General features: G+C 41.7%; 1 protein-coding gene across 1 annotated transcript; it reads left to right on the top strand.

Moving 5' to 3' along the window:
* The first annotated feature begins 38,086 nt into the window (after positions 1-38,086).
* On the top strand, positions 38,087-113,075 carry aldh1a2 (aldehyde dehydrogenase 1 family, member A2). Its single transcript, XM_068017894.1, has 13 exons — positions 38,087-39,564; positions 66,153-66,257; positions 69,162-69,302; positions 71,513-71,642; positions 79,387-79,448; positions 82,214-82,342; positions 82,470-82,583; positions 100,574-100,676; positions 101,571-101,755; positions 102,348-102,512; positions 102,642-102,799; positions 107,573-107,647; positions 107,882-113,075. The coding sequence occupies exons 1-13, from the start codon at positions 39,448-39,450 to the stop codon at positions 107,952-107,954; spliced, it is 1,557 nt and encodes a 518-aa protein (XP_067873995.1). The 5' UTR covers positions 38,087-39,447; the 3' UTR covers positions 107,955-113,075.
* Positions 113,076-144,179: the final 31,104 nt, after the last annotated feature.

Below are 144,179 nucleotides of genomic sequence, written 5' to 3'. Positions count from 1 at the left end.
TGAGCGTGCAAGATTTAAAGGGCCGCAGGCAGCCGTAACAGTGGCTGCATTGAGAGAACTGAGGTAGTGGACGGAATGTTACCACCTTAGCTTTTGGTGAGACGTCAAGACCATTTTCAGATTGGAAACCCAATCTTCAGAGTAACGGGACTTCCGATTGCTCTTTGCCAGAGCAGGTATAGATGGAAGTGGCCAAGAAAGTGAGCAGCAGCAGTGTGTTCCTTCCAACCAGGAGGATGTAGAACCTCAGGACAGCATGACAGGTGAGTGGCATAATACTTTCAGGTGCCAAGCCCCGCACTCTGACTTTCACAGGATTCTTCTGTACAGCATGCCTCAAGTCAACACACCTTGCAGCTCCACTCATTCCTCTCCCTGCAGACACCACACATCCCCATCTAAGCAGTCAACACTCACACTTGCCCTCAACCTATTGCCCTCTTGCACCCATGCCTTACAGTTCCTCTCCACAAATGGTGGCCTTTACTCCTGTGAGCCCAATCCATTACAGCCACTCACACCTCCCTGCTTTCTCTCCTTGCAGGAGAAGAGAGCACACAACTAGGCGAGAGGCAGAGACATGGAGTGGGGGGAGGTGTGGGGAGGTGGGCCTCCAGTGACAGACACCTTGTCGGCCATTGGCAATGCATGGTCACCTGGTCCATTGGGAAGGCGGTTTTGTACCAGAGGGAAAACCAGATGGCTGGTACATGTTGCTATCCTGAAAAATAGCAAGCTCATACAGGTTGCCTCTAGCTATCACCATTCTACTGGACCCTGGATGTGTGTTCACACTGATCAGTGGTCTACCTGGCTTAATGACACTGTTTCACTTCTTGTTGCATTTCTTCCAGGGGTATCTGATGGTCCATCTCATTGAAATTACATGCTTTTCTTCATTGTCTGCCTATAAGGTACTGTTCTCTTCTTGTGGTGTCTCTGTCACATCCTCCACTTGAAGCCATTTGTAAAAGTGGCACAAAATCTCACTGGGGCAAACACTCTTCTACTTGCCTGTTTTCCCCCTCAGCTTGCTGCTGAAATCTGCAGCCATTCTTGGCATTTTCGGACCTGCACTCCTAAGTCTCTCACCCTCCCTGTTTATTAGTCCCATGTTACACAGGAGCTGAGCTATTGGACCAGTGGGTGTTTAAACGTGTTGACCCTGCAATTCGCGACAGAGCCAGTGCTGGATAACATTGGTAGGCACACGTCCCAGCTCGTGGCATAAATGGCTCCAGGAACTTCAGGGCCATTTGTGTTTCTTTGAAATAAAAACAGAAAGTGCTGGAAATACTCAGCTGGTCCGGCAGCATCTGCAGAGAGAGAAACAGAGTTAACAGGCTGAATTTTACTGTCGTCTTTGGGACGCTGACGTCGGGACCAAATGAGGCCCTGAGCCCGCACTTTCAGGCAGTGCAAACTACTCGGCTATTTTCCCAGGGCCGGCCTCCTAATTGGCCGCCTCTGGGCCCACCGGCTAATTAAGGACGGCAGGTGGGCTGCCAGCCCAATCCAGCAGCTCTGAAGCCTCAGCACACCACTGGGAGAGGTGGGTGCTGCTGCCAGCTAGGAGACTGAGAGGCCTCAGGGGTAAGTTAAACAAAAGAATTAGTGCTGCCCAAGGGAGGAAGGCCCCGGGGATCGGAGGGAAAAACCCTCTAGTTGATCATAGGGGCCGCAGGGACCGGCTTTCCTGCCCGCAGCCACTTCTGTGGGCCATGGAACATGTGGTTTCAATGGTACTCCCCCACCACCCCCCCCCCCCCCGCCCCCCAGCTGCCACAGGGAGGTGGCCTCCACGAAGCTGGCGGCCTCCCTAGGCGGTGGGGAGCTGCCCTGCTGTCAGAAAATTGCTGGCGGCCCCACTGTATGTCCGCTAACAGGGCCCTTAATTATGCAAATCGGCTGCCCGCCTCCACGGAGTGGCAGCTGCTCCGCACCCAGGCCCGCCTCCTGCCTGCCACTGGTAAACTTAGCCGGCAGCGGGTTAGTGTCAGGGTGTCGTCCCAATGTGACTCTCCTCTATTTTGCCAACCCCCGCCCCCGCAGCCTCCACTCCCACCACTGGGGGGGCCGGTGAAATTCAGGCCCGTGTTTCAGGTCATTGATCTTTCATCAGAACTGGCAAAGGTTGGCGATGTAACAAGCTTTAAGCTGGCATAGAGGAGGGAAAGAGAGGGGGAGTAAGGAACATAAGTGAAGACCTGTGAAAGGGTGGAAGACAGGAGAGACTAAATGATAAAAGAGATGATGGTGCAAGGCAAAAGCGGATGTTAATGGGACAAGAAAAGAAACAAAAGATCATTCTAAAGGAGGTGTAAATGACAATGACAGAACCACTACCGGCACCTGCTGTCTGGAAAAAATAGGAGCAATGGTTGAATTCAGTGTTCAGCCTGGAAGGTTGCAAAGTGCCTAACCAAAAGATGAGATGCTTTTGCTTGAACTTCCATTGAGCTTTATTAGACCAGTGCCAGAGACCAAAGACCAGGAGATCAAAGTGAGAGCAAGGTGGAGAATTAAAAATGGCAGAAGCTCAGGGCTACGCTTGCTGACTGAACAGAGCTGCTCAGCAAAGCGATCACCCAATCTGCATTTGGTCTCCCCAGTGTAGAGGATACTGCATTGCAAGCAGCAAATACAGTATGTGAAATTGAAGGAAGTACAAGTAAATCACTGTTTCAACTGGAAGGAGTGTTTGGGGCCCTGGATGGTGGGAAGAAAGGAAGGAGAGGAATGGGTAGGTGTTGCCTCTCCTATGTTTGACTGAGAAGATGCTGTGAGAAGGGAAGAGGTTGGTGGAGGTGATTGAAGAGTGGACCAGGGTATCACAGAGGGAGGGGAAGGGAACATGTGTTTGATCATAAGATCATAAGATCATAAGAACTAGGAGCAGGAGTAGGCCGTCCGGCCCCTCGAGCCTGCTCCGCCATTCAATAAGATCATGGCTGATCTTTTCGTGGACTCAGATCCACTTACCCACGCTCCCACCGTATCCCTTAATTCCTTTATTGTTCAAAAAGATATTTACCTTAGCTTTAAAGACGTTTACTGAAGAAGCGTTAACTACTTCACTGGGCAAGGAATTCCATAGATTAACAACCCTCTGGGTGAAGAAGTTCCTTCTTAATTCAGTCCTAAATCTGCTCCCTCTAATCTTGAGGCTATGCCCTCTTGTCCTAGCTTCACCTGCCAGTGGAAACATCCTCTCTACTTATATCTTATCTATTCCCTTCATAATTTTATATGTTTCTATAAGATCCCCCCTCATTCTTCTGAACTCCAATGAATATAATCCCAATCTACTCAGTCTCTCCTCATAAACCAACCCCCTCAACTCCGGAATCAACCTAGTGAACCTCCTCTGCACCCTCTCCAGTGCCAGTATATCCTTTCTCAAGTAAGGAGACCAAAACTGCACACAGTACTCCAGGTGCGGCCTCACCAGTACCTTATACAGCTGCAACGTAACCTCTCTGCTTTTAAACTCAATCCTTTTAGCAATGAAGGACAAAATTCCATTTGCCTTCCTAATTACTTGCTGTACCTGCAGACCAACCTTCTGCGATTCATGCACAAGGACACCTAGGTCCCTCTGCATAGCAGCATGCTGCAACTTTTTACCATTCAAGTAATAATCCTTTTTACTGTTACTCCTACCGAAATAAATGACTTCACATTTATTAACATTGTATTCCATCTGCCAGACCTTTGCCCACTCACTCAATGTATCTATCTTCCTCTGCAAAGTTTCACAGTCATCTGCACACTTTGCTCTGCCACTCATCTTAGTGTCATCTGCAAACTTTGACACCCTACACGTAGTCCCCAACTCCAAATCATCAATATAAATTGTAAATAATTGCGGTCCCAACACCGATCCCTGAGGCACACCACTAGTGACTGATTGCCAACCAGAATAGCACTCATTTATCCCCATTCTCTGCTTCCTGTTAGTCAACCAATCCTCTATCCATGCTAATACTTTACCCCTGACGCCATGCATCCTTATCTGATGCAGCAGCCTCTTGTGCGGCACCTTGTCGAAGGCCTTTTAGAAATCTAGGTACACCACATCCACTGGGTCCCCATTGTCCACCTTGCTCGTAATGTCATCATAGAATTCCAAAAGATTTGTCAAGCATGACCTGCCCTTCATGAACCCATGCTGCGTCTGCCCAACGGGACAATTTCTATCGAGATGCCCTGCTATTTCTTCCTTGATAATAGACTCAAGCATCTTCCCCATGACAGAGGTTAAGCTAATCGGTCTATAATTCCCCATCTTTTGTCTACCTCCCTTTTTAAACAGTGGCGTCACATCTGCTGTTTTCCAATCAACTGGGACTACCCCAGAGTCCAGCGAATTTTGGAAAATTACCGTCAGTGCACCTGCTATTTCTCCCGCCATCTATTTTAGTTCCCTGGGATGCATTCCACCAGGGCCAGGAGACTTATCAATCCTTAGCTCCATTAGCTTGTCCAACACTACCTCTTCCGTAATAATGATTGTTCCCAGGTCCTCACCTACGTTCGTCTCTTTGTCAATTACTGGCATGTTATTAATGTCCTCCACTGAGAAGATCGATACAAAATACCTGTTCAATGCCTCGGCCATTTCATCATATCCCATAACTAAATTCCCCTTCTCATCCTCTAAAGGACCAACATTTACTTTAGCCACTCTTTTTCTTTTTATATATTTATAGAAACTTTTGCTATCTGTCTTTATATTCTGTGCTAGTTTTTTCTCATGTTCCATCTTGCTTTTCTTTATAGCTCTTTTTGTAGCTTTCTGTTGACCTTTAAAGTTTTCCCAATCTTCTAGTTTCATGCTGCTTTTGACCACTTTGTATGCCTTCTTTTTCAATTTGATAGCCTCCCTTATTTCCTTAGACACCCATGGCAGATTACCCCTTTTCTTCCAGTCCTTCCTTTTCACTGGAATATACTTTTGCTGAACACTTTGAAAAATTGCTTTGAAAGTCCTCCACTGCTCATCAACTGTCCCACCGTAAAATCTTTGTTTCCAGTCCACTTTAGCCAAGTCCTCCCTCATTCTATTGTAGTCCCCCTTGTTCAAGCACAGGACCCTGGTATTGGATTTTATCTTCACACTCTCCATCTGTATTCTAAATTCAACCATACTGTGATCACTCCTTCCAAGAGGATCCCTAACCATGAGGTCATTAATTATTCCTGTCTCATTACACAGTACTAGATCTAGGATAGCTTGCTCCCTCGTCGGTTCCATTACATACTGTTCAAGAAAACTATCACGGATACACTCAACGAATTCCTCCTCAAGGCTACCCTGACTGAGCTGGTTCGACCAATCTACATGCAGATTAAAATCCCCCATGATAATTGCCGTACCATTTTTACAGGCATTAGTTATTTCTTTGTTTATTGCCCGCCCCAATGTGATGTTATTATTTGGTGGCCTATAGACTACGCCTATCAATGACTTTTTCTTCTTAGAGTTTCTAATTTCCGCCCAAATGGATTCAACCTCATTCTCCATAGAACCTATATCATCTCTCAGCACCGCCCTGATGTCGTCCTTGAGTATCAGAGCTACACCACCTCCCTTACCTTCCTGTCTGTCCTTCCGAATAGTCTGGTACCCCTGGATATTTAACTCCCAGTCGTGACCAACCTGTAACCAAGTCTCCGTAATGGCTACCAAATCATATTTATTCGTGATGATTTGTGCCGTTAACTCATCAACCTTGTTACGAATGCTACGAGCATTCAGGTAAAGTGCCTTTATGCTAGCTTTCTTACCCTCATGATTCCCAACATCTCTAATAATAACTCCTGAGTTATCCTTCCTTTCTGCTTCTTTCATCGTCTGCCTTGAACCCAAACCCTCCTGCACACATGTTAGCCTGCTGCTTACCTTTTTATTTATCATCATATTCCCTGTCATTTTCCCTTTCCCTTCCCCCCGAGTCACTAGTTTAAAGTCCTAGAGACCACCCTATTTATCCGTTTCGCTAGAACACTGGTTCCAGATCGGTTCATGTGGAGACCGTCCCATCGGTACAGATCCCCCCGGTTCCAAAACTGATGCCAATGCCCCATGAAATGGAACCCCTCTTTCCCACACCACTCCCTTAGCCACGTGTTTACTTCCCTAATATTCTTATCCCTAAGCCAATTTGCACGTGGCTTGGGCAGTAATCCGGAGATTATGACACTCGAGGACCTGTTCCTTAATTTCGTTCCTAGTGCTTTATAATCCCCAAACAGGTCCTCCATCCTAGCCTTGCCTATGTTGTTAGTCCCAACGTGGACCACAACAACTGGATCCTCCCCCTCCCGCTCCAATATCCTTTCAAGCCGGTCAGAGATGTCCTGCACCCTGGCACCGGGCAGGCAACACACCATGCGGGACTCCCGATCCGGCTTGCAAAGGATACTATCTATCCCCCTAATTATAGAATCCCCTATAACTACCACTTGTCTTTTTGCTCCCCCCTCTTGAATGGCCTTCTGCACCATGGTGCCATGGTCAGTTGGCTCATCCTCCCCGCAGCCCTTTTCCTCATCCACACAGGGAGCAAGTATCTCGTACCTGTTGGATAAGGTCAAAGGCTGAGGCTCCGCCACTCCTGAACTCAGGATCCCCCTACCTGCCTCACCCTGTTGTCCCTGATCACTAACTGAATTTGAATTACTTAATCTACCAGGTGTGACTGCCTCCTGAAACAAAACGTCCAGGTAACTCTCCCCCTCCTGGATGTGCCGCAGTGTTTGAAGCTCAGATTCCAGATCATCAACTCTGAGCCGGAGCTCTTCCAGCAACCAACACTTGCTGCAGATGTGGTCCCTGCCGTTCACAATGGGGACAGCCAGCTCCCACATCATACAGCTGCAGCACATCACCTGCCCAGCCATCTCTACTTAGTTAATTACTTTATTACTTTATATAAATTTATGAGTTAAATACTTTCTGATACTTCTCTGCTATGGTCTTTTTCAAATGGTGGTGGCATCAAACTGGAAGTGGCAGAAATGATGCAGGATGATCTGTTGAATGTGGAGGCTGGTGGGGTAGAAGTTGAGGACATGGGGAACCCTTATGTGGTTCCGGAATAGAGTGGAAGTGTGAGGGCAGAAGGGTGGAAAAGTTTTGTTGAGACTCATCCATTTATTCATCAATGAATAAATAATTCAAGCCATTGTTGTAGACTGCAGCTACCAAGTTGGGTTTATTCCATATTATGCTAGACTACACTTGTTCTGTAGAGGTTCTGTTGCTGCCATTTATTGACAGAATTTTGCCTTTGTGTCTGTCGATCACAAAATCCAAATGGAATTGTTCTTAAGGAATAGGTTTTCAATGTTTTTCCTGTTTTGTAAAAATGTACCATTGTTGATTTTAATTTTTTCAGTGGCTTTTAAGGAGAAACTGGAAGTGTAGATAATATAATGGCACTTATGTGGGTGAAGATGTTTGACCATGAGCTGATGACAATGCAGTGCAATTTGCTGTGATAGCAAGAATCATTGGGGCTGATTTTAACTCCCTCTGCCCAGCATAAATGGGGTGCTAGCAACATGGAAATGACCTCAAATCACTCACCTCCCCATTTATACTGGTGGTCCAGCCACTGCCATTTTGGGTAGGGTTCTGAGAAGGTGGGAGGCCACTTATAATATGCTAATTGTAGTCCTATGACATACATGGTACACTGATTGTGACCTTGAGGTACAAATGGGTAGAGCATGTGCAGCCAATACTCTGTCCAATTGTATCAATGTTGAGCGGCCTAACTTAAAGACACTGTGGGGCTGTTGGCCCCTGTCTCTTTTCTTCAATGTCAAACTGTTGACTGGTTCTGCATAGGAATTGGGTGATTTTCCATCACCCATGTTGTTGCCCGCAGCTCAACGGTTGCACGCAAACGAGGCAAGGGTCTTGCTATGGCTTGGGCTCCTGGCAGTTACAGCAGGCAAGCATACTTCGTCCATCAACAAATCATCATGCGCCTAAACTTAGAATCAACCTTTTTATCATTTACATCAGTGGTAGTCAACCATTCAGCTCTCAACAGCCAGAAAAATAAATCCTACACTGAAAAAGAGCCACAACTTTGAAACACGGCAAGCATATTCAATGGCATCTCCGCTATAAATACAAGTGTAACATGTAAGACATTGTGAAACCTTCTCTACCAATGTGATTTTTGGCATAATTTATTTCTAGATTTTTCTTCAAATCTGAATTGTACTCTCCAATTCCTCCATTCTCATTATTTCCATTTTGCATTTTATTGCCCCCTCCCATTTCTTTCCCCTCTCTCATATTCTTTTCTCACATGAACCTTCTATTCTTATAATTTCTCTCTCATCTCTCTCTTCCAATCTTCATCATTCTTGATTTTATTTCTCAGATTCCTTTTTGTCTCTCCATTTCATTCCTTCTCTCCTTTTATTTGTTCCGTTATTTCTTTTGTCCTTGTCTTTCATTCCCTTGTTCCATGTATGTTACTCTGTTACATTTCTTGCTCATTCCCTGTCTCCATTTCTCTCACTTATTCTATATAGTACATTATTTTTTTCCTCTTCCTCCTTTTCCTCAATCCTATCCTCTCTTTTGCTGTGTCTGTGATGTCCTTAGGACTTGGGTGAGGTTTAGCCGAGTTTAGCAATGTAGAGGGGCATCTGTTTTTCGCAGCATTTCTCCTGTATCTGACGAAGGGAGAACAGCATGTCAATGGTCGATCTCTCTGCACGAAAGCCACACTGTGCCTCAGGGTAGACGCGCTCGGCCAGCTTCTGGAGCCTGTTTAAAGCGACTCGAGTAACGACTTTCCCCACTATGCTGAGCAGGGAGATTCCACGGTAGTTGTTGCAGTCACCACGGTCACCTTTGTTTTTATAGAGGGTGATGATATTGGCATCGCGCATGTCCTGTGGTGCTGCTCCCTCGTCCCAGCACAGGCAAAGCAGTTCATGTAGTGCTGAGAGTATAGCAGGCTTGGCACTCTTGATTATTTCAGGGGTAATGCCGTCCTTCCCAGGGGCTTTTCCGCTGGCTAGAGAATCAATGGCATCACTGAGTTCCAATTTTGTTGGCTGTACGTCCAGCTCATCCATGACTGGTAGAGGCTGGGCTGCATTGAGGGCAGTCTCAGTGACAACATTCTCCCTGGAGTACAGTTCTAGGTAGTGCTCAACCCAGCGGTCCATTTGCTTGCGTTGGTCAGTGATTGTGTCCCCTGATTTAGATTTGAGGGGGGCAATCTTCTTGATGGTTGGCCCAAAAGCTCTCTTAATGCCATCATACATTCCTCTGATGTTTCTGGTGTCTGAGGCCAACTGAATATGACTGCATAGGTGTTGCCAGTAATCATTTGCACAGCGCCCCGGGCTGTTCTTTGTGCAGTGCTTCTGGCTGCTTGAAGTGCTACGGATGTTAACTCGTTGGGGGCTTTCTTGTAGTTCAACAGTGCAATGCGCTTAGCGGCTATGACAGGTTCCAGCTCTTCAAAATGAGATTGAAACCAGTCTGCATTTCTCTTTGCACGTTTGCCTTAGGTGGTCAAAGCTGACTCATAGATGGCGTCTCTGATGTGGGCCCACTTGGTCTCTGCATCCCCGTAGGAGTGTTTTGAAGGGCTTTTACAAGTGAATTTAGAAATTTTTGTAACAGCTGTGGATGAGAAATTCTGCTTGTGTTGATGCGTGGGTGACCCTTCTGCTTGGAGTGATGCAGCTTCTTTGGTTTGAGTCTAACCTTGCTGCACACCAGGCAGTGGTCAGTGTCGCAGTCCGCACTGTGGAAGCTGCGTGTGATTTGGACAATGTTTATAGAGGATCGCCTTGTGACGATGAGGTCCAGCTGCTGCCAACGACGCGATCTTGGGTGCCTCCATGAAACCTGGTGACAGGGTTTAGTGTGAAAGAACGAGTTGGTGATGCAGAGGTTATGATAGGTACACAACTCAAGCAGTCTCTGTCCATTCTCATTCATCCTTCCAACGCCATAGCGCCCAAGGCAGGAGGGCCATGACTCATGGTCAGCCCCAACCCTGGCATTAAAGTCCCCCAGTAGGAACAGGTGTTCGGTGTTGGGGATGCTACTTATGATATTATGGAGTTCCTCATAGAACTGGTCTTTAGCTTCAGCTGGGGAGCAGAGTGTTGGAGCATAGATGCTGAGTAGGTGTACTGGTCCAGAGGCGGTGAGCAGTCGGATGGACAGTATGCGTTCCGAGCCATTTGAGAGTGGCTCTATCATGCTGAGCAAGGAGTTTCTGATGGCGAAGCCCACTCCATGCTGTCTTGGTTCTTCAGGATCACTACCCTGCCAGAAGAAGGTGTAGTCTTGCTCTGTTAGAGATCCACTCGCAGGGAGGCGTGTCTCCTGAAGTGTTGCAATGTCTACATTGAGTCTACTGAGCTCGTTGTTAATGATGGCGGTCTTCCGAGAATTGTTGATTTGTGTAAGGTCTTCCGACAGGCCAGGACACATAGTTCTGACGTTCCAGCTTGAAAAGCGAAGGGCTGGTACCTTCTTTCCTTTTTTCATGTTGTTTGGTGCGGTGTTGCAGTCCATTTTTCAGGCAATGACCCTGAGCTCCAAGCACCCATTGAAGCAGGTGGACTGTGGCAGGACAGAACCTTATTGACCGGGGGCTGCCCGGTTTGAGGCGGGTGGTAGGTGCGATGACCTCTCCCACCGACAAAGGCAACCCATGGCGCCCAATCTACGCCAATTGAGCTGGACTTATAACCTGTAACTGCTGCCTTCCATGTTGTTTCGGTCGCTGTGAGGCGACTATGGAGTGACCTTTCCATGGCGCATGCCTGGGCGACTTTATGGAGGTTGAGAGTTGCCCAGTCGTCAAAACTCCCCTCTCGGCCTTTCTGGTGGGGTCCAAAGGAGTGCAGAGCACGACGTTTGGCACCGGTATGGCTGCAGGAACTGCGGAAACATGCCAAAGGTGACACATGACCGCCTACGGGGTTCCGCTCCGGATTTTCTGTTAGGGTTTACTCCCTTAGCCTTGGTCTCTCCTGAGACGCCCACAAGGCAGTGGAGTTGTTAGGGCCCCTACACAGGGGTAGGAGGATGCCGGTGGGAGGAGGGGGTGCGAGGGGGAGGGGTGGAAGGAAGGGAGTGCGAGGGGGAGCTGGGAAGGGGGCTGTAAGGGGGTAGGGGGGTGCAGGGGAAGGGGTTGTTGGGGGAAGATGGTGCAAGGGGGGAGCTGGGAAGGGGTTGCGAGGGGGAGGGGGGTGCGGGGGGTGGTGAGCTGGGAGAGTGGAGCTGGGAAGGGGACCTGGTCAGCAGACGTGGTCTCTTCAGACTACTAGAAAAGATCGGATGTCCACCAAAGCTACTAAGTATCATCACCTCATTCCATGACAATATGAAAGGCACAATTCAGCATAGCGGTGCCTCATCAGACCCATTTCCTATCCTGAGTGGCGTGAAACAGGGCTGTATTCTCACATCCACACTGTTTGGGATTTTCTTCTCCCTGCTGCTCTCACATGCGTTCAAGTCTTCAGAAGAAGGAATTTTCCTCCACACAAGATCAGATGGCAGATTGTTCAATCTTGCCCGTCTAAGAGCGAAGACCAAAGTACGGAAAGTCCTCATCAGGGAACTCCTCTTTGCTGACGATGCTGCTTTAACATCTCACACTGAAGAGTGTCTGCAGAGTCTCATCGACAGGTTTGCGGCTGCCTGCAACGAATTTGGCCTAACCATCAGCCTCAAGAAAATGAACATCATGGGACAGGACGTCAGAAATGCTCCATCCATCAACATAGGCGACCACGCTCTGGAAATGGTTCAAGAGTTCACCTACCTAGGCCCAACTATCACCAGTAACCTGTCTCTAGATGCAGAAATCAACAAGCGCATGGGAAAGGCTTCCACTGCTATGTCCAGACTGGCCAAGAGAGTGTGGGAAAATGGCGCACTGACACGGAACACAAAATTCCAAGTGTATCAGGCCTGTGTCCTCAGTACCTTGTTCTATGGCAGCGAGGCCTGGACAACGTATGTCAGCCAAGAGCGATGTCTCAATTCATTCCATCTTCGCTGCCTCCGGAAAATACTTGGCATCAGGTGGCAGGACTGTATCTCCAACACAGAAGTCCTCGAGGCAGCCAACATCCCCAGCATATACACACTACTGAGCCAGCGGCGCTTGAGATGGCTTGGCCATGTGAGCCGCATGGAAGATGGCACGATCCCCAAAGACACATTGTATAGCGAGCTCGCCACTGGTATCAGACCCACCGGCCGTCCATGTCTCTGCTTTAAAGACGTCTGCAAACGCAACATGAAGTCCTGTGACATTGATCACAAGTCGTGGGAGTCAGTTGCCAGCGGTCGCCAGAGCTGGCGGGTAGCCATAAAGGCGGGGCTAAAGTGTGGCGAGTCGAAGAGACTTAGCAGTTGGCAGGAAAAAAGACAGAAGCGCAAGAGAGAGCCAACTGTGTAACAGCCCCGACAAACAAATTTTTCTGCAGCACCTGTGGAAGAGTCTGTCACTCTATAATTGGCCTTTCTAGCCACTCCAGGCGCTGCTGCACAAACCACTGACCCCTCTAGGCGCTTACCCATTGTCTCTCGAGCCAAGGAGGCCAAAGAAGAAGAGCCGAGTTTAGTATAAGGTATGAGTCGAAGAGACTTAGTAGTTGGCAGGAAAAAAGACAGAGGCGCAAGGGGAGAGCCAACTGTGCAACAGCCCCGACAAACAAATTTCTCTGCAGCACCTGTGGAAAAGCCTGTCACTCTAGAATTGGCCTTTATAGCCACTCCAGGCGCTGCTTCACAAACCACTGACCACCTCCAGGCGCGTATCCATTGTCTCTCGAGATAAGGAGGCCCAAAAGAAAAGAATGAGGCAAAGACAAAGAGACAAGGACTGCAGCAGCTGAATATAAAGGCTTCTGCTTTATTCTGTCTTAGTTTCACTTTCACTTTGCCAGCATGTGTGTTCTACAGCAGCTTCTAGAGTACACAATGCACAACACAATTGCAATTTCAAAACACTACAACACTACAGTGTCCTTGTTAGTTTCATTTCATTTCTCCTTCCATCTTTTTCTCATTGCTTTTCCTCTCTTAGTCCCTTTCCTGTCTCTTTCACTTCCCCAGTCCCCTGATCCTAATTCCTGGAATGGTTATGGTTGTGATCTTCTAAGTACAGCTGGAGTCAATTGCAATAATGCTATGTCTGCCGCTTGCTCAGTCCTTGGTGGGGCCTGACTGGAGTGGGAGGCAATTGTTCTGTCCTCACCAGATTGTGATTTACAAATAAAGCACAGGTTAAATATTGAACCTGGTGTCCTCTAATATCATATTATTCCTGAGCCATGAGGGGAATCTACCATAGCATTTTTAAAAGATTTTATTTTAACCCCAATCAATTTGAGATCAAATTCCATTAACTTTGGGCATGCTGCAAATTTCAAATAGTTGCATCAAAAACAGTCAACAGGAATTATGTCACATTCGAACAAGGCCTGAACCAATGCCTATCGACACAAGTCATACAAATGTATCAGTTCAAAAACATATGCTTAACATAACCCTCTACACTGAGGGATTTTACATTAATATTGACGACTGATACAAACTGTGATATATTCAACGCAATAAAATTCCTCTTAAATAGCACGTTGCTCTGAAGTAAGACATTGAACATGGATGCAAGTGCAACATTTGCAAAGAGGATTTTTTTTCTGCAGCAAATGGCACAAGTCAGTGCACAATCTACAATATATTGATTTCCTGAGGAAAGAGACCACAAGTTTTTTTTTTCATTCTTGGGATGTGAGCGTCACTGGCAAGGCCAACATTCATTGCCATCCCTAATTGCCCTTGAGAAGGTGGTGCTGAGCTGCCTTCTTGAACCATTGCAGTTCATGTGGGGTAGGTACACCCACAGTGCCATTAGGGAGGGAGTTCCAAAGTTTTGACCCAACGACAATGGGCCAATGAAGGAATGGCGATATAGTTCCAAGTCAGAATGGTGTGTAACTTACGGGGAACTTGCAGGTGGTGGTGTTCCCATGCGTCTGCTGCCCTTGTCCTTCTAGGTGGTACAGGTCATGGGTTTGAAAAGTGTTGTCAAAGAAGCCTTGGCATGTTGCTTTAGTGCATCTTGCAGGTAGTACCCACTGTTACCACTGTGAGCCAATGGTGGAGGGAGTGAATGTTTAAAGTGCTCGATGGGGTGCCAATCATGTTGGCAGCTTTGTCTTAGATGGTGTCGATCTTGAGTATTGTTGGAGTTGTAAGCAGGTGGTCACACTTCTGACGTGCATTGTAGATGGTGGACAGATCCTGGGGAGTCAGGAGGTGAGTTACTCGCCACAGGAATTCCCAGCCTCTGATCTGCTTTTATAGCCACTGTATTTATTAGGCTGGTCCAGTTAATGTGTGATAACATTTTAGCATCAATAACAGTTCAAAATTGGAAGAAGAACAGGCAACATGCAAGAAGTGCATATGAACTGGGATTGCAATATTGGTAAGGAAGACATAAAGAGGTAGTGGAAAGATAATTCAGAAAATAAAGTTTAGGAATAGAAAAATGTTACTGGTCAATTAAATATAAACTTGTATTGTAGAGTCTATTGTGACTAAGCCTTTAGATGGAAACTATAACTAAGTGCAATACTTTGAAATCAATTATAAGTATGACTATGAAATGCGCTGTTGCCATGGCAAATCCATTTACTGTTGCAACAAAATGGACCACTGTTACGACCAGGTGGGAAAGAGGTCTAGGGTTCCCTTTCAGCCTTCACCTGGTCTTACTGTAACAGGGTTTAATTTTGAACACACTGTGTTTTTAGCTCCCCCTTGGTGTATCCTTGTTCACCGCATTCCAATTATAAGGCAAAGAAACCAGCACGAACAGGCTTTCTTAAACAAGAAAAGTTGAAACTTATTGAACTTAAACCTAAACTCTAATTCGGTTAATGCCTGCAGATGCACGACACGCCCACACTAGCATGCACACGCGATACACACATGCAGGTAGAGACAGAAAAGAGCAGAAGAAAATAAAGTGGAAAAGTTTGAGGCAATATCTGAAGAGTTTGTTGTTATGGTTCTTTGAACTCACTGTAAAGACCTTGATTGTAGGTAGATCTTGCTTTTCGTTGGGGCCCAGTATTCTTCTTAAACCTTGTTCGCTGCAGGAGATGTTTCTCTCTTGGGGTTCATGTGTCTTCAGTGAATTCAGTGGCTTGTGAGAAAGAGATGGGAGCAGACAGGAGAGAGATCTTCTCAGTCCAGGAGCAAACATCTTTCTCTCCAAAGTGTTTGTACAAATTCAAAAAACGTAGGTTTCCCAGCAGGTTAGTCATGTTACTAGCTGGTTTGATCATGTCCGTTTATGTATTCGGCCATCTTAGCAGTCAACCTGGAATGTGAGCTCCCCCACCTTCAATGTTCTTGTGATCAAAAGTCCATTGTGGTTGAGTGTCAGGGAATGGCTGCTTTGTCCTTCCAAACACTGTCTGTTAATATGCAATTGTCTTTTCCAGCCATGGCTGATCTGTTCAACAAGTCCCCCCCTCATTCCAGTAACAGTTTAAAATCAATGTTCATGACAAAATTAATGTGCCTCATTCTTGGCAGGTGGGGACCTAGCATGACACCACAAACACTGTAGAAGAAATATTATACCAGTAAATATATTGTAAGGCGATCTGTCCGTTAAAGTTAAATTACATTGTTCTATTTATATATTTACAAAATACCAACGGCTGAAAACGTGAGAGGACTTACGCTGGAAGTGTCCTCCTTTGCATGGTACAATGGGTCTAGGGGCCAACTCAGCTACAGTGGAAATAGATTCTGTCCCCAGAACTTCATGGAAAAGCTTTCAGAGGACTCAAGAGAGTTCTGAATGGCAATATTCTGAACTGGTTTGGAGCAGGATTGTTGATCTTGCACTAATGTATTGAGCAGATTGACCAGAAAACCAATCTGTTCTGTTGAGTGTGCCAAACCAATTATGTGACATTAAGCAATGTTACTATGTCAGTGCTCATCTGGGAGCTACTAGCATTGACGTTGTCAATGGCCTCATTGGGCAGGTACATGCCCTTATCCAACAAGCTCTGGGATTGTGCTCAGGATGTGGAAGAGCTGACATTTGTCTTATCTAATACCAGTATTAAGTTAAAGTGCTATGCACTTGGATTTCCAATGTTCCTGTCTGGGTGGTAACTGAATCCTCTTGCTCGCACATAACCATTTAAAATACCTTAGCACCTGTCCAGCACTAAAATCACTTAACGCTGTCTGTATTTTTCTGATGTGTACTGTTTCAAAGCCAGAAGTGCCCTGCTATTCTGTCTCATTTTAATGCATCCTGTCTGAACATTATGCAGGTTTTATGGAATTTATGCAGCTCCATGTTTCTTCTGCAGATTTTTTTGCTATATCAGAAACAAGCTTAAACGCAAATAAATCTGATATTTGTAAGCAGTTTCCTCAAATTACACACCAGAGGAATGGTGTACACAACATTACAACAATGACAACACATTAAAAGTACTTTGTTGGGTGTAAATCACTTTGGGATGTCTTGAGTTTATAAAAGGGTATATATAAATGCAAGTCTTTCTTTCACAGTCAACCATTGAGGATTCAGTTTTACTATCACTTCCACAATGATGCAAAGCAGTTTCTGCAAAATTAGTAGAGTCAAGTTAGTGTTCTGAATGTTGAACACTTTTTAGCCCCAGGAATGAAACCTGTTCCATTGGATGCTTTTGAAGACATTCTGCCATAGTCAGGCTGCAGTATAACTCCAGTCTCCCTGAGTTGGGGCACAGAACAGGCACGTTGGCAGAATGTGTTGTGTCAGTAATAGTGATCTGTTTTTCAACAAAGTTTGTAGCATCTTTCAACTTTAAAGTTTTCTTTAAAAATTGTGGACACATGGATACAAGAATACTCTCTGTGCCTGTGTGATCAATGGTGTGAACGGCAACCTGCAATGGCTTTCTCAGCATAAAGAATGGAACTGCTCAGAGGAATAGTATAACTTCAGTCTATCTGCTGTGCACTCAAACACGTCACATTCAGACTGGTGCATGCGGTTTAGGTGTGAATGTACTTCTGTTTCAGTAGCAGAAGCTACTGTGCAACACCAGATCAGTCAGCTCATAGGATCGTAATTAGTTTATGATTTTAAAATCTGACAATCTGAAAAATTATCTCAAGGTAATGGCTTTATGCGTTGTAAATATTTCAGATATTGATTATAGTAATGCTGGCATAATAATGATAGTGATAAACCATATTATTGCCTAATTGCTAATCTTACTATGGCCTCTAAATCTTGAACACAATAGTTATATTAATTAGAATTTGTTTTAAGCCGATAACTGCTTATTTAGTTGATATAGAAGACACACATCCGGGGCCAATTAATTTATCCAAAGTAAGCCACAGAGTGGCGCCAACTGTACAACAGACAAGTACTGCAGATGTGAGTTCCAGTATTTGCAATGAAAGTGATTTCTTTTGTATAAACCCAGTGCTTGATGCGCATTTTATTTTCTGTTTTGAAAATATGTAGCAATGTGTAGAATGTGTTTTTCATATATATGATTCAACCATAACTCAACTTCATTTTTACTTCATTCTCAGTGGAATTTACAGGCGCACAATGACTAGAGAATGAGACTGTAGCATGACACCAATTATGTAGTGCAGTCCTGCACATTTCTGGAATGAAGAGTAAGGTCAAAGAGAAAGTTTCATAAAACTGTCAGTTTTATGTGGGAGGTCACATATTTAACATTAAAATAAATCAAGTAACAAATTCAATTAAAATCAAACGTTTTTATAGTAAAGAAGTGGTGCTTGTGGCATTTTTTATACAATACAACTGGTGCTTGGAGACTCACAATGGTTTGAAAAACATTCCAATGACAGCTCAATGGAGACATAAACCATCAAGCGTATGCCATCACTATTGACAGAGCCTTCAATTATTGCTTGTTTGTATTATACCTTGGACTTTGGACTAATTGCACATGGCAAACTTGCATGACTGCCCTTTATCAGTGCTACTTCCCAACCTTTGGCTGTTATTACACTTCATGTAATTATAGAAAAGATGTAATTACAGAAAAGAGATTCACTATATTTGGAGAAATTTGCTTCAAGTACCTTCACAAAAGACAATATTAAAAAAAAAATCCTGGCCACAAATCATGTATTATTTTCTTGCGAAACTGTGCCTCCCTATCGAATGACTGTGTTTTACAACAGAGTACCATGATTACAATATAGTAAAACTCCTATCTTACTGTCATGCAATGTAGCCCCACTGAGCAATAATCGGCAGCTGTAGTATTTCTGAAGCTTCCTTTCTGTAAAAGTCAATGGCGGGAGTCAGAGGGGGAGGTGAGAAGGGGGAATATGAGCTTCAACAGCACAAATTAGCAGTGAAAAGAAAATATAGACTTCCATATTATAAAACTTAGTAATGCTGATGGAGGATGGTTATCAGTCGCGCTAACTTTAGTGATGAGTGTGAAAAACATACCGCAACTCCCAAAAAAGGTGATACAAATTATAGCTAGGAAAACAGCTGTTCCAGCACCGGCTGAGTGAACTCTTTAGCATCTACTCTTTCACCTGTTTTTCAGGCCTCCATCATTGTTCTCCCTAACAATAATTGCATATCAACAGCAGGGCTGTTCTGTTCCATTTCCAATGCTGCCTCCAAAATCATTACTGCTCTTTCCCAGTATAGTCATTTCCCTTTTCAAGACCACCTCCTTCCCAATCATACCATTTCTCTCACTGAGGTTATCATCCTCTCCTCCACTGTTTTGCTACATCCATCTCTGATCCTGCTACCATTTGCCTCTCTGTGATACCACATCCCTCTCCGAAGCCATTGCTGTTTGTTTCTCTCTTGGAAACCATTTCATCTTCCTAACAATGCTGCTACCTCTCTCCTCAACCCTGCTACTATTTTCAATGGTCGTTTTCAGTGGTTGTAACCATACCAAACCATAGAATGTTACAACACAGGAACAGGCCATTTGGCCCATCAGTACTGCAACTATGTTAGTCCCCACATGAACCAACTAATCTAATCCCAGTCTCCTACTTGTCTACAAACATTTTAATATTTCTCTTTTTCAAGCAACTATCTAATTTTCTTTGAAAATAATTTATAGACTCTGCTTCAAAATTGTCCATAGCAGAGAATTCAAAATTCTAACCCACCATCTGCGTAAAGATTTTTTTCTAACCTCTGTTCAAATTATTTTTGTGATTATCTTAAATTTATACCTTGCTGTTGCCATTTTGATGATCATGAGAATCAATCTGTCATTATTTATTTTATTATAGTCCTTTCTAATCATGAAGACTTCTATCAGTTCCCTTCTTAAGCTTTTCAGCTCAAGTGGAAAAAAAATGAACCTTTCACCATCCGTATGGCCCCTCAGCCCTGGTAACGTCCTAATGAATGCATACTACACCATTTCTATTCCTATTATTCCTGTAGTAGAATGCCCCAGACTGTATATAATGCACCAGCTGAGATCCAACTAATGACCTGTTCAAGTTCAACATTACTTCCTTGCTTTCGTATTCTATATTTCTAGCCTTATTTGTTTGTGCAACCACTTTGACGACCTGTGTAACTGTATACCAAGGTACTGCTGCTGCTCTACACTGCTAATACTTTCACCATTTAAGGAGTAGTTTCCTTCCCTATTCTTCCAAACATATTTCTTCATATATTTCTGTGCCGAACTTAATCTCTCACTTATCTGTCCATCTTGTTAGCCTATCAATGTCCTGAGTCTTTTACCCTCATCATCACAACCTTCTATAACTATCACCTCCAACCGTCACCCCCACTCCCCCAAGCCGTCCCTGCAATTTGGTGTCATCAGCAAATTTTGACATTGTTTCTTTGGTTCCTAGGTATTGGATAATTTATGAGTAATAAATAAGAGTGGTCCCAACACTGACCCTGCATTCACCATATCGTTCTGATCCAAAAATACTTCCTTTTGTCTGTAATCCTTGCTTTCTGCACTCCAACCCATCTTCCTATGCATCCAGCCATTATCCCCCTAATTTAATGTGTAATTCTTTTGGGCCACCTTCTCTCGAGAGACAATGGATACGCGCCTGGAGGTGGTCAGTGGTTTGTGAAGCAGCGCCTGGAGTGGCTATAAAGGCCAATTCTAGAGTGACAGGCTCTTCCACAGGTGCTGCAGAAAAATTTGATTGTCGGGGCTGTTGCACAGTTGGCTCTCCTCTTGCGCCTCTGTCTTTTTTCCTGCCAACTACTAAGTCTCTTCGACTCGCCACATGTTAGCCCTGTCTTTATGGCTGCCCGCCAGCTCTGGCGAACACTGGCAACTGACTCCCACAACTTGTGCTCAATGTCACAGGCTTTCATGTCGTGTTTGCAGACGTCTTTAAAGCGGAGACATGGACGGCCGGTGGGTCTGATGCCAGTGGCGAGCTCGCTGTACAATGTGTCTTTGGGGATCCTGCCATCTTCCATGCGGCTCACATGGCCAAGCCATCTCAAGCGCCGCTGACTCAGTAGGGTGTACAAGCTGGGGATGTTGGCCGCCTCCGGGACTTCTGTGTTGGAGATACGGTCCTGCCACCTGATGCCAAGTATTCTCCGGAGGCAGCGAAGATGGAATGAATTGAGACGTTGCTCTTGGCTGACATATGTTGTCCAGGCCTCGCTGCCATAGAGCAAGGTACTGAGGACACAGGCCTGATACACTCGGACTTTTGTATTCCGTGTCAGAGCGCCATTTTCCCACACTCTCTTGGCCAGTCTGGACATAGCAGTGGAAGCCTTTCCCATGCGCTTGTTGATTTCTGCATCTAGAGACAGGTTACTGGTGATAGTTGAGCCTAGGTAGGTGAACTCTTGAACCACTTCCAGAGCGTGGTCACCAATATTGATGGATGGAGCATTTCTGACGTCCTGCCCCAAGATGTTTGTTTTCTTGAGGCTGATGGTTAGGCCAAATTCATTGCAGGCAGCCGCAAACCTGTCGATGAGACTCTGCAGGCACTCTTCAGTGTGAGATGTTAAAGCAGCATCGTCAGCAAAGAGGAGTTCCCTGATGAGGACTTTCCGTACTTTGGACTTTGCTCTTAGACGGGCAAGGTTGAACAACCTGCCCCCTGATCTTGTGTGGAGGAAAGTTCCTTCTTCAGAGGACTTGAACGCATGTGAAAGCAGCAGGGAGAAGAAAATCCTAAAAAGTGTGGGTGTGAGAACACAGCCCTGTTTCACGCCACTCAGGATAGGAAAGGGCTCTGATGAGGAGCCACCATGTTGAATTGTGCCTTTCATATTGTCATGGAATGAGGTGATGATACTTAGTAGCTTTGGTGGGCATCCGATCTTTTCTAGTAGACTGAAGAGACCACGTCTGCTGACGAGGTCAAAGGCTTTGGTGAGATCAATGAAAGCAATGTAGAGGGGCATCTGTTGTTCACGGCATTTCTCCTGTATCTGACGAAGGGAGAACAGCATGTCACCGGTCGATCTCTCTGCACAAAAGCCACACTGTGCCTCAGGGTAGACGCGCTCGGCCAGCTTCTGGAGCCTGTTCAGAGCGACTCAAGCAAAGACTTTCCCCACTATGCTGAGCAGGGAGATTCCACGGTAGTTGTTGCAGTCACCGCGGTCATTATCTTTGCAATAAGTCTCTTAGTTGGTACCTTATCAAAGGCATTTTAATAATCATAAAAAACAGTTATAGTTAATGTAGGTTAAGCAAAACTGTAGATGGACCCTTCATTATTTCTTCCCTAGCTTCTTTCAAGATTTTCACATATAAACAAGCCACTGATTCGTTTATCTTAATCAGGAGTAACCTTGTTAGTGTATTCTCCTTCAATAGTAATCTCCACTAACTGTTTTACATCTACCTCTGGTCGTTCTATAATCTTCATATCTATCTCATCTGTGAAGGCTGAGGCAAAGTGTTTATTTAATATTTCTGCCATTCCCTCACTCTGTAATATAAGCCTTCATCTGTTACCAGTTGTACCCCTAATTTCACTATCCCTTTGCTACTAATGTAAAATTATTTTTATGCCACTTATGTTTTTTGATCTGTGTACATCATTCTTCCTTTAAGTCTTTCTCCTCTTTGTTTTAACTTTCCTAAATTCTTTATATTTGCCCTGGTTTTCATTTACCCACCTCTTAAGTGCTAAGTGCTTGTATTTTGGATTTCAAATTTGGTCTATTGTCCCTATTCGTTCATGGACTCCCATGATCTCTGATACACTTTTATTTCCCTTACTGGAATATATTTGATTTGTTCCCTTTCCCTCTCCTCTTTAAGTCTTTCACTGATCTATAGTTCTAGTTGACAATTTTCCCTCGGGCAAAGTCACCTTTATCTTATATAATTGGTTTTTTTTCAATCAAGTAACCTTGTCCTCAGTTTTCATTTTTTCATTTCGATTCTTACACTGAACCTAATTCCATTGTGATCACTGCTTCCTTACTTCTCCCCTACTTTTAGATTGGCACACAGTTCGACTCCGTTACCGAGAAACAAGTTAAGTAATGATTCATTCCTTTTCAGAATAACAGCAGATTGACTCAGAAGACCTGAATATGCTGCAAAAACAACTCCCTTTTTTCAGCATTAATGTTTTCTCTGTCTCAGTCTATTTTTGAATAGCTAAAATTGTCTACAATTATAACTCTCTAATTTGTCTATAAATTTCATCCCCTATTTCCTTTACATTGTATACAATCAGCTTAAAACCCATTTCTAGCCAATGTTGAGCAGCTCGTGATTTTACAGACATTGATAAATGTAACAATAGTTGACTGAAAAAAAATTACACTTACTAGCACAAATGTTTTGAATTTTGGTCGTATTCAAGAAAAGAAATCCAGCAATATTAGCTAAGAGTGTTGTTCTTAGGGTGGAAAATGCATTTAACATCAAAATGTATAACCAGCATAGGTTATAATTAATACCAGCTAATTCTCAGAGATTAGTAACTCAGTAAACGTCAGGAAAAAGCCCAAGGAGTATACATTACTATTTATTTTATTATTATTTACATCCAGTTCACGAGTGAACAACTCATGTTTAACACTTATAGTTGAGAATTTCAGAGTGCTTCACAGAACAATAACAGAAACATTAAAGGAGGTGATATACCTTGTTAAAGAGCTAGATTTAGAGAAAAGTTTTTATGGGGGGAGGGAGGAATGAGTAGCGTTCCAGCGTGTGCAATCAGGGTGGCTGAAAGTTTAGTCACTGAAAGGATAATAAAGGAAAAAGAGTATGCAAATGGGGCACAGAGTCAGAAGCAGGGATTGCTTGTGGGCACATAAGGCTGGAAGAATCACAGAATCACAGAAGAATACAGTGCAGAAGAGGCCCTTTGGCCCATTGAGTCTGCACCGATGCATTAAAGACACCTGACCTGTCTACCTAACCCCATTTGCCAGCACTTGGCCCATAGCCTTGAATATTATGACGTGCCAAGTGCTCATCCAGGTACTTTTTAAAGGATGTGAGGCAACCTGCCTCTACCACCCTCCCAAGCAGGGCATTCCAGACCGTCACCACCCTTTGGGTAAAAAAGTTCTTCCTCAAATCCCTCTTAAACCTCCTGCGCCTCACCTTAAACTTGTGTCCCCTCGTAACTGACCCTTCAACTAAGGGGAACAGCTGCTCCCTATCCACCCTGTCCATGCCCCTCATAATCTTGTACACCTTGATCAGGTCACCCCTCAGTCTTCTCTGGTCCAGTGAAAACAACCCAAGCCTATCCAACCTCTCTTCATAGCTTAGATGTTCCATCCCAGGCAATATCCTGGTGAATTGCCTCTGCACCCCGTCCAGTGCAATCACATCCTTCCTATAATGTGGCGACCAGAATTGCACACAGTACTCCAGCTGTGGCCTTACCAAAGTTCTATTCAACTCCCTGTTTTTGTAATCTATGCCTCGATTGATAAAGGCAAGTGTCTCATATGCCTTTTTCACCACCCTATTAACCTGCCCTTCTGCCTTCAGAGATCTATGGACAAACACGCCAAGGTCCCTTTGTTCCTCGGAACTTCCCAGTATCAGGTCATTCATTGAATACTTCCGTATCACCTCTCACTTTTCAGGGTTAAATTCCATCTGCCACTTTTCTGCCCATTTGACCATCCCATCTATATCTTCCTGTAACCCAAGACATTCAACCTCACTGTTAACCACTCGGCCAATCTTTGTGTCATCTGCGAACTTACTGATCCTACCCCCTACATAGTCATCTATGTCGTTTATATAAATGACAAACAATAGGGGACCCAGCACAGATCCCTGTGGTACGCCACTGGACACTGGCTTCCAGTCACTAAAACAGAGGTTGCAGAGGTAGAGATGGACAAGATCATGAATGCATTTGTAAATGAGTGTGAGTAGTTTGCATTCAATGCACTGGGGATAGAAATCCAGTGGAGATCAGCAAGGACTGCAGTAATAGATGAGCAGATCCTAGTGCAGGATTGTATGCGGGTAATTGCATTTTGGACAAACTAGAATTTATCTAGAATGAAGCTCAGGAGACCACTGAGAAGAGCATTGTAGATAATAAGACTGGACATGATGAACAACAACAAATTGTATTTATATAGCATCTTTAACATAGTAAAATGTGCCAAGGCATGTAACAGGAGCATTAACAAACAAAGTTAGACACAGAATCACAAAAGGAGATTTCAGGGCAGGTGATCTGGTTGACTAAATGCTTTGTCAAAGTTGTAGGTTTTAAGAAGAATCTTAAAAGAAGAAAGAGAGGTAGAGTGTCAGAGAGGTTTAGGGAAGGAATCGTAGAGCTTAGGGCCTTGGCAGATGAAAGCACATCTGCCAGTTGTGGAATGATTAAAGGTGGAGCAAGAGCCCAGAATTGGAGGAGGGCAGATATCTTGGAGGATAATAGGGCTGCAGGAGGTTACAAAGAGAGAGAGGGAAGAGGCCATGGAGGGATTTGAAAACAAGGATGAGAATTTTGAAATTCAGACGTTGCTTAAACGAGAGCTAGTGTAAGTCGGCAAGCAAAGAGGTGATGGGTGAACGGGACTTGGTGAGAGTTACAACATGGACAGCAGGTAACCTCGAATTTTATGGAGGGTGGAAGATCGGAGGCTTTCAAGGAGTGCATTGGAATAGTCAGGTCTCGAGGTAACAAAGGTGTGGAAGAGGGCTTCAGCAGCAGATGAGCTGAGGCAGGGGCGGAGTCAGGCAATGTTACAGAGTTGGAAATAGGCGGTCTTAGTGATGGCGCAGTTATGTGATCGGGAGCTCATCTCAGGGTCAAATACGACACCAAGATTTCAATCAATCTGGTTCAACTTCAGTTACCATGGAGAGGGATGGAGTAGGTGGCTAGGGAATGGAGTTTGTGGCTGGGCCCAAAGACAATGACTTTGGTCTTCCCAATATTTAATTGAAGGAAATTTCTGCTCATCTCTGTCTTAAATGGGCGACCCCTTACTTTTAAACAGTGACCCCTAGTTCTAGATTCTCCCACAAGGGGAAACATCCTTTCCACATCCACCCTGTCAAGACCCCTCAGTATATTATATGTTTCATCAAGTCGCCTCTTACCCTTCTAAATTCCAGCAAATACAAGCCTAGCCTATCCAATCTTACCTCATAATATAGCCCGCCCATTCCAGGTATCAGTCAAGTAAACCTTCTCTGTACTGCTTCCAACACATTTACATCCTTCCTTAAATAAGGAGACCAGTACTGTACACAGTACTCCAGATGTGGTCTCACCAGTGCCCTGTATAGCTGAAACATAACCTCCCTACTTTAGTATTCAATTCCCCTCGCGATAAATGATAACATTCTATTAGCTTTCCTAATTATGTGCTGTATCTGCATACTAACCTTTTGCGATTCATGCATTACGATACCCAGATCCCTCTGCATCTCAGAGCTCTGCAATCTCTCACCATTTAGATAATGTGCTTCTTTGTTATTCTTCCTGCCAAAATGGACAATTTCCCACTTTCCCACTTTATACTCCATCTGCCAGATTTTTGCCCACTCACCTAACCTATCTATATCCCTTTGTAGCCCCCTTATGTCCTCTTCACAACCTACTTTCCTCCCTATCGTTGTGTCATCAGCAAATTTAGCAACCATACCTTTGATCTCTTCATCTAAGTCATTTATATAAATTATAAAAAGTTGAGACCCCAGCACAGATCCCTGTGGCACACCATTCGTTACATCTTGCCAACCAGAAAATGACCCACTTATGCCTACTCTCTGTTTTCTATTAGCCAACCAATCTTCTCTCCATGCCAATATGTTATCCCCTACACTATGAGCTTTTATTTTCCCACAATAACCTTTGATGTGGCACTTTATCAAATGCCTTCTAGAAATCTCAGTACAATACATCCACCGGTTCCCCTTCATCTACAGCACATGGAACTCCCTCAAAAAACTCTAATAAATTAATTAAACATAATTTCCCTTTCACAACACCATGTTGACTCTGCCTGAATGCCTTCAATTTTTCTAAGTGCCCTGCTATAACATCTTTAATAATACCTTCTAACAATTTTTCTAAGACAGATGTTAAGCCTGTAGTTTCCTACATTTTGTCTCCCTTTCTTTTTGAAGGAGTTACATTCGCTATTTTCCAGTCTAGCGGAACCTTCCCTGAATCTAGGGAATTTTGGAAAATTAAAACTAACACATCAACTATCTCACCAGCCACTTCTTTTAAGACCCTAGGATGAAGTCCATCAGGACTCGGGGACTTGTCAGCCCGCAGCTCCAACAATTTGTTCAGTACCCCTTGTCTGATGATTGTAATTTTCTTGAGTTCCTCCCTCCCTTCCATTTCCTGACTTTCAGCTAATTCTGGGATGTTACTTGTATCCTCTATAATGAAGACCAATGCAAAATACCTGTTCAATTCATCTGCCATCTTCTTATTCTTCTTCTTTGGCCTCCTTGTCTCGAGAGACAATGGGTAAGCGCCTGGAGGTGGTCAGTGGTTTGTGAAGCAGCACCTGGAGTGGCTATAAAGGCCAATTCTAGAGTGACAGACTCTTCCACAGGCGATACAGATAAAATTGGTTGTTGGGGCTGTTACACAGTTGGCTCTCTCCTTGCGCCTCTGTCTTTTTTCCTGCCCACTGCTAAGTCTCTTCGACTCGCCACACTTTAGCCCCGCCTTTATGGCTGCCCGCCAGCTCTGGCGATCGCTGGCAACTGACTCCCACGACTTGTGATCAATGTCACAGGACTTCATGTTGCGTTTGCAGACGTCTTTAAAGCGGAGACATGGACGGCCGGTGGGTCTGATGCCAGTGGCGAGCTCGCTGTACAATGTGTCTTTGGGTATCCTGCCATCTTCCATGCGGCTCACATGGCCAAGCCATCTCAAGCGCCGCTGGCTCAGTAGGGTGTATATGCTGGGGATGTTGGCTGCCTCGATGACTTCTGTGTTGGAGATACGGTCCTGCCACCTGATGCCAAGTATTCTCCGGAGGCAGCGAAGATGGAATGAATTGAGACGTCGCTCTTGGCTGACATACGTTGTCCAGGTCTCGCTGCCGTAGAGCAAGGTACTGAAGACACAGGCTTGATACACTCGGACTTTTGTGTTCCGTGTCAGTGCACCATTTTCCCACACTCTCTTGGCCAGTCTGGACATAGCAGTGGAAGCCTTTCCCATGCGCTTGTTGAATTCTGCATCGAGAGACAGGTTACTGGTGATAGTTGAGCCTAGGTAGGTGAACTCTTGAACCACTTCCAGAGCGTGGTCACCAATATTGATGGATGGAGCATTCCTGACGTCCTGTCCCATGATGTTTGTTTTCTTGAGGCTGATGGTTAGGCCAAATTCATTGCAGGCAGCCGCAATCCTGTCGATGAGTCTCTGCAGACACTCTTCAGTTTGAGATCCTAATGCAGAATCGTCAGCAAAGAGGAGGTCTCTGATGAGGACTTTCCGTACTTTGGTCTTTGCTCTTAGACGGGCAAGGTTGAACAACCTGCCACCTGATCTTGTGTGGAGGAAAGTTCCTTCTTCTGAAGACTTGAACGCATGTGAGAGCAGCAGGGAGAAGAAGATCTCCTTATAATCCATAATTAATTCACCGGACTCACTTTCTAAAGGACCAACATTAACTTTGTTAACTTTTCTTTTTAAAATATCTATAGAAATTCTTACTATCTGTCTTTATATTTCTAGCTAGCTCTCTCTCGTGCTCTAATTTTACCTTCCTTATCAATCTTTTAGTCAATCTTTGCTGTTTTTTATATTCTTTCCAATCTTCTGACCTGCCTCCCATCTTTGCACAATTATATGTTTTTCTTTAAGTCCTGTGATGGGGAGGTAAAGCAAAGTGTCATCAGTGTACAAATGAAAGTCAATCCTGGATCTATATATTGTCACTGAGGGGAAGCATGTGATCAAGGATTAGAAATGGTCAAGGATAGAAAATTGTAATTCACCTGAGTGGGGACTAGAGAAGGTGATTATAGATGATTTGTTGCTTATGTTGAGACAGGTAGGACTGGAACAATGCCATAGAGGTAGCCCACAAAGGAGAGATGGTAAAAGAGGATGGAGTAGTTGACTGTATAGAAAACCATGGACAGATCGAGGAACGCAAGGAGAGGTGGCATGCTATTTTTGCCATCATAAGGATTGATTATAGGTGATCTTGTGGTCCAGGTAGTTTGGGCAGGGCAGAAACTGCACTGAAGTGAGCACAGAGTTGGGTGGCAATGACCTGTTCAAGGACCATGGAGAGGAAAAGAAGTTTAGAGATGGGGATGTAGTTAAAAAGGATGGAGTGAACACTTTTTTTTTTTAGGAGAGCGCTGATGTTAGTTTTGAAGAGTAGACAAAGAAAGCCTAAGAAAACAAACCATTGATAATGCTAGTGAGAAATGGACCAAGGAAAAGTAACAAATCTCAAAGTAGCAAAGCATTGATATTATAAAAAAGCACAAAGAGAATTGATAGAGCAGCTGATTCCAATGAATCAGATACTATAGGCCTCCAAATAGTGCAAGAGGGGTAAAGGAGCAAATAAGCAGGGAAAGGGAGGCAGTGGCATAGTGGTAATGTCACTGGGCTAATAATCCAGAAACCCAGGCTAATGCTCTGGGAACATAGGTTCGAACCCCACCATGGCAGATGGTGAAATTTGAATTCAATTAATAAATATGGTTTTAAAAAGCTAGTCTAATGGTGACCATGAAACCATTGTCGATTGTTGTAAAACCCATCTGGTTCACGAATGTCCTTTTGGGAAGTAAATCTGCTGTCCTTACCTGATCTGGCCTACATGTGACTCCAAACCCACAGCAATGTGGTTGACTCTTAAATGCCCACTAAAATGGTCTAGCAAGCCACTCAATTAGGGCAATTAGGGATGGGCAATAAATGCTGGCCTAGCCAGCGACGCCCACATCCCACAAACGAATAAAAAAAATCACAAAGATGTACAAGAACTATAGTGTGGTGATACTGGGGGACTTTAACTGCCCAAATACCGATTGGGATAATGGTAGAGTAAAGGGCGAGGAATTTCTGAAATGTGTTCAGGAGAGCTTCCTTGAGCAGTATGTTCTTGGTCCAACTAGGAAGGAAGCTGTATCTGGTGCTGGGGAATGAGGTGGGCCACGTGGACTAAGTATGGGAACACTTGTGTAAGACTGATCATCATATCATAAGGTTTAGATTAGTAATGGAGAAGAGCAAAGAACAATCTAAAGTAGAATTTGGAAGAGGGCTAACTTCAATCGAATAAAAGAGGATCTAGTCAGGGTAAAATAGAACCAAAGATTGACAGAAAAAACTGTAATGGAAAAATGGGCGGTCTTTAAAGAGGTGATGTTTCAGGTACAGGCTAGGTACATTCCAACAAGGGCAAAAGGTAGGGAAACCAAAGCCAGGGTTCCTTGTATGACGAGGGAGATAGAGAATATGATGGAACAAAAAAGATGGCGTGTGATGCATGTCCGGTAAATTCTTCAAGCGAGAACCAGACCAAATACAATAAAATTGAGAGGGAAAGTGAAGAGAAAAATAAGACTGAGAGAATATGAGAATAAAATGACAGTTCCCAACAAAGGGAACCCAAAAGATCTTATACCAGCATGTAAATTGTAAGTGGGTAGTCAGAGATGGGGTGGGGCCTATTAGAGACAAAGAGGGTGATATCTGCAAAGAGGTGTAGGACAAAGCTAGAATTCTTAATGAGTACTTTGTATCAGTGTTTGCTAAGGAAGAGATGCTGACTAAATGTCGGTCGAAGCAGAGGTGGTAGAGGTAATCAATGGGGTGAAAATTGATAGGGAGGATGTACAGGAAAGGATGACTATGCTTGGAGTAGATAAGTCACCTGGTCCGGATGGCTTGCATCCCAGGTAGCTAAAGAGGTGGGAGTGGAGATAATGGAAGGGCTTGCCATAATCTTCCAATCATCCCTCAATATGCGGGAGTTGCCAGAGATTGGAGAGTAGCGAATGTGACACCCTTAATCAAGGAATGGTGTAAGGATATTCCTCGTAACTACAGGCTGGTCAGTTTAAAATCTGGGGAAAAAAAATCAACAGGCGCTTGAGAGGCCAGCAAGGATTTGTAAAAGGCAGCTCGTGCTTGATTAATCTAATTGAACATTTTGATGAAGTAACAGAGAAACTGATGAAGGGTAACCAATGGATGTAATCTATATGGATTTTAAGATTGGACAAAGTACCACATAAAAGGCTGGTTAACAAAATTGGGGCTCATGGAATAGGGGGATTAGTGTCAGCTTGGATAAAAATTTGGCTTTAGGACAGAACACAGTGAGTCGTGGTAAACAGTTGTTTTTCGGACTGGAGGATGGTAAACAGTGGTGTTCTCCAAGGTTCAGTGTGAGGACCACTACTTTTTTTGATATATTTATATAAATGACTTGAGTATTGAAATTTGCCGATGAGACCAAACTTAGAGGTGTGGCAGACAGTGAGGATGATACCAATTGACTGCAACAGGACATAGATGGCTAGCAGAATGCACGGACAAGTGGCAGATGGAATTTAATATAGACAAGCGTGAAGTGATGCATTTTGGAAGAAGGGGTAGGGAGAGGCAATATAGGCTTAGTGTCACAGTTTTAAAGAGTGTGCAGAGACAGAGGGACCTGTGGGTTCATGTGCATAGATCTTTGAAGGTGGCAGGGCATATTGAGAGTAGTAAGCAAAGCATATGGGATCTTGGGCTTCATAAATAGAAATATTGAGTTCCAAAGCAGTGAAGTTATGCTGAACCTTTAGAAAGCTCTGGTCAGGCCACAATTAGAGTATTGAGTCCAGTTCTGGTCACCACACTTTAGGAAGGATGTGAGAGTCCTTGAGAGGTTGCAGAGGAGATTTACCAGAATGGTTCTGGGGATGAAGGATTTTAGCTACAAGCTTAGGTTGGAGAAACTGGGCTTGTTCTCCTTGGAGCAAAGGATTTTAAGGCGAGATTTGATCGAGGTGTAAAAGATTATGACAGGTTTAGATAAGGTAGACAGACGAACATACGAATTAGGAGCAGGAGTAGGCCACTCGGTCCTTCGAGCCTGCTCCACCATTCAGTAAGATCATGGCTGACCTGATTACTCCACATTTCCACCTGCTCTCGATAACCTTCCACCCCCTTGCTTATCAAGAAGACAAAGAAAAGCTGTTCCCTTTAGCTGATGGTACAAGGACTAGGGGACACAGATTAAAGGTTTTGGACAAGAGATGTGGAGGGGGTGATGTGAGGAAGACTTTTTACACAGCGAGTGGTAATGACCTGGAACTCGCTGCCTACGAGGGTTGTGAAGGCCGAGATGATTAATTATTTCAAAAGGACATTGGATGGACACTTGAGGGAAACAAACTTGCAGTGCTACGGTCTTAGAGCCAGGGAATGGGATTGATTGGATTGCTATACAGAGAGCCAACATGGACTTGATTGGCTGAACAGCCTTCTTCTGTGCCATAATGAATCTATGAGATTGTAGTATCATCCATGAAGGTTCAATACAGCTATTTGCCATCCAAGCATGTCTCCATACTAATCTTCTCTTCATACATCATCCGCATCCCTCACTATGGCTGATTCCAAAAGATTCTAAATGGCAAAGTCCTGAAAGTCTGCAACTTCTGACGAAGTACCCCTCATAATTAATTCAAGTACACCAGAGCATCTAAAGTGTATATCTCACTTTACAGCCAATCCCAACTATATAATCTTTCCAGTGGTACAATCCTCACCAGACAACCCTCTTACTGCTACCAGTTTGACTACAGGAAATACATCAGCTGGGGAACAAGCACTGCCGTGTGAATAACACAAATGACATTTACTCTAAATAGGATCAGTTTATGTTACAGATTCCATTTTTTTGATCAAATAAACCATCAGAGGAACTTTAATTTTAGCATCTCTTCATGTTATTTCAGCTATTAACTGTTGGCTAACGGATCATTTTAGACACAAATAGGCACTTGGCATTGATTCTACATAACATTTTATGCATTCTTCTTCATTTATTTAAATTGGAGTTTCTGCAGAAATGTCTCCATTCCAATCCACAGCTGTGATGACAAAAAAAGCTATAGATGTCCAGTTACAATGTCCAGTTACTAACTGATATATCTTTGGTAGTTTTTAGGCCGCTATCATGCTCTGAATGTTTTCTCACTTAAAAGAGTGTCGCTTGGGCTGCAATTATGTCATGCTTTCAGTGGTTAGCTCCAGAATCGATTTGCACCCAATGGGCGGACTCTTGCGCTGATTGAATATTTTCAGGATTTGGGACCATTTCCGGATCCTGATCCTGCACGGGTTTGCAGTGCACACTATGGAATGATATTCCAGGAGGCAACCTTTTAACTGGTCACCTCCAAGTCTGCCATCCAATGAAGGACAGCAGGTGGGTTCCTGAGGCTGCAGGATCCGTCAGTGAGTCCGCAGCTGTTGATGGCCAGCAGCCCCATCAGGAGAGGTGGCATTGCTCAGGCAGAAAGAAGAGCGCAAGGGTGCCTCAAAATGTAACATCACTATTCAAGAAAGGACAGAAGGAGAAAACAGGCAACTACAGGCCAGTTAACCCGACATCAGTCGTCAGGAAAGCACTCAAATCCATTATTATTAGAAAATCACGATATGATTAGGCAGAGTCAACATCATTTTATGAAAGGGAAATCTTGCTTGACAAATCTAATAGAGTTATTTGAGGATGTAACTAGCAGGGTAGATAAAGAGGCACCAATGGATGTAGTATATTTTTATTCTCAAAAGGCACTTGATAAGCTGCCAAACAAAAGGTCAATACACAAGATAAGGGCTCATGGAGTTGAGGTAATATGTTAGCGTGGATAGACGATTGGTTAAAGGACAGAAAACAGAAAATATGAATAAATGGGTAATTTTCAGGTGGGCAGGCTATTACTAGTGGGGCACAACTATTTCCAATCTATGTTAATGATTATTAGATGAAGGGACTAAGTGTAATGTATCCATGTTTTCAGACAATATAAAGCTACTTGGGAAGATAAGCTGTGATGAGGACACAAGATGATGAATTTTCGGGAATCCCAAAGCCAGGAACAGAGGCAGAGAAGCCCCGAAAATTACTGGCGCCAAGAGGCATGCCAATTTCAGGGTGCCAATCCTAGCAGCACCAATAATCACCAGAGCAGGGGAAGAGCAGGACAGGCATCCTGCACCCCTCTCAATTGAGGGCAAATAAACTAGTTAAAAAACTCATTAAGAGTTTGTTGAAGGAGGGAGCATGGAATATTTAAAGGGGAGAATGTGTACATAGTGGCGAGGCAGTCAAGACTGCCCCCAGAGCAGCACCCTGGCCCTAGAAGAGGGTGAGTGGAGCAAAAGGTAACATGACATTTGATAAGTAGGTGCTTGATGCTACAAAGTTGGCAGGGAGTGGCCACTCCATACTTGGGCATTGAATGGTTCGTCACCCTTGTGGCATCGTGGGGGCAAAAGTGCAGGGGACAAGGCTGCCAATCACAATAAGAGGGTCACCTGTCTACAAGGAAGGCTGCAGCTGGCTTTAGGGCCATGACTGTCAGAATTTGGGCCCAGTGGCAATGAGGGGCAACACCATTTGCAGGAATGCAGAACATCAGACATCAGGAGGGCACGAAAGAGGAAAGAGGGGCAAGAAGGCAAACCTTCAACACAGCATCGACCACAGAAGACAGAGCTACCTGGAGATAACTGAGACCCACTGCCGCTGGAGACTGCAACTCTCTAGGCAGATGGTCACTGACATCTGTGCCCTCATCACTGAAGACCTCACACCTCACAGCACTGGTCACCATGCACTGCCAGTGGCCGTCAAAGTCACTGTGGCCTTGATCTTTCTTGCTTCTGGCTCCTTCCAAGGATCAGTTGCGGATGTTGGTGGCATCTCTCAAACTGTTGCACACCATTCTATCTCACTGGTCAATGATGTCCTCTTTGCCAGAGCTGGACAGCACGTTCATGTGACGATGGACATGGTCTCGCAGTGACAGAGGGCATTGGGTTACACCTCCAACACTGGATTCCCTCAGGTGCAGGGCATCATCGATTGCACCCATGTGGCACCCAGACCGGCCAGTGAGATCCATCAATAAGAAGCGCTTCCACTCCCTCAATGTCCAACTGCTCTGCAACCACATCAAGAGCTTCCTCCATGTGGTGCGCTTGTTTTCCTAGCAGCTACCATGACTCAGATCTTCACTCCAACCACCACAGTGTGTGAATGGATCCTAGAGGACAAGGGAACTCCCTTGATGAGATGTCTACAGACCCTCTACAGGATCCCTAGACAGAGGCACAGAGGCAATACAATCAAAGCCACCTGCAAAGCGGGACGACCATCGGGCTTCTGAAGGTACAACTCTGGTGCCTGGACTAATCGAGTGGTGCCCTCCAATACCCTCCTGCAAAGGTCTCGGTCATTGTGGTGGTTTGCTGTGCTCTCCATAACATGGCCCTCCAAAGAGGTGTGGACCTTGAGGGTGGTGAGGCCTCGAAAGGAAACAGCTCATCGGGGGAGGAGCAAGAGCAGCAGATAACAGAGGAAGAGGAATTGGAGGCATAGGGAGATGACGCTGAAGAGAGAGATGTCCCTGCTGCACTACAAAGAGGCCTCCTCCTGACACTGCCCAGGAAGAGGACTTCCCTCCTTGCCCTCACGGCCTCCAGCATTAAATCCAGGTCTGTATTAATGAAGTGAGGGTCTACCCTGCCCCAGATGCCAGGCCTCCAGCTCCTCTGTGACACCTCGCTTCCCTCTAGTGAAGTGGAAGTCTTTGGCACCAGCACCAGATCTCTCTCAGGACAACCAGAGCCTCAGTGCTAGCTGCCATGAAGTCTCCAAATGAGTCCCACATTTCATCTGACCCAACTCCATTCCTGCCCCACTGGTTCTAAGTGAACAGGAAACCTGTCTCCATATCTATTAAGGGCTTCCCCATTTAAAAATTTGAGCTTTAATCCATTTCCCACAGGAGGTGGGTTTCTGACCCAAACACAGACCTGGCTCTTGTTTCTCCCCTCTGTAGTGAAAATTCAGCTCAAGAGTCTGCAAAGGGATTATAGGCAGGTTAAGTGAATGAGCAAGAAGGTAGCAGATGGTGTATAATATTTGGAAATATGACGTTATTCACTTTAGTAGGAAGAACAGAAAAGCAGAATATTTGTTAATGGTGAGAAACTATTAAATTCTGGTGTTCAGAGGGATTTGGTTGCCCTTGTACACAAAACAGAAAAAGTTAACATGCAGGTTCAGCTAGTAAGTAGGAATGCAAGTAGTATGTTGACCTTTATTGCAAGAAGTTTGGAGTACAAGATTAAAGAAGTCTTGCTACAATTGTTCAGGGCTTTGGTGAGACCGCACCTGGTATAATGTGTACAGTGTTGGTCTCCGTACCTAAGGTAGGATATACTTGCTATTGAGGCAGTGCAACAAAGGTTCACGAGATTGATTCCTGCGATCAGAGGGTTGACCTATGAGAAGAAATTGAATGAAATGAGCCTATACTCACTGGAGTTTAGAAGAATAAGAGATGACCTAATTCAAACATATAAGATTGTGAGAGGGCTTGTCAAGGTAGATGCTGAGAGGATGTTGTCCCTGGCTGGAGAGTCTGGAGCGAGAAGGTAGAGTCTCATGTTAAGGGGTCAGCCATTTAGGATTGGGATGATGAGAAATCTCTTCACTCAGAGGGTTGTGAATCTTTGGAATTCTCTATCGCAGAGGGCTGTGAACGCTAATTGTCGAGTGTATTCAAGATTGATAGATTCTTGGAATCTAAGGGAATCAAGGGATATGGAGATTGGGCAGGAAAGTGGAGTTGAGACAAAGATCAGCCATGATCTTACTGAATGATGGAGCAGGCTCGAGGGGCCATGTGGCCTAATCCTCCTCCTATTTCTTAAGGTCTTATCTTAATAGAAACTGACTCAGTATTATAATTGTTAGTATGTCTCAATTTTACTTGCCTCACACAATAATCGTCTTGTTACATACAAGTCAGATTAGAAGCAATTTATGTCTCTCCCACTCTATTCCTTGTAGCAATGTTCCATTGGACTGGCTTTCGCGTGGGACATGCAGATAGGTAACTAAACGGAAAGACAAATGACAAGCCAATGGATTCATTAAATTGGGCGTTTTCCCCAGCAGAGGGAGCCAAGGTTTCCAGTTCACAGTCTGTGCAGTATTGGATCCGAAGTGCCGCTGCTGGCATGGTTTCTGTGCTTTGCTTTGTTAACTGTATGTGGGTTCTTGTTTGTCTCTGTTTAAAGTAATGACTTGAGAGTAAGATGTTTTGATTACATTAATCACTGTCAGTCTCTTCGGGAATTAAGCTCTTTGATGTAAACCTCTGCTGTAAGAAAACAGTTTTTTTTAAGGAGAAGGTAACAGTATTCACATATGCTGGGGATAAAGCTGGTCAGTTTAGAGGAATTTCTTGTACTTTTATGACTTTTTGACTTCTTATGTAAATCCAGGGCTGCAAAGTCAGGGACACTAATTGCGGCTGTTATTTTAGCTGTCAATAGTTCTATTGTTTTATACCGAGATTTAAAGATGTCATTTCCTCAATGCCCAAGTGTTATGTCTCAGGACCTTCGCCATCAATAATACACATTGTATTGATTCAGCAGCAGATACTGACAAGATGCTGTTAACATGTGCAATATCGCATAAAATGTGGACGTTTGAAAGCTGTAGAGCAAAAGCCTGACCTCATTTTCTGCACGAATTGCAACAGATCCAGAAAATAGTTCCTAGCACTGTAAATCGGAGCTATTTAAAGTAACATAATCACAGTAAGAGCAAAAAGATGTCCTGTTTTTATAACGCCTTACTGGGATTCTCGGAAAGGTTTCGGAGGGTTTCACTTGCAATGAATTAATTTAAAGGGCAACCCCGAGTAGCCATTTTGGGGATAGGAAGATCCCACAAACAGCAAAGTGGTGGATGGTTCAAGGGGACTTGTCTTTTGTTGCTAATGGCTGAGGGAGGAATTTTTCCCAAGATACGCGAGGAAACTCTCTGCTCCTCAAATAGCCCAAGGGAATCTTAAATGCCCGTGGAAACCATTGGAACAGAGAGACAGCTTAACGTTTCATCTGAGAGATGGCACCATCTTAACCAAAGGATGGCACTAGTGACAGTGCATAGACAGAGGGAGAGAAAAGATAATATATCAGCTCGAAGTCCTTGGTCAGATAGGGTGATAAATGTATTTGGAAATGTATGTATAAAATATAAGAGGAAAAAAAATCAGACAGGTTTTAAATGTTGAGAAAAGTTACCCCCATCCAACACATTGTTTTGTGATGGTTAAGGATTGACATTCTTACACGAAAAGGGGACGCTGCATGGACTGTAAGTGTTAAATGTGACGAACTGCAAGAGTCTAAAACATTCGCCCGGAGGTTGCTGTCTGCCTTTTGTGAAAAGCGCGTTTACTTTGGACAAATTCGACTAGTTTCGTTCCGCAAAAAGCTGTTTTGTGTACTTAAAACTTTGGTTTTTATTGGCAAGGGGAACCCCATCTGTGGAGAAGTGGAGAATACTGTCTGGAGGTTGTGAGGGAAAGTCCACTATCGTTCCGAGCCTCTGTTCGTTTCTATTGTCTGTACGAGGCTTCAGTTTAGATTTAAGTGACAGTTTCATAGGGAGAGAGGAGGACGCCGGCTTAAACGTGAGCTCAACACACAATGACACAACTATTCTGCTCCAGTAAATGTCGCCTCACGGTGTAGTTTTTTAAAAACTGAATACAACTCAAAATAACTGAACCATCTGTTCTGTACACGCGTCTCCTTTTTTAAAAAAAATGCTTTTTATGTAAGTTTGAAGACAATTTTAACAATATGTTAGACAGCACTGATATAACCCATATAAAGATGCTTTTCCTGTCGTGCACAGGTCTTTCAAGAGACTAATAGCGAAAGATAAACACAAAAATAAAAATCCATGTCCCTGATAAAGAGGAATCGAGGAAATACAGTCCGTTACATAGAATAAGAAGGGGGAAGATAGCCAAAATCATTTGGAATCTGCTTCGGCGCAGTGTCGGAATCAAAGGGGTTGAATGGACTGAAACAGCGGAATTTACAAACTGCTGCAAGACCCCGACGGAATGTAGCAGGTTTATAGAGAGGGAGGCGCCATCTCACTCGAAATAACTACAGGATTATCCACCTACAACGAAGTGGAATGGGATCCGCTCTGCGCGGCGATGTTACGAATAGAAAGAGTGGCTTGGCTTGCCTCTCCTTTTGTGATTTATAGCTGAAAGTTTTGGACGTGATTTGGTTAAAGGAATAAAGCGGTGAAATTTCTTGCTTTCCACCTTGTTGCTTTGTATCTCCGAATGAAGTTAGTAAATTGCCCCAACTCCAGCCTTATGCAGCCCGCTTTACTGGTGGACAATTTTGGGGGGGGGTTTTCAAGTGGTGGTAAAATCCAATGGAATGAAAGCGTGCAGGTCATCTATAATTGTTCAGCTCCAGAACCACTTGGCATTGTTTCTCCGGGATTTACAGGTGATGGGATCAGGGGGAGATAGAGTATTTTGGACGATAAGATAGTGCAAAAACAGATTGTCTCTAATGAAGCCAATGGTGCGCGAGTCTTACATTGGAAAGGCAACAGTCCGATTGTTTCATCTTATTTTGGAGTATATCATTCTGCAGGGACAGCCCAGCCCCCTTCTCAGCTGATGCCCAATAAGAGAGAGACACAGACTGACACCTGCTTATATACAAAGGCACAGCACAGGGGACAAGTCAGAATCTCTGATCAGCAAAAGTAGAAAAAAAACAATCGGCATCCCTGACTTGCAACTCGCTTTCGACAAATCGATATGACTTCCAGTGAAATCGAGTTCCCCAGTGAGGTGAAGGCAGACCCGGCCGCTCTGATCGCTTCTCTCCAACTGCTGCCGTCCCCAACACCAAACCTGGAGATCCAGCACACCAAGGTACGTGGCCCTTTTTATTCAGTGAAGTGTGAGCAACCCAGTGCAGAGCAATTATACTCCAGAGAACAGGTTACCTGTTGTCTGGTTTAGCTCTGTTTGGTTACTGATGTGTGGACCCATGTATATATATAAATGCAATATTACATATATAATATATTATATATATTAAGGCCGTTGTGAAGCAGTTTTGTTATTTCAAGCTGAATTCAAATAGTGGTTTTTAATGATGGAACCGAGTCCATCAAAAAGATGCACTTTCCTATTTCTAAACCCGCCTGCGACCCTCCCCAACACAAACTGCACCCCCCTCTGTGCTCACAGCTTTAAATTCAGCAGTGAAGTACATTGACCAGCATGAGAAGAAGCGAGTACCATGTATCCCCCCCCCCCCTCCCTTCATTCTTCCCTTTCCAGCACCTCGTCCGAACCAAACTCTTGCCTCTTTATTTATTTGCCTTTTAAATGATTATGAGAACAGCAGGTGTTTCCCCCCCCCCCCCCCCCCCCCACCCCCCTCGAGGTGCATCTTCAGAGGGGAATTAAACTAACAGGAGTGTGGAGACACTTCAAGACAGCCCGCTCGGCAAGAGTGTCATGTGTACAACGAGATATTCAGCCACATAAGAACAGCTAAGCAACGAGTGTTTTTTTTTTCACACACACAGGGACGGTTTGAGAAGCCCAGCCAGAATGGAGTGAGGTGTATCCCTCCCTTGTCCCTCGCAGTATTTGTTACTGGGTGACTTTTGGATGCCGAGCTGGTTGTAGAGAGGGTGATGTCAGTGCTGAACGGCACTGCCAGTCCTCTGTCTGTCTGTCTGTCTGTCTGTGAGGTGCTGATCTCAGTCTGTTGCTCATTGCTTTTCCCAAAGGACTGGGAGCTGTTGGAAGCTCCTCTATAGTCTGTGAATTCTGTGATGATCCAATTCAGCCCCAAAGCATCCCTCTCCTAAACCTGTGCTGTTTTATTTCACTGCCCGTGTTACCCAATAGAGCCCTGATGGATCATCTCGTTTCATTCAGGAATTCGTTATTTAATAAGATGTGACTCAATAATCCTTAGAATGAATAATAAAATGTTCGGCGATTGAGTGTTGCTGTGGTTTCAAACTTGAGTTAGTTAAAATGTGCATCTCTCTTCCATCTATTTCTGGGATATCAATAACTCTTTTAAAATTTGTATTCAGAGCATCTCAAGATACTTGCAACGTAAAACGGTCGTGTTCAGGGCTTCGGGTTGTATAAACAATTCTTTAGGGATGTAGCTTTTTTGGAAAATGTGAATCGTACTTTGAACATCCCCGAGAGCTAAACGTGATAAGATGCTTTTCCGTAGAGATCTGTCAGAGCAATATGTGCATCATGCATTCTGCAGGGATCTTTTCCTTGCGCACAAGTGAATCTCCACAGGGATTGAGGGAGATTTATGGCTATTTAGTGGTTTGGGTATAGAATAATCCTCCAGCCAGCCCTTTAATGCAGTATCCACTTACCCATTTATTATAAAGAAAAACAAACAGCTGAAATGGGGAAAGATTTGTAATGTGACCCTTCGATTTTTTTTCAGATCTAATTGGTAATGAAACCTTGCTTTCTCACCAGATGGTAACTTCCCCATATACTCCTAAAATAAGGGGCATAATCTGCATTACAGGAGCCTAAAAAGGGTGATCTGGGGAAACGGCTAATGCTTCGTGTGTGTATACAGTAGGAGACTTTTCACAACTTTACACCACACTTTTGACAATGAGAAGATGGAAATGGACGAGTGGCCCCCAAAATATTAATATGGACGAAATATATGTGCATCATGTAGTCAGAAAATCTACAATCAGTTCATATAGACCTGTGTGTGGCCAATATAAAAGGGCATGTTTAAAGTAACACAAATAGATGAATAAAGAGAAAGAGGCCTAAGGCTATATTTTGCTGATCTGTAATATGTTTCAAATTGATGTTGATCGCAATCTTGCTTTTCCAGACCTCACCAGTCTTGGGGAGTTCATAATATCCCACTGCGGGAATTCAGTGCGTGTGAGAGCGCGGCTGGAATATTCAAAATATTCCGTTTCATTTTTAAACCAGCAAAACCTGCATTCAGTTGTACTTCTCGAGTCTACCAACTCCCCAGCAACCAGTATAGTCTGGCTAAAGTCTGCGTCCTTATTTTCAGGAGAAGTTCCCGCCCATAAACATTGACACATTCAGAGCTTGGACCGTTGTAATTAAATTATTGACTCTTGAATGTCAAACGCGCAGCTTCACAAGTCGCCGCTGAGAAAGTTGAATGTTTAAAAGTCAAATTCTTCAAGAAAAGGGAGAATTATACATTCGAGGGCACAGTAAAGTTGTGAGCCAGCAATGTTACAATGTAATAAGCAAAATGACAACGTTTTTTTTTCAAAAAACATACTTTATTCATAAAATTTGTAAAAATACATTATATAACAGTTAAAATTCGACATTACATGAAATGCAATACAATTCAGTTTCTTTCATTACAATATGTGGCACTCTTAAGTGTACTGGGGTACCTCAATTACAGGTTATGTGTACAATGTACATTTCAGGTCAAACATATAGCCCCCTTAAGGGTTTTACACGTGTTCCAGCCCCTCTGTGTACCAAGCTGGGTGGGCATTAGACAGTGGCCTTTCCCCATCATGCCTTTGCAGTAGCTGCCCAAAGCTTTAGTGTATCCCTCAGCACGTAGCCCTGGACATTGGAGTGAGCCAGTCTGCAACATCCAGTCATGGACAGCTCCTTTGCACTGGAAGACCAGCAAGTTTCTGGCAGACCAAAGAGCGTATTCACATTTCCACTGTTACAGTCTAAATGCAGCCTGAGTCCCAAGTTAGGGGAAGACCTGACACTAGAGTGAAGAGATCTGAGGCTCCTTGGGGGAGGAGATTTCACTGCTTCACCTCAAAGTCACTTTAGGCCTTTACACCCAATTTGCACTACACACGTTTAGCATGGCGTGAAACTCAAGCTGTTGGGCGCTGATGTTAAAATTTCATGCGACAACATTTTAACTCTCTGATTTGGTAAGGCATGGGAGTGTGAATCCAGTGCACTGTCTACCTGCTCGTAACTTAAATGTTTAGAGATTCTTCTAAAATGTTAATAGCTTAAACACTGCACAGTGGTGCAGTGGTTAGCACCGCAGCCTCACAGTTCCAGCGACCCGGGTTCAATTCTGGGTACTGCCTGTGTGGAGTTTGCAAGTTCTCCCTGTGTCTGCGTGGGTTTCCTCCGGGTGCTCCGGTTTCCTCCCACATGCCAAAGACTTGCAGGTTGATAGGTAAGTTGGCCATTATAAATTGCCCCTAGTATAGGTAGGTGGTAGGGAAATATAGGGACAGGTGGGGATGTGGTAGGAATATGGAATTAGTGTAGGATTAGTATAAATGGGTGGTTGATGGTCGGCACAGACTCGGTGGGCCGAAGGGTCTGTTTCAGTGCTGTATCTCTAAACTAAACTAAACTAAATCTTCTTAAATGTTTAGAGATTCTTTATATTTCTAACTGTTGACCAATGGCCCTGTTACTGTGTAGAAATAGCCATGTATATGTGTGGAGATAGACCTGTGTATCTGTCGAGATTGACCTGTGTATCTGTGGAGATAGCCCCATGTATCTGTGGAGATAGTCCTGTGTATATGTGGAGATAGACTTGTGTATATGTGGCAATAGACCTGTGTATATGTGGAGATAGGCCTGTGTATGTGTGGAGATAGTCCTATGTATATATAGAGATAGTCCTGTGTATATGTGGAGATAGTTCTGTGTTTGTGTGGAGATAGACCTCCGTTTGTGTGGAGATAGACCTGTGCATATGTGGAGACAGTCCTGTATGTGCAGAGCCAAGCGGCATTAACAGGGTTCTGCCTAGTTGGAACCCAATCTGAGACTAGTAACTGCAAATAAATATACTCTATTAAGTGGTTGCTTGTGTACTGAGGATGCAGACTTTACACAAATTCAATGCAGTTTCATTCTAGACAAGCTAGATCTTTCTTTTTAACAAATGTTGGTGCAGTGTTTTATTATTTCATAGAATCATACAGCACAAAATGAGGCCAATCAGCCCATTTTACCTGTGCTGGCTCTTTAAAAGAGTTATATAGTTAGCCCCACTACCCTGCTCTTTCCTCATAGCCCTGCAGTTTTTTTCCTTTTCAAATATATATCCAATCCCTTTTGAAAGTCACTATTCAACCTTCTTCCATCACCCTTCCAGACAGTGCATTCCCGAACAAAACAACTCACTGCGTAAAAGCAATTTCCCTCATCTCCTCTCATTTTTGTTTTTGCCAATTACCTTAAATTTGTGTCCCTGGGAAACCAACCTTCCTGCCAGTGGAGACAGTTTCTCCTTATTTTCTTTACCAATTTACTCTTTTTTTAATGTTCCACACAATAAGGTAGAACAGAAAATAAATGGTGGGTTCGGTTCTGTTTCATACAATGATGAACACAGCTCTGTTATTTTAGATAAGCAATTGTATGTTGGAAGGAAATAGGGTGACAAGAGTGACAACTCTGGACTACACATTATATTTAGCTTATTTTACATTTCAAAAGCATTCAAAAATGATGAATGTTCCATATGAACAAATGTTAAGTGATTAGATCCAATTCAATATTTGTGCTCCAAATTCCATTACAAACCTGCAAAGTGTTTTTGTTTAATTTATTCATTTGGAATAAGAACTATGCAAATCTTACCTAAGTGTATAACATCCTGTTTCTAACCCCATAAAGTGAAATTGTATCAATTATTATTACATTATAACTTAAAGTTGCAGATACTTGTCATGTATGTGACAAGAAAATAAGGAAAATTGGTAGTTAATGAGATTAGTGATCAGAATCTGAGTGATTTTTTTCCCAATGTTTTGCTTTTCTTGTCAACCCTCCTCTGATGATGCTGGCTCCTTGATTCTATGGGTGGAAGCTGTTCTCTGCTATCTCAAGCAAATAGCCCTTGTTGGATCTTTGAGCTTTGATGTCGAGTGCTTGTCAGCTATTAACCATAGGGGCATCATAGCTTAGCCATATCTTGTCCTTACTCAATATCACATATGTACACTTCCAGCAGAAGTCACTGAATAGTGATTAGCAGTGCGAACTCTCATTTTCCCTTCCTACCCTGGGACCACTCAGCCAAATTTTATACCACAGCTCCTGTCCCAGGTAACTCAGCACAGCCCAGGAGTTAGTCAACTGCTCATTGGAGCTACTGAGGGAAAGTTAGGAATGATCTTTATCACCATGACAAGCAGGTGAGAAGTATATTTTTGGAAATAAACTACAAAGGGATATCAGACTCAAACAAATCATAAACAATAGGCAGAGTGAATTCAGGATTAAGTAATCCATTAGAAACTATGGGACTTATTGTTCATAATTTGCTTAGTTTTTCTGAGTATTGTTTGAAGCTCTGCAAATACGTTTTATAAATTGCAACATTTTTACTTCCTTTTCCTTCAAACTATAAAACAGAGAAATCGTTGCCATACTTACCTGAATGGAAAAGTGTGTTTATTTGACTTGTTAGATGTGTCTGTTACAGGACAGTAACATATTGAGGAGCTGAGACAATAACATAAGCTGCTGTATCACACCTGAGAGTTTTGTTAATGTCATCTCAGTCTCAAAATATATTACTACCTTGAGATATACTCCCGTGCATGTTATTCCACACCTTGTAATGAAAATGGGTTATGCACTACTGTTAATGGTTAGTCAATTTGCATCAAGTTGCTGTGTGTAATATTTTAAGAAAACTGTTAACCTGTTTAAATCAGTATTAACCAGTCACTAAAAATACTACCTAGGGGAATTGATGTTTTCTGTTATGCATTTGCTAATGAAGCTGGCATGGTGGATAGCAACAGAAAGCAGGTTTCCACAAAGAATCACATGGCTTAACAATTAGTGGTGCATTTTACTGATTGATGCAGGGCAATCTCATCTAACATGTATAATGCTTATTATATGAATGGCATTCAACATAAAATATCACCTGTTCTTATTTTTACATTCCAACTAGTCTTATTCTGCGCTTCTTAGAAATGTAACAAGAGGCTGCAGAAGACCAGGATCCTTACCAGAGGGTCATGGAATTGAGTCTCAAGTCTATGCAGCAGTTGTGTCTTTCTGCTCTAGATTTGATTCTTGACTGAGCTGCTAGCACCCTGTCCTGCTGCAGCATTCTAGTATCGCAAAGCTCAAAATTGACATAGCCATCTTGCAAAGTATTTGTCTGATGGGGAATTGAAATCAGTTGTGGAGTTGGCTGTGGCGCTACCTTTCTTTCTAGCTGGAGAAGACAATACAACTGAAAACAACTTGTGTGATGACGCAAACTGAAAACAAATCAAATATGAAATAATTTTAAAGACACAAATATTTACTCGAAGCTCCATTGTTATGATATCACATAAAAGTGTTGTATAATCACCAAATTTTATTATTTTTATTTTAGTGAGCTCATTTAAAATCATCAGTTTGTTTAGTAAAAATAATGGTTTACACTCTCTGCATAATTAGGCACTGTTCATTAAAACCTGTTTCAGTTCCACCGTTAAGTGCTGTACATTTCAGAACCTAAGTCGGATCCTGGTTACAGATTAAGCATTTTAGCAGCAAATTGCTTTAGTGGAAATCTGACTCTGGGCATGTAATGGGCTCACACTTTGAGCAAGTACAAATTGGACCTAATTTTCCTGCATGTTTTCTTTGAGTAAATGTTTCTTTTCTACTTAGACTGAATGTCCCATTAGACAAACAAGCCCTTGATAACTTATTCCTGAGTTAAGACCTTTCCCTTTCTACACAAAGTGGCTGTGTGTGAGTAGGGGTCTTTGTAGTTGCCTCTCCCAGCTGTTTGCCTGAGCAGCTCTCAGGGGGAGTGGAAGCAGCGAACCTGGAATAACAACAACATTAGACTTCATTTACCTCTCTAGAGAGTTTAGACCTTGCTAAATGGATTGAATTGATGTGATATTGTATACCAGGCAAGACCAAAGGGTTGCGGTGAATTAACTTTTTCCAGTGCATTTTCATTGAAGCTTCTTTAAAAGACGGCTGGTTATCAGGCTACATGTGTTGGTTGTAATTAATACGGCCTTCCACACCTCCACACATTGATAGGTATATGCACTGTCTGCGTGATAAATTTCACAAATGAAAGCATTGCTGGTGGTTCTAGCCATTTAGTGATTTTGTGTCACAAAGTTCAGTCTATTGAGCATAAATCCTGCCTTGTAAACAGCAGGAGCAGTAATGAGCTTTCCTCCACATTTTGGTATCATTATATCAAATTCATGAAAGGATTCCAGCAGAGGAAGGAGCTGGATGCACTGGGCAACAGAAGAAAGGACCATTTATTCAGCAAAGCTTCAGGTTGCTGTGGTGCTGGGGTTTGTTACTTCACACCTTTATCTCATAAATGCTGACATTTTGTTTGAAACTTTTACCTAGAATGTCATGCCTAGTTTCATGTAAAGGTTAATCACTTTGAGCTGTCAGGATGTTTTTAACTCTTTCAAACACCAATGAAGTTGATAGCATTCCAGTGCCCCCTTGTATCTGGTACTTAGAGTGATAACATTCGATTATGTTGATATATAACTATCGTCACATTTATTTCATTTGTTGGTAGTCAGAGAGTCTACTTTAATGAATTCTACAAGTTATATCTTTTAAAAAAATTGTTCATGATAAAACAGCATTCACAGTCAGTCCTGTTGTCTGGAAGAGATATTCACAGGTAATACAACACCCAAGTGATAAGAACAACCAAAGAACCAAACTAATTCAAATGCCACTTGAACCTGTTTAACATGACTTCAGGAAAGCATAGAGAATTGGTAAGGGCATAGCATTAATGGACGAGATGTTATGGGCAGAGAATGTTCAAGTAGTATCTTCATCACTTTGGCCTAAATTATTCATTCTACCACTGTGCAGGTCAGCGGCTCTGCTATTTGTCTCTGACCCAAGTGATCTGGAGTTCTTCAGATCAAAACTAAGTCTTGCTGAGCTGAGATCAAACGGGCGAAGGTAGGGATACTGCTGGTGATTCATCATTGCCAAGGCGGGTGATTGGGCCAAATGGAGCCGTTGCAAATGAAGTTGACATTCCTGCAATCTCCTCTGTTTGATCAGGGGACCATTCTTTAGATAACATTAATTTTCATCCAGCAACAGAACAGTGGAATCTCCTGTAAATGCATATAGAAATACAAAGATACATCTAGATAGCAGATTTTTACTCACATACATACACATAAATAAATGTTCATATACATCCATATGCTGTGCATATACAAATATAGAAACAGATGTATACATTTGCATACACAGTGCTGTTACTAAATTTATTTAGCATATTAATGGCAATATGCTGTAGGAAATATTTTCTTGAGCTATATATAACAACCTTAATTCATCACATCAGAGTGCTCCCACGATCACTCATAAACATGTAACCATCCCACTGTACTGTGTATAATGTGAAGCAAATTAATGTTCAACATATTCTTATTTTAGTGAAGGTTTTAACCTGTTTAAAGTTATCACATTAACACACATATTAAAATAGTGGATAGAGGAATGTTATGCTAAAATGTTAAGCATTCATCCACTAATGTCAGCACCAGTTATTTTTGAGCTATAATCTTGAATTGCCCTCTAAGGTTTAGACCGAGATTGGAAAGACAAAAATCTATACTTGTACAGCACGGTGCTTTTCACAGTTAATGTGAGCAAAATGTTTCATGCAGCTAATTTTGCACTTTGGCAAAATCCTAGTGACACCACTGCGCACACGTTTCTAACACCACAGAGCATTATACCTAAACAGCAAAACAGAGAAAGCAAGAAAACTCAGGGTCTAGACATATAAAATGACATATAGAACATTTTTTAAAATTAGTAGTGAAGTGACAGGTACTTAGGTTCCTCTAGGAATGCTTTAAAATCTGCTCAGGAATTGTAGGAAAGATGTTACGATGCCCTTTTTAGATCAAATTGCAAAGCCTAAACAACTTTGTCATCAGATATGTTGTAAAGAACTCTTGCTATGTTCATTTAATGTTCATTTAAATAAGGTAAAATAAAATGTCGGTGCTATTGTCATTGACCACAAATACACTAGCCACTGTGGCATTGAGTCCCAAATTCTGGAAATCAGCAAACATTTGGAATTGAACAGCATCCCTCAGATATGTTGTTCAAAGAAGGAAAATAAACACTTCAGTGCCCTATGCTTGCTCTGTTGCCATATGTAAATTTCATGACTAATTGAGGAGACAAGGAAAATAGATAGTGCAAACATTTGGTGCAAGTATTTTGTTCCATAACAAAATGTCAAGTTACATTCCTAGTTTCATAACAGATTGATGGCTGATAGTAAAAGACAGTCAGTGTTCTCCCCTCCCATTCTATGAATGTGAAGCAGCCCTCCCACTAAGCATTCTCACCAAGACACAAATGCTTCTACATTCCTAATGCTTATAATCCTTGTTGGTCCTGATTAGCAGTAATGAAGCCTTTGCCTACACTGTTTGAGTCTTTTTTCAGACTGATATCAGAAAGTCTCTCTTGAATGACTTTGGAATGCAAAATACAAGAACCCAAAAGCTGCTTTGTATTTTGTAACTCGAACAATAAAGCATAATAATATTCCAAAGAAACAAACTATCCACAAACATACCAAACTCTTTAGTGATGTCTGGATGTGAAAATAGGATTTCATTTTACTGGTTTCTGAAATTTACACTGAAATAAGTGGCCATTCAAATAAATTTAGTTCTGTGTGATATAAAGCCCCATCTTCAAGGTATAGCTGTCCGTTCACCACCCCCAAGCTGCTTTATAATCTAATTACATCTTGTTGGTAGATTAGAAAACAGCATTGGCTGGCAATGTAGCATTTTGCAGTCTTCGCTATCAAAGCTTAACAATGCAATACAGTGGTGAATTGGTTCCTTGAAAAACAGCTTTGCTTGAAAAAAATCAGGGCTGGAAATATGACATATTTTGGTCTCCAGAGTTTAAGGTGTGTTCTGGGAGAGTATTGGGGAAGTTAAATATCTAACAGCAATCTGTATAATAAATGCATATAATCATTTTATGATAAATCACTCAGGATAGGAAATGTGCAGTATGACTGTTGTAATATCGGTAAGCATGCCTTAATGTGCTTAAACAGTGTTGCAAAGTGAACAAATTAGACCTTCTATATGCCAACTAAGTATTTGGTCTCTCATGTGCAATAGAATATTAAATCCTTGGCTAAGAGTTCCCTGTATAATTTCCAATCACACAAATTCTTTGCGTTTGGTTTTCTCTGTTTGGTTGAGTTCTTCTAGTCTCATCCAGGACATAGAATCATAGAAATCATTGAACAGTTACAGCACAGAAGGAGGCCATTCACCCTTTGTGCACATGCTGGCTCCCTGCAAGAGCAATTCAGCTAGTCCCACTCCCCTGCCCTTTCCCTATACCCCTGCAGTTTTTTTGTTACAAACATTTGGAGGAAGGGAAAGGAAGGGATGGGCAATCCTTTCCTTCACTTTTCCTCACTTCATGAGGCAAGCCATATCCCTCAAAGATGCTTCTTGGTGGTTCAATCTAAGTATGACATTCATAGTGTCCCTGGAAAAAGAATTGTGCCAGCCCTTATGGATATTGCACTGAAATTTAAATGTAGTTTGCAGGATTGGTCCAACTTAACCTTTAACCTTAGGTTGTATTTCACTCAGTGTAGCAGTTTTACATCAAAATAATGTACTTCACATGAAAGCAAAAGTTATTATAGTAACATCTTCTGTGTGGTGTGGTGGCAATATATAGGTTTATAATAAGGATTAATCCTTAAACTGATTTACATACTTAAAATATGTAAGAGGCTAATAGCAGGAATAATTCTTAACAAGACATTGGGCAATTTACGGGAGGCAATGTGACTGGACATTGGAGAAGAGACTAATACCTCAATTCCCTTTGGAAACTGGAATGTCTGCAATTTCCATTGCAGTCTGATTTACAAAGAAAGGTAGAATCAGTTTGGATTTGTTATTAAGTAATCTAAGTTAGTTTTTGCCAGACTTCTAACACTGAGTAGCCTAATACCAGTTTCTGCTTTATCAGTTAAAATCAGAAGTAAAATTGCTTCTGAATTTTCTGGACTATTTCATGTCTTAAAAAATATTTTCCTGTCATTTGTACTTTTCACTGGAACTTGCAGCCTGACATATAGAATACTAACTACATTGAACATACATACAAAGATGCAATGTTATGCAGCATAGTTTAAGTTCATTGTTAAAATGAACATGATTAAACAACATTTAAACCTCCTTTGACTTCATATAAAGACTATTTGATTGTGTTAATGTTTGATAAATAAACATGCGGGAATTGATTTAAACTTCAAAACACATAATTATTGTGAAATATATTAAAAATGTAGGATTGCTAGAAATGCTAAATTAAACTTTAAAGTTACAAAGAATGTAGAGTATATGGAAATAATCCTTGGTGTAATGGTTACAAAGAGTTGCGTCCTGTTATTAGCGATGACTGGAAGCACTTTTTTAACTTCCTGCTGATGGCTCGAGATACAAGTAGTGCAGTTTTGTGCCACAACAAAGAAAAGAGAAAAAAACATCTGTGACTCATTGAAACCATAAAAACTCATCAAGACTACCTTGTCATTCACAATAGTATTAAAAGATAATATTTTCCAGCAGCTACTATTACCTACTATGACTCATAGGTAAATCATAGCCCTGTCTTTAATAGTCTTGTAAAGGAGGCAATCACACAATTGCACTGCACAGCATTGCACTGTAATGCTGCCACTAGCTACGATGTTATTACTTGTCCAGGAAAACTCATCCTTAACATGGTAGACCATAACATAAATCTTACAAACAGTGAGCTTGGTGTTTGTTGGGTATTGTATCTGCTCCAAATTGTTTAAACTGGTTCAAGCAGAAACAGAATCTTCTGCGATCTCTCACACCAGGGGAAAAGATTTACTCTGGGTGTTACGTGTCGCAGCATGGTAAATGCATTCAAAAGTATTTACAATGTTGTTAAACATAGTGACCAAAGCAATTCTTCCCCTCAGGGGCAAGAATGAACATGGCATGTGCTAATAGATACCAGGTATCCAGCAGGCATTAAAACATATATATTTAGACTTTCAAAATCCATTTGTTTAAGGTGCTTTGTGTAAATCTTTAGGCACAGGTAACAGTTCATGGATTGAAAGGGGAAGTACTTAGTTGGATTGGTAATTAGCTAGGTAACTATTGGCCTATTCACTGGTCCACCCAGACCATACCAGGTTCGTTCACACAAGTGTCAAAAGTTGTGCCTGCCACTGACAGGAGAGTGCTGGTGAAACTGCAACCAGAATCATACCTTCCTGCACACATTCTGGCCATCCTTCTATCTCCAGGACTTCAGATGTTCTGACAACCACTTGCACTACGTTAGGACTCTCCATTCCTCCCAAACTAAACCTTATACCTACTACAAGTGGAACAAGGTACCCCTAAAACCTGCACCCTCATTCAAGAAGTTGCATCCCCTAGTTGCGGTGCAACCTGACGCACCCCACAGGTAACATAGACAAAGCACCGGTGGTACATTTGCCAGTTGATACTAATAGATAGAGATGGGAAGGTACCTCTTTCTGCAACCATATTTCATTCAACCCCGACAGACTGCCCTTTCATCTGCTGGAGGATCAGGAACAACCAACTATCAGATAGATTGCAAAACTTGCCTTCACCTATATAGGGACCATATACTCATCCAAGATAAAGCCCATTAAATCCACTGAATCAGTCCTCCTGATCCAAACCCTGACTCTGCCAATCAATGTAATATACAGAACTATACAGAACTATGCCCAAGTACCTTGCAATGTGTAATGCAGCAAGATCTCAGAAGGCATGCAAACATTTTTTCTGCTTTTGCTTTAATTAAAATAATAAAAGGGAAAAACACAGTGATACTGGTCATTGCTTGAAGTGGCAGCAGATGGAGCTGCTCAGGATTATACATTCACTTTCGCTGTAAGTGGCACAAAAGAAAGGTTAATAAGCTGCAGCATTAAGATTGTACGTAATACTGAACTCTTTGGAGATCATACTGTGTGCAGCCATGTGTGCCAAAATTTGTAATTTGGAGAGATTCAGTACATGGGCTAACAATTAGCAAATTATACTTAGAGGCCAAATGCAGATATTGCTGTGAGGTGTGGAAATCTATAGTCATAATTACATTATTCACAGTTACATTTTAAGATTATGCTCGGAAAAAAATTGGGAGAGGTATTATTGACAGTCCTTGAACTGGTCAATACAATGTCAGTGATCAATAAAGCAAACGGAACATTGGGAAATACCAATAGGAGCACTGAGTAAAAGTTCCAGCAGGTTCGACAAACTCTCTGTACTTAGTAGTCAGGTGATAGTAATGGTGCAGTTTTACAGCATATATTGCACCACTAACAAGGCAGTTCTGGCTGTAGTGTCAGTTTGGTATTATGTAGCAGGCGTGAGGCTGGAGTAGTCTCACACAGTTCGACTTCACATCAGTTGCAGTAACTTCTGCAAACCAACTGTTAAGACTTAAATTAAGGTTTAAGAAGAGACCAAACCATTTTCTGGACCTACTTTATGTCTCAGATGTTAGAAAAGTGCTGACTGCCTCATTGGTTCATTTTTACAATAGAAGTCTCACAGAAAAATCAGAGGATACTGAGCAAGTTTGTACATGTACATGTTTTCCCTGATTAGAGACCAGTGTGAATGAATAGTGGGCAGTGTTGTATTCTTGCACCTCTGTAAAAATGGTGTCAAACTGGTACATCTAACCTATCCACACTATTGGAAATTTGTATTCGTACGATCATAGATATTTATGGCACAGAAGAAAGCTGGTCGAAAAAGAGGTATCCAACCGAATTGCACTTTTCAGCTCTTATTCTGTCCTTTAAAGCACTGAAATCTGAACGTAAATCACTTTCATGCAAGCTTTTTTTTAGAAAGATAATTTGTACATATACATTTGTACAAGAGTAAAGATAATTGAATTAATCTATTTAAGCTTACGAATGGTGTTGATATGAAGGTATTAGGTTAACCACTAAAATGGGATTCGAAAGCCAGTGCCAAATTAGAAAACCGGAAGCTAAACTGTAACTGAGACAGAACGCCTTTGAATAAAATGTGGACATAACATGCAGAACATGACATGATGTCCAATCCAGTGCCTGCTGCTTTCTTCAAGAGAGAACTTGGAAGCTTTCTGATAAAGCATAGGAGGGACGTAACTGCAGATGTGATGCAAAATAATAAGAATACCAGTTAGGTTAAGCTTGGGAGTGGCACTTGGAGAGACTGTAGGAGGCACTGATAACTATTCCCAGTTAGACAGGGTGAGGCTGATGGGTGGGATAGCCATTTCTCATCCACAGCTCTTTGATTCCTAGATTATGGCCACGTGTCTCACATAAAAGATCTGGCACAGATAATAATCTTGTTGAAACGTCAGGCATTTTCTATGCAACAGTAAGACATTTAATGCTCTGTGTTCATTCACTTCATTTATATTTCTATTTAAATATTTTCGGAGTACAAATCATGTTCATTGTAAGAATATTTTAACTACATCTACAACAACAACTAGGGCGGCACAGTGGCGCAGTGGTTAGCACTGCAGCCTCACAGCTCCAGGGACCCGGGTTCGATTCTGGGTACTGCCTGTGTGGAGTTTGCAAGTTCTCCCTGTGTCTGCGTGGGTTTTCTCCGGGTGCTCCGGTTTCCTGCCAAAAGACTTGCAGGTTGGTAGGTAAATTGGCCATTATAAATTGTCACTAGTATAGGTAGGTGGTAGGGAAATATAGGGACAGGTGGGGATGTTTGGTAGGAATATGGGATTAGTGTAGGATTAGTATAAATGGGTGGTTGATGGTCGGCACAGACTCGGTGGGCCGAAGGGCCTGTTTCAGTGCTGTATCTCTAATCTAAAAAAAAAATCTAATCTTAATGACTGTGGCCACTACGCAGTCTCCAGAAGATTCTATGGCAGAATGGAGGAGGTGTAGTAAATGAATTTATTATTAATTATTTATATTCCCATCTCAATTTTTTGAATAGTTTTTTGATACCCTCATGCACCATTCCTTCGCTTAGAAGTTAGGTAGGCAACCTGTTCCCAGCAATTTGTCTGTGTGATTCAGTAGTCCACCAATAAGAGGCATGCAAAAGAGAGATGAACTGGAGTGACTTGTCTGCCCATTTGAACCTCAAAGCATTATTTACTAATATCAGGTAAAGTCATAAATTTACAAAGTTATTGTACCTAGTTTTCCCTTCAGCCCTTTCTTGTCGGAATCATAGACTCTTTTTAGTTACAAGCATACAAGTGTGTAGACCAAGCAAAACAAAGTACAGATTATTATTGACCTCATCTGATGCTGAATTTCCTGGTGATAACATAATTTAGCTCTATGTACACGAACATTAAGTCGTTGTCGAGGAACATTTTAAATGATCAGGGCTATTAGTGCTGTGATTTACAGTGGAAATTTGTCCCTCACTTATGACCTTCTGAGTGTTAAAATAAAGTACAACTTAAGAATCAAGACTCCATTTGATTAGCTTTGTAACTATAGCTTTATTGCACAGTTACTGTAAGACACAGATGCTCCTATTTCAGTATGAATTCCAGTTTTCTATCTGTTACCGATGTCCAAAATTTGATCATGTACACACAGCTTCATGGTACATAGATTACAAACTAATGATTATACTTGGAGTCATGTGTACAAGGATTATTGTATCTCAAATGTTCATAACAATTGATAAACAGTCACAGTATGATATTTATTCAGAATTTAGATTATTAAATCTGTGCCACATTTAGATAGTAACATTGAGTGCCTCTGCAACAATACTTGTGTTTCCCATGCTCATGTCGCTTCCATTACAATGATAATTGCAAGTTCTGAATGTTCCAAAGGCCGGAAATGAAGTTTTTAAGTTGGAACAGGATATGAAATTTCCTGAGTTACCCTAGGCACAGGTGCCCAATATGCATGAGGTTATGGAATATTTACAAAACTGTGTCATTCCATGACTTGGAAGACACTGGAAGCCAAACAGCTGTTAATGCTTCAAAATAGCTGAGCATTTGATGCCTGCCTCTTTGAGCATGGGAGTCAAAAACTCTCAAAGCAGGAAGCCACATATGAAAAAGGAATTATTTCCATGGAATGAAGTTGCAACCAGCTACTAAATCAATTAAAATACAAGAAATTCCCATTCACTCAATCCTCCATTCACCTAAAGTTATTCCTCATGTGGGAAACCATTATTTGGGATGTGAAAACTCTTCCGGTAACAAAACATGTGTGAGGCTGAAAATACAAAAACATCCCACGACATCCATGAGAAATATTTGTGGTCAAGTATCCTGCTCTTGCGATATGTAGGAAATCAATTTAAAGATTATTAAATATTTAAAGAAAATATAGTGGAACTAATCAATTTAAAATAAATATTGATTCATCCTCAGCCATCTGCTGATGGATTTAATGAATAATCTTGTAGGTTCTTGACTAGAATAAGAGTTCTCAAATAAATGAAAGCAATCAACTTCTCTTTGTTCCCTATTCTTGGATTAAATCCATGAATCATTCATTGTTGATTTAATAAAGAACTGGTTATAGTTGGATAGATTGTGTTATGTATACTGTATAAGCATAAATGGGCATAGATCTAACCATATATATAACCAATATCTTAAAATTTGACTGCATACCTGTTCACACATGATCCGTTCTAAATTTCAGAAATGGAACAAAAACACAAACTGAAATAAGGGTATGTTATAAGCTACTAAGTATCATCACTGGGGCGGCACAGTGGCGCAGTGGTTAGCACTGCAGCCTCACAGCTCCAGGGACCCGAGTTCAATTCTGGGTACTGCCTGTGCGGAGTTTGCAAGTTCTCCCTGTGACCGCGTGGGTTTTCCCCGGGTGCTCCGGTTTCCTCCCACTGCCAAAGACTTGCAGGTTTTAGGCAAATTGGCCATTGTAAATTGCCCCTAGTGTAGGTAGGTGGCAGGGAATATGGGATTACTGTAGGGTTAATATAAATGGGTGGTTGTTGGTCGGCACCGACTCGGTGGGCCGAAGGGCCTGTTTCAGTGCTGTATCTCTAAAATAAAAATAAATAAATAAAACCTCATTCCATGGCAATATGAAAGGCACAATTCAACATGGTGGCTCCTCATCAGAGCCCTTTCCTATCCTGAGTGGTGTGAAACAGGGCTGTGTTCTCGCACCCACACTTTTTGGGATTTTCTTCTCCCTGCTGCTTTCAAGTCCTCTGAAGAAGGAATTTTCCTCCACACAAGATCAGGGGGCAGGTTGTTCAACCTTGCCCATCTAAGAGCGAAGTCCAAAGTACGGAAAGTCCTCATCAGGGAACTCCTCTTTGCTGACGATGCTGCTTTAACATCTCACACTGAAGAGTGCCTGCAGAGTCTCATCGACAGGTTTGCGGCTGCCTGCGATGAATTTGGCCTAACCATCAGCCTCAAGAAAACGAACATCATGGGGCAGGATGTCAGAAATGCTCCATCCATCAATATTGGCGACCACGCTCTGGAAGTGGTTCAAGAGTTCACCTACCTAGGCTCAACTATCACCAGTAACCTGTCTCTAGATGCAGAAATCAACAAGCGCATGGGAAAGGCTTCCACTGCTATGTCCAGACTGGCCAAGAGAGTGTGGGAAAATGGTGCACTGACACGGAACACAAAAGTCCGAGTGTATCAAGCCTGTGTCCTCAGTACCTTGCTCTACGGCAGCGAGGCCTGGACAATGTATGTCAGCCAAGAGCGACGCCTCAATTCATTCCATCTTCGCTGCCTCCGGAGAATATTTGGCATCAGGTGGCAGGACCGTATCTCCAACACAGAAGTCCTCGAGGTGGCCAACATCCCCAGCTTATACACACTACTGAGTCAGCGGCGCTTGAGATGGCTTGGCCATGTGAGCCGCATGGAAGATGGCAGGATCCCCAAAGACACATTGTACAGCGAGCTCGCCACTGGTATCAGACCCACCGGCCGTCCATGTCTCCGCTTTAAAGACGTCTGCAAACGCGACATGAAGTCCTGTGACATTGATCACAAGTCGTGGGAGTCAGTTGCCAGCGTTCGCCAGAGCTGGCGGGCAGCCATAAAGACGGGGCTAAAGTGTGGCGAGTCGAAGAGACTTAGCAGTTGGCAGGAAAAAAGACAGAGGCACAAGGGGAGAGCCAACTGTGTAACAGCCCCAACAAACACATTTTTCTGTAGCACCTGTGGAAGAGTCTGTCACTCTAGAATTGGCCTTTATAGCCACTCCAGGCGCTGCTCCACACACCACTGACCCCCTCCAGGCGCTTACCCATTGTCTCTCGAGATAAGGAGGCCAAAGAAGATAGGACAGCAAAGAAATAATAGAAAATTATCACTTAATAATCAGAACTACAAAACACATTCCAGAATACAGAATAAATATGTAATTTTTTATTGCATCGTGAAATAGAAGAGATTAAAGGAGAATCATTAAGAGTAACAACACAGGCTAACAAAGTAAAAAAAAAAGTGAAACACTGGGATTCATTTTAGAGGGATAGAATTTAAAAGCAGAGAAGTTACATTAAACATACACTGAACCTTGGTTAGACCACATTTAGAGTGCTGTGCACAGTTCTGGTGTTCATATTACAAAAAGGATATAGAAGCAGTGGAGAAAGTGCAAGAAAGATTTACAAGGATGATACCAGAACTGAAATGGCACAGCTACCAGGAGAGGCTGAAAAAGCTGGAGCACTTTTCTCTAGAAGGGAGAAGACTGAAAGGTGACCTGATGGAGGCCTTTAAAATTATGAGGGGGTTTGATAAAGTAAACAGAGAGAAGCTGTTTCCACTGTGGGGAGTCTAAAACCGCGAGCCATAAATATAAGGTTCCAATAAGGAATTTGGGAGAAATTTCTTTACTCAGTGGTTGGTGAGAATGTGGAACTCGTTACCACATGGAGTCATTGAGGTGAATAGCATTGGTGCATTTAAGGGGACACAAGGTAAATTCATGAAGGAGAAAGGAATAGAAGGATACATTGATAAGGTGAGATGAGGTAGGGTGGGAGGAGGCTCTTGTGGAGCATAAACACTAGCATAGACCTGATGGACCGAATGAATGGCCTATTTCTGTGCTATAAAATTCTAAATCATTGTATGTATTTACTTAACAGAAATACATTTATTACTGGAAGTCTGGGCTAAAAATAGGAATAGACAGCGGGTCAGTCAGCATCTGAAAGAAATATACATTATAGGTGGAACCCTTCATCAGCACTGGAGCAATGAAATAGTAGCCTGGGACTTACTATATCCTAAATCAAACATTATTGTATTCAGAATCTAACCTAGACAAATTATATAACCTTCCTGTGAATCCTAAGTTTTGTGTTACAAGATGGCAGAAATCCTTGCAACATATCATGGCTGGAGATTTGTTTCTTACACTTCTGTGCAGTAAACATTAGAAAAATAGAATATGGAATTATAGAGGGTGGGAATGAGTAATAAATCTATAATTGAATTGGAGGTCAAATTATGTCACAAACTACGAGAGCAAAACTTGACTTTTATTAATATCTTCTGAATTCCAAAGTAAAATTATGGCAGTTAATCACTCCCTGCAATCTATAATTTTAAAGTTTGAAATGCCTGCAATGTAATTAAAAAAAAAATTCTAATGATATTTAAAACTAGAGCTGAAATTGCTTGAAAGCTATTTTGAAATAATCATTGTAGCAGATAGTATCATATAATTCACAGAGCTTAATAAGGGAAATGAGGTCTTAGAATATGTATAATATATATATTTATATATATATATATAACATGTAATGGGCAGTACAATCAACATCTTGAGTCACAAGTTATAAAGTCATAAATGTTCAACCCATTTCATGTGAGATATTTGTCACATTTCACTGTGGACCATGAGACAATTTATTTTTTGATGTATATTTTTTTTAAATGAATCGAAGAGTATTTGTATAGTTTTAGGAGTTTAATTCAACTTGATGAAACTGCTTTGTGAAGTTATTTTATTATTATGATGCTATATCTTTATTTCTGTTGGTAATTCTGCACATGAGATTTAGCAAGTATGTATGCAATAGTGGAGTGTGTTGCAAGGCTATAACAAATTGTAGGGTTGAGTTGGCATAATCAACCATGAGAACTAAGCTTGAGTAGCAGATCAGTGAGTCCTCAAGCCAGAATGAGTTATTACTTTGGAATGTACTTTTACTAGTTCAATGTAATCTGTAAATAGAAATATAGTTTGAATGTAACTGTTCCATGGGGATTTGCCATTTTACATTTATGTTTTACCATCGGTGGGTGTGTCATTTCAGAAAGCAAGATGCAGTTGTGTCCAGCTTGTGTACCATATCATATGACCAGAAGTAAATGTTACTACTTATTTAACTGCCCAATACACAGGACAAGTATAGGTCATACATGTGATAATATGAGTGTTGGATAATGGTTCCCTAATGTGTATGGGAGACAAAATCTGCCCAATTATCTCCTGCTGCCGCTATCCTATCTAGCACTATGTCCTGCTCACTTGTCAGCCATGTTCTTGCTGACCCATATTGGCTTCTAGTACCCCAACACTACGCTTTGAACAAGGTTGGTCACAGTTTCTAATAACTAAGGTGGAGTTAAGATCAGATCAGCCATGATCTAATTGAATGATAGAACAGGCTCAAAGGGCTGAATGGCCTACTCCTGGTCCTGTGTTTCCATGTTTTGTTCTTAATATCTCTTTCTTTGGAACAGCATACATTTTTGTCCAATTAGTCTTTATTAAAGGCGCTATAATAGGTGCAAGTTGTTGTTGTTTAAATACACAGTGGATAAAAGAAAATCAGTATACCATTCATTAACTGTCAGTAGCTGTCTAGAAAATGATTTAGCAGTGCTATCATTACTACATGACCTCTCGGGACAAAAACTAGACTGATTAACTTCAAGTATTTATTCATTAAAATTTTTCCTCTACATCTGTCCTTTCCTGGAGGCATTGGCTCGTGTAACCCTAGAGAATGAACATCAGTAATTTTTTTGGGAAGGAATAGCTGCAAGGAGCATCGAAGCTGAGCTCAGTGGTATCCTGGCCCAATATCAACACATAGTCACATTATAACAGGAGTCATTGAATGGTATCTGATTTTGGGGTGATTTTTCTCTTTCTGGAGCTCCAGGGCACTAAAGCTAGCTGTCGGTGTTGGAGAGATCAGCCAACACTGCACAGGTCAGGGGCAGAACATAGAATCTTTCTGGTCAGTCGAGCTGAACTGAGAAGCTTATACATAATTCATTGTTTTCCAAAAAAAATCTTCTTGTGAATCTGTGAGATTGTGGTGTTTGAGACACATGTTTCTCTGGTAGATATATAAAAGTCTAATTTACACAACTAGTACTGAAAGGTACTGATGGATATCACCCCTGGACAGTGAGAACTGTTTTAAATTATGGTGGTGTCTTAAACGGTTTAAAAACACTCCAGCGAGCAATTCTCCTTAATGAAGTGTAAACACCTGGTCGTCAGTTTTCACACGGGTTTCTGAAGAGCAACGATACAGGCGGCTGAGCACCAGATTGGATACATTTCCCTGTAAACTAACACCCAGCACCACACTTCATAAAACGCAAAAGGGAACAAATAAAAGGCAGAACTGGGAATGCAGCACAATAATTGTTACATTCTTAGTATAAATGTCATGGATACTTTGACGTGTTGGTCCCAAATTGCGAATAAACATGTTTGAACAGAACCATCTCTCACCTTCCTTCTTACAGGCATTTATTTCAATCAGAGGGGTGCTTAATAACAAACATATAAAAATGAAAATCTCATTTAACATTGCCGACAAATCAGTAAATATTTATGGTAAAAAAAAAAGTACGACTTTTGGATGGCGTGATTTAACTGCTACAAACTCTGCTCCTTTGGTTTGATAGAATTATAAGTGAAGCCAAAGCCTCGGTTCTTGCTACACATTGAAATGACCATGTTTAGAAAGAGTCGCTGCTGTTTAAGACCGAATAGGATTTGCTGGAATGTGGAATAAATATCCAATTTGAGTGGCAGGAGAGTATTGCAACTATGGCAAAAAAAAACACTAATATTTTGCTTCCAACAATTAGAGGTTTTTCTATCAACCTAAAGGTTAGATAAATAAAATGTAACATTGGATTTGGTCGAAGCTGCTTCATGTTAGTCTCTAAACCTGGTAGAGGAGAGAGTAAGGGTAATGTTTAAGTTATTTACCCCCTAAAGAATGTGACCCCCTGCCCCTTGAACTAGTGCACGGAATTCATTTCTCCAGATCTTTTTAAATGAATATCACTAATTCGCCTCCCCAAACTCCATCGAATTAATCCCACCAGAAGTGGACAAAATGGGTCTTTGAAATACTTGGACCGATTCTGAAGTGAAACACTCTCGCTCCCCAATATTTCCATCATATAATGCTTAATAAATTGGGACAATGCGCAGCATTGGAAAGCCCGAGGAAATAATTGGAAACGACCATTAATTGATACTGGGGAGGGTTTCTGATAATGGGGGTTTATTGGAGTTGCAGTTACCGTCTCGGTGCATTTTGTTGAAAGAGGGGGGATGGTTCGGGATCAAATGATAAATGGATTGCAGAACCGCGCTGGTGAAGGATAAGATATTTGAACGGGTTCGGTACCAGCTGATACTAAATACCTTAACCTTTCAACAATGAGTTATGTGGCTTTGTGACTCCCCTTGTAAAACTGCCAGATCTGTGTGTGTGCCAGCTGCAAAGATTCATTCATGAGAGAGCTGCTCTCTTTTTATTTTCTATCTCCTTGGAAGCGGCTAATCCCCCATCTCACCGACAGATTAAATTTACGTATCAGCTAGGTTAACTCCAATAAATCAGTATTCAATTATATAAATATTTGGAGACTGCTGTACATGCGTCTGTGGGGTACGGCGGAGTACTATAAATACTGTTCTTGTGCAGACTTAAACAGAGTATAAACCGGCCAGTTTTTATAAATTCGATAAGCTGTGCAAAGTAAGAGAGTGTACACACGATCATTTTGCCACATTCCTGCCTTTTAGAAAGGGTCTCTTTTTGGGTTTATTTGGAGTTTGGTAAATATCAGCCTTAGCCCTGGTTTCCCATTACTGAAGATACTCAAAGGAATGAAAGGTTAAAGTTATTTAAATGCAGTCAAAGTTTCTGGAGAACAGTAGTTTGTTTATTATTGAAGGATCTTATTCGGTATTAAACCGATTGAGAAATGTGATTTTAAAACACGGGTTATCTTTATGGGAACTTAAACGCTCTACCAGGGTCTCAACGAAGACCCTTTGATTTTTGACTTGGGGGCGCGGATCTAAACATCACACAAGCAGTTGTCTGACCCTCACAAAATTGGACTTCTCTCTAAATTGAGGAGATGGGCGGTGATTCAATGGGCCAGGAGTAGGGTTTATTGTGGGACCTCATGTCAAGCACCCTCATGTTATTTCAAACTGCGGCAGGGTTAAAGTTGTCTGCCTTCGTTAAGTAACTGCATCCGGTGACTTGGGACAGGACTTTGTAACTGTAATAAGTGTTTCAAGGTAGATTCTGACAGGGCCAAGACTGTCAAGAGTTTGGTGTAACCGGCAACGGTTAATACGAGACAGAGTGATAAAGCCTTGGTTCTGGGCTTTGCTCAGTCACCTCAATATATCCCGGCGACTGTACAATTCAATGGGACACAAATGACAGCAGGTGAGAGACATACAGACAGATAGATAGGAAGATAGTTTGTTTGGATTTCCTGATGGAATTGGGCGAATTCCTATGTTAACACCTTTTTCCTAAGGACTGGTGAGCACCGCAAGAACGGGAGTGCATAGTGCACCCGGTAATATCATGATTTCGTTTGATAAGTTCTTTTTTTCTCCCCTTGATGGGTAAGTGTTTTATTAATCGTGACTTTTTTTTTTAAAAAGGCTACATTTCTTCGTTTTTACCACATGTCAATGGGACAACCTTATAGATTATTGTAGAGAAAGCAAACCGGGACTGCACCTGGTCCTATCTTGGGATTCGTTCCCAGAATCTGAGGAATCATTCGGGATAGTTGGAAATGTTTTTTTAAGCGTTTGGACGCTGAATATCCAGTTCGGATTAACTGCAAAATGTGCAGCATAGAGTAAAAATATATAACGAATCTCGGTCAGTGTTTAGGAATTGTCCATTGCACTGGGATTCTGGAATTTACAAACTATATATCAGGGCAGAAGTTAGTAGCTTTTGACCCTACAACTGTTAGTGGGATTTTTCTTTTTAAAAATCTCATTATATCCCGGTTTCACACACATGTCCGAAGGCTGTCCTCCCAGCTGCTTAAATCATTTATTTCAGTTCTCATGGAGCACTGAGGGCGATGCGGCATCTCAGCCCCCTCCAACAATACAGGCAAGCCGGACACCAGGAACCCATTGAGATCCTGGCTCCTGCATTTGGAACTACAAATGACAAGCCCATCCTGAAATTAATGAGCTCCCTCTTCATACAAGGAACAGTGTGCAGGAGTGCCCAGCACCGAGTAGACCCAGAAAGACTAATGTAACCATATTAGCGAGACCGTTGCATACACTCAATCATAGTGTGCATGGATGCTTCCTTAGAGACCAATGGTTTAACAGCTTATACCGGGTAAATAGTAACACTGTGTGATAAGTAGAGTATTGCAAATATTATACCCCGTTCAAAGAAGGGAGAGAGATAAACCGGCAGTTAGAGGCTAGTCAGTCTAATGTTGGTGATGGGGGAACTTTTCTAGACAATAATCTGAGACAAACTTAATTGGCACTTGGAAAAATATGGATTAGCAAATGAAGCCAGCATTGATTTGTTAATAGCAAATCATGTTTGACGAACTTGATCGAGTTCTTTGTTGAAGTAATGGAGAGGTTGATGAGGGTAGTGTGGTTTATGTTGTATATATGGACTTCCAAATGGCGCTTGATAAAGTACTACATAATGGAACTATTAGCAAAATTGAAGCCCAAGGAATTAAAAAGGGCAGTGGCAGCATGGATTTAAAAAAACTGGTTAAGGGACAGGAAGTAGAGTGTAATGGCCAAAGGTTGTTTTTCAGACTGAACTGAAGTATGGATGGTGTTCCCCAGGGGTGAGTATTAGGACCACTGCTCTTTTTGATACATGTTAAAGAGCTGGACATACAGGACAAAATTTCAAAGTTTGCAGGTGACACAAAACTCGGAAATGTAATAACCAGTGAGGAGGATAGTAACAAAATTCAGGACAGAAACAGACCGATGAAATGGGCAGACACGGGGCAGATGGAATTTAAGGCAGAGAAGTGTGTAATGATACATTTTGGTTGGAAAGATGAGGAGAGGCAATATAAACTAAATGGAACAATTTTAAAGGATGTGCGGGAACAGAGAGTCTTGGGATGTATGTACAAAAGTCTTTGAAGGTGGCAGCACAAGTTGATCAGGCTAATAAAAAGGCATATGGGATCCTTGACTTTATAACTACAGGTATAGAATACAAAAGTAAGGAAGTTATGCTAAACTTTCTAAAACACTGGGTTCTCCCCAGCTGGAGCAATATGGCCAATTCTAGGCATTACACTTTAGGAAGGATGTCAAAGCCTTAGAGAAGGTACAGAGGAGTTTTACTAGAACGGTACTGAGATTAAATACTTGGAGAGACTAGAGAAAGTGGATTTGTTCTCCTTACAGCAGAGAAGGTTAAGGGGAGATTTGATAGAGGTGTTCAAATCTTAAGCTGTTTTGAGAGAGTAAATAAGGAGAAACTGCTCCCAGTGGCAGAAGGGCCATCAGCTCATTCAAAAGGCGTCTGGATATGCACCTCAAGTGCCGTAACCTGCAGGGCTATGGACCAAATGCTAGGAGGTGGGATTAGACCGGGTGGCTCGGTTTTTGGCCTCTTTCTATGCCGTAAACATTCTATGATTAACCAGAGGACACAGATTTAAGGAAATTGGTAAGAGAACCAGAAAAGGCAAGAGGAAAACATTTTTACACAGCGAGTTGTTGTGATCCGGAATGCACTGCCTGAAAATGTGGTGGAAGCAGATTCAATGATAATTTTCAAAAGGGAATTGGATAAATAATTGAAAGGAACATTTTGCAGGGCTATGGGAGAAAAGAAGGGATGTGGGACTAATTGGCGCAGGTATGATGCACTGAATGGCCGTCTTCTGTGCTTTTTCATTTTATGATTCTATAATGTTTGTAATTTAATGCTGAAGTTAATTAGTGACAGTCAATAATATTGAGGACATACCTCACAAAGCAATGAGCTAAAGGGTCTATTCAGTTTTCTTACACATGTTTGAAGATATGACTATTGACTTTCCACGCTTTCTTGTCTCAACAGCTTTTTATTAACAATGAATGGCATCATTCGGTGAGTGGGAAGACTTTTTCAACATACAACCCATCTACTGGAGAGAAAATCTGCGATGTTCAAGAAGCTGACAAGGTAAAATGCTCCCGTGATAATGTCAACATTTGTTCCTAACTGCCAAAATTAAATCATTCCCATTTTAATTTCCAATAGTTTGATATGCCCGATATGTACGCAATAAATATTTTTTTAAAAATTCAGTACAATGAGACATGTAGAATAATTTTGAACACAATGTGTTATAGTTCTATACACAAGCTATAATAATTTTGCAAAAACTCAATATATAATGGTTTTGTACACACATGGGCCAGAAATTGCTGGAAAAATATTGGCGAATTAACCATGCTTTCCATTATTAAGTCATAAAAAAATCCAGCAATTTATGACATAGAAAAGATATGTCAAGAGTTCTGATTCATCACAAATTGTTGGATGATTTATACTACTCGCCATTAGCGTCAACAAAACTGAAAAAATTGGAACCTCACCATGCACCTCCCCCTTAAAATAAATTGCATCATTAGTGTGAATAACTCTTACTGCAGTCATTTAGGATTGCTAATTCATGTTGTAAGGACACTGCTAATGTCCTGTCATAATGCTCCATCTTAAAGGTTCAGAAAGGGAACAGTGAAGCTGTGCAGTCTCACTCCAACAGGTAGTGAATTGTTCCAAGAGGTTTCTTAAACTTTTTATCTGTCCTGGCAGTATTTGTGTGCCATGGTCAAAAAAGCTGAACTCAAGAGGTGAGGTGAGAGTGACTGCCCTTGACATCAAGGCAGCATTTGACTGAGTATGGCATCAAGGAGCCCTAGCAAAACGGAGGTCAATGGGAATTGGGGGAAAACTCTCCACTGGTTGGAGTCATACCTGGTGCAAAGGAAGATGCTTGTGCTTGTTGAAGGTCCAGGACATCATTGCAGGGATTCTTCAGGGTAGTGTCCTAGGCCTAACTATCTTCAGCTGCTTCATTAATGACCTTCCTTCAATCATAAGGTCAGAAGTGGGAATGTTCAGCGCCATTCACGACTCCTCAGATACTGAAGCAGTCCATGTAGAAATGCAGCACGACCTGGACAATATCTAGGCTTGGGCTGATAAGTGGCAAGTAACATTTGCACCACACAAGTGCCAGGCAATGACCATCTCCAACAACAGAGAATCTAACCATTGCCCCTTGACATTCAATGACATTACGGTCGCTGAATCCCCCACTATCAACATCCTGGGGGTTACCATTGACCAGAAACTGAACTGGAGGAGCCATATAAATACCATGGCTACAACAGCAGGTCAGAGGCAAGGAATACTGCAGCGAGTAACTCCCCTCCTGACTCCCCAAAGCCTGTCTACCATCTAGAAGGTACAAGTCAGGAGTGTGCTGGAATACTCTCCACTTGTCTGGATGGCTGCAGCTCCAACAACTCTAAGAAACTCGACAACATCCAGGATAAAGCAGCCCGCTTGATTGGCATCTCATCCACTATCTTCAACATTCACTCCCTCCACCACCGACGCACAGTGGCAGCAGTGTGTACCATCTACAAGATGCACTGCAGCAATGCACCAAGGCCCCTTAGACAGCACCTTCCAAACCGCAACCTCTACCACCTAGAAGAACAAGGGTAGCAGATGCATGGGAACATCACCACCTGCAAGTTTCCCTCCAAGCCACACACCATCCTGACTTGGAACAATATTGCCATTCCTTCACTGTCGCTGGGTCAAATTCCTGGAACTCCCTTCCTAACAGCACTGTGGGTGTCCCTACCTCATATGGACTGCAGTGGTTCAAAAAGGCAGCTCACTGCCACCTTCTCAAGGGCAACTAGGGATGGGCAATAAATCTGGCCTAGCCAGTGACACCCACATCCCAGGAACAAATAAAAAAAAATACTCTTGTCAATCACATTGTTGTTGGCGTTAGAAGGCAAAATTTTCTGGATGCAAAGCTGTTTTGACACTCAAGAATGCAGATGAGATAGATTTCTTTGAGAAAATAACTTTGGGATGCAGCATATGTGTAATTTGAGACATGATCTGGTAAATGTAGCATGCTTGAGAGGGAAGTAATGATTTGGGAGCTATGGTTCCTAAAGCTCTCCACCACTGGGGTTTTTCTTCTCTCATTTCTGTGTCTGCTGTAGACTAATTGATAGAGATTGAATGTTATGATCAGACAACAATTCCATTATTATTGTATTATGCAACTATTAGGATGACAGAAGGGGAACTAGATGGACTTGGGTCTTTTCTTTAGTCCAGCAATTCCTATGTTCCTATGAATGCAATGATGTATCCATGGGAACCCCACTGTTCCTGATCATGATGGACAGGGCTTCTGATTTTATACATCATGCGTCAAAAATGTTTGTAGATTTCGTATTGCTACTCTGCAATTCATTCATTAACTTCTCAAGGACCAATAAACAATTCACAAACACGACTGGGTTACAATGTCCTCTCCTGCTTGCTTGTTTCTAATTTTTTTTCTTATTTTTCCTTTTGTGTCTCCTTTTCTCTCTCTCAACCCATTGTTTCTTTCCCTCTTTTTATTTCTCTTTCTCTTTATCTAACTTGACTCTAATTCACCCCAGTACCCTCTCTGTCATTTTCTCCCTTTCCTTCTCTATCCTTTTTCTTTCATTAGTTAAGGAAATAGACCATTGAGCATGATGGCAATGAGGTCCCAGATGTGACACTGACGTTGCTGCACCATTTTCACTTTGATGTTCCAGCAATTTAGTGCGATCTGAACAGTGGGGTAAAAAGTCCAACTCGCTGTGAGATGTATTATTGCAGAAATTTAGTCCAATGTGTAATGACTTTTATATATATTATAAAATGACATTGCGTATATTGAGTTTCTATACACACATAAATGTAAGCGCAACTATTTCAATGAATACGCAAAGTTTGGCGTTAAATTTTTAAGAATTCGTTGCTTGTAGCATTCATTGTTGTCTTTTTCTACAGACTGATGTGGACAAAGCAGTACAGGCTGCACGGCTCGCCTTCTCCCCAGGCTCTGTGTGGAGGAGAATGGATGCATCAGAGAGGGGCCGGCTGATCGACAAACTGGCAGATCTAGTGGAACGGGACCGACCGCAGCTCGCCGTGAGCATCCAGTCACGTCATTGGCAATCAGGCTGTGAATTACATGATCACCACAGTGCAGAAAGAGCAAGGAGTGCATTTTATTTCCACCCACAGCTAAACTAAAAATAAATAAAAAGCCAATAAAAGTAGTGTAACCAGAAATAACATAACATATATACCATATACCATAAAACATATACCATAAAACATTTTCAAAATCATGAGGGAGCTGGACAGAGTAGATAGGAAGAAACTGTTCTCATTGGCCAAAGGATCCAGAACCAGAGGACACCAATTTAAGGTGCATGGCAAAAGAAGCAATGGCGACATGAGGAAAATCTTTTTTACGCAGCGAGTGATTAGGATCGGGAATGCACTCCCTGTGGTGCAGGCAAGTTCAACTGAGGTTTTCAAAAGAGAATTGGATAATTATCTGAAGAGAAAATATTTGCAGGGCGACGGGGGTATGGAATTAGGTGAGTTACCCTTGGAAAGAGCTGGCACAGACACGACGGGCCAAATGGCCTCCTGTACTGTAGCCATTCTATGATTCTAAAACATATACCCTAGGAAAATAAACCCTAAAATATATAACCTTGGAACATATACCCCAAGAACGTATACCCACAGAATACCCTAAAACAGTGGTTCTCAAACTTTGTTGATTGAAGGACTCCTTTTCAAATGGGTTAGTAATCACAGACCCCACCTCAAAATTCTAATACTATGATGCATGAAAGTGCTACATATAAAAAGTGTTTCAATAATGTTTTTATGAAAACAGATATTTACTTTTGTGATGCTCTCAGCACTCCTCCATGCGCACTTCCCTCCTGGGTGGGACAGCCAACACATTCTGCACTGCACATGTGGTGACTGCACTCGGCTCCTGCCTCTAGGCTTGCACTTTCACATTATTTCTTTGACCCCTTGGAGATTCTCTACGCACCCCTAGGAGCCCACTGACCCCAGTTTGAGAATTACGGCCATAAAACATATACCTTAAAAACATGTACCCGAAGAACATGTACCTTAGGAAAATATACCCAAGGAAAATATTCCCTAATAACATGTACCATAATCCTTTTAATCACATGGCTCACAGGGAGATTTTAGTTAAGCACCTATCGGGAGCTGTGAAACAAGATTATGTCATGGTTTGGTGGACTGGTTTTTCACCACAACCTGGATCTGTGATCATAGGTGCATAAGGCAAAATGTCATGAGTATAAAATTTATAACCTCTCCCAAATTAAGTTTTAAAACATTTTATGGGATGAAATGATATTCTTGGCAAATGAATGCTTTATGCAATTGTGTGTTGTTCCTCTTTTTTCCCCCATTTAAAATCAAGAGATTACTGTATCCATTAAAATATCAGACAGTGGAAATTCATATGATTACAGGTTAACTGAGGTATATACTGGCTCCTTAAACTATATAAATTAATAGCGTGAATTATACTGCATCAAATTATGTTTGAACTGGAAAACTTTGATGCAACAGACTGGTATTATTGTGGCCAATTTTATAGGGAGAAATAAAATAGAATATTCTGTTATCCATGAAATAAACTTCTCCTTTAATTTATTTAAATCTCAAGATAGATATTGATGAGAAAAACTAAATGGCCCATCAAAGTTTATCTATTCAGCCTGGTCCTTTGCATTATTTTATCCATCAGTTTCTTACATGATGTCAGAAGGTTTGCCTCCACTACCCTATTGAAAGGTCCAATGTTCTTGTGAAGAACATCTGATATCAGCCTTAACTTTGCCTTTTTGCTTATTTCCCCTGTTTAATAAATTGTTCTCCTAATCCTTCAAATAATAATGCACCTGCTATAAACACATTAAAGGGGGTAAATCTCCTCTGGTAGCAAACTGGTGATGTCTTCAGGTAGGGTTCCTTTATGCACTATTATAACGCACAGGAAAATGTTCTGCAAACCTATTAATCAATGTCTCACCAGAGGAAATGAAACCCCTACATGTCAGTCTTCCATGGGAAATATGAATAATCTATTTTACAATCCTAATCACAATAACACACTCATCGCTTTGTCAATCATGAATGATGTGGTTGGTGTCCAACTGAATAAAGTTTACACACCATGAGAGACTGATATATACCTTCAAGTACTAATATTGTGAAAGGCATGCTGTAATCTCACTTTCTGTCTCCAGCTTGATTTATCCTCTCACTGAATTGCTTTATGTTCTTTGCAGACACTTGAATCTCTAGATAGTGGAAAGCCATTTCTCCAGGCTTATTATGTTGACCTACAGGGAGTCATAAAAACTCTCAGATACTTCGCTGGTTGGACTGACAAGATTCATGGCAAGACAATTCCAGTCGGTAGGTTGACAAAGGAAAGGAACCCATTGGTGATTGTTTTTGGCAGAAATTCAAGCAGAGGGTACCAAAAACTGAAGTTGAAATGAAAGTTAATGAATAAACTATGTCTTTGCCTAATGTGACTTATGTTTATACTGTTCTCTCACAGAGGGACACGAACTGTAAAGTTTGTTCTACCTCACGTGTGGAAAATGTAGATAAGTTAATTGAATATCAGATGCCTTTGTTCCATTTACAGCTGAGCTGTTGTACTTACTGATAACACTAGGTACACATGCCTGCTTTAGATAATGTAGCCTAGACTAAATATCACTGATTAGACAATCTAGGCCTGTGTATGCAATGATACTTAAAAATGTTAGGATATATTTATACTACCAGTCTTAAACTCTGTACATATGGAGCATGATGTGCAGTCAGCAGACTGCAGGATATACTGCCAGTGGTCACTTTTGAAGTGCAACTTTATACTGCAGCTGATATGAATGACAGGACTATCACAGTGCTTGGTGTTAGTGTTCTCAGATGTCCGATTAGGATTTTTTATTAATATTCATTCATGGGATGTGAGCATCACTGGCAAGCCCAGCATTTACTGTCCATCTCTAATTGCCCTTCAGGAGGTTGTGTTGAACTGCTGCAGTCTATGTGGTGTAAGTACACACTCCAGTGGTGTTAGGGAGGGAGTTCCAGGATTTTGACCTAGCAAAAGTGAAGGAATGGTGATTTAGTTCCAAGTCAGGATGATGTGTGACTTGGAGGGGAACATGCAGGTGGTCATGTTCCCATGTGCCTGCTACCCTCCTTCTATGTGATGGAGGTCGTGGGTTTGGAAGGTGCTGTTGAAGAAGCCTTGATGAGTTGCTGCAGTGCGTCATATATATGGTACACACTGCTGCCACTGTGCATCGGTGGTGGAGGGAGTGAATGTTTAAGGTAGTTTTTTAAAATATTCATTCATGGGATGTGGGCGTCACTGGCTATGCCAGCATTTATTGCCCATCCCGAATTGCCCTTGAGAAGGTGGTGGTGAGCTGCCTTCTTGAACCGCTGCAGTCCGTGTGAGGTAGGTACACCCACAGTGCTGTTAGGAAGGGAGTTCCAGGATTTTGACCCAGCGACACTGAAGGAACGGCGATATTGTTCCAAGTCAGGATGGTGTGTGACTTGGAGGGGAACTTGCAAGTGGTGATGTTCCCATGCATTTGCTGCTCTTGTGTAGTGGATAGGGTGCTGATCAAGCGGGCTACTTTGTCCTGGATGGTGTCGAGCTTCCTGGATGTTGTTGGAGCTGAACCCATCCAGACAAGTTGGAGTATTCCATCACATTCCTGACTTGTGCCTTCTAGATGGTGGACAGGCTTTGGGAAGTTAGGCGGTGAGTTACTCGCCACAGAATTCCCAGCCTCTGACCTGCTTTTGCAGTATTTATATGGTTGGTCCAATTAAGTTTCTGGTCAACGGTAACCGCCAGGATGTTGATGGTGGGGAATTCAGCGATGTTAATGCTGTTGAATGTCAAGGGGAGATGGTTAGATTCTCTCTTGCTTGAGATGGTCATTGCCTGGCACTTGTGTGGCACAAATGTTACTTGCCACATATCAGCCCAAGCCTGAATGTTGTCCAGGTCTTGCTGCATGCAGGTACAGACTGCTTCAGTATCTGAGGAGTTGCAAATGGTACTGAACATTGTGGAATCATCAGGAAACATCCCGACTTCTGACCTTATGATGGAGGGAAGGTCATTGATGAAGCAGCTGAAGATGGTTGGGCCTAGATTAAGATTTGATTACTGGTTTATACTTGCCATTTTTGCTTTGATGCACATCTGAAATCACTTCAAATTGACAGGAAACTGGCAGCATAACTCTAGCCATGGAGACCTGATTATTGCAAATCATACTATTTTCCAAGAAAAATGTCAGATGCAGTTTACTTTTCAGACCTACACAGTTGATTAATGCTATAGTTATACAGCCAGTTTCACACAAATGTAAAGCAGTTTCAGACTTTTATCAATGTAGCTGTATGGTTCAGCAATCACATTGTTGAATCTCCTGGGCACTTTATAAAGCTCAGTATTGAGTTTTTTAATATGAGAAAGCAAACTCTGCTGCCCCATTCTCCTAACATTTAAAAAAAAAGGCTGCCTAGAAACAAATCTCTCTCCTGCGGTATAACATTGGGCGGCGCAGTGGTTAGCACCACAGCCTCACAGCTCCAGCGACCCGGGTTCAATTCTGGGTACTGCCTGTGTGGAGTTTGCAAGTTCTCCCTGTGTCTGCATGGGTTTTCTCCGGGTGCTCCGGTTTCCTCCCACAAGCCAAAAGACTTGCAGGTTGGTAGGTAGATTGGCCATTATAAATTGCCACTAGTATAGGCAAGTGGTAGGGAAATATAGGGACAGGTGGGGATGTGGTAGGAATATGGGATTCGTGTAGGAATAGTATAAATGGGTGGTTGATGGTCGGCACAGACTCGGTGGGCCGAAGGGCCTCTTTCAGTGCTGTATCTCTAAACACTAAACACATTGGTCTTGCCATCTGCAGTTCACATTCTACAGCTATCAGTCTTAGTGTAGTATAACTGCAACTGCACTGTCTGGGTAGCTGGTTTAAAGAATTAATTGGTCTCTAGAAATTGGAAATATTGCTTGGTCTAACCCTTCACTTTGAACATTCATATAGTTCAATAATTGATTGTGGAGAATCAATAATGTAAGGATAGCAATCTAATATGACTTAACCCTGACTTCCGATCAGCACCCCTGCAACTGTGGGACATACATTAATGACTCTAGCCTTCTAGATAGTTTTGTGCTTTGGACTGCATAAATTGTTCTAAAACTATCTAAACTCAATTTATTTAGGATCCTTATTACCAAAGGAGAAGAAACTTGTATCCCAGTCTTCACTGCATAGGAATTGAGATACCAAAGATAAAAGGATAGTTATAACCCACTGCTCCACTCACCCTTTGAAATGCTTCCATTTGAAGATACCTTTCCTTTCCTGTATGCCACACACTAACCTACTTAAAAGTGTTAACAATTCTTTCCCAGACTTCAGCCAATGCTATTTAGTCACTTTGTAGAGTGACTGGCCTACTTCTGCCCCTATGTTCCTATGTTTGAAAGAGTGCCAGTGATTGAACAGACTAAATACCCCACTGGCACAGTTCTGTCAGTCTCTACTTTGCAGTAGTACACCATTTCAAAACTATGTGTAGAAGGGAAATTAAGTAATACTATCCTGACCCGTAGGCATCATCAACACATGTACACTTTACTGAGCTCTGCAACATCAGGAGTTATTGCTGCTCAGCCCACATTCATCTGAATGCAGTCAGCAATGTCAAAAATGTCAGCCTGGGTCAAATCACCACTAGGCCAGTGATTTTTCTGTAAGGCCAAAACAATCTAGTTGTATCTAACTTAGTGGTGAAGGAGACAGCTCCCTCCCAATCACTACCACTTGGATTCTCTCAAGTTGAAGGTGTGCAATTGCTGAGAGAAAATAAAATTGGGATTGTCAACTGCTCTGGCTCCTATTTGTCATGGTCACTCTCTATTTCAGCCTCTCTTTAAGTTCCAAAGAGAAAAAAATTATTCTACAGCAAGAATGTATTCTTCAAATGTTATTATATTAGCTCTTGAAAGTCAGTTATATAGGATGGCATATGCACATTAGAGTCAAAAGAACTCCAAGTTTCTTAACTTAATTCCTTTGAGAGCAGTAGTTTAGCAGATTTTTTTAAAAAAATTCCTCTATAGTTGAAACTGCTTTAAAAAGCACCACTTGATTAAAATGTTTAATCACAGTGAATTGCAGGGTTCCAACTAATGAGTTCTGGCTTCCAGAAGTGGGCGTATATGGTGGAAACACATTAAAGAACTGGCATAAATGATGACAGAGTCAGGACCCAGATGTCTTCCCAGTTTATGCTGTTTTGACGAGTGGGAGGGGAGACAGAGTTATACTTTATAAAACGCACATGCAGTGAATCTGTCAGCTGAAGTTGTAGCATTGTGAAGCCAGGTCAGATGTCTGTGGAACTCAGAGTAGACTGAATTATGATCAATGATAAATCATTTAACAATCTATGTCCAATTGAAATAATTACAGTGTTCAAGAAATATTTGCAAGTGGGTGGGTAGTTTAAAGGGTGTTTGAAATCATCATTTTCAAGCGCAACTAATCTTAAATTCTTGCCTCTTTGATAATGAAACACAATGTCATTGCTTAAAAATGAGTCATTTTCTTAAAATTCTGTTCTGTTATTTTCAAGAAAATCCCTGTTGTAGTTTTATTGGAAACCTTCATGTGTCAGTAGTTCTTTAATCCCTAATCACCCCATTTCTAGAATTACTCCAAAAAAAAACTGATGTCTTTTCAGTTGTCACTTCCAAAGCATTTACAGTTAATCAAAACGAAACCATTGCTGGATTTCAGTTCTAATCTGAAAATGCCTTTGGGATGTGCGATTTCCCCCTGGTGTTTCGACAGTCCTTTCTGAGGCTGTGATTTATACCTTACAACTGTGCTGTTTTCCTGCTAGTCCTGACATTCTGGGCGTGAGAATGGGATTTGTTTATTGAAACGCTTAAAGGGGAAGACGTACCATCAGTGCTCCATTATAAAACCACACAGTTGAAAAGAATTATGCTGAACTTTAACATCCTTTCATTTTTCTTTCTATTTCTGTTGTTTCAAAAAACAAAATGTGTTTAAATGGTCCGTGCTGATGACTACATGAAAGAAACTGGGCAAGAGGAGATGCTTATCCCAATAGCGCGAGGAAGTTGAAGTAAGATTAGTAGATAGTGTAAGGATCTCAGGGTGCTTCAGTAATCATGTCATTTTAACAGCGTATGCTAATTCAGCTCCTTTGCTCTCTTGGGCTAACTAACTGCTCTAGAATGAGTTTTTCCAATGACGTTCTGAATTTTAAAAAAACAATTTTTTTCAACTGTCTTATTCTGATTGTATGGCTCATTTAAGATGAACGTTTGATACTCAAGATACTGCTACTGTACATTAAGTGAGTTTCTGTTTATTTTTCATTTTCACCTGTCATGTATTCCTAATTAGTCATGATTTTAGATCAGATCTCAGTCAGTGAGGCATTAAAAATTCAAACATATTTTTGAAATGTTCTAATTGGACAATACTTAGTGCAATGTCACTCAAGCTAGAATTATTTTTAGAATTAGTTCAGCTGGTAACTGTTCATGTAAAAAGTGTATACCCTTGTTTTTCCAATTAATTTGTGTGTTTGAAAGTGTCTCAGTAGGAAGCCTTCAGTAGGCAGCACTGAACACATTTATTTGTGTCCAACTAGCCACTGGAGCTGCCCTTATCTAGGTGTCCTAGGTTTTCAAGTGACTAGAGCTTATGCATTTAAGCACTTGCAGAGAGGATCAGGTGTGATAGAGATTAAAGAGAAGGGCATCACAGAGATTTTCCAATGGAAGTTCCTTCAGACACCTTCAGACCGGTGTTAAATTTGCAGACCTCATTCAGGCAGACTCCTGCTGATATCTCCCAGACAAAGGAAAAGCAGATTAGTTATTCTCATGAGGATTAAAAATAGAATTTCACTCTGCATCTCTAAAATAGTTACTTCTCCGTGTCAGTTCATTAACTGTACAAAAACAAACCTTTGTTAAAGACAATTAAGTATTAAAGAGAATTGGAATCCACCCTTCACAGCACTTTGTAGATATAACTCACGGATATGTCAACACTAATAATTATCAAAAGCCAGTCCACTAAAGTGCGGTATTAAATTTAAACTATATTGAATGTATTACAATGTATCTGAAATGAATATTTAAGAATGCTTTAAAATAGTGCTTATGCTCTCCTGATGAGTCAGTGAGTTTATCCATGAGCAGCTGCGCCTACAAAGCAGCAAGACCCTATGTTGAATCCTTGCTTTGTGTGGAGAGTTTGTGAGTTTGCCATCAAGCTATGGATAACAGGCTTAACAGCCTGAATGCCAGGAGGCAACTCCTAGAATCCAAATTTAAAGAACATTTTTGCACGATCTTAAACTGCTCCAGCCAGCATAGCAGTGGGGATGCTACAGTTAGCCAAAGAACCCCTGGGTTAAGGAGAGGCCAGAATTACTGCACCTCATGCCAATCCAGTAATCCCTGGTAGAAGTATGGACTACTGGGCCGGAGAAAGGAAAAAAGAAATTGCGTTGCATAGCGCCTTTCATAACCTCAGTGCTTTGCAGCCATGAAGTGTGATGAAAATAATAGGAACATTTAATCAGTTTATGGGATAGATTTTACCATCCCCTCCCCCACCCCATGTCGGGGGTCGAGGCGGAGTGGGGCCTGGTAAATAGTTCCGGGAGAGGCCCACTACAGGCCTCGACGCTGGGAAAGACCCGCCTCATTTTACCAGTGATGGCGAGACCTCATGGCTCAGTGATGGAACCTTAACTTAACTAGACAAATAAATGTTAATGAATGAATAATCACTTACCTCGTCCCAACGGCCTTCCCACACCAATATTCCGGCCGGATGTTGGAACACCCGCACTTTCAGATCTCCATTCAGAGATCCGAGTTGCAACACTGGTGGGGAGGTGGTGGGAATGAAGCTTTCAGGGAAGGGGGGGAAGCCTGTGTGCCGCGCCATTCTTAATTCAGCCCTATGGGTATCTTCAATTTTTAAACTGAGTATTACTGAAACAAATCGAATTGAATCATCGCTTTTTTTGTGTACTTCACTGACTGCTTACTGTTTACAGATTTAAAACATTTGGAAAATAGGACAAATGCATATATTTTATTACATTCTTCCACCAAGTATGCCCAACCAGCATTAATGTACCTTGTGGGTGTTGAGTAGCTTGGAACTTGGCTGCTTCATCAATGAACTGTCCTTTAGCCGATCCTCGACTCCATTAAATTTTCTGTGCCTGTGCATCCTCTATTTAAATAGGAAAGTGCCTAATGGCACATATTTCAATAACTTCATCTAACCTTAAGAAAATATCAAACTATTTACAGCTTTACATCAGACTGATTTTGAAACTTGCACAGACACGCACCTAAGGGTTCAAAACTTCACTGGCAATTTGAGTTTAAGATAAAGAATAAATAATTATATATTTACTTCCCACCTCTCCATTGACCTGTTCAAGTTACTGCTTGGTTGCAATGCATTCTACTAATAATGCTGGATGAGTATCCACTCCTCTCAGTCTGTTTGTTATATCTTATTATAGAGATAATAGACAAACTGTCCATATATTCATGGACGTACTTCTCCTGGTGGCCAGTTACAGATTGGTAGTATGATTGGAATTGGTGGTTTGAACCCTAACTCACTTCTGTCCCAAGTGGAAGGGAAAAGGAATGGATTTTATTCAACTGCAAGGAAGGAAAGTAGATTAGGGAAATATGAAATTGAAAAGCATTGTGAAAATTGTGCTTTATTAACAATCAAATTGTTGAAACAATTTTAAAAATGACATCAAATGTATAACCTGGCCCCTTTTCTAACAGGAATTTTCATTGAACAGTATTCTGCACTTCAAGCACTTTCTGAATTTTTTTTTTAACTAAAACTACATTCGTTAGTCAATATTAGAACTTAACAGAATGAGATGGTCGACACGATTCTCTCCCCCGTGCAAGTTGATTAATGTGTCCAGAAATATTTAATGTTTTTTTCTGCAGCCAAATCAAACAAGGATGGTGAGTAATTGCAGACCTCTGTTACAGATGGAGATTATTTCACATTTACAAGACATGAGCCAATAGGGGTGTGTGGACAGATCATCCCTGTGAGTATTATTCATCAACAGTAGGTGTTTATGTTCTCAAAAATAACACAGACTACAACTGAAGAGCGATTTTTAATATTATTTTATCACCCCTGACATGAAAGGATAACTTGCAGCTGGCAATCCTTAAATAAAGACCCAGCACTTTGCATAAGAGGTGCAGCACCATTTCAAACAGGAAAAAATGGCTTAACTTATTAATTTGGCTGTATTCATAGTTAATTTACTGCATGTATTAGTGGGAGTTTTTACTCAAATTAAATCTTTGCTTTATTTACTTCGTACAGGGATTCTAGATTAAATGCACAACATATTCTGAACATTACTTAAACATGTTATACTTAATATATGATTATAGAAAACTTAAGGGGTTCTTCCAACAGTTTTAGATATTCTTGATAGGTATATAAAGCATGTATGCTTTGTAATGTAGATTGAGAAGTGTCTCATTGTGTACAGTTAGGGGTTTCAGTGTAAATTGCAGGTAAAGTTCATGCCTTGTGTCTTTTTTTCAGATAAAATTCAGTCGCAGTGGTCCGCTATAAAATAAATTTATTATTAAAATCCAAGTGAAGAGACATTTCGGTTGGCTAATTTGAGTTTGTGTAGTTGAGAATAAATGCAACATTGTAGCTTCCCAGTTTACTGTCATCACAAACATAATGGCTTTTAAATGCCTATCACTCTGAGTGGGAAATTATTGCAGTATAAAATAGTTGTCTATTTTTGATACTTCTAAAGACCTGTATCCGGAGTGACTTCCACACAACATGATTTATATAACATAAGTAAAATAACTTATATCCCGGCACAAAAGAATCGTATATTTTGTGAACTATCTGCATAGGTCGAAAAAATTTGCATCTATTTAGTGCCTTTCATGACCACTGGATGTCTTAAAGTGCTTTGCAGCCAATGAAGTGTAGTCACTGTTTGAGTGTAGGAAACACAGCAGCCAATTTGTGCACAGCAAGCTCCCACAAACAGCAATATGGTAATGACCAGATAATCTGCTTTTGTGATGTTAATTGAGGGATAGATGTTCACCAGGACTCCAGCAATAACTCACCTGCTGTTCTTCAAAATCAGTGCTGTGGGATCTTTAACATCCACTGTGAAGGATGACGGGGCTTTGATTCAACATCTCATCCAAAAAATAGCACCTCTGACCATGCATCACTCCTTCAGTACTGCACTGGAGTGTCAGCCTTGATTTTTGTGGTCAAGTCTTACTCCAGAACCCACAACCTTCTGACTCAGAGGCAAGTGTGCTACCACACGAGCCACCAATTGGTAGATCCAACACCTTTCCCAAAGACGTCAATGAAGAGCATTGTCAAGTGATGAACCATGTAGCACCTCACGTCACTGAGTTCCCTTTCTGAGCCATGTTACTGGGAGAAGATCCAAGCAAATGCCAAGCACTTACTACAGGAAGTGAGGGAGCATCAGAGAGAGAGAGACAGCATGTTATCCCCAGGCAGCACTTGTTCATGTGCTAGCAGTTGGTTCAGAGGCTGATAGCTGGAGGCCCAGGAGCAGGCTGCCAACCTGACATCCTGGCTGCCGGGAGGCCTTAGAATGGAGATTTTAAAAATGCATGTTAAATGCTTGTCCATTAATTGCACTAACTGAAATGTCAAGGTTTAAATCTGTAAACATGGTTTGCTGTAAGAGCCTCTAATTAATCTACATTCTAAAAGTGTTCACAGTATGTCTGGATTTTGCTGTTGTTCATGATTATCATAAACATAAACAAAGCTAAAATAAAAAACACCAAAGAATCGTTCGACAAGCTTCAATCTGGTTTCCCCCTCCATCTCCAAGATATCATAGAAATTGTGAAAAAATCAGGACAGAATACCATGTTAGGAAACCAGAGGAACATATCAAGTCAATGTGAACAAATATAATTCATAATGATGTGTAAAACAGGGGAGTTGTTGTTTGTTCCAAACTATAGTCTAGAAATTATTGTTAATGTTATTGGTAGATCAACACTAAGCATATATGTCTAACATTCCTTTGTCCATTATTTTAATGGAAGGATTAATGAGTTTATTAGCTATGAGGAGAGGTTGGATAAACTCGGATTGTTTTCACTGGAATGACGGAGGTGGAGGTGTGACATGATAGAGGTTTACAAAGTTATGAGCGACATGGACAGAGTGGATAGTCAGAAGCTTTTTCCCAAGGTGGAAGAGTCAGTTACTAGGGGACATAGGTTTAAGGTGAGAGGGGCAAAGTTTAGAGGGGATGTGCGAGGCAAGTTCTTTACACAGAGGGTGGTGAGTGCCTGGAACTTGCTGCCGGGGGAGGTGGTGGAAACAGGTACAATAATGACGTTTAAGAGGCATCTTGACAAATACATGAATAGGATGGGAATAGAGGGATATGTTCCCCGGAAATGCAGAAGGTTTTAGTTTAGGCAGGCATCAAGATCGGCGCAGGCTTGGAGGGCCGAATGGCCTGTTCCTGTGCTGTACTGTTCTTTGTTCTTAAAATAAATGGGTGAATGTCTGTTTTATAATTGGGGCAAAGGAGCATCTTAGGAACCTGATAAACGTTGGTGATCAAGAGTGATCTTCAGGCTTAAATGTGTCAACTTACTTTTATATAACAATCAATAGTGCTGTTAAAGTCCTGTATAGAAATGTAGAAATAACCTGTCAGCAGTTAGTCTTATGAGTATAAGGTAGTGTCACCAGACCGCAATTTGTTTTTACCCATTTTAAATCATCTTTCTGTTCTCCATCTACCTGCAGTGGAACTTTCCCCTACTCATGTTTGCGTGGAAGATAGTTCCAGCTCTTTGCTGTGGAAACACAGTCGTCATCAAACCAGCAGAGCAAACACCACTGACTGCCCTCTACATGGGAGCCCTCATCAAAGAGGTGTGTTCCGTTTATCTCAATATCTTTTTGACTTTCAATAATCACATAAGCGTCTCTGTTCATTTCCCAGTTTATTCTGGTGGTTTTCTTTTTACTGAACTTGTTTCATCTAACCCTTTTGTCACAGGTTGGGTTTCCTCCAGGAGTGGTCAATATTGTGCCTGGATTTGGTGTGACGGCTGGTGCAGCAATAGCCTCTCACATGGACATCAACAAAATCGCATTTACTGGATCAAATGAGGTGCATGTCTTTACAAAAATACCATAAAAATCAGTGTATCGGTTGCATTGGCATCGAAGTGACACCCAGGATTTTGTGCTGAGTTGCTAAGTAGCAAATGGTGTATAAATTTATAAAGAATCTGCTTTTATGTATTTCTGTCATGTCCTCAGGATGTTCTGAAGCATTTCACAGCCAATGAATTACTTTTAAAGTGTAGTCGTTGTTTAGTAGCCAATTTGCGCACAGCAAGATCCCAAAAACATGCAGTGAGATAAAGGATCAGTTAATCTCTTTTTGTGGTGATGGTTGGTTGAGGGATGAAGGTTGGCTTGGGCACCAGAAAGCACCCTGTCCTTCTCCACATACTGCCATGGGATGTTTTACATCAGTCTCAACAGGCAGACAGGGCTTTGGTTTAACAACCCGTCTGCGATAGAGCACATTTATCAATGCAGCACTTCCAATGTAATGCACTGAATATGTCAGAATAGATCACCTGGTGCAGGGGCTTAAAGCCATATCCCTCTGACTTGGAAATGAGCTAGGAACTGGCCCAAGCTGATACTTAATCAAAGAAAAAGTAATAATTTTCTCAAAAGCCTCGATAATTATTCTCCCAGAGTTGGTAATGGCAGTGTCCAGGAGGTTAGTCTTTCATTCCAGGAGACTCCTGGGTAATCCTGGAGCGTTGGCAACCCAAATGCCAATGGTATTTATGCAGTGAATGAATCCAGCTTCTTCAAGCGAAAAAGCCTCCAGCGCTTTAAAACTTTCCGCCCACTCACTGAACGAATAAAGGGAGGATCCCAGATTGCTGGTGCCAGTTCCCAACTCCCACTGTTGCAGGGAATATTCCCAATTGCACAGCTGCAGGAAGTGCAATGGGACGCAGGGCAGTTTGAAAGTGTGCCTGCCACATCAGGAGCTCAGAGTCAGCACCACTGATCTGGGATCATCACAGAAAGATCAGCACACGTAAGATATACTACAAATCTTTCTGTTGTTTCTTATGGGGAGGATTACATTTATGTTGTGTCGACTGCACATGACAGAGTCATAGAGTTATACAGCACCGCAGAAACAGGCCCTTCGGCCCATCGTGTCCGTGCCAGCCATCAAGCACCTAACTATTCTAATCCCATTTTCCAGCACTTGGCCCATAGCCTTATATGATATGGAGTTTCAAGTGCTCATTTAAATACTTCTTAAATGTTATGAGGGTTCCTGCCTCTACCACCACTTCAGGCCGTGTGTTCCAGATTCCAACCACCCTCTGGGTGAAAATTTTTTCCTCAAATCCCCTCTAAACCTCCTGCCCCTTACCTTAAATCTATGCCCCCTGGTTATTGGCCAATCTGCTAAAGGAAAAAGTTTCTTCCTATCTAACCTATCAATGCCCCTCATAATTTTGCATACCTCAATCAGGTCCCCCCTCAGCCTTCTCTGCTCTAAGGAAAACAACCCTAGCCTTTTCAATCTCTCTTCATAGCTGAAATGCTCCAGCCCAGGCAGCATCCTGGTGAATCTCCTCTGCATCCTGTCCAGTGCAATCACATCCTTCCTATAGTGTGGTGACCAGAACTGTACACAGTACTCCAGCTGTGGCCTAACTAGTGTTTCATACAGTTCCATCATAACCTCCCTGCTCTTATATTCTATGCCTCGGCTAATAAAGGCAAGTATTCCATATGCCTTCCTAACCACTTTATCTACCTGTGCTGCTGCCTTCAGTGATCTATGGACAAGTACAACAAGATCCCTCTGATTGAAGTTCTGTTGTGTTGATTTTCAGGCTACGAATTACTAAAGGCCTGACATTCCTTATTTTTAAGCAAAAATGGACAATGCCATTTTTCATCAGAATTAATGAATTCATGGCAGTATTTGGGTCAGAAATGTCATTCCTAGAAATGATATCTCATTAGCATTGACTAAAAGCGAGTGGCTCATCACGATGCACCTGAAATAATCCTTTATTACTGCTCAAGCAGGTAAAAAGCCATTTAACCAGTGTTAATAGTTACTAGAATTGCAGTACTGTAAGGCAGATACAAGACCAACCTTACCATTCCATGCTCGGACAGATCAGTGGGCAGCATAAAAAATGCCCTCCATCAGTGGCATGCACGAAGTGGCACCGACGACAATTCTTTAACCTCTCAAAGCACTAGAATAACTAGTGCTGATGCAGGTGTGTCAATGTTAGTGACGGGCACAAATCGCAGACTTTCTGCATCCTGTGTAGCTCAACAGAAAGCTATGCAGCTTTCCACCAGAGCTACCCCCTCAACTTGCGGCGCACTTAGTAATCAGGCTGATAGGCAACTAGCACAGAGAGGGTTACCACACACAAGGAGCAATGCACATTGAACATGTACATCAGTAATACTGCAAAATGTCACAAAATAGATTTGCTTTCGATCTCATGCAATCTGTTCTTCAGTCATTGTCCCAGAAAAGAAAGCATCATTTGCAAAAGATAATTGGATGTCTGGAAGGTTGACGTGGCATAACAACTGAGGGCAGTGATGATCTTCACTGTCAGTGGTAATGTATTGCAGTTGGTTGATTGTCCTTGTAGGACTTGTCAATTCAGGTACCATACCTGACGTACAGCTCTCTGGTGAGTTTGAGCTTCCTCGTCCACAGTGCCCAGGTAACCGACTGTGTTGCAGTAGATTTGATGAGCTTGTGCATCCATTGTACCTTTTGCATACCTACCCTTCCCTTTCCTCATGCTCCCAGCAATATAGGCGCTAACAGACACTACACAGATGTTGTCAGACAAAAACTGCTTTGTATTTTTGTGCTGATACTTGCATTACTTCATTGAAATTACAAATGCCAGGTCTGACCTGGAATGAAATGCTGACTTTTTGAATTTGTCTGTGCAGCTGAGGAATACTGAATGAGTTCATACTTAATGATCTCTGACAAGGCCTCAACAAGATACAGGCATCTTATTCTCTTTTTTTTCTCATGATCGCTTATACACTTTTGGACAGCGAGAGAATCACGGAACATGGAAGAACAGCCCACTACTGTTTTCACACTAACATCACTTATTTTACTCAAGTTGATATTTAGCAAAAACGGGCAAATTGCCTGGGTGCATGAAATGCTGCTTGTCATGGCAGCATGGGGATGGCCTGCCTTTGATGTGCTGAGTCAGCCTGCCAGCAAGGGACCACTGGCATGTGAGACAGGGTCTTTCAAGGAATCTTGTAGTCATTCTCCAAATTACCAGGTTTAAACACAGCACTTGTTTGTTTTTAATTTCATGGGATGTGAGCGTCGCTGGCTAGGCCAGCATTTATTGCCCCTCCCTAATTGCTCTTGAGAAGGTGGTGGTGAGCTGCCTTCTTGAACCGCTGCAGTCCATGTGGTGTAGGTACACCCACAGTGCTGCTGGAAGAGAGTTCCAGGTATTTGACCCAGCAACAGTGAAGCAACAGCAAGACAGAACAGACCAAAGTCAGGATGTTGTGTGAAAAAAAATTCCAGACATTCACTGCCCTCTGAGAGAAGAAATTCCTTTGCATCTCAGTTTTAAATGAGTGTCAACATATTCTGTAACTATGTCCCCTAGTTCTAGATTCCTCCACTAGTGGAAATATCTTCTCAACATCTACCCTATTAAGCCCCCTCAATCTTGTACATTTCAATAAGATCACCCTTCATTCTTCTAAACTCTGATGAATAAAGGTCTAACCTGTTTAGCCATCCTTGATAAGTCAACCCCTTCATCCCAGGAATCAGCCAAGTGAATCTCTTTTGAACTGCCTCCAATGCTTGTGTATCCTTTCTTAAATACAGGGACCAAAACTGTACGCAGTACTCCAGGTGTGGCCTCACCAACAGTTGTAACAAGACTTCCCTATTTTATAACTCCAACCCCCTAGCAATAAAGGCCAAAATTCCACTTACTGTCTTAATTACTTGCTGCACCAGCATGCTAACTTTTTGTGTTTCATGCACAAGAACACCCAGATTCCTCTGTGCTGCACTTTTTTGGAGTCTCTCTCCATTTAAATAATAGTCTGCCTTTTGATTCTTCCTACCACACTTTTCTACGTTAAACTCCATCTGCCAAGTTTTTGCCCACTCACTCAACTTGTCTATATCCCCTTGCAGATTCCTTATGTCCTCATCACAACATGCCCTCCCACCCATCAGCAAATTTGGATATATTACACTCTGCCCCCTCCTCCAAGTCATTAATATAGACAGTAAATAATTGAGGGCCGAGGACTGATCCTTGTGACACTCCACTAGTTACGTCTTTCCAACCTGAAAAAGACCCATTAATCCGACTCTCTATCTTCTGTGAGTTAACCAGTCCTCAATCCATGCTAATACATTACCCCCAATACCGTGAGCTCCTATCTTGTGCAATAATCTTTTATGTGGCACCTTATTGAATGCTTTCTGGAAATCCAAATACACTACATCTACCGGTTCCCCTTTATCAACTCCGCTTGTTATATCCTCAAAGAACTCTAGCAAATTTGTCAAACATGATTTCCCTTTCATGTTGTCTCTGTTTGATTGTGTTAAGCTTTTCTAAATATCCTGCTATTTCTTCCTTAATAATGGACTCTAGCATTTTCCCAACAACTGATGTTAGGCTGCCTGGCCTATAGTTTCCTGCTTTTTGTCTCCCTCGCTTCTTGAACAGGGGCGTCACATTAGCGGTTATCCAATCTGCTGGTACCCTCCCAGAATCCAGTGAGTTCTGGAATATTTTGACCAATACCTCTACTATCTCTGCAGCCACTTCCTTTAAAACCCTTGGATGTAGGCCATCAGGTCCTGTTGACTTGTCTGCCTTTAGTCCCATTAATTTGTCAAATACTTTGTCCCTCGTGATAGAGACTGTAACAAGATCTTTCCTCCCATTAGCTCCTTGCTTGTCTAATATCTGAGGGATGTTTATAGTGTCCTCCACCGTGAAGACCGATGCAAAATATTGGTTTAAATTATCTGCCATTTCCCTGTTCCCCATTAACAATTTTCCAGTCGCATCCTCCAAGGGTCCCCCACACACTTTACCTACTCTTTTTATATACCCGCAGAAGCTCTCGCAGTTTGTTTTCATATTTCTTGCCAATTTACTTTCATAATCAATTTCTCCCTCTTTATTAGCTTTTTAGTCATCCGCTGCTGGTTCCTAAAAAAAATTCCCAATCCTCTGGCCTACCACTAGTTTTTGTCGCTTTGTATGCCTTAGTTTTTGATTGGATACTCTCCTTGACCGCCTTTGTTAACCACGATCGTTCTCATCGAGTCCTTCTTTTTGACCGGGATAAATTTTTGCAGAGTGTTTGAAATATCTGCTTAAATGTCTGCCACTGCTCATCCGCAGACCTTCCCCTTAGTCTATTTTCCTAGCCCATTTTAGACAACTCTTTCTTCATACCTCTGTAATTGTCCTTGTTTAAGTTGAGGACACTGGTTTGAGACCCGAGTTGTTCGCCCTCAAACTGAATTTGAAATTCTACCATGTTGTGATCGCTACCCCCTAGAAGGTCCTTAACTACGATATCTCTTATTAATCCTACCTCATTACACATTACTAGATCTAAAATAGCCTGTACCCGGGTAGGTTCTGCAGCATATTGTTCTAAGTAACAATCCCTGATGCACTCTACAAATTCGTCTTCCATGTTACCTCTGCCAATCTGATTTGTCCAGTTAATATGCAGATTAAAATAACCCATGACAATTGTAGCGCCCTTCTTACATGCCTCCATTATTTCCTGATTTATACTTTGTCCTACAGTGAAGCAACTCTTCGGGGGTCTATAGACGACTCCCACCCATGACTTCTTCCCCTTACTATTCCTTATTTCCACCCAAACTGATTTCACATTATGATCTATTGCACCTATATCACTACTCACCACTGCACTGATACCTTCCTTTATTAACAAAACTACCCCACCTCCTTTTCCTTTTTGCCTATTTTTCCGGAACGTCGAATACAGGTAGAGGTTGTGGGTTTGGACGGTGCTGTCAAAGGGGACGTGGTGAGTTGCTGCTGTGCATCTTGCGTATGGTACACACTACTGCCACTGTGCGCCAGTGGTGGAGGGAGTGAATAGTTAAGGTTGTGAACTGGGTGCCAATCAAGCAGTAAAACTTGTATCTAGTGGTTATAGAACCCCAAGCAATGATATAAAACCCAGGAGAAAAGAGGGGGAGTTTAAAAGACACAGAAAACAAAGATTCAGACACAAACCTTCGGGGACATTTTCACCTTCAGAACTCTGCATGCATGTAGCAAAAGGTTCACATCAGGACTTCAGATGGGCAGCACCTCTTCACCATTTCTGCCTCTTTATTTTAATGGGGCGGGGAGGAAGTGTCACATGCCTCTGTGCTCCCAATGTGGAGCTTTGTACACTCCGAACTCTGAAGAAAAATTTACCTCACAGAGCTGAGGGTTTAGATTTGCTACAGACATTAAAAGTTTTGGGCAGGAATCAAATACTTTACAGTAACAGTAGCTTCATGTTGAATTTCTTTTTAAAAAATCGCTCTGACGCTAAAGGAGTTGTGACATTTTATACATTTGAAGAAAAATGTGACCAATCTTCATTTTCATTTTCAATAACAACTTGCCTTTAATGTAGTCCATGTTTAAAGACTCTTCACGAAGGCGAAAACTGACAGCAAGCAGTTGTAGAGTTAGGGGATTGAAATACTAGTCATCCTTAATATGGTCAGAAAGGTGGGCCCTCAGGAGGCTTTTACAGGTGTAGAGACAGGGAGGAAGTTCATGGAGAGAGTTCCAGAGTCTCAGACCCAGATGGCTGAAGGCTATTCCACTGATGCTAGAATGGGAGGTGTAGGTGATGCAAAGGAGGTCAGAGACATAAGATCAGAAGTAGTATTCCCAAGTAGGACTAGAGGAGATTGCGCAGCATAATGCAGAGTCATAATAGGGTGACATCTTTGGAGAGATTTATAAATAGAATGGAAATTTTGAATTCAATTCGGTGGTGGTTGGGGAGCAAATGGAGGTTGGGATAAACAGGGATGAGGTGGAATTGGGGCTTAGCGTAGGATATGATTCAGGCCACAGATCTTTGGGTAAGTTGGAGTTTATGTAGGGTGGAACAGCCTGCACAAAGAATGTAGCAGTCAGAGGAATATAATAACCTTTGTCATAAAATCTAATGCAAACTATTCTGGGTGCCTGAGGAGATGGGACACTGGATCAGAAGGTCTGTCTGAACCGTGCTACTTAGACACAGTACTATGGTATTGATTTATTACCTGCAGTACAGGCAGCATGTCCACAAAACAACAGGTTGCTCTATAAAAGGCAAAATCAAATGACCTAATCACTCCACAAGTAATGAGTTTGACAGATTTCTTTTTTTTTTTACTATCAGTGTTTTAAAAGCGAGATTCAAACTGTTTCATGACTAGTATTTCAAAGTTGTAAATGTACTGGAGCTGGCCTCTTCAGCCAAGAAGATTTCTGTTGCAATTCTAGAAAGTTCTGTTTTCATTAACTATTGGGCACGTTCTAAGTTATATTGTGTGGCTTGCATCAATTTTAGTTTTTGTTCATTACCTGTGCATTTAAAAGTCTCATGATTCTAGAAATGAGAAGGAAAATTATTGAAAATCTAAAGCTCCTTCTCATGGAGCCAAACAAAAACCAGATGCGCACTGTGACGTTCAGCCATTATAAACTGTGTCCTTTTTAGGTTCTGATTTCCTGTTATGATCCATGTATCTAAAAGCAGCTGTGTCGCACAGAGGTTAACATTTGGTTTGATATGAATACCACAAAACAGGACATCTATTTTCCAATAAAATGTTCACCACAAGCCCTAGCATAATAAAAAGGTCTGCCTGCTAACAGCAGTGATCTGCTGCCTTATTGAAAAGCTGCAGGGCTGTCCTCCAAAATATCTGCTCGAGTGTGTTTCTTTTGCGTCTTTTAGTAATTAATTTCTTATGACCATCGAATTTCCAGTAAGTAAGGTTTCCTTTTCTGGAATTCTCTTCCTGCGATTACTGGAACAATTGTGTCCACTTTTTTATTAATGGCCGCTCATTATATATTTTTGCTCATTAGTTTAGTTTCTTCTGGGAAGCAGTTAAAGCTCCAAAAGATACAGCCAGATGCTGTGATGTAGGGCAGAGTAAAAGCAGGAGCTAGATGGGCTGAATGCCCTGCTTCATCTATACCTATCTTTGTGATATTTACGATCTTCGTGAAGTAGTCCTGTCAGACACTGATATAAACACATCACATTGTTATATGGAAACAGCTGGAGGGAGGTTTCAGTGGAATTGTAAAAGTTCCATTTAGGTGCAATTTATGCTGTGGGGTCTGACGTTGAAAAGAGTGTTGTAACAGTTTCTTTATGTCTGTTGCTAGCCAACAGCTATAACCCCTTACACTTGGTGGTTCCACCCTTAGCCCTTTTTTACTCTTGCTCTCACTGACCTCAAGTAGAACTCTCAGGTCTCCTCCATTGCTGAAACTGCCCGTAAGCAATTCATTTTTTGTTTTCCCTTCAACAATTTTTAACAGTCAGTAAAAGTGAGGCTCGTTCTCTCCTTCAACCTTCAGGCTTAGTTAAAACTGGAGTTTGAAATCATCTTTTTACTATTTCCCAGTTTACCTTATGTTCTGTCTTACCTTTTTCAACTCGAATGGTGTCCTGCATTATGGCCCTTTGGCTTTCACTTTGGATAACCAATAAAAGTAAAATCACATTTTCTAAACTGAATAACTAAGTGGATTCCTTCACTCATAAACTGCCGTATGCTTTCTAGAGCAACAACCCAATAATACAATTTGCTCCCAATTAGAAGCTTTTTATTCGACAAATGTGATGATTCAATAATGCACTTTAAATGTAGCGACTAATTGAATGCAATGCATTTTTATTTTGAAAACCTCAATAATTCCAATGATGATGATATGTTCTGTGAGGGGGAGAAACATGTGCGAGCATTACTGCATTGGAATGGTGTCTTAACTATTCCAATACACTCCTGATCGGGCGCCCACATTCTACCCTCTGCAAACTTGAGGTCATCCAAGACTCTCTTGTCTGTGTCCTAACTTGCACTAAGTCCTGTTCACACATCACCACCATGTTCGCTGACCTACATTGGCTCGGTTAAGAAATGCCTCAATTTTAAACTTCTCATCCTCACTTTCAAATCCCTCCATGGCCTCCCCCCCCCCCCCCCCCCCACCCCCATCTCTGTAATCTTCTCCAGCTGCACAAATATCTGCATGCCTCTAATTCTGGCCTCTTGAGCATTCCCGATTTTAATTGTTCGAATGTTGATGGCCTTGCCTTCAGCTGCTAAGGTTCTAAGCTCTGGAATTCCCCCACAAAACCTCTCTGCCTCACTACCTCTTTTACCTCCTTTAAGATTCTCCTTAAAACCTACCTCTTTGACCAAGCTTTTGTTCATCTGTCCTGGTATCTCCTAATGTGGCCTGGTGCCAAATTTTGCTTTATAGTGCTCCTGTGAAGCACCATGGGATGTTTTATTATGTTAAAAGCGCTATGTTGTTATATATGCAAGTACTAAAAAGGTCATGTGATTGGGGCGCACCAGCAGACAGCTGACATTGTCCATATAAAATGATCGATAAAGGGGACCTCTCATATAATGCATTCATATGAAGTAGTGGGTTGTATAATGTCCTCTGTTAACTCAAACTGTACCATGGCGTCACACGCCGACATCAAGGATGGGAAATTTTAATTATGAGGAAAGAACTAAGACGCTTGGACTATTGTCACTGATGCAGAGAAGGTTAAGAGGAGATTTTAAAATTATAAAGGATTTTTACACAGTAAGTAAGGAAAGACAATACTTCCAGTTGGGGATTCAATGACGTGGGGTTATCAATTTAAAATTGTCACTATATGAGGGAGAGGATAAATTATGATTTTACACAGGGTCTAATTGGAACATGGAATGCTTTTCCATAGGGAGTAGTGGAGGCAGAGCCCACTGAATCTTTTAAGGGATAATTCGATATGGAGAGAGATCAGGACAGTGAGTTTAGTTGTGAATTGCTCTAGCGAAGAACAAGCACAGACACAGTGAGCCGAATGGCCGCCTTCAGTACTGCAAATGTTTGCTGTTCTACGTTTTCTGGTCTTCGTGTTGTATCCTTGTCGGCTGCAACGAACCAGCTGCATGGTTTCAAGTCAAGATGCAGCATTTACTCCCATTGACTTTACTAGGTTTCAGATCATTAAATGTTTAAATGGAAAACGGCTGTGTTCGATGTCATGTTCCAACATACCTCGCCAGCTGCAATGCTTACATTTCATTGCAATAAAGTAAATTCTGCTTTTCATTTTTTTTAAATTAACCTTGCCAACAAAGGAAAAATGGACTGAGGGGGCAGAGGTTGTCAGTAGGCACCAGGATAAATGTTCCGTAGCATTACTAGTGGTGGGGGACCCTGCAGGTAACCAATGGGGGTTAGGAGTTGGCCTGAAATCCACTGGGTCTGATTTACCAACCAGTAATTTTCTCCACGCCACTGACATACTCATTGAATAATTTTGGGCGCTAAGTTAGAAGGGGCAGTGAATAGAATAAATGGGAGCAGAAAGTTGCAAGGGGACATGGACAGATAAAATAAATGGGCAAAAGTATGGTAAATGGAGTTCAATGTGGGCAAGGGTGAGATCATCCACCTTGGGCATAAAAACGTTACATTCTGATTATTTTTTAAATGAGTATTGCTGAAAATAGAAACATGTTGCCGAAGCTTTTAGTCTTGCACTCATCAGGACAATCTGCAAGAATAACCAATGTAAGGTAAAACAACAACTTATACTGCATGAGAAGAGAGTGCTGATTGAGTTCACTTGCCAACCAATCAGCACTCTCTTATGCAGTATAAGTTGTTGTTTTCTCTTATATTGGCTATTCTTGCGGATTGTCCTGATGAGCAGAAGACGAAAAGATTTGACAAGGTGTCTCTATTTTCAGCAATACTCAAGTTCTGTACTACTAAACGACTGTTGTTAAAATGGTGAAAAACTCAGAACTGTACAGAAGCAAAGAGATTTGGGAGTCCAAGTATACAATCATGTAAAGCCAGGAGACAGGTACAAAAATAAATTTAAAAGGCTAATGGAAAGTTGGTCTTCATCTCAAGACATCTGGAATACAAAAGGAAGGATGCAATGCTTCAGTTGTATCAAGCCTGTTCAGACCCATCTGGAGCACTGCATTCGTTCATTTTTGGGCACCGCGCCTCGGGTAGGTTATATCGGCATTGGAGGGGATTCAGTGCAGATTCAATGGAATAATACTTGGATGTAGAGGGTTAAACTATGTGGACAGGTTGCATAAGCTTGGCTTGTATTTCCTTGCACACAGGAGAGTGAGGGGTGACCTGATCAAGGTGTTCAAAATGGTAAAAGGATTTGATAAGGTAGATACAGAAAAATTATTTTCTCTGGTTAGAGGATCAAGAACAAAAGGATATAATTGTAAAATTAGAGCAAGGGTGTTTAGGAGTGAAATCAGGGAACACTTTTTTTACATAGCCAAAGAAATTTGGAACTCGGTCCCCCAAAAGACTGTGGATGCTACGACAAATGGAATTTTCAAAATTGAGATAGATAGTGTTCCAGTTAAACCAGGCAAAGGCTGAGGGAACCCCTCGACCCACGACCAGGTGAGAAAGGGGTCTAGGTGTTTCCTCTCAGCCTTTGCCTGGTTTAACTGGAACAGGGTTTAATTTTTAAAACATCATGTTTTTAGCTCCCCCTTCAGTGAATCCTTGTTCACTGCTCTCCAATTGTAAGGCAAAGAAATCAACCAAACAGGTTTTCTTAGATTTAAACAAGAAAGGTGGAAGTTTATTAACCTTAAAATTCTAATTTACCACGCTAACATGCATATGTGATAAACACGCACGCAGATAGAGACAGAAAAGGAGTAAGAATAGGGGGGGAAATGTTTGAAGCAATAGCTGGGGTTCATTTACTGTCCTTTGATTTCAATGTCGAGTCTTTGATTGCAGTTAAATTTTGCTGTTTCGTTGGGACCCAGTGGACGCTTTCAAACTTGTTTCGATGTAGGAGTCTTCTGTCTTGAGATTTAAGTGGTTTCAGTGGATCTGGAAATTCATGAGAGAGTGAGAGAGAGACAGAGAGAGCGCCAGGCAGGAAAAAGGCTCGTTCTTCAAGTTCAGTTGCAGTCTGACCCAAACCGTTCTGTGAACAGTTCAAAACCAAACCTGGGCCAGCAGGTTAATCATGTGACTAGTTGTTAACAAATTCCCCTGCGTTTTTGTGGATTCCTTTCATCTTTGTAGACACCTGCAGTGTTGGTGGTGGTGGGGTGGGGGTGGGGGAGAGGGGGGGGTGGTGGCGGCGGTGAGAATGGAATGCTGGCTTGTTCCACATTCAGTGTGTGGTGATCAAAATCCATTTGGGTTAATTGGATCAGAGAGTCATTCTATTGTCCCTGCAGGCAACTGTCTCTTAGTATGCAAATTTTTCTAGCCACTGCTGATCTCTTTAAACAATGCATCTCTTCAGTCCAGCAACAGTTTAAAATTAATGTTTTCATATGATAAAATTAATATGCCTCATTCTTGACAGGTGGGGTCTTCATGACAATAGACTTTTGGCAGATAAGGATATCAAAACATATGGAGCAAAGGTGGGAAAATGGAGTTGAGATGCAGATCAACCACGCCTAGTTGAATGGCGTAGCAGGTCTGAGGGGCTGAATGCCACCCCCCCCCCCCCACCCCCCCACCCATCTACACTCCTGTTCCTAATGTTGCTACGTCTCTCCATTGATTTCCTGAATGCAATGATGCAGCTCATCGTTTTGAGATGAACAGATCAGAAAACCCACACCCTAGCTTGCTCAAACAAGCTTGTTAAAGGTTCAGATATGCAGAAAAGTGTTCTTTTTTCCAACTTACAAACAATTCTGCTGCTTTTTAGTCCATGGAATTGTTTTTGCTGAGAGCTCTTTGCACTTTCGGAATATTTTCTGGAGAATGCTTCCCTTCATTGTTCTTGGTTGCTGCTGGCATCTAAATTGAGTCATACAAAGTGAAGAACATGAACAAGCTTTTCCTGTATCTGCAGACTGTTCAAAATAGGGGATTGGGCAGGGGATACATATTGGAAAAGTGGGCTAGTCTAACCCTCTGTGCTGCAGATGCAAGTGAGCTAGATCAATGCACAGGCTCAACACGATCTTCTCCATTATTGAAAAATGCAGATATGGATAAACACCAAAGGTGTAGATAGAAGGCTTATCATAAAGGGAAATCTTGTACCACCTCTGTGAGGTAAGTCAGCTGCCAACCCATTTGAGGCACTACCACCTCATCTCCACCAGGCACGGGGGCTGAAAAGTCAACCCTCGGTAGCTTCCTAATATTAAGGATCAACACAAATATACTGAGGTGAGAACCTCCTACAATTTAGACGAATGCAAGTTGGTGAGATTGGTTAGGCTGAAAACTGAGGGAAGGGTGAATTCCCCAGACAGGGAATTTCCAAGAAGAAGGGATTTCTCCAGTTCAGCCTAAGCAGGAAGGAAAAGTAGCTAGGTACAGATGTGGTAGTGATAAAAATTCCCCACAAAGAGAGCTAATGGGAGGAGAGATTGGTGAGACAGCAAGCTGGGCTAAGAGTCTGTTGGCCTGGTAGAAAACTAGTGGGAGGGAGGAAATCAACATTCAGGAAGCTGGTGGGAGGAAGATTGACTAAATAGAGAGCTATAACAGGAGAGATTAGACAGGGTAGAACTGGCAGAAGGAAGAAATCGGCCAAATAGGAATGTAGTGGCAGGAGAGAGGAGAGATTTTTCCAAGGAGATGTGGGTAAGAGGGGGATTGGTCAGGCAGGAGGGGCAAGGAGTGAGAGGGAGACCTGGGGAAATGTAAAGTATATTGTCAAATACAGCCTTAAAAATTAAGTTTGCTAAGAAAAACTAATCCCCTAACATATGCTAAAGATAATTGTACCTGAACAAAGGCTGAAAACCAGAACATGTTTGCTGATTTTCCCAATATGCAATATTATACCTTATGATGGAGTTTTAATGAAAGCTTGAAATATTTGCTGAAATATAACAGGATAGATAAAGAGATGAAAACCCTGAGAGGTTTTAAAAGTCACAATCTTGAAGTAAAAGCATTTGACAAATATCTCATTTGAGTGCAAAGAAATGCACCACTGATTTGATGAGTCGCTTCGACTTACGGCTTTGTGCCAAGGTCACCATGTTCTGGACATCAACCTTTGAGCCACGTTAAAGTAAAAAGCCCGACCAGCTCCTCTGCTTCCTATGCCCTTGAATGTTGTGTGTTGAGCAGAGTCTCTTGTTAGTCATGGGTTCAGCCTTGCACCAGGACCTGAATGTCAAATCTAGGCTGATGCTTCAGTGTAGCACTGAGGGGTTGCTGCACTGTCAAAGATGCTGCCTTTCAGCTGAAATTGGGGCCCAATCTGGCTGCTCCAGAACATGAAAAAGATCCCCCGGCACTATTCAAAAGAGCACAAGAGAGTTCTCCCAGAGTCTCAGCCAACATTTAACTATTGACCAAAATCACCAAAACAGATTGACTGGTGATTTCTCCTATTTGCTGTTTGAGAGCTTACTATGAGCAAATTGACTGCCGCGTTTGCGTATAAAACATGACAGCATTTCAAAAGTAATTAATTGGCCAGTTAGCGCATCCTGAAGATATGAAAAGTGTTATATCAAAGCAAATTATTTCTTTCCATTTATTCACATATCAGTTTTCAAACGAACCCTGTTACTATCACAACTTTCAAATGGATGTTTCATTAAATCATACAGTAGAAAATCAGAAAATACTAGAAATTCCTGTTGGAAGCTATTTTGATGGAAATGGATTATTCAACATGAAAAGAACCCATGGAATTATTTCTGATTAACTGAGATTGCTCATTGCTATTTGTTACCAACTAATGGAGAGAGAGAGAGGATTAATATGCGAGTCGCTCTCTTTTTTTTAAAACTATTTCCCCCCGCCCCAAGATGGAGCACTCCTTCTGACTTTCTATCCCAAGATTGGCCTTTAACAAGTAGGCAACTTCAGATGCCAGTTGGACCTCAGATTAAAAAAATTATGGAGGATGTTTAATTAATATTGTGCAAAATATTAAATAAAATAATTCTCTGAATTTGAAATAATGAATGATGCAGTTCTGTTTCTGAAAGATTTCAAGAATGTCCTGTTGAATATCTAAAGTCAAAAGAGGGGAAAGCTATTTCCTGTCTCAAGCCTTTAAATGCCAGAACTCAGCTCTTTTTTCTTTGGTTACTTCATCCAAAAGTGTCAATTAAAAGTAGAATCAGCCCACAATAATTTCCCCAAAGCATTCTTCTGAAGTTTTACATAGTCAGTAATGATTTCCCATGATTTTTTTTAAACTACAAGGAATGACTAACATTTTCAAACATCCTTTTGACCAAAGCTCACATTGTACTGATCATACCATGTTGTGATTACAAAATTAAGGAGTTTTTCCTCAAGCCAAAAAGCAACAGGAAGCAAACAATAACTTAGAGCTTTGACAAATCTTCTGAAGAAAAAAAGTATAATACTCCCATTTCTTGACTCTTATTAGTCAGGAAGTTGCACTCTTTCAGATTCCAGTAAACTCCTCTGTGATAGAAATTGATTCTCTCATCCTCCAGATCCTCCTAAAGTCTAGGATACGAAAGACATTAAACTCATCCCATCAAATCCTTTTTAACATCGTTCAACTGATGATTGATCAACTATGATTTACTTGTAAAATTACTTTGCTTGCACAAAAATATTGTGCTTTTGTATGTATAGCTGACTATTGAGTTTTGAATTTGGGGAAATTATTCAGTGAAAACTAGGGGGAACCGTTGCTATTTGTTTAGATTTCATAGACCACTTGAATGAAGAAAAAGTATCTGGTTACTCTAATTCTTTATTGTAGGATTGACCTAATCTATGTATTTCTCATCAATGGAAAACAAAATTGATAGAAGTTCCTTATTATTTGCAAAATCAGTGACTGAAAAGGGGAACGCATAAAGAAAGGAAAGAATATATTATGAAGCACCTTTCCCAACATCCCAAAGCGTGGTACAGCCATTGAAGCACTTTTTTGAAGTGTGGTCACTGTTGTAAGGTAGAAAACTGCACTAAACTTGATGCACAACAAGATCCCACAAAGACTGATGCCGATGCAGCACATGATGCCATGCGCCTAATGAGGCTGATTACAGGACCATGGCAAATTGGTCCACTGGCCTCATTTGATTATTACTGGCGAGTTGCAGGCGCCAATCATGTTTCCTGGGGCAGCTTGGCGCTCCTGGGAGGAATAAAGATCAATCGGTATGGAGCCTGCTGACATGGTGAGCTGAGTCCAGAGGAGGAAAAGTGGGGTTTGGGGTAGGGGGAGACAATTGAGGTTGGGGGAGGAGCGGTTGGGGCAGTGAGGGGTTGAGCCATGACCAGCAGCAACCGGTGGACTTAATGAAGGTAAAAAAAAAAATTGACTTAACTTTCAGGAGGCAGGTTCAGTTGGTTTGGCTGCCAAACGCCTGAGAATACTGATCGCAGAATACACAGCGCTAAAGAATTTTGTAAATGGGGGCTGCAAATAGGATTTAGAGCCCCTATTTGCATATGCAAAATACTTTACACTCATTACAGGCAGAAGCCCCAGACGTCTCTGGAGGGGCTTTTACCAATATGGCAGGGGACACATTTCCGGCGCGGAATGTACTCGCCCCCCCCCATATTGGATGCTTAGGTGCTCATTTTATGCTTGTAAAACGGGTGTAGCTCCAACACATTTCAAGGCTAAGATCTTTTACGTCCACCTGAGAGAGCAGACAGGACCGAAGTTTACCATCTCATCCAAAAGATGGCACCTCCGACTGTGCAGCCCTCCCTGTTGCACTGAAGTGCTAGATTATGGGCTGAAGTCTGTGGAGTGGCGCTTAAATCCACAATTTTCTTTTGGAAGCGAGAGTGCTACTACTGAGCCAAGGGTGACACCTCACAATATTCCAGAGATCAGAGGTAATGAGTAATCGTGGTACAGCATGATCTGTGCTGGATCACAATGACAGAAAACACAGTGAGCATTCTTGGAAAGATTGCTATTCAGTATTTCCGTGTGATGTCTCTTTATGTTCTTTGTGCTTTGCACGACCAATAACCAAACAAGTCAAGGTTGCCGATGTCTTTGTGATTTTCTATTTGTGCTGGTGAAATTGATTCACCCTGATTATGGGAGACCTGTTAGGCAGTATAACTGGGACATAAAGACAGTTAATTGTGCCATTTGGTGGGCTCTATTTATCTATTCTCCTCTTGCTGGCAAAGTCTAATGTCATTCTGTTCAGCTGGTAAAGAAATCTGTTCCTAATCTGATTGAAATCTGAAAGGACTGCTTGATGTATGCTATTACTTTCATAGCAGCTAGCTAGATGCAGGAGGAGTGTCAAAGTAAATACAAGCAAAACAAGAACCAAACCCCACCCTCCCAATTTTCTGAGTTAACAGCTGCATTAACTACAAACCCTATTATTCACTCGGCAGGGTTTCCGATTTGCCTCTAGTGTGCTCTCCGCCATTCCCTGATTTATTTAAAATAGGAAGAGCATTAAAGACTTTGAGTACTCTCAGAATAAGACATGTGAATGTGCTGCTGCTACAATGTGGATGATATCCCCTCTCTCACAAGCCTGTAACACTCTTGATATGTTACAACTGTTTGGTCATATGTAAACAGCTGCTCCTAAAACATGCTGCTTGGCTGTGCTACATTTACTCTGTGGAATCTGTTTTAGTCCTAACTGGTAGAATGTTTCTGAACATTATTTAAAAGGCACTTTCCTCAGATCTATGATTTAGCACTTTTCCTTATTTGGACTTCAGTCCGAGGCTGTTCCGAGATTTAGATATATTAAAGTTTATATTCTGTATTTACCATTAGGTTGGAAAATTAATCCAGGAAGCAGCTGGGAAGAGTAATCTGAAGAGAGTAACACTGGAGCTGGGAGGAAAGAGCCCAAACATTATTTTTGCAGATGCCGATTGTAAGTGTAACATAAAATGTTAACTATCATATGTATCAAGAACACAGACACGCACACACAGAGACACACACACCACAGAACTCTCAATTTTGGTAGGGTGTAAAGTTGATGCTAGTGATTGCCCACCCATTATACAGCCCATCCATTGACTTTAATGGATAGGAAAATCCAGTGTATAATGGTCGGCTGATCCACTTGCCCCTGCCTTACGGCCCCACTGAAGTTGAAATCTCCACTCACTGAGATCCGATAGCTGAGTGAGGTTTGAGAATTCACTGCAGTTGCACTTGCTGGAATGGCATAGGACAGTGAGTGAAGTGATGAATAAGGTGTCATTGCCCAACTCAGCCCACTCAAACTGTTGCCTTCCAGTTGGAAGAGGATATATGGTAGCAAGTGTGGTCAAAGAAGTGTAAACTCAAAAACGACTGACTAGATGAACATATTTAATTTTTATTTGTTCATGGGATGTGAGCGTCGCTGGCAAGGCCAGCATTTGTTGCCCATCCCTAATTGCCCTTGAGAAGGAGAAGTTAGAATGGAAGAATTTCATTATTTTCGCCAGCCATGCATTTAAATCTGGTTTGACTCTAACAGTGGAGATGTTCCTTTAATACTTTGGGGATTATAGTCGTATTTTGATACCGACCTTGGTATCTACAGGGCCACAGCTGTTGGTGTTGTAAATAAAAAGTTCCACTGTGCTTAAACATGTTTTTTTCAATTCTTTATAATATTTAGATTAGAAACGAGTGGTTCATCATTTTCTGTAAACATTTGATGAGAAACTTTTGATACTTTGAAATGTATTGCCCAACAGTTACTGGCACTTCCTGATACAGAAGAGGTAATATCTAACTTCTCATGTGCTGTGTTGTTGGCTTATTCTTACAGTGGACTATGCTGTGGAACAGGCTCATCAGGGAGTGTTCTTCAACCAAGGCCAGTGCTGCACAGCAGGATCACGGATCTATGTAGAGGAGCCAATCTATGATGAGTTTGTCAGGAAGAGTGCAGAACGTGCACAAAGGAGAACAGTAGGAAACCCTTTTGATCCTGCCACTGAGCAAGGCCCACAAGTAAGATTTTCTCAAGCAAAACAAACAAAAAAATGGTTATGTCAACATTCATCCACTTTTTAAAATAGAGTAAATTTTTGTACCATGCTTTATCTCAGTCTCTTCGAAACTCTGGACATAGGCCAGTGTGTCAGAATCAATCAAAACACAATGTTGATGTTGCATCATCAAACACAAACATCAAACATAATATGCACCTGAATATTAATTTTAGTGAACTATACAGGTTCTACCATCTAATTCCAGAGGTAGAGTGGCTTTAGATTTTTGCCTCACATTATATGGTTGGGTTTCTTACATTACAATGTAAGGTTGGGTTTGTTGTGATACATGATAGTTCTTTACAGTACTATACATTATTGATTTATTTTAGGGTACATATAAGATTTGTTTTGCGGTATGGTATAGGTTGGGTTATTCTGCAGAACATTATACTGATGGGTATTTTACAGTATGATATAAGGTTGGGTCTTTGACATAACTTTTTTTTCAGTATATTATAAGGTTGCATTTGTTGTGGTACAGTGCTACATACTATGCTTTTTGTCTGTGGTGATGGACCCCTGCTATAATAGATTTCATTTGTCTTCAGATTGACAAACTGCAATGTGATAAAGTCCTTGATCTTGTACTAAGTGGCATAGCTGAAGGAGCAAAACTTGAATGTGGCGGCAAATCCCTGGGGAAAAAAGGATTCTTCATTGAACCAACTGTATTTTCAAATGTCACAGATGACATGCGGATAGCGAAGGAAGAGGTACTGGATTCAACTCCAATTACTTCCAGTTTGAATGAGTTAGATTATATCACTCAATGAAACACTTTAGAATGCTATATTGCTGCCAATTTTTATTTTGTTTCTGAGCACTTTATTCATTTTTTTCAGATTTTTGGCCCAGTCCAACCAATTATTAAGTTTAAAACAATGGAAGAGGTCGTGGAAAGGGCCAATAACTCTCAGTTTGGCCTGGTGGCTGCAGTCTTCACCAAGGATATTGATAAAGCATTAACAGTTTCTGCTGCTATGCAGGCTGGGACAGTCTGGTAAGGAAGAACACCTTGTACAAACAGTCCTCAATAATGTGATATTGAGACAAGCCTGACCAGGATTCCAGCACTTGTCTGAATTATCATTAGAGGAAAATGACCATTGATTTCAAGACAAAATCAATGCCCTTTCCTATCAGGCCAGCAGAACACAACTTGTGTGGATTTCTCAGTAATTTGGTTTGGAGACTCTGAAATGTGGTGGCGTCAGCCACTCAACTGACCCAATGGTATAAAAACGCATAAATCTTGCAGGGCTCTGCTCATGGCAGAGAACCTCACTCAACAGGGGCACGGACTGAAAATCTGAGCTGCACTCCCATTGAGCAATGGTTCCACATTGGGAGTAGAACCTTGCAAAATGTATAATTATATCACATTAACACATTCACATATGGTCATGTGTTATGGGTTTTACTACAGACTTCCATAGACACTAACATTGTATTTGCCTTTGAAAGCAAAGAAAAATTGATCCTGGTAACTTTCTCCAAAAGTAGCATTACCAATATACTCTGACCAATTTTGTAGGATCATATAGCACAGAAATAGGCCATTCAGCCCATCATGCCTATCTTGGCTCTTTCATTGAGTTATCCAATGAGTCCCACTTCCCTGCTCCTTTCACATAGCCCAGCAAATATTTCCCTGTCAAATACTTATCCAATTTCCCTTTTAAAACTTACTATTGAATCTGAATCCACCACCCTTTCAGACAGTGCATTCTAGATCATACATAACTCGATGTGTTAAAAAAATATAAATTTCCTTCCTGGTTGTTTTGCCAATTATCTTAAATCTGAGTCCTCCTCCAGCCAGTGGAAAGAGTTTCTCCCTATCTACTCAATCAAACCCCTTTATAATCTTGAACAACTCTATTAAATCTCCTCTTACCCGTCTGTGTTCTAAGGAAAACAATCCCAGCTTCTCTAGTCTCTCCACATAACTGAAATCTCTCATCCCTGGTACCATTCTAATAAATCTCCTCTGCATCCTCTCCAAAGCCTTGACATCATTCCTGAATTATGGCGCCTAGAATTGGACACCATACTCCAGCTGAGGCCTAAACCATGATTTGTAAAGGTTTTCCATAACCTCCTTGCTTTTGTACTCAATGCCTCTATTTATAAAGCCAAGGATCCTGCATGTTTTTTTTTTAACAGCCTTAACAACTTATCCTGCCACATTCGAAACACTGTGGATGTGAACCCCCAGGTCCCTCTGTTCCTGCACCACCTTTAAAATTGTACCATTTAATTTATATTGTATCTATTCATTCTTCTTTCCAAACTGTATCACTTTGCACTCCTCTGCATTAAATTTCATCTGCCATGTGTCAGCCCATTTCAACAGTCTGTCAATGTCCTCCTGACGTCTGTTACTATCTTCCTATCACATTGTTTATTCCAGCAGTGTATCCAGTTATCTACTGAAACCGAGTATGGCGAATAGATGCTGAACAATGAACTCAAGCTGTCCAAATCAGTTGGTGTGTTTTTACGTAACTCACTGCTTATGAAACTTGCCAACCCATCTCACTCTCCAGGCTGTTGCTGGCACAAGGCATTGCTCAGCCTCTTGCCTCAGATGGTTTCCAGCCTGCTTCACAGGGACTGGTTTAGTGAGCTCATTCTGTTATTACAGTCGACCTTCTGGGAGGAGAGACTGTTTATTGAAACAAAACATATCAAAAGTCAGACGCTGATCCCTGAGGGATATTGAACATCTTAGATTCTATCTTTTGTTTTATTCAAGATTCGCAAACTCTTGAGATATATATTATCATAAACAAACAGCATGTTCTCATGAGTTGGAGCACACAATGGAGATTTCTTTTTATGATTTGCAAGCTTTTCTTCCCCTCAGTGTTGTTGAAATGTGATTACGTCAGTCTGTTATCTTGGGCTTTTATCTGTAGTGAAATGAAATACACCAATGTGTGTGGGACTCCCCTGGTGACTGAGTGGGCAATGCAATGTTTTGTATGGTGCTCAAGCATACACAGCGGGTTCAATCTCCAATCTGATGAGTTGGTTAATCTCAGCCTGGGCACTGCAATTGGCTGCAGCATCCTTTAAATTGGGAGGGGGCGGGGGAAGGGAAGCCAACCAAGGTTCCTGCTTTTGATTATTCTCCACTGACAGAAAGCGACCATGAATATGGGCAAGATCTGACGTGGCAATGATATTCCTTGGCTCATTTACAATGATCAGATAACCCCCACCCATACTTGATGGGGTAGAAATTGTTAGGATCCGACTACGGCATGGGTGTCACAATTGCAACGCGCATCTGAAAAAGGCATCCTGATGATCTCCCGAAATTAGGGGGTGGGGTGCAGGGGGCAGGGGTGGGGGAAGCAACAGCCCACAGGAGTGCAGTGCTGTGGAGCCAGGAGGAGCAGTCCCCCTCCCCTGACTCCAAATGAAGTAAAGTTAAAAAGGTTGGTAATAGCTTCCAATGGTCCCACTGATTAGCATGCATTCTGATCTGTAAAAAATTGAGCATAGCAGGAATTTTATGGGAAGGTCCCTAAACAGACATCAGGCTCCTCATTAACATATTCAAGGGGCATAACGCCAGTTTATTGATGTTGAATGTTAGCCAATCCGATATGGAGTTGGGCACATTTCAGACATTTTTGAGGCACAGGACTTTCCACCCTGAAATTGGTCCTGTTTGCCCCAGTTTTCTGCCCAGAAACCATGTGCAATGAGGATCAGTTTCCCCCCACTCTTCCCACCCCCCCCCCCCCCCCCCCCCAATGCCTACAGTCACCCAAAAGGAATGGCTATTCGAGAGAGCTCCTGGAAGTGTGCTGATCATGAGTGACCTCATTCAAGAAATGAAAGTTTCATTGAACATGTCACTCTGCATTCAGATGGCGGATCTTGGATTGTCTGTTGCTCAGACCCAATGGGGACGAAATGGGAAAACTGATATTAATGATGTACATAATGGCTGTTAGAGATAAAATGTTAAAAGTGGGAGTCCATTTGAACCTACTTTTCTTGGAGTTCAAAATGCAAATAAATGTACATATAAATGCTTTAAACATCCACACAAAAACAGATTGCCTCACTCACACACACACCCACACATGCAGAGATCCCTCTACTCAATTAGGTGATTGACAGTTTTAAAAATGAGTAAACAGCGATTAGGATTGGACTCAAAAATGTTTTTTTCTCCAACATATTGGGCTGGATTTTTACCAAGCCCACAACGTTGGGCTCTGTGTCGGGGAGAGAGGCCGGAAGATGGTTGCGGCAGAGGCCCCGCCACGTAGTTCATTGCCGGGAAGGCACGGCCTGATCTTCCCGGTGGTTGAGAGGCTCCGTGGCGCCGCCCCGCCTCCCCATCCCTCGCCGCTGGGCGATGGGAGCTCAATTTCAATAATTAAATTAATGAGATGAATAAATTTAAATGAACTTACCTTGAATCATCTGGGCCCGCTGCAGTCATCAGTGCAGCAGCCAGCACTCCTGTTCCTTCAATTCCCTGTCCAGGGAGGGCTAAGATTTCCAGTGCGTCGGGGGAGGGGATCAGGGTCAAATAAACATAATGAGTGTAGGGGATGGTGGGAAGGGGTGAACTTTAAACTTTGTGCAGTCTGGGGGACGAGGAAGTCATATTTAATAGGTAAGTGTTTTGGGGGAGAGAAGGGCAAGTAGTTCATGTAATTGTTATGGGGGGGGGGGGGGTGGGAAATGGGCGTTAGAATTTGATTTGATAAATTTTGGGGGGATTGTATCTTTAAATATGTAAATTTGCCAGCAGGGCTGGCTGCCCTTTTAAAAAAAATCCACCTGCGCACAGGCAGCTGACGCCATTGCTGTCATCAGACAGCCCGACCCCTCCACTTGATTCGGGGGGGGGGGGGGGGGGGTGCGGCCTGCTCCAGCTATTTAAATGAGCTGCCGTGTGGGAGATCACGGCGTGCATCCCGCACGTTCACTGCTGGGAGTGACCGTGGGCTCTTAAAATCCAGCCCATTGCTTGTGTTCATCTTGGGTCAAATATATTTATATATTTCTTCATTTTCCATATGATCACGCACGGTACATTGGTGCAGTCACTGTAGATCTGTATTAGGTCAGGTGTCAGTTTTTATTGTGATTTCAACATCTGTAAGTGCTACAAAAATTGATTTTAATGTAACTGATGTAGTCGCAAAGAGAAGTTTTTTGGGAGCCATTTTCATGAAGACTGCGCCGCTGAAAAATTGGTCACATACTAAAATATTTAGAGATAATTAATGGGATGTGTATATGCGTGCTTTTTATATACATAAAGTTACTTTAGAAGCATGTTTAGTTGGACTGATAACATCAACCATCAAACTCGTTAAAAGTATGCTCCAAATTGACTTGTATTTAAGAAATCCTGGCTTGGTACCAAGGAATGTCAAAGAGCAGGAATAACTCCAAGAACTGAATCATTTGCACAAATGTAATTACTGAAACAGGACAACTTTTCATTAAGATATTGGAAGAGAACTAAAATGTAATATAATTTAAGTTTTGAGTCGCTATCCAATTCTGCCTTGCTTGAGCTTATTCTGTTCGGTCTTATTACTTGGTGTGCCCCCTTTTCTCATATAAATTTCCAGATTGTCTGTAACAATTAAATTCATTTTCATACATTATGTTTCAAACTGTCCTGCAAATACTGTTACAAATCATCCTTTTTATCCAGCATTCACGCTTGTGGACTTTGTGGTTGAAAAGATTTCTTTAAACAATAATTGAATTCAATTTTTTCTTGCAGGATTAATTGTTACAATGCCTTAAATGTCCAGAGTCCCTTTGGAGGATTTAAAATGTCTGGCAATGGTAGAGAAATGTAAGTAGTTTTATAGACTCAGGTTTCGGAACACTAAGTATCTCACCAAATCTAAGAGTGCTGCATTATTTCCGCAGACACATCTTCTGATGAACATAAAAATTAAACATTGGAAAAAAAACTTAAACTCCCCAAATTTACAAATAGTGTTAAAAAATATATATTTTCTGACATTGATAACGAGGAATTATCTTCGGCAATTGTGTAATGTGAATGTGCTTTTTTTTTCTCTAGGGGAGAATACGGGCTAAGGGAATACACTGAAATCAAAACTGTGACCGTCAGAATTCAACAGAAGAATTCTTAAGAGTGTGTGAGGCTGATACTCTGTGCATGGATCCAGTGAATCTACTCTGTTATCAGCAGGACAAAAGTGCACAACAGTGGTTGTGCAGCATATGGTTGAAGCTTTATCTTATAAAAAAAAAGTAACAAAAAATATACTAGTGAATGTATATGTACCACAAATACTGTGTATTTGAGGAAAATACAATAATCTCAGCAAATTCCCCCGCGTGCATTCATTACACGGTTCCCCCTCAAAATTGCTTTTAGCCTTGTGTGATCCATCAAGTGTGGAGATTTGATATACCGTGGAAACTCAATGGTGTCACTGGAAGTGGTAGCCCAGTTCTTAGTTTCTCTGTCGCCACTAACAATTTGAGAACTGCCACAGAACCAAACTGCTGCTTGTTTAAAAAAATCTTCTGATGCCCGGGTGGGCTGTCTGTGGGCGGCGCTGAGCAGAGGTAAGTGAAGGAGGAAAAACTGAAGGGCGAGGCTAGACTGACGTCCCCGTCCCTCCCTCTTTCTTTAAAAGTGACACGGTAGAAACATGAGCCCAGGTCCACGCACTTTCTTAGAAGGGGAAGAAAATAAATCAAAATTATGCAAGCGAATTACATGATCCAAATGTTCTCCGGGTGGGTGGTAGTTCTATTGGTAACCCAGATATAAATATTTTGGTATCTGCTGTATGTTTTGTTGGCAGTGTACCGGTCAATTCTCAGAGCCACTGCCAGCGCTGTTACAAAGAGTACAAAGAACTGAGAGTCTGCCGCAACAACAAGTTGAGGCTGGGAATTCAACTTTTAAAATGTACGTCTTCATGCACACACGCGAGTACAATTTTAACATGCGACTGTCATCCTTTGCCACTAAGGACAAGGAGGCCTTGGAATTCCTGGAGTCAGGGAGGGAATGTTACTGGGGAGGCAGAATTCGAGAACGCTATGGTTCTGCTCCTTTTTGGCCTGTCGGAAATCCTGGAGGTTTCGGGATCCATCATACGATGCATTTTCCTTATTTATGACCTTAGCAGTGGTAGATGGCAGGAATGCCTGTGCATCCTCAATTAGTCCAGTTGGAGGCTTGATAGGCCAATCTTGCAATGCAATTGTGGATGGTAAAGCAGTTGGTCGGATTACCCACATGGACAGCCATGTTTTAAAATATACTTTTGCATAACTTTATATGGTACTTACAGCACCGAAACAGGCCACTCGACCCACCAGGTCTCCAACAGTGTTCATGCTCCACATGAGCCTCCTCCCCACCACCCCCATCTTCCAATTCAATTAACATATCCTCCAATTTCTTTCTCCCTTGGGTGTTTATCTAGCTTCCCCTTAAATACTTCTTTGCCAGTCACCTCAACTACTCCTTGTGGTAGTGAAATCCACATTCTCACCACTCTCTGGGTAAAGAAGTTTCTCCTGAATTCCCAATTGGATTTATTAATGACTATTCTATCTTTATGGCAGGTTCAGCCAAGCCACAGGAAAGGGAATTAGATCGTTATCTGAAAAGGAAGAACGTGCAGTGTAATAGGGAGAAGGTGGGGGGGGTGGCACTCACTTGGAGAGCCAGTGCAGACACGATGGGTTGAATGGTCTCCTACTGTGCTGTAATAACTGTGACTCTGATTCTGTTTACCTTATCAAACCCTTTCATAACCTTAAAGACCTCTAACAGGTTATCCCTCAGTCTTCTCTTTCCCAGAGAAAAGAGCCCCAGCCTGTTCAATTTTTCCTGATACGTATAACCTCACCGTTCTGGTATCATTCCAGTAAATCAATATTAAAATATGTTTTCATCCAGTTCTCCAGCCCTGCTAATGCTGTGGAAAAGCACAGCAGCAACATTCCTCCCCTGCCCAGTCAGGTAGGCACCTCAAGAAGCACCAGAAACTGTATGGCCAGCCACTCAAAATATGCAAAGGAGCTAGCTCCCAGGATTTGCACGGGAGTCAGGGACAATAACTGTAAGTGGGTAAAAGTTCTACTCCCCACAACATCCACTCTCCACCCCAGGCTGCCCCAGAAAATTCAGGGCAAGGATCCATCCATAGCAGAAGGACAAATGTTAGACTATCCCAGCACCTTTTTATTATATGCTTCCAACCTGTGCAAGAGGGGCAGGATAAAACCTGAAGTGGTAATTGGCACCAGGTTAAAAAAACATCTTAAAAATCTGCCAATGAGGATGATTTTCTTTAGTCATTATGTGTAGTGACATAAGAACCAAACACTGAAGAGTTTCCCCTGGTTGCTCCTTCTAGTAAAGTCTTGAACTTTAAAATAATTCTTCTGGAATACCAACTAGAACTGGATTTGTTTACAATGCTTCAGAGAGTACGGCAGTCACCCCACAGATTACCTGAACGAAACAGGGCCATATCTCAAGGGGACACTGATTTCATGCAAGTTTGTTTGGCGGATCTTTGTTCTCACTGATTTCCAAAAAAGCAGGTCGGAAAATTACAATGAATAACCTCCTCACATCACTTGGCTATTATTAGTACTCTGGTGAAAACAGCACACAGCCTCTTCCTGGGCTGCTTCTGTGCCAAAGGAAAGAAGATTTGCTAAACATTTGTTGTTTAAAGACAGTGCCTGTATAAATGTGCCATGTCCACTTTCTATGTTGTCTGGGCATTGTTACATGTTACACCATTAACTTGAGTGTTATCAATGTATGGAATAACTCTTGGGCTTTGGTAACATTGGAAGCTCAATGCCATTGAATGATGAATCTTAGACAATGTGCTGTAACACAAGTCACCTGGCGCTGCATCCGACATTAAGCATCAATTTAATCATTTGGAATACTTTGGCCACTAATGGTTTTAGTACAAGTATTATGAACCTGTCCTATTAATCATTATGATTCTTAACAACACAGATGAAGGCACAGCAAGAGGTAATCTGCAGCATATATCAGAGAAACGAAGCCTCTTTAATCAGTTGCAAAATCTGAAAATGAGCGGATCTGTTGGCAATAAAATCAAAGAATGAAATGAGAAGATACCAAAATAATTAGAAACATGTTTCAGCTCTGAATATTTAGTTTAGAAATTACTATTGGTGATATTAGCAGGCTAACAATTAACAGTTGCGGGGCATGTTGTATCCAATATTTTAACATAGACTTTAATCCATTTAAAATTTAACAGGTTAACACTTCTATTAAAATAATAGGCAGAGAAATTCCATACAAATTCATTAAGCATTCATTTGTTAATATCACAGTCATTTTAAGGCTTCTGTATGTTTAAAATACTTTGTTGTTACACTATAATTAGTGATAAAAGCTAATCCTTTATTATATTTTTACTTTTCACTCCACTCATATCAAATCTGAGCATTAATTTAATAAACTTTCACCATTCCTGCTGTCTTTCAGTTTTTCTGGTTTAAGTCACCTATGGTTGATGTCACAAAAAAGCAATAATGTATAAATCCTTGCATTTTACACACTGATTGAATGACTGCATATTTCTTGTTAAATGTATTGCAGTTTTAAAATCATGTATATACAATTATGTACTATGAAGATATAAAGATATTTTCTATACTGTTTTTCATTAAAGAAACAAGATACATTTGGTATCAGAGTGTTAAAATTATGTAAAACAATTTGACTAAAAATCTGCTGATGTTTTAGACAGAGTATTATCCGTGTTGTGTTGGTTGTAACTAGGTCAGTATAAACATTGTCCCCATCTGAAGATCTATTCCCCTGATGCCTAGTCGAAAACTCCTTCCCATTATCCAAAACTTGGATAATACAAGAATACTCCTGAATGCAGTGACAGGCATCTTACTCTTTACTGTTTACCTGTCAGAAACAGAACTTTATAGTTGGAGCCCCACTTGTCATCTCTCCCTTGACACATAGACTAAAATCAGTCAGAAGTGGAATGACTGCACTTACTTCTGGTAACTATGCACATGAATACCTGCCTCTCATAATTTACTCCTGAAACCCCTGCCACTCACCCACAGGCAGTTTATGAGCAAATTACCACATTGGACCCTTCCCGCCAACTAATTATTAAGCATTTTTATTGTAATGTATAAAAATCCATTAATCGTGCAATATTTTAACTTTCACACTAAAATAAAAGTACAAATAATGTAAGCGTAGAAAAACTTGCATAAATATTTGGTTATAAGAATATGCCCACAAAGAAAACTGAACATTTTGGCAATTCATCCAACAGCTAATAAAAGTTTTGTTTGATTAAAAATTCTGTGATCACATTATTATTTTTAGTGAGGCATGAAACATTTGAACACATCCCATCTGAAAATGTAGCAAACGTGACATCATAGCAACAACAATCTACATGTATGTTGCAGTTAGCTAAGCAAATGCCTACTGATCCTGCAAGTTAATTACGAATGAGGATTTGATTCAGCCCATTTTAATTCGTTCCTCTAGAGAGATGCTAAAGTTTCCCCCTGTTGCTGCATCCATTTGCTTCTTAAATGCTTCCAGAATTTTCACCTTCACCACTCTGTCTGGAAGTTTATTCCACATATTGATCACGCTGTGTGAAGAATTTTCTGGCATTAGCTCTAAAATTGCCTTTTATAGTTTGGACCTGTACCCCTGTGCACTACTGTTACAACTTAATGTTATATCTGAGTTTATTTTATCCATTTCCTCAATAATCTTACAAACCTCTGTAAGGACATCTCTCAAACACTTCGATTTGTGCATCAAAAGTCCAGGTTATTCCAGTCTTTCTTCATAACTCAGACTTCTGAAAGTGAGGACCGCTTTATGGCTCTATCTCTGCTCTGCTTCCAAATTTAAATGACTCCCTTGTTTCTTGGTGGCCAGAACTGGATGCAGTATTCAAAAGGGGATCCAGCCAGCACATTATAAAGTTTTGATTCCTAATTCCTCTGACTTGTATTCGATTGTTCTGTCAGCATAGTTAATCATTCTGTTGGTTTTATTGATTGTTGCTCTGCATTGTTTGGACATATTAGTGTTGAGTCCGCTTTCAGGATCTCTTTCAGCTTCATCTTTAGCCTTTTCATAGCAGTCATGGAGTATGTGTGTCACCTAGTGTTCCTTTCTATGTGCAACATTTGTCACTATTAAATTTAACCTGCCATCGTTCTGCCCTCTTAAATGTTTGTCTGACTCATTTTGTAATTTCTGACCTGCTGCACTGCTTGGTTTGATGTCATCTGCAAAGTTGACCACTTCACTTTGAACTTCTGAATCCTGGGAACTTATATCAATTCGAGACAGTAGTGGCCCCAGCCCCAAGCCCTGATGCAACCCACAACCCAACTCCAAGAGCTGGAAAATGGAAAAAGAAATCTAGCAGATTAGGGGGATAAGACTGGAGGATGAAGTTGGAATCAGCAGATTGCGGTAAGAGAACTGGGAGATAGTAGCAAAGCCATAGGGATAGAAAAAGGGAAAAGTAAGTTTCTTTAGTATGAGGAGAAACAGTAAACAGAACCGACCAAGCAATATGATGGATTGCGGCGAGTTCATTTTGCACCCAGCTAACTGTATTCATGCAGCTAACAATTAACAGTGTCTACAAAGCGTATCTGAAACACTCAAATTTAAACAAACAAACACAGTATTCCAATGATAATATATACCACATATATAATTTTGCATTGTCATGTTTTGAAAAATATCCAGCAAGCCTGCAACTTCTTACATATCTGATATGGTGCTTTTCAAATTATTCTTCTGTGTTAATTACTATTGACAGAAGTAATCAGTAATATATATTAGCAATCTTAGTCTTTAACCCACCAAATTCTCTGAACATTTCTTTCATATTCCTCTCAAGCATACCCACTACATCTATACCCTAAAGATAACTGCCATTGCACAGTCTTGTACTCAAGGTCATTCTTTTCCAGGATCTAAAAACTCTTTACGCCCCTCAATTTTGCTCTGAATTAGCATCACTTAACCACTATTTTTCCACTAATCTTTTCTCTCCGCTCGCCACGGTGCTGTCTTCATCAATTGGCCCTGGTTTCTCAGTTTAAAAAAATCATTACAAAACCTAATTTGGTCTTAAGACTCATGGGAGTAATAGAAAATGATGATAAATGCATTGCAAAGTTTATGGGATTTGTACTCAGTTTCCACCAAAGGAAATCTAAAGACAAAAGGTGCCAAGCTATAATAGTCTAATGTTGATTTGGTTGTAAGTAGATGTTCTTATGGCAAGTTCATGTCTTAAGTGATTTGTGTGCACTGTTCAGCACACTTGTATTTATCATGATTTGTATCTGCTGGTTAAATCTTCTGCACAGTTTTATATTTTGTTCTGAAAATGAATGTGATACTTTGTTCAATTTCAGATATTCTCTACGGACACATTTAAAGGATTAAAACATTTTTTGATGAATGTAGTAAGATTTCCAAAACATAACCTTTGACATAACTATCATGGGAGCATCCTCATCGCAAGGACTGCAGCTGTTCAAGAAGAAGGCCCACCACCTTCTCTGGGCCACTTGGGAGGAGCAATAATTGCGAGCGTACCAGTGTTGCCCACATGCTGAGGAGGTGGGGTTGTTCAAGCATCAAATTCCCTTCTAACTCAAATATAGTTTAAAAGAATTATAAATAACAATGATACCCATTCTGTTATGCTCTTTCTAGTGAATTTCTGAACACTTTTTAAATCAATGAGTGTTGATGACACTAGTCAGTATATTGGAGCTGGATTCTATAGAGGCGTCGACGCGGGATGCGTGATGAGGAGGGGGCATGAACGTGGCCCCGGATGAGGCCCACCATGGACCTCGATGCCAGCAGGGCCCTGCCCAATATTGCTGCCAGCGGTGAGGCCTTGTGGAGGCCACCTCCATGCTTGGCTACGGGACTGCCATTTAAATATTTAAATAAATTAAATCACCTGAATTAATGAGTCTTCTGTCACCTCCTGAAGTCCTGCCACGATCTTCACCTGGACGGCCAGCACTGCCGTGCCTTCGGATCCCCGTCTGGGGAAATGAGGCGCAACAGTGGTGGGGAGGGGGCAGGAGGTAAGTTTCTCAGTGCGGGGGTGGGGGGGGAAATGGGTTCAAATGAATATCATGGGAATGGTGGGAAGTTTAAAGTTTGTGCAGTTTGGGGGGGAAGGTCAGTTTGTGAGAGTAAGTGTTTTTGGGGGGAAAGGGCAAATAATTAATTAATTTGATCTTGGTAGAGGGGTAAAAGAAATGTATTTCTTCATTTTAATTCAATTTCACTTAAAATATTTAAGTGTCCCAGTAGGGCTGCCAGCCCTTTAAAAACGGTGTCAGCGCCCGCACACAGGCAGCTGATGCCATTGCCAGGGATGGACAGACCACCCCCTCCACGTGACTGGGGGAGCAGCTTTCGGTGGCGGGCTTATAGAATTCAACCCCTGGTTAAAAGTCAATCATTAGGGAGCAGGGTTAACAGTAGCAGAGATAATCATAAATGTAGCCATGGTTCCTTATCAGCTATGTATGTTAATTTAGTTCACTTAGACTTTTAGGCACAACCCAAGCCCTGGGAACCTGGGCTACCCATAGATTCAATAATTCTCCATACTAGACTCATAGATTTATTCTTCCTTTTACACTTAAAGACTCATTTTCTTGATTCTTTCCAAACCTACATACTCGCTACCTCTCCATCCAGGAGCTATAGGCTTACGTCCTGTCCTCAGACTCACAGATCTCCCACAATCCCACAATATTGCTGTATCTCTCAGACTCAAAAATGATCTCCCTTGATCCCAGATCCACAGCCATACTCCCTTCTTTCCATGATCCAAAATCTCATTCTGTCTCCTTCCCAAACCCACATACTTACTACCTGTCCCTTTCAGATTCCCAAACACATTCCCTTTCATTGCAAACCTCAGGCATGCTCCATCTCGTCTTCCAGGATCAAGGAAGACATAATGCTGTAAACATAATGAGTCTAGTATGGAGAATTATTGAATCTATGGGTAGCCCAGGTTCCCAGGATGCAATGAGGGAAAGGATTAAACAGGAAAAAGCAAGGAAAAATGAATCAAAGACTTAGAGGGTGACGTGCTCCTCCAGTAGACCAGTGAGTTTATCCAGTGAGAGTATGAGCCATACTGAACAGGAAAGGTCCCAAATTGATCCCTGCTCTATCCTAATTTAGCTGATCTCACCTGAAGTGATGGTCAGTGGTACTGGAATTGTTTGTTATGGCTTTGGGCTAGGAAATGCCAGGTTGACGAGGACTCCCATTCTTGATTGCTGGGCCAGTGATCGTTATTGGATGTGCATGTCTAGACATATGAGAACAGAGCTGGGTTTGGTTGATATTCTTGTTGCAGCCAAATATCCTACTATTACCCACTGTCAAGACTCACAACTGAATATTGGGCACTAGAGGCTGATGAGGGAAGCACATCATTGCCAGGAGTCAATAATTTAAGAAAAGGAAGGGAGAAAGTTGGTAACAAAATAATAAAAATTAAAGAGTGGTACATGGAAGTATTTGTTTCCATCAAACTCCTTTTGCACATTATTGGCATTTCTGCAGTTCCTTGTATTCTCTCTCACTGTTTGCCATTCCCCCGAATTTACTATAATCGACGAATATTATCATTCTTCTGCTGGTGTCTTGCATAAATGGAAAACAAAAGAAGTCTCTCTACACTTCCCCAGGGCACATCATTATCCACATCCTGCCAATCTGAAAAACATTCATTTCTTTCTGTCCTTAACTTTCTATCCCTTCACCATCCTTCTATCCACGCAGCCACACTCCCTTTAATTAACATGTCTTATTAGAGTAACAAGTCTCTTTTGTGGCAAATTATCAAATACCTTCTAAAAATGCAGATAAAGAACATTCAGTATGTTCCCCTTATCTATAAATTTTGTGATTTCCTTTACAAATCCGTGCAGACTGTTCCTGATTAGTCCATGCCTTTCTAAGTATTCATTAACAATAATGCGGTGGCAGGCACCCTAAGAGCTGCTGTGTATCAGGCACCAGCTCACTTTATTATTGGGCAAGCAGGCCTGAGGCTCAGTGCCGAATGCACACAGCGTGCCAAAATACAAGCCTGAAGGACTTTAAAGATTTGAACCATGTGCACAGACAGTGCACAAGGCTCATAACCAGCTCCAGTTTTGTTTAAATGAGAAGTCCTTCCAATACTACAACGAGGAGATGTGAACAGCATCAATATAAAACAGATGGTGACTAGGAGGCCTGTTACCTTAAGTTGGATGCTTGTTAAAGCTACAGTGTTGTTATTGACGTATCTCCTAGCAACTGATTGGTGTTGCATTGATTTGGTCTTGTTGGACTGTTATTGAAACTCATTGGAGTCTTTCTGAACGTGACACAGCTGTACTATGCCTTTTCTCAGTGATGCACAGAACACTTCAGTATCCAGCTATGGATATTTCTGTGAACATTTGAGAAGAACAATTAAGAAGCCATTAAAGACAGCAGAGACTGTACTTTAGAAACACCGGTGGAAAAGTTGGACAAGGCTAATAATCGGGCACGGGGATTGTGATTAACCTTTATCACAATGCAGGTAGCATGCAAGCTTTGTGCTGCCTGTTAATTTAAATGTTAGTGGCATGCAGACCAGCACTAAGCATGCGCCTGAGTGGCTGCACACCTCAGCAGGGGACCCCGAGTCCGAGTAAGGCTAGCACCACTTAAAGCCAGCCTGCACTTCTTAAACACAATGTGTATTCTGGCTGCAGCAGGTACTGGACGTGGCTGGTGAAGTATCTATGGACTGAAAGAGGAGTGGAAATTGCACAAAAGGTCAGACAGTGTGCCCCAAGATTTTCCAATGCAGCACTGGAGGCCTTGGTACAGGAGAGAGGTCCTCTTCCCTCAGGGGCCAGGGGGCCCTCCAGACAAACATTATGATGGCAGCAGGAACAGATAGCCATCACAGTCTAGCTTCGAGGACCTGGACGCAGAGCCGCAAAAAGTTCAATGACCTCACACAAGTGTTCAAGGTCAGTGAACGCAACTTCACATGCCAGATCCTTCCAAATGAACCATTAACCTCACATACACTCAGCTGGATTATGTTCCCAGCTCGACGTCAGGTTCCCTGGCGGGGTGGGGTGGGGTGACCGGAAAATCGGAGCAGCAGCGGCCCGCCATGGAACCCGAAGCCGAGATTGCCAAGCCCGATCTTCCCGGCGGCGGGGAAGCTCTGTGGCAGCCCCTCCACCGCTCTGCGATGGGACCCGAGTTAGCATATTTAAATGACATCTTTGCATTAATTAAAATGCAATCCACAGCAATCTTACCTCAGTTTCCGATCTTCAGCGCGATGTGTGGCACTCACGCGCCTTCACTTTCCCATCGAGGGAAAGCTATCACCACCGAGGTTGGGGAAGGGGTCAACTCTTTAAAAATGGCACCAGCACTTGCTCCTTCATCAGGTGATGCTGTGAACGCTTTCACCGAGGCCGCCCCTGTCATGTGATTAGGAGGGGGAAAGGGGGACGGCTGCCGTGCATATGCTAAGTAACCACCAGATACAAGATCGCAGCGGTGCGGTGGCACGGGGCCTGTGAACGGCGGCTGCCATTTTCTTCACCCACCGCCACTGCCAGCAGCGGGAGAAGAAGATCTAGCCCACTGCTCCACTCACCACATCCACGTCACTCACCTACCAACATTATCGAGCACAGCTCATACCCAACATTCACAGCCTCACCTTATCCTTACATACTTGGCACTGCTGCAAACTTCACATTCACATCTCACAGCTTGCACACACTGCCGGCTATTCAACTATGACAGGCACATCACCCCCACACATTGCACCACACTCACTAACGCACTTCCCGCTCTCTTGCAGAACAAGGTGGCCCATAACGGGAGTCAGCAACCCCCGATGGAGGATATGATGCTGGCAATCATTGGTGCCGCCATGTCTAAGGCCGTGGACAGCGGCAGGGTTGAAGCCACAAAGGATAACAATATGTTCCAACCTAATCCACCTTCTCGCAGCTCACTTCCCCCTCGTCCCACAATCTCTTCTAATTTACAAGCTGTAGATGACGTAAGCATCTCTTGCTTTCCCCCCACTCCCCGTACCCCAACACTGTCTGTGGAACATAAACCTGCCGCCTTCTGTCAGGCTGACAACACAACTGCCAATCAGCCGATAAAAAGAAAAAGACTTCCATTTATATAGCGCCAACCTCAAGGCATCCCAAAGCGCTTTGCAGCCAATGAAAACTTTTGAAGTGCAGTTATTATTGTAATGTAGGAAACGCAGCAACCAATTTGCAAACAGTAAGCTCCCACAACCAGCAATGTGATTATTGTAATATTCTGATGCTGATTAGTCTTATAACAGAATATCTGAGAGATTGACCGTTACAGGAACAGGAGTTTATTTACATGCATCTGTTATCTATAGCTTCCAGTTTCACTCGACATGAGGTTCTGTACAAGTTCTGTTACATCACTTATATAAGTCGTTGATAAAAGAATCAATACTTTCTCCTCTCTGCTGAGACCGTTTATTAAACTTGACGTGCTCACCAATCATGTTTTTTCTGATGTTGTTTCTGATGGGGCAGCACAGTGGCGCAGTGGTTAGCACCGCAGCCTCACAGATCCAGCGACCCGGGTCCAATTCTGGGTACTGCCTGTGTGGAGTTTGCAAGTTCTCCCTGTGACTGCGTGGGTTTTCGCCGGGTGCTCCGGTTTCCTCCCACAGCCAAAGACTTGAAGGTTGATAGGTAAATTGGCCATTATAAATTGCCCCTAGTATAGGTAGGTGGTAGGGGAATTGTGGGTATGTGGTAGGAATATGGGATTAATGTAGGATTAATATTAATGGGTGGTTGATGGTCGGCACAGATTCGGTGGGCCGAAGGGCCTGTTTCAGTGCTGTATCTCTAAAAAAAAAATTAAGACTCCAGAGCTTTGGTAACCTCCTCATATGTAACCTTTTCTTTGTCTATGCCTATGATATGAGGATGTTGTCCACGCACTCCCCCATTGCATATAATAACATACTGATCTGCTGCTTGTCTGGCTTCTGTGTGAGATTTATTTCAGTACGGTACCTAGTAAATCTTTGGACCCATTTTGGCCACACCTTTGCTTGATTCTGTCCAGCTACTTCCTCAAAGTTCTCCACTAAGGGCACTGATTTTTCCATTTCTTCTTCAGTTTACCATTACCACCATGTAATATTCTGATGCTTATTAGTCTTGTAAGAGAATATCTGAAAGATTGACCATTTCAGGAACAGGAGTTTATTTATATGTTTCTGCTATCTATGGCTTCCGGTTTCACTCCACAGGTTCTATACAAATTCTGTTACATCACTTCCTGTGATGACACTCATAGACTATTTACATATTCTGCCCAGTAACAACCCTATATTACATTATACTACAATTATGACCAGATAATCTGTTTTTATGCTGTTGATTGAGGGATAAATATTGGCCAGGACACCAGGGATAACTCCCCAGCTCTTCTTCAAAATAGAATCTTTCACGCCCACCTGAGAGGGCAGACAGGGCCTCAGTTTAAAGTCTCATCTGAAAGACAGCACCCCTGACAGTGCAGCAGTGGAGTGCCAACATCGTTTTTTTTTGCTCAAATCCTGGAGTGGGGACTTGAACGCACAATCTTCTGAATCACAGGTGTGAGTGCCACCAACTGAGCCATATCTAATAACCGCAATAGCCCTGCTGTTGTTTATAGGTCAGCCAGCCCAGACTGCTGCCGCCCATACCAAGGTGGTGCAGTCCAAAGCTGGGCCTTCCAGGCCCAGAGCTGCCGGAGGTCATCCTGCAAGGCCATCTGCAGTCTCCTCCACTGAAAGTCAGCAGTCTTTCACCAGCTATGCTGCAGCCACTGAGGCAGTACGACATTGGAACACTAGGCTAGGCCAAGGCACCTGCAAGATAGACACGAGGGGAATGCACAAGGGTGGTTAGTTGGCTATTGTATGGAATGTTGGATGGCTTGTTGGATCAAGTTGGTTTGGAATGGTTGTTTTGTGGGGGCTTTTAATTCAGCTTTGTGACCATGAGGGCACTGTGATGGTCAGTGACAGAGGGAAGATAAGGTGGATGACTATCATATAATGGGGATTTGATGTTATGTTCAGTGGAACCATCATTGAACAAGGCAAACATGGACAACCAGAAACAGGATGTGCTGGTTGCTTCCTCCTCCTGCCTCTGAGTTGTTTGCCATATCCCTGGTTGCAAGGCTTGACGGTCAGTTTCTGGAGGACATAGCAGACCACCAGGAATCGGGTCACATGTTCTATCGAGTGTTATTCTCCAGAAAGCCAGCTGGTGAAGGATAGAATTGGAGTCAATCTTTACACACTGTTATAAGCATTTATTTACAATTACAAACATGCACCCCCTAACACAATAACCACAGTTTTCGTCTGTGTCTATTTATGAATCCCCAGTTAATGCCCACCATCTGCATACAATTAAACACATTTAATATACAATTAACAGTGAGTACTGCAGGGGTCCTCCAGAGTGGTCCAGGCAGCTGAACTGTTGCTCTATGTTGGCTCTTATTGTAAGCATATTTGCCAAGTGTGGTTAGGTTGAGGAGCGGAGTCATGAGCGAGGTGTTAAGGGATTGCTCTTGTCGACCAGCAGCCACCCTCTGGTTTGACATGGTGGCTGAAATACTGAGGGAATAGCGGACTGGTACAGAATGAAAGAATCATGACTGCTGCCAGGATAGTGGGCATTCACCAGCATGATGTGCTGAGCAGGGTCACACACCAAAACTCAAACAGAGCAAGTAGAAATGAATCATGAACTAACCTGTAAGTTGATGATCCCTTTAAATATCACTGGTTGCGGGGGGAGTGCCACTGTGGGATATTACATAGTCCTACAATGCTCAACAATTGGTTCAGCTATTTCCCCTTCTCAGGCACCCAGAGTGAAAATCCTTGAAACTTTAACTATAACTAAATAGATATGAATAAAAAGCAAACAATATTATCCAGGAGCATGGGGGAAGCCCCTAACTTCATCCTGCCCCATTCCCTCTATTCCCTCCATGTCCATAATCTTGGTGGTTTTCTTCTCACAAGTAGCGAAGGGTTGCAGTTTTGGTGCATGAGCTGCCTCCTGTTATGTGCAGCATTATCCCACACACAGATATAACTGGGGTACATGTAAGAAAGAGGATTACGAGAGATCAGTGCTACCAAAATTACCAGGACAACAGCCAACTTATGTAAATGCGTGGCCAGGCTGCTAAGAAATTCGTTGCTGTGCTTGATACTTGATGCATTTAATGGTCAACATGGGCAACACTATGATTTGACCCCAGTGAAACAGAAGGAAATGAACAGGCTTGTACATTCACAAAGATCAATTATTGGCAAAGTTCTCTGTAATGTTTCCCTATGGTAATGAACCATATTTACACTGAGGAGCAATGAAGAATGCTCCACAAGCCATTTTATTAAAATGCTATCACACACTTACGCAATTACTATGGTAGCCTTGTACTGATTAAAGAATGTCTTCCTCACTTGCTCCCATGTTCGAGCCTTTGAGAATCCATTGATGCACTGTCACCTCCATTCATTTTCTCTGACTATGTTCCTTTTTTGCTGGGTGCCCCACTTCACCAAATGGAGCCACTCCTCACTGCAAGACTTTCTAAATCTGATCATTGATTAGGGCGATTCTGCTATCTAACAACAGAAAAGAGCACATCATTAAAGGCAGCCAGCAGCCTTTTAAAAGAGTTGCTAGTGTAGATAATCTCACCCCTCCTGATCTCAGTGTGTATCATGCACAATGCCCTGGGACCACTGTTAGCTACGTCGATGAGATATCAAATAAGGCCAACCTCTTATGGCACAAGTACTGCGACACAGCAACTCTGTCATAGTTGTGTCAGGACCATATTATTAGCTCCTAGATATTTATTCACAATTAAGGTAAGGCTAACTGTCATAACATTCCAAGGTTTATCTTTTTCTCCTTTCTTGAACTGTGGTGAGTGACTTTTGCCACCCTGTGGTCCTTTGGCACAATTGCCACTTCAAAAGGTTTTTGGAAAATTCAGGCTGGTTCCTCCATTATCTCTCCAACATCCTTTGGTATTCTCAGATGGATATTATCTGGGCCTGGTGATTCTTTTACATAATAGTCCCATTATTTCTTTTGAAATACTATGCCCTTTTGATTATGTAACTGCCTTCTTTGCCTATCAATTTACTTCTATGTGCTCATGGAAGTCCTTCCTATTTCCCTATATATTGAATGTTAATCTTATTTTCTATTTTTCCTTAGATTCCCTATGCACGTTTGGCTTCCTTTCCAAGTTTCTTAAAGTTTACAGAGTTTTCTTCTGCATTATCCCCAAACTATTCAATATATGCCTCCTTTACAAAACTCACTTTGCCTCTAACCCCTGCCTTTGATTTACCCACTTCACTTTCACTTGGAATGTATTTAAGTTATACCTTATCAATCTCATATTTAGATATCTACCCTGCTGGTCCGTCTTTATTTCCATCAAGGTCCATTTCATGCTGTTAAAATGAACGAATTTCTAGTTCCACAACATTTTCTTGGACTCCTGTTTTCCTTTTATGTATTTTCAGTGTGAAGGTAATCAAGTTGTACTTATTACTTTCCTGGTGTTCTCCTGGCTTGTCTTACATCAACAACAAATTAGAGCTATATGCATCTTTAATATACAAAAACATCCCAAGCTACATCATATAGGTGTAATCAGGCAAAAATAGACAAAGAAGGCAATATTAGTAGGTGGGACAAAAAATTTGACCGAAGAAGTTTTTTTTATTAGTTCGTGGGATGTGGGCATCGCTGGCAAGGCCAGCATTTATTGCCCATCCTTAATTGCCCTTGAGAAGTTGATGGTGAGCTGCCTTTTTGAGCCACTGCAGTCCTTGGAGTGTACGTACACCCACAGTGCTATTCGGAAGGGAGTTCCAGGATTTTGACCCAGTGACAGTGAAGGAACAGCGATATAGTTCCAAGTCAGGATGTTGTATGGCTTGGAGGGGAACTTGCAAGTGCTGGTGTTCCCATTCATGTGCACCCTTGTCCTTCTAGATGGTAGAAGTGCATTTAAGAAGAGGCCTAAAGGAGGAGAGAGAAGTGGAGAGACAGAGAGGTTTAACAAGGCATTGCCAAAGCATGGGGCCCAGACGGCTGACAAATGGCTTCAGGTTTTTTATTCAATGAATCAATGATAAAGATTGTGACCTTACAAAAAAAGTGGCACGATATGATCTCAACCACAAGATCAAAATTACACTCTGAAATGTTGGGCATTATTATCAAATTTCCAGATGGAAAAGAGGGAAGATAGCACAGAGGGTAACTAACTGACATAACTGCTGAAAGATTGGTCAGCTGAAGTTCAGTCTCAATGGCCTTCCTGAAGGTCTGTAGGTTACAGTATCTCCTACCAACCTGGGACAACATTAGGGAAGAAGTTGGAAACAAAACAAATTGATATTAACTTGTTCTTTAAATTGTGCTCACCCCCATTATGATTTTCTTTCAATTTTCAATTGAATGTTTCCAGACACTAGTTGGTTATAAGTCCATCTGTAAGTTTCAGGCTCCCAAAACAAATCATATATCAAAATAATTATATTGAGTCATCAGAACAGTCATGCCCAAATAAAAATCCAGTTTTGCATTAAATTCTATGAATTAAACAAAAATGGATTAAATCTGGAATCAATAGAAATGTCTTGAAGATTCTCATTGTTCATAGGCATCACTAGTATGGCACCACGAGATAAACCAAGGTGTTTCTCTGTAGCCTTTATGGCTCAGTTCCCAGTTTCATACTTTCTAAAATGTATCCCTGGAACCATTTAGCACGCTGACCTTCAGAAGATTGGTGACTCCTCATTAATTACAACAAAGGATACACTGTTTAATTTATTAAATATTTTGCAGTGACTGCACTGTTGATGTAGTCAAATTTAAAAATAAAATCTATTGACTGACGTCTCCAATGTCATGAGATGGGATATTAACAACACAGCACAGATCTACACATCAAATGAAGGGTACTTGCAGAGAGCATGGGAAAGGCCTGCCTCAAACTGCATGTGTTCCACTCACTAGCCATGTACAGCACTTTCACAGATTGAGTTGGGGACGGGCCAGATTTTCAGTACAGGAAGCTCTGTCATGACTGAATTGCACCTTTGAAGTGTAAATCGCCAAGATAATTTTTCTTGAGGAAGCATTTCTACTAAACTCATGCATGAGAAGTGGTTTTACTGGCTACAGATGCACCGAAGAGCATGAGATTCATTTATTTAGTCTGTAACTGTAATTTAGAGTCAGCTGCTGTTTATGTTTGAACTGATCCAATCCAGCATTGCCAAGATACACATCCAATAATCTGGACCATTCTTTTATATTCTGTAAGCATGTCAAAATTTGTTTAATTTTGATTTTTTTTTTCCCATGGCTACTTTTTAAATGTATCTTCCTGTTTTTGGGTTACATTATTAGAAGTGTTAATATTAATGCTTTATGAAATGATGTGCAGATGTAGGAAATGGTTTGACGGGTTGGCTCCCGTGCCTTTATAGTATTGACCTCACCAGAAACAAGCCTTCTATTGAAATGAATAGTTTTTGGTGAAAGAGAGTTTTAAAAACCTTTCCATTTAGAATAAATGGGTTAATGAATAATGATTGTTTCTGCTTTGAAGGTTTTCAAAGGCTGAAGCTCTGGTTTTAACTTGGGTTAGGAGTCAGTGCAGGTGAAGGCCAAGATGGACGGAAAATTGTCCTGACCTTGAGAGCGATAGGCCTTGGCAATTTAAGCACCTAGGCCTCATCTGTATGCCCCTGGTCAATTGCCCAACTGAAATGAAAGGATAGTGCCAGCTGGCGGGTGGGTGAGAACAAAATGTCAGGCGACAGGAGGCTGATGCTAGGGTCTGTGGGAATGTCTGTGGGTCTGTCGCCAGAACTCACGTAAGTGGTTGGGGACGTGATTTAGGAGCGCACCATCGGTTACCCAGCTGTCTGGCCCTGATGAGGAGCAAATTAAAATCAGATCCTGCAGGAAGACAGCAGGCCTTTGGTGGGTCAGTCCCATGGGCGTTTTTAACTGCCCATATGCCTGGTTTCTGTCAGGTGAGCAGGGTTAAAATTGTACCTAAAGAATCAATAATGGTGTTTCTTTACATTCTCTGTGACTTTTCTCATTGTTCTCACATAGAAATATTGAAGTTTCTTTTTCAATTTCCATGTAAGTAACTGATCCCCATTGCAGAACATTCCTCCTGCAACTTGCTTTCAAGAGGAGTAACATAAAACACAGGACAGCACATAATTTTTTTAAAGAAATTAAGAAATCCAGACTATTTAACTGACAGATGCCTCCTTGGGAAAATGTGGAGAATGGCCGTCTATCCTGCTGATGGAATATAACACATCGATGTCTTCTCACTTTTCAAAAGGAACGCATTAAGCCTTTGTGAGGCCTTTGTTGTGTGACTTTGAATCATGAATGGGGCCACAGACAAAATGATTCAAGGTTTGCACTTGAGCACAGCTTTATTTGTGATCTAAAGGGACCTGCTGTGAATGCAGTGTAAAGTGGCAGATTGATTTTTTTTATCACAGCACTACCTGAAGCAAATGGTACCACAATGAGCCTGAGTGCCAACAGCAACAGAGCCTCAGTGCAGCACCACATCCACTTAACAGGAACTTAGGGCAGATTATTCAGAACCTGTTCCAAAATTCTGTTGCGGAAAAAATATGCAAATACTCCCTTCAGATTAGAATTTTCATAGGCCTGTGGAACTATTCAATTTAAAGAGAATTATGAAAGAATTTTTTGTGACATTTTATTGATTTGCCTAAAGCATGTGACATGATAGCATCCAATGTGTCAAAATTATCATCGTGTTGCTTCTACGTGACGAAATTGTGACAAAAGCGATGCTGGGTTCTCTGGTTCAAACTCTTCGCCACTTATTCAAATAGAGGAAACTGATGACAAATGTACAAAACTCTTCCTGAGGGGATGTGAATGGTGGGTCGGTTCCGGGTTCCCTGCTGTTTACACCATTCATAAACATTTTGAAGTGAAATATATTTTGTAATATAAATTATGCCCATGATACCAAATTGTAGATGAAAAGGAAATAAACGTCATTCAGAGAGTTCCAACTAATTGAGCAAATGGGCTAAGGAATGGCAAATGGATTTAATGTAGCTAACTGTTAAGTCATGCATATTTAAACATGAGTAACAAACATGCGTACGTGATGAAAGTATGTCCTTTGCTAAAGATGCAAAACGAATTTGGCTGCAGTCATTTACTAAAACTTTCTGGTCAATGTCAAGTTAAACAAATACTAGGCAACATCTACAAACATACAAAAGGAATGGAAAGACCACCTGTTCTGTCAAACCCACCCAGTTCTGACATGGTGCATCTACACATACCATCCACCCACCTCCCTAGTCATGCAGTCTCCTTGGAGAGGCATGAATTAAGAGCAAAACCTGAGGCCAATTTTAGGAAACTTTCTTGGAAATGCTTCTTTTGCACTACTCCCCACCTCCCATGCAACATGCAGGCTCCAGAAGACTGCAATAATTGACATATATCACTCATCTCAATGACCCCATAACTTACACTCCATAACTTGAAATGTCCTCTTCTCTTGGGAATTTGTCCAGTTCCAACTTGCAAGGTTAAGACATTACATACTGCTTTCAGATCTAATGTCATTGATAACAAACTTCAAAAGCAACAACTTGTATTTATATAGTGCCTTTAACATAGGTATTTCACAGGTGCGTTATCAAACAAAATGTGACACCTAGCCACATATAGAGATGTTAGGACAGATGACCAAAAGCTTGGTCAAAGGTGTTTTAAGTAGTCTCTTAATGGAAGAAAGAAAAGTAGAGAGGTGCAGAGGTTTACAAATGGGTTTCCAGAGCTTAGGGCCCGCGCAGCTGAAAGCACGGCCACCAATGGCGAAGTGATGAAAATCGGGGATGAGCAAGAGGCCAGAATTGGAAGAGTGCAGATATCTCATAGGGGTGTAGGGCTGGAAGAGGTTACAGAGGTGGGGAGAGATGAAGCCTTGGAGGAATTTGAAAACAAAGATCAGGATTTTAAAATCGAGGCATTGCTTAACTGATGGCCAGTGTAGGTCAGCGAGCACAGGGAAGATGGGCATACTGAGGGATAGGATCTATTCCCATTTGGAAGAAAATGGGCTTATCAGTGATAGGCAACATGGTTTTGTGCAGGGAAGGTCATGTCTTACCAATAGAATTCTTTGAGGAAGTGACAAAGTTGATTGATGAGGGAAGGGCTGTAGATGTCATATACATGGACTTCAGTAAGGCGTTTGATAAGGTTCCCCATGGTAGGCTGATGGAGAAAGTGAAGGCACATGGGGTCCAGGGTGTACTAGCTAGATGGATAAAGAACTGGCTGGGCAACAGGAGACAGAGAGTAGCAGTGGAAGGGAGTTTCTCAAAATGGAGACGTGTGACCAGTGGTGTTCCACAGGGATCCGTGCTGGGACCACTGTTGTTTGTGATATACATAAAATATTTGGAGGAAAGTATAGGTGGTCTGATTAGCAAGTTTGCAGACAACACTAAGATTGGTGGAGTAGCAGATAGTGAAGGGGACTGTCAGAGAATACAGCAGAATATAGATAGATTGGAGAGTTGGGCAGAGAAATGGCAGATGGAGTTCAATCAGGGCAAATGCGAGGTGATGCATTTTGGAAGATCCAATTCAAGAGTGAACTATACTGTAAATGGAAAAGTCCTGGGGAAAATTGATGTACAGAGAGATTTGGGTGTTCAGGTCCATTGTTCCCTGAAGGTGGCAACGCAGGTCAATAGAGTGGTCAAGAAGGCATACGGCATGCTTTCCTTCATCGGACGGGGTATTGAGTACAAGGGTTGGCAGGTCATGTTACAGTTGTATAAGACTTTGGTTCGGCCACATTTGGAATACTGCGTGCAGTTCTGGTCGCCACATTACCAAAAGGATGTAGATGCTTTGGAGAGGGTGCAGAGGAGGTTCACCAGGATGTTGCCTGGTATGGAGGGCGCTAGCTATGAAGAGAGGTTGAGTAGATTAGGATTATTTTATTCGAAAGACGGAGGTTGAGGGGGGGCCTGATTGAGGTGTACAAAGTCATGAGAGGTATAGACAGGGTGGATAGCAAGAAGCTTTTTCCCAGAGTGGGGGATTCAATTACGAGGGGTCACGAGTTCAAAGTGAGAGGGGAAAAGTTTAGGGGGGATATGCGTGGAAAGTTCTTTACGCAGAGGGTGGTGGGTGCCTGGAACACGTTGCCAGCGGAGGTGGTAGACGTGGGCATGATAGCGTCTTTTAAGATGTATCTAGACAGATACATGAATGGGCAGGAAGCAAAGAGATACGGACCCTTAGAAAATAGGCGACAAGTTTAGATAGAGGATCTGGATCAGCGCAGGCTTGGAGGGCAGAAGGGCCTGTTCCTGTGCTGTAATTTTCTTTGTTCTTTATTTGTTCTTTGAATGGATCTCAGTGCGAGTTAGGATACAGGCAGCAGAGTTTGGAATGACCTCAAGTTTGCTGAGGGTGGAAGATAGGAGGCCAGCCAGGAGTATATTGGAATAGTCAAGTCTAGAGGTTAAAAATGTATGGATGAGGGTTTCTAAGATTGCAATCAATTCCCTGTCTGGCACAATATCTGACCACCAATCCCAAATGACAAAATGTTTCCCAATAATGGTCTATGTAGCACTTTATTAGAAGTGTTCTGGAAATCAAGGGATACAAGATCTGCTGGACTTCAATCAATCACTAATTTGGTCACTTCAATCACGTAACGAAGCAAAACCCTTATTTCCTGAAGTCACTTGGTATTCTTGAATAACTGCCCACCACTCCAGATTATCATAAATACATCTCTTGTAATGTTTCCACCATCTTCTCCAGAGCTGGTGTAAATCAGAACTATATAATCTCAGGATCTGACTTCGTTCACTTCTTAAATATCATCACAGATATTGCCTCACTGCAGTCTATTGGAACAAGCCCAGATCTTGAACAGCTATTAACTACGTAACCCATGAGGTTTATAAAATACATTCCTAATTTTCTTCAGCACTCTGAGGTAAATGACATCAGGTGCAGGAGCACAGCATTGAGAATCTTCACATCAGCCGAGACCATTTCTGTAATTACTTCAATTGAATCCATTTTAATCATTTAGTTTTAGTTATCTTCAGCTATACCTTATACCTGTCTCTACTCTCGTGAGTTATTTATTTTAAACATCATGAAATATTTCTTTTTGAGGCTCAGTTCCCTATGAACCTCTGCTAAGCAGTATAAGTTTTACATTACCATGTATCCTCCTTTTTATCCAAAGAATATACAAAGCTTCCCTGTTCCTAAGTATAGATTCAAATACCTTCCATTGTTCTTCTCTATTATAGTTACTCCCTTTGGCAGCATAGTTCAATCTACCTTCCCCAAATCTTCCTTCATTGTTTTGAAAAGTGAGCCCTTCTGAAACTTATCACCAACACAGATATTTCTGCTGCAGTTATGTGCCCAAACAACTGAAATCTGATGATACAATGATCACTATTTCCCAGATGTACCCCACATGGAGATCGAATATAATCCCAGATTCACGGTAAGGACAGAACCCAATGGACTATTTCCCCTACTACTTTCCACAGCATGGTGGGTAAGAAATGACAGTATTCACAAATATTTCTGTCTTGCCACCCTCCAGACTTGGCAACACCATGCGTCCACTTATTGGCTGGATAGTTGAACCCGCCACCCTGTGCCAAAAGCAAAAAGATCATTCTGAATGCAGAAGGTGATTTCCTCTTTTGTGGTCATGCAAATTTTTTCACTAAAATTCTTAATGGGGGAATTTCACTCTCACTTGTACAATTTTGAACATCGTTCCTTCAAAAGGAAATTGGTCTACTGGAGAAGAGCAACCAGGACATAAGCCTCTAAGTTTTGAATTTTAAGACTCTTCTTAAAACCAACCTATTTGACCAAGCTTTTGATTACCTGTCCAAGTATTTCCTTAAAATAAAAGCAAAATACTGCGGATGCTGGAAATCTGAAATAAAAACAAGAAATGCTGGAATCACTCAGCAGGTCTGGCAGCATCTGTGGAAAGAGAAGCAGAGTTAACGTTTCGGGTCAGTGACCCTTCTTCGGAACTGACAAATATTAAAAATGTCACAGGTTATAAGCAAGTGAGGTGGGGGTGGGGCAAGAGATAACAAAGGAGAAGGTGTAGATTGGACCAGGCCACATAGCTGACCAAAAGGTCACGGAGCAAAGGCAAACAATATGTTAATGGTGTGTTGAAAGACAAAGCATTAGTACAGATTAGGTGTAAATACACTGAATATTGAACCGCAGCAAGTGCAAACCTGAAAAAAAACAGTGGGTAAGCAAACTGAACAAACTAAGATGAAATGAAATAAATGCAAAAAAAAGATTGTAAAAAATGTAAAAAAGAATGTAAAAACAAGGAAGAAAAAATAACTAAAAATGAAAGTAAAATGGGGGGCTGTCATGCTCTGAAATTATTGAACTCAATGTTCAGGCCGGCAGGCTGTAGTGTGCCTAATCGGTAGATGAGATTCTGTTCCTTGAGCTTGCGTTGATGTTCACTGGAACACTGCAGCAATCCCAGGACAGAGATGTGAGCATGAGAGCAGGGGGGAGTGTTGAAATGGCAAGCAACCGGAAGCTCAGGGTCCTGCTTGCGGACTGAGCGGAGATGTTCCACAAAGCGGTCACCCAGTATTTCCTTATGTGGCTTGGTGTCAAATTTTGTTTGATAACACTTCTATAAAGCGCCTTGGGACATTTTATTATGTTTAGGTGCTATATAAACCTTTATAAATGTAAGTTGTTGAACGGAACTTCTTTTTGCTGGAGATGAGAAGATAGGGTAGGTGGGGACAGATTGAGAACAAACAAAAATCCAGCCTTCAGAATTTTGAGAAAGATATTTGATGCAGTTGTCAACAGATTAGTTAGCGAGAACTTTGAGTGCAGAATTATAGAACACGGTTCGCAATTAACAGAGCTCTGCCAAAGTTAGAGATTAGATGAAAACTTTCCACCACAGAATAATGGAATGGCAGTTGATGCTGTTCCCAGTTAATTCATTTCACAAAAGAGTTGGATAAATATCATATCGGGAATGGGATCAAAGGTCATAATGATGAGGCTAGGGTTACGACCGGGGCGGGAGGAATGCACTGTTTATTCTAGTCCCACTTCTCCACGGGTCACAACATATATTTACATTTTCCCACTTACTGATATGGTCAATCATAGACTCTATTTTCCCCAGAATAAAACACACCAACCATATCTCCTTAATAAATATAAAAATAATCCGTTTATTATAAAACAAATCTTAACCAGTAATGAAGTAAAGCATAAACACACAGATTGAAATATAAAAGCTCCCTTTTTACCTAAGCCACACACACATACACCAGTTAACCAGAAAAATAAAAGGGAATTTTGCTTTAGAGCTCTGTTACCAAAAAAGACCAAAAAAACACTTAATCTGAATACTTGCTCATTCTTGAAGAAACAAAAGAAGATATGGAAGATATCCTTTGTTTTGGTTTGGCGTCCCAAATGAGTATAGACAGCTGTCCCTGGGATCTTCCTAGAACAGTTCTTTACAGGTAACGTTGAAGATCAGTTTTGGTAGGCTTTCCAAAAAATACAGTTACAGAGGCTTCAGATAGGCCTTACAGCAGAAATGCGGCAATAGGGGTTTCAGTTCCCACACATTTGATACGCAGGAGGAAAGAGGAGGCTGACACACTGGACACACAGGGTTTCTTTCAAAGGGAGTGAAAGAGATGAGCTGGGTTTTCTTGGCAGGCAAAAAACAACTGTCCTTTGTAACAATTCAAAGTGAAACCAAAAACATTCCGGAAGTCAAGCCTCCTGACCTCTATAAATCCTGACCTGTCACTTCGCTGTACATATCTTCTCCAAGTCAAAACAACAAGCTCCCTGCTGGTATTTTATCTGAAAACAGTGCCTTCCAGTAAGAGCTTGTTTACAAGCCAAGTCCAGGAAGACTTCTGGTGACCTCTTTAAAAAAACATGAGCATCTCTTCAAGCTTCCAGATGAATCGATGTCCATAATTCAACTATAAGTCCTTAAAAACATATTTCACAAAAAATAGAAGCACTCTCATAACAATACACAGAGATGATCAAATTGTTCCTATGCTGTCAGAGCTGGAGGTGTTGGATTATCTGTGGAGAACAAACAGTAAGTAATGGTTGAACAAAGATATGGAATAGATTGATGGGGCAATTTGGGGATAGAATGCACACTTTCTGATGGAGCAGTGAGCTTGATTCTTTGCTAATTTCATGCTTTCCTTTGTCCTAATGGAGAAACATAAATGATGTCAAATTCTAAGAGAGTGAAATTTACATCAAAGGAGACTGAAAATGTCCAACAACTTTAATATCCAGGATTTGACCTGCTCCTCCCTTCCAGACAAACCACTAGAATGCTACTGAAAGGACATTTCCAGGGCTACGGATTTATGGAGACTGAATATTTCAAATCATATTTTTATTACATGGAATTCTTGGATTTCTATCAGTGTTTTGCAGATCACATTCTCCAATTACATTCACTTTTCCATGGAAACTGCAACCCAGTAGCATTGGCTGTTTCCAGTGTTAGAGAACAGATGTCATTCTGCTATATCCCTTGCAGCAGCATCATACTGGCAGAAGGAAATGGCCACACCAAGAGGAGTGCAGGGTCACAGAGGAGAGAAAATGATATGTTTCCTTTGCCTCTTCACTCACTACCAAGCATTCATAGGTGTTTTTCTAACTCCGTAAATGTTAGAAACTGATCTCAAATAGAGAAATTAATTTTGGACACCTGTTATAGGTCACAGCCGATATTCAGTTCCATTGAGGCAATGGCTCCCACCCATGATGAATTTACACCCCAATAATATCAAAAATGGCTTGGATGTCAGTGTAGCAAAATACTGCAGCAACAGTTTAAGAGTGAAACACCCCAATGACTCTAAATGATCTTAGATAGTATACATGATAGTGCATGGGGTAGCCATACATCAGAGAACCTCTGAAATTCCTAGCACTTTCAAGTCATGGAATTAATCAGGTCCAAAAAGGACAAAAACATATCTATGGAAATGGCCACACCTAACCATTCGAGTGTTCTAAATTGAAATGAAAAGCACATTTATTCTAAAACTGAAGTATCTCCATGTGTCAAACTAGCTGGATGAACAAGCACATTTTATCCCCTCTCATCATCAGCTGATCCTTTATAAATATGTAGTGAAAGATAATTTGCTTTAGTTGTCAATTTGTGCTTTGTATATGAGAATGTTGTCAAAGCACATTTCTGTGATGCTGTTGGTCATTGACTACTTACCAACTGTCGCAAAAAATGAAACAAGCTGAAAACATGTGGAAACTGAAACAAAAGATTTACAAGGTATTAAGACATTTATTTACTTGACATCACTCCATTCCTTCAGTATTTGCAAATTCTATAAACTTCCATTTCAAATGAAAACTTCCAGCAAAGTGCGGTTAGAAGCAGTTTGCTAGTCATTTGCATTTGAAAGGTGTTGATCGAATTGTGACATTAGAGTAACAGTGTTCTCTTACTAAGAACTAAATGAGCAATAGCGTAAACCTTTGAATATTGTTGAATACCCACATTTAACCAGAGACTTCGGTATCCTAAACCTGTAGGGAACAACCTCTCCATCTTGTTTTGTTTTCATTCTTTCATGGGTTGTGGGCATCGTTGGCAAAGCCAGCATTTGTTTCCCATCTCTAATTCCCTTGACAACTGAGTGGTTTGCTAGGTCATTTCATTGGTTAAGAGTCAACCACATTGCTGTGGGTCTGGAGTCACAAGTAGGCCAGACCAGGTAAGGACAGCAGATTTCCTTCCTTAAAGGACATTAGTGAACCAACCAGATGTTTTTTTTTTTAACAACAATCGATGATAGTTTCATGGCAACATTACTGAGACTAGCTTTCAATTCCAGATTTTTAATTAATTAATTGATTTTATTAATTAAATTTAAATTCCACCTTCTGCCATGGTGGGATATGAACCCATGTCTCCAGGGCATTAGCCTGAGCCTCTGGATTACTAGTCCAGTGACATTACCACTATGCCACCGTTGCACGGCTAATTCACAGATTGGAATTGTCTTTCGATTACTCACATCCATTATGTTGTCTTTGTGAGACATTCTTTACACTTGAATCATATCATTATGGATAATATTACGTTCCTCATTCAAATATTCAGAAAACTATTCTAAATTTGTACACAGCTGTCCTTACCCTACATCTGTGATTGATTTGATGTGTTGTTATTTTAATTTCTGGCTTTACAAATGTCCACTTTTGTGGGTTTGCTCAATATGTTTATTTTCTCTTGATCTTTCTATTTGAGGAATGTCTCCTGATTGAATCATATAATGCTCCGAATAATGCTGTGCCAAAAGTGTAAGCCATACCATTAAACAAACAAGTGGTCAAAGCTTCAAACAGTGTAAAACAATGACACATGAATTCAACCTAAAAATGGATAAAGATCCAGCTCCTTCTTGGTAGATGCCTTTAAATCCCTCCTCACCTATTGACACAAGAAGCCAGAACAAACCCAACAGAAATATTCTTGCCTTCAGCTGAGTTCAGGATGCACTGATCCTATCTCCCAGAATATGGTGGTTTTTCATAAGTATTCTCAGAACTAGATGTCTTGAATTTTCTAATAAACCTGCAACAGAGAAGCTGTATACTGTAGTATATCTCCTTTAAAGAGATGGAGATTGCATTGATTGATTAACTGCCTTGACTGAGCTGTTAAAAAGGGAATACGGAATTTTTGTCTTAATAAACAGAGGCGTAAAGTACAAAGCTAAGAACATTATGCTGAACGTTTATAAAGCACTGGTTAGGCCACAGCTGGAGTATGTGGCCAATTCTGGGCACCATGCTGTGGGAAGGATGTCCAGGCCTTGGAGAGGGTGCAGAGAAGACTTACTAGAATAACACCAGGGATGAGGGACTTCAGTTATCTGGAGAGACTGGAGAAACTGGGGTTGTTCTACTTACAGCAGAGCAGGGAAGGTTAAGAGCAGATTTGATAGAGGTGTTGGTTTTGATGGAGAACGAAGGAGAAACTGTTTCCAGAGTCGTAAGGAGCAGTAACCAGCAGACTCAGGTTTAAAGAGGTTGGACAAATATCCAGGGCTGGCATGAGGTAACATTTTTTCACACAACAAATTGTTCTGATCTGGAATGCACTACCTGAAATGGCGGTCGAAGCAGATTCAATAGTAACCTGCAAAAAGGAATTGGACAAATACTTAGAACATAGAACATAGAACATTACAGCGCAGTACAGGCCCTTCAGCCCTCGATGTTGCGCCGACCTGTGAAACCATCTGACCTACACTTGGAGTGGAAAAATCTACAGGGTTATGGGGAAAGAGCAGGGGAATGGGGTTAATTGGATAGCTCTTTCAAAGAAGCAACACAGGCACAATGGGCCAAATGGCCTCCTTCTGTGCTATATAATCCTATGATTCTAGAGCAACAAGTTATAGGTTCTGATGACTTAGACTGCTAAATTGATCCAATAGTTACAGATTCTACTGAACCCTATCTTAAGCTTACAGAACTGGTTATTGGTTTCTTATTGAATCAATAATTGGTTTGGGCCATTTCCTGAGTTGCAACTATCAGCTGTTTCTTGAGTGGCTAGAAATGATGGAAGGCTTCTGAGCAAATCACATAACTTAATAATGTATCATGGCTAAGAAGGCTGCAGTTATCCATCAATTGTGGATGGCATGGTGGTGCAGTGGTTAGCACCGCAGCCTCACAGCTCCAGTGACCTGGGTTCAGTTTTGAGTACTGCCTGTGCAGAGTTTGCAAGTTCTCCCTGTGACTGTGTGGGTTTCCGCCGGGTGTTCTGGTTTCCTCCCACAGCCAAAGACTTGCAGGTTGATAGGTGAATTGGCCATTGTAAATTGCCCCTAGTGTAGGTAGGTGGTAGGAGAATTGTGGGGATGTGGTAGGGAATATGGGATTAATGTAGTATTAGTATAAATGGGTGGTTGATGGTCGGAACAGATTCGGTGGGCTGAAGGGCCTGTTTTAGTGCTGTATCTCTCTATGAAGTGATTCGCAGATCCTCACTTTTCGGTAATCTTCTATGTCACAAGTAAGGAGAATAATTGTAGCCTCAAAATGGAAGTTACATACGGGGGATGCCTCCAGCCTCACCACATGTTACAAAATTGCCCTTTTATTATTTTTAATGTTTGTCATTTGTGCTTTTACTTTTTGTGTTAACTCAGGTTTCCATTGAGCCCAATTTGGCACATGGTATACTGGGATTTCCCAAATAGGTCTGTTTAGAATTAGTCCAATGGAGAGCTGCTGTTTGGAGCCTGACAATGTTGCATTTTACTGAAGTGGCATATAGAAAGAAAGAAAAGAAATAACTTTCATTTATATAGCACCCTATTACTTCCTCAGGAAATCCTCAAAGAGCTTCTTGGCCAATTAAGTACTTTGGAAATGTGTGTGTGTGTGTATGAATCTGTGTGTGAATGAACGCTTATTGTATCTACACGGCAGCAAGAAAATCCTAACAATGAAATTAAAAGTACGCACACAAAAGAACAGTATGTATGTATGGAGTACATAAGAGGGTAAGAACAGGAGCCCCTCAAACCTGATCCTCCATTCAATGAGATCATGGCTGATCTGCAACCTAACTCCATATCCATTAATATCTTTGGATTACAAAAATCTATCAATCTCCGATTTAAAATTAACAATTGATCCAGCATCAATTGCAATTTGCGGAAGAGAATTCCAAACTTCTACCAGCCTTTATGTATAGAAGTGTTTTCTAATTTGACACCTGAAAGGTCTGGCTCTAATTTTTAGACTCTGCCCCCTAGGTCCTAAACTCCCCAATGATTTATGACCCTAGATTTTCCATTGGCTTTATTTAGAACTGATATAACCCATTAAAATAAATGTGTTACCTTTGGTATTAAAATGATAGATTAGGAAAATCTGGGCTGTCCCAATATGGATATGATGCAAAGACAACTAAAATGTTTCTTTTCATTGTAAGTACTTTGCAAAACACGATGATGTCAGTTTCACACTTAAAGAGACACACCAGAATAAGACTTTGTAATGATCTACCCTTCGGCTTTCGTCGTATTTGACTTCAAATCGGTTACAATTAAAAACAGTGCTGGTTTTAAGGGAGAGCCTGGTTTTCCTCGACCAGGTTTGCTACTGACTTGCAATGATAAAAATGACATTTCTGATGTATGACTTATTTTGAAAATATTTCAAAATTTTAAATTATTTTATGAACTAATTTATTTCAAATAATTTAATATAATTGACGTTGGTCAATAGAGATTATTTTGAATAATTTATGTGAGTTAAGTAGAATAGCACAGGAAGAGAAATACCCAAACACCTTGTTGGCCATGATAACCAATCAGCCTTACTACCTCCAATGTTGCGTGCCCTCCATCTGCCGATGATGTCTGTCAATGGCTGCTTCCTCCGTTGGTATTCGAGTTTGCAGTGTTGCAGGGCCTCCTCCTCTTCTTGCACTCTCCCTATTGTTGTGCGCCAGCCTCTCCTGCAGGAAAAGTGACAGTGGGGTTAGTGCATGGCGAGTCGAACGACTTTGACGATGTGTGAAGCAGCTTAGCATGGTGTCCATACTGAGGGTAAGAAGCAGCAAGTGTAGGCAAGAGGGAAAGTATTTGTGAGGGCAGTAGGAGATGTTGAGTGTGTGAGTGCAAGGAGGCGTAGGTGCAGTGAAGTGTGCCATTGTAATTGGGGAGTGGTACAAGAAAGAAAAATTCCAAGGGTGGGACCCGCCATCCGTGGTGAACTAAAACAGTTAAAGATAGTATCAAATTTAAAGAAAAAGCCCATAATTGCGCAAAGATGGGAGGCAGGTCAGAAGATTGGACAGAATATAAAAAACAGCAAAGAATGACTAAAAGATTGATAAGCAAGGTGAAATTAGAGTACAAGAGAAAGCTATCTAGAAATATAAAGACAAATAGTAAGAGTTTCTATACATATTTAAAAAAGAAAAGAGTTAACAAAGTTAATGTTGGTCCTATAAAAAGTGAGTCTGGGGAGTTAATAATGGATAATAAGGAGAAGTAATATCTCAGTATTAGCTGTAAGTCAGGAAATGGAAGGGAGGGAGGAACTCAAGAAAATTACAATCACCAGGGAAATGGTACTGAGTAAATTGTTGGAGCTGCGGGCTGATGTCCCCGGGTCCTGATGGACTTCATCCTAGGGTGTTAAAAGAAGTGGCTAATGAAATAGTTGATGCGTTGGTTTTAATTTTTCAAAATTCCCTAGATCCGGGCAAGGTTCCATTAGATTGGAAAATAGCAAATGCAACTCCTTTATTCAAAAAGGGAGGGAGACAGAAAGCAGGAAGCTACAGGCCAGTTAGCTTAACATTTGTCTTAGGGAAAATGTTAGAAGTTATTATTAAAGACGTTATAGCAGGGCATTTAGAAAAATTTGAAGTAATCAGGCAGAGTCAACATGGTTTTGTGAAAGGGAAATCATGTTTAACCAATTTATTGGAGTTTTTTGAGGGAGTTCCATGTGATAAAGGGGAACCAGTGGATGTATTGTACTTAGATTTCCAGAAGGTATTTGATAAGATACCACATCAAAGGTTATTGTGGGAAAATAAAAGCTCATGGTGTAGAGGGTAACATATTGGTATGGATAGAAGATTGGTTAGCTAACAGGAAACAGAGTGTAGGCATAAATGGGTCATTTTCTGGTTGGCAAGATGTAACGAGTAGTGTGCCACAGGGATCAGTGCTGGGGTCTCAAATTTTTACAATATATATAAATGACTTAGATGAAGGGACCGAAGGTATGGTTGCGACATTTGCTGATGACACAAAGATAGGTAGGAAAGAAACTTGTGAAGAGGACATAAGGAGGGATATAGATAGGTTGAGTGAGTGGCAAAGACCTGACAAATGGAGTATAAAGTGTCCACTTTGGCAGGAAGAATAACAAAGAAGCATATTATCTAAATGGTGAGAGATTGCAGAGATCTGAGATGCAGAGGGACCTGGGTGTCCTAATGCATGAATCACAAAAGGTTAGTATGCAGGTACAGCACGTAATTAGGAAAGCTAATAGAATGTTATCATTTATCGCAAGGGGAATTGAATACAAAAGTAAGGAGGTTATGCTTCAGCTATACAGGGCATTGGTGAGACCACATCAGAAGTACTGTGTACAGGACTGGTCTCCATATTTAAGGAAGGATGGAAATGCGTTGGAGGCAGTACAGAGAAAATTAACAGACTAATACCTAGAATGGGCGGGCTGTCTTATGAGGAAAGATTGAACAGGCTAGGCTTGTATCCACTGGAATTTAGAAGGGTAAGAGTCGACTTGATTGAAACATAAAAGATCCTGAGGGGTCTTGACAGGGTGGATGTGGAAAGGATGGTTCCCCTTGTGGGCGAATCTAGAAATAGGGGACACTGTTTAAAAATAAGGGGTCACCCATTTAAGACAGAGATGAGGAGAAATTCTTTCTCTCAGAGGATCATGAGTCTTTGGAATTCTCTTCCTCAAAAGGCGATGGAAGCAGAGTCTTTGAATATTTTTAAGGCAGAGGTAGATAGATTCTTGATAAGCAAGGGGGTGGAAGGTTATCGGGGGTAGGTGGAAATGTGGAGTAATCAGTTCGGCCATGAAGTTATTGAATGGCGGAGCAGGCTCGAAGGGCTGAGTGGCCTATTCCTGCTCCTAAATCGTACTTTCGTATGTTTGGTATGGGAAATAGTGGAGGGATGTATTGATAACAGTATGGTTAGGTAGCGAGGTTCTGGACTGTACAGACAATAAATGAGATATAAAGGGGAATCTTGGCAGTCCTGGCCAGGTCATTACATCTCTTCCTGCACTGAAGCCAGGTCTTTGGAACAATGGTGCTGGCATTGACCAGCTTAGCCACCTCTCTCAGTGCCTATCAGAAGGAAAATAGAACCTTCTTTCCTTTACCACTGTAAATGAGCAGCTTTGTTATTTGATTTCTTCTGGTGGTGCTATACTCAACTTAGGAATGTTTGAAGCTGTGGACAAATGTTCCATCCACCGGAATAATGTGCATCACTTCAATGAGTGCATATCTTATGAGAAAAGAATCACATATTGGAGATTGGTAAGTGTCTTACTTGAATAGTTTTCACTTTTGCTCCTTGCTTTTAGTGATGTTATTGAATATGCTAAATTACCTTCTTCTTATTTCACTCTTTAAACATTGGTAGGACCTTTTGTGCAGATATTCATATTGTCTTGATTTAATTATTGGTTTTCTCTTCTAAAGTAAAACATGGAGTGTTTTTATTATCTCCCCTTTATATCTCATTGTCCAAGCTGGTATATTGGGAAGCTGTAACTGTACCACTTCATTTTGTTTTCCTTAACTCCTGGGAGAGATGTTGAAGGCAACAGGAAGCATGAATGGTCCCCAATTTGAGACCACAGACTAAATGAGCCTTGGCCAAAATCCAACTCGGCTGGTGTTGTTTTTCTTCTGAGCTCATTATCTGCCCCTGCTTACATCTGCAGAAAAATCTGGCATTGTTTCCCTACTGGGGAGAAAAAAAACAAACCCTTACTTGTATTAGTAAATCAGCCCAGACTTGGTCATCTTTCCCACACACACACTAGTTATAGGCAAGGCTACATCTATAAATTAAGGTTTATTTGTCAGTCAACTCTAGTTAGACGCCTAGGGGCAACATTTTTTCCATCAACAACTTTGGTCGAATGAAACTGGCCTAAGCACAAAACAGAAATACTGTTTTGTATTAACACAACTTTTTCACCAAAGTTAGCAGCGGGAGGAATTTCACTCCCATCAGCTCCACAATCTGATGCACTTAACAGCCCAACAAAGATGTGGTGTGAGTGCCAGTATTTAGCTGGCAGGTCATGGTTTCAGCCACTGTGCGACTCGATCCCAGGACCATGATGAAGTGAAATGAACGACTGTCCATTAATTTGCTAAGAGTTTTTTTGTTGGATAATACTGCAGGATTGGATTACAATGGTTCTCAGTGACTCTTTACAAAGAAAGCGAAGAGCACTCTCTCTTCATGTCCCCCTCCAGAGAACGGAGCATATAATTTAGATTGACACTCATTGCAGTAGTGAGGGAGTGCTAACGGTCAGAGGTAGTGTCTTTTGGATGAGATGTTAAATGGAGGCCCTGTCTGCTCTCTAAGGTGGATGTTAAAGATGCCATGGCACTATTTCGACGAAGAGCAGGGGAATACTCCCCAGTGTTTTGGCCAAAATTTATTCCTCAACCAAAATCACTAAAACAGATTATCTAGTCATTAATTAATTGCTGTTTATGGGACCTTGCTGTGTGCAAATTTGCTAACGTGATTCCCACATTACAACAGTGACTACACATCAAAAGTACTTCAGTGGCTATAAAGTGCCTTGGGAAATCCTGAGGCTGTGAAAAGCACTATATAAATGCAAGTCTTTCTTTCTGTGACTTCTGCTGTTAAGTACATGTGTGGTTTCTGGTGAGAAATGGACCAGGCTTGGATGTAATGCCCTCCATAGTCAAATAGACTGATGACACTCACCATCTTGTCAGCAGTGTTACGGAGGCCACCGGACGTACAGAGGATGCTGCTTATGTTTGTAGCACTAACGCGCCAGTAATGTGATCTTGGCTGCACAGTGCCAGGACATAACTGAGGCCTGAGGAACGTCTTCACCCAAACTAACTGATCTCCAACGTTAGCAGTTCAGCTGGGATTCTGTCCTTGCCGGGTGTCCTTCTGTTCACTCGACAGTCTATGACCTTATTGAGGGTTCTTCAGCTAACTCATCCATGACAGGAAGTTACGGGAGAGCATCAAATGCAGACTGGGAGATGTCTGACTCTCAGGAGTACAGCTCACAGTAATGTTCAGCCCAGCGAGACATCTGTTTACTTCTGTCGATGAGTACTTCACCATCTGTTGCCACACCTTTATGACCTTCTCCTTCTCTGCTGGAAAGTAGGTTCTATTTCACAGGAGATGCATGATGCCAAAATCATCACACTATACAAAAACAAAAGCAACAGAGGACACTGCAACTACAGGGCCATCTCACACCTTAGCGTCACGGGGAAGGCCTTTGCTAGGGTCATACTGAAAAGACTCCATTAACTTGCAGACCAAGTGTACCCGGAAGCACAGTGCAGTTTCTGTGCCGGCAGATCTACTGTGGATGTGATCTTCTCCATACACCAGCTACAAGAGAAATGTAGGGAACAGAGCATATCCCTTTACCTTACTTTTGTAGATCTCACTAAGGCATTCAACACCGTCAGCAGAGAAGGGCTGTACAAGATTTTGGGAAAAATTGGCTGTCCACCGAAGCTCCTCAGTCTCATCTACTCCTTCCATGATAACATGCACTGCACTGTACAGTTTGATGGCTCCACTTCTAACAGTTTTGGAATGAAGAATGGAGTGAAACAGGGTTGTGTCCTAGCTCCCACTCTGTTTGGCATCTTCTCCTCCATGCTCATAACCTTCGCCTTCCTTGCAGATATGGAAGGAGTCTACTTGCACACTAGGTCAGATGGCAAGCTCTACAATCTATTCAAGCTGAAAGCGAAGACAAAGACACATCACAACCTAATCAGCGAACTCCTCTACGCTGATAATGCTGCGCTAGTCGCTCACACGGAAATTCAGCTACAAAGACTCATGGACTGTCTCTCCCATGCCTGTAACATGTTCTCCTTGACTATAAGGAGCAAACTGATGGAGCTGTGGGTTGACAAGTCCCCATTTCCTGAAGGACTTCATCCTAGGGTCCTAAAAGAGGTGGTTAATGCAGTAGTAGATGCGTTGGTGTTAATTTTTCAAAATTCCCTTGATTCTGGAAAGGTTCTTTCAGACTGGAAAGTAACAAATCTAACCACTCTATTCAAGAACGGGGGAGGCAGAAAACAGGTAACAATAGGCGAGTTAGCTTGACGTCTGTCGTGGGGAAGGTGTTAGAATTGA

Source organism: Heterodontus francisci, chromosome 38 (genome assembly GCF_036365525.1).
Source record: "Heterodontus francisci isolate sHetFra1 chromosome 38, sHetFra1.hap1, whole genome shotgun sequence".
Lineage (NCBI taxonomy): Eukaryota > Metazoa > Chordata > Chondrichthyes > Heterodontiformes > Heterodontidae > Heterodontus > Heterodontus francisci.
The sequence above is the reverse complement of the archived record's forward strand: the minus strand, read 5'-3'. Positions and strand labels throughout refer to the sequence as shown.

What these genes read in the sequence shown, in the direction of transcription:
- aldh1a2 (XM_068017894.1), top strand. Translation starts at nt 39,448, where the DNA reads ATGACTTCCAGTGAAATCGAGTTCCCCAGTGAGGTGAAGGCAGACCCG. An exon ending in ATGTTCAAGAAGCTGACAAG is followed by an intron (nt 66,258 to 69,161) that starts GTAAAATGCTCC and finishes CTTTTTCTACAG; the next exon opens with ACTGATGTGGACAAAGCAGT. An exon ending in GGGACCGACCGCAGCTCGCC is followed by an intron (nt 69,303 to 71,512) that starts GTGAGCATCCAG and finishes TGTTCTTTGCAG; the next exon opens with ACACTTGAATCTCTAGATAG.